At 39.7% G+C, this 121,896-nt stretch overlaps 1 protein-coding gene across 1 annotated transcript; it reads left to right on the top strand.

The window, feature by feature from the left end:
- The first annotated feature begins 4,141 nt into the window (after nucleotides 1-4,141).
- On the top strand, nucleotides 4,142-117,852 carry AIG1 (androgen induced 1). Its single transcript, XM_060753487.2, has 6 exons — nucleotides 4,142-4,487; nucleotides 43,400-43,555; nucleotides 56,058-56,159; nucleotides 107,392-107,507; nucleotides 111,395-111,558; nucleotides 115,590-117,852. Exons 1-6 carry the CDS (start codon nucleotides 4,347-4,349, stop codon nucleotides 115,625-115,627), a joined length of 717 nt encoding a protein of 238 aa, XP_060609470.2. The 5' UTR covers nucleotides 4,142-4,346; the 3' UTR covers nucleotides 115,628-117,852.
- The last annotated feature ends 4,044 nt before the right edge of the window (nucleotides 117,853-121,896 follow it).

Raw genomic sequence — 121,896 nt, 5'->3', positions numbered from 1 at the left:
GCATACATAGAATAAAGTAAACATATACATTCAAAACCAGAAAAGTTAAAAACATTTCAACATTAGAACCAATAATTTAAACCATGCAGTTCAAAATTATAATCCAAGCCTATCAAGTTATAATTGCAGTAGTCCGTATTGACAAATCTTACAGACATCTTCAACAAATTTTATTCCCAATAGGTGCTTTCCCCACATTTATGAAAATTTATTAAAATTTCTGTGTGCAAGTTATTTTCAGAAAAAAAAGATTAATCTCCTGAGATGCCAGTATTTTTATTAGTACAATGGGAGATAACATTTTTGCATTACTCAGTTTGCCTCTGTAAACCTCACCATTTATTGAATCCTCTGAAAGTCTTACATTTGAAGACGTCTTCATTGAAAAGCTCTCTGTGTGTCTAAGGGAAGAACGGCCCTTGAAGTTGGCAGCACTTGTGGTGAAAACTGAGCAGAGAAAAGGATTGTCTGGCCATAGTTCTTGCTATGGGTTGAAATTTCTATTTCAATTACGGTAATTATTTCTAAATTGGTGCTGTACATATGAATTAGTGTATACAATTCTGCCCTCTTTTCTCATTTCTTGGTGATGCATTTCCTTTTCTATCTTGGGCAATGCATAAGCAGCTGACCTATTTGTGGAATGTTTGCTGTTATGGGATTCCTAGTGAGACTCTCACTAAGCTGTCTCTTCCTTTAGTTTTATGACATGTCATCCAAATATTTTTCTTACTCAAGTTTCCAGTATTTGTTTACAAGATCCCAAGTTATAGTTTTAGTATTTCATCTGAGCCATTTGTAAAACTTGTAATTCATTGTTTTGGTTAAAAATTCTTTTGTAAAAGTATTTAGATAAATCCAAATAAAATTAACAGGAATCCCTTTCTATGCTGAATGAGAGAAGAAACTTTCCTATGTCACTTCACATGCGCCTAAATTCAATATTTAGTGTACAATAGCTATGTTGGTCCAGAAGAAAGATCTATTTAGTCCAACATTCTATTTATACAGTAACCAATCATCGTTGGTATTTATGACCAAACCTTTTGTTACAAAGATATAAGCAATTCTGGATGATGTACCAAATTTGTGAGAATAATATGTATAATCCCTTCTTCCAAAAATGCATAATCTCCAAATATCATAAAGTTGCCATTGTTGTAACTCCCCATTCAACGACCCTGAAAGCCTCCCTTCCTTTGTGTCTTTTAGAATTTCTATCCAATTTTGAGTCCATTACCCCACTGAAATCTCCCAACCAGATCATTTCACTGAAAATAATCTAAAACCTAAAATTATCCATATGGGTGGTGAGATAGTAACACCTTTGCTTTCTGATGGTTCAGTATACACAAACCTTCATGTTCAAATTTATTTAAAAACATTATATAAAATTACCTTCAGGCTATGTGCATAAGAAGTCTATGAAACATAAATGACTTTTGTGTTTAGACTTAGGTCCCATCTCCAAGACATCTCCAAGACATCACTCTCTGTGTCTCTGTCTCAAAGTCTCTCTCTTAAATAGATAGATAGAGAGAGAGAGATAAATAGATAGATGCTATGGTTTTTAGCTCTGAATATATTTGAATGGATTTTAACTGTGATTTTTAAAAATAGTTTTATGTTTAATTTTGTTTTAATGTTTACATATTCATATATTTTAAATTGTGTGGTAACACTTTTAATATCAGCTGCTTTGGGTCTCTTTTGGGAGAGATAAAGTAGGGTATAAATAAACCTAATAAACATAATAATAATAATAATAATAATAATAATAGTAATAATAATAATACCGGTATTCCAAAATCCTTTAAAAAATCTGAAATCCAAAACACTTCTGATCCCAAGCATTTCAGACCTGGGATACTCAATCTGTGTCACACTGACTGGAATCTTGTTGCTGTGCTGCCATAGCATAACTACGTCAACATCAGTGGTGGCAGAAGGAGGGGCCTGGTAGCTGTGAAGCAAGCCAGGCACTGGGGAAATATGCTGCTCTGACTTGGAAGGATCTGCCTGTCTTTCTTCACCACCAAAACACAGTCCTGGAATAAATCCAACCCACCTGCGTAGAGCACCAAGAATATGCTGGGTACTGAAAGATTTATAAAGAAGGAAATAAAGGCTGCCTTTTATTTCCTCTTTCCTTGCCTGGAAAACATTTACAGAGCTCCCCTCATTCCAAGGTTGTTTTTTTTTCCAGTTGGCATTTATTCTCCACACAAGAGCACTTGGTTTTAAAAAATGCATGAACTGGTTCCTAAGCTGTGGTGGGCGAGAGGGAAGGGGGCAGCAAAGAAGGGCGCATTGATGTGAATCCACGCTCTGCTCCTTCGCCAGCAATTATTACCAACTGTCAGGTGGCTGTCAAGACTTGGAAGACCCGGAAGTCCTTATTACACAAACAGGGAGTGTATCTCCTCTATGCCCCCTCCCAATTCAGGATATTTACAGAGAGAGGGGAGGCAGAGTATAGAGTGACAGTCCAATTGTCTGGGGACTAAACTTCCTGGTCTCCTTTTCTCCCTCCTGCGGCATGAAAGTGAAAGCAACCTTCAGGAAAACTCACACAGAAAACTAGGCTCATAGGGAAGCTCTGACTGGATAGCAGAATGCTCACTAAAAAAAGAAAACTACAATGACATGGATTGCTGTAGGTTTTTCAGGCTATATGGCCATGTTCTAGAAGCATTCGCTTCTAATGTTTCACCTGCATCTATGGCAAGCATCCTCTGAGGATGCTCGCCATAGATGCAGGCAAAATGTCAGGAGAGAATGCTTCTAGAACATGGCCATATAACCCGAAAAAACCTCACAGAAACTCAAAGACAACCTTTGTTTCCATAAGCAAATTTTTCAAAATCCACAGGGATGAAGACTAATGTGAGGTATGTTTTGCACAGACAGCAAAACAACCACCACAGGGTTGTTCACCCTTCCCTATGCTCTAAAGCAGGGGTCCTCAAACCTTTTAAACAGAGGGCCAAACTGTTTAAACAGTTCCTCAAACTGCTGGAGGGCCGGGTTATAATTTGAAAAAAACATGAATGAATTCCTATGCACACTGCACATATCTTATTTGTAGTGCAAAAAACACTAAAAAAAATACAATAATTGAAATAAAGAACAATTATAACAAATATAAACTTATTAGTATTTCAATGAGAAGTGTGGGCTGCTTTTGGCTGATGAAATAAGGTTGTTGTTGTGTGCTTTCAAGTCTTTTCAGACTTAGGCTGAGCCTGAGCGAGGGACGGGTAAATGACTTTGGAGAGCTGTATCCGGCCCTCGGGTCATAGTTTGAGGACCCCTGCTCTAAAGATTACTGCAGACGCAGACTGCAACCAGGAAATCAGGAGACGCTTACTTCTTGGGAGGAGAGCAATGACCAATCTTGAGAAAATAGTGAAGAGTAGAGACATCACACTGGCAACAAAGATCCACATAGTCAAAGCAATGGTATTCCCCGTAGTCACCTACGGATGTGAGAGCTAGACCACAAGGAAGGCTGAGCAAAGGAAGATAAATGCTTTTGAATTGTGGTGTTGGAGGAAAGTTCTGAGAGTGCCTTGGACAGAGAGAAGATCCAACCAGTCCATTCTTCAGGAAATAAATCCCAACTGCTCATTGGAGGGAAGGATAGTAGAGGCCAAGATGAAATACTTTGCCACATCATGAGAAGACAGGAAAACTTAGAGATGAGTATGATGCTGGGGAAAATGGAAGGAAAAAGGAAGAGGGGCCAACCAAGGGCAAGATGGATGGATGGTATCCTTGAAGTGACTGGATTTACCTTGAAGGAGCTGGGGGTGGTGACGACCGACAGGGAGCTCTGGCGTGGACTGGTCCATGAAGTCAAAGAAGAGTTGGAAACGACTGAACGAAAGCTTAAGAATATCTATATTTGGCTGGAGTTACACTTCAAAATATTACCTGTTCCTACTTACATCCAAATGTAACTGAAGAACAAACTTAAGAACAAACCCTATCATATTCACAACTGGGGGTTTGCTTGTATACACCTCTGTCGATCTATGTTCTTGTAGCCTAGCCTTGCTCTCTGCTGCTTGATGAGCTAGGCTCAGGCGCGCGCAAGCGGCGGCCACGAGCCGGCTCCAGGCGCGCGGGGAGGTCGCACGCTCGCGCGCGCCCCCGAGCCTCCTCCAAACATACACACACACATATGGGAAGGCGCCCAAGCGCGCGCCCGCTGCCTCTCTGCTACCGGGTTCCTTCGGAGCTGAGGCCTTCAACTGCCCCCCCTCCCCCCAAAAGAGAGAGAGAGAGAGAGATTGAGAGAGAGAGAGAGAGAGAGAGAGAGAGAGAGGCGTGGTGGGGAGACCATGGCGCTGGTTCCCTGCCAGGTGCTGCGCGTGGCCATCCTCCTCTCGTACTTCTCCATCCTGTGCAATTACAAGGCCATTGACATGCCCGCGCACCAGACCTACGGAGGCAGCTGGAAATTCCTGACGTTCATTAACCTGGTAAGTCCTCTCCCGCCTCTTCCTCCATCCCCTGGCTTGCCTCTCCCTTCCCTTCCCGGGGCTGCCAGGCGCGTGCTTGGAGTGCTTGCCCTCTCCTCTGCGCCCCAAGCGACCTTGGCCAAGGCGGAGGGAAGGCCCCGGGTGGGCCGAGGGCTTGGTGGGGAGCGCGCCTGAGAAAGAGAGAGAGAGAGGGGGGGGGAGAGAGAGGACGCACGAGGAGAGCAGAGCAGAGGAGGGGCTGCGAGGGGAAACGTGGTTCTGGAGAGGAAGGGAAGGGAGAGATGGGAAAGCAGGCCTCCTCCCACAGAAAGCCCTGCTGAGGGTTCCCTTTGTGGTTGTTAGCTTCCCAAATAGGATACCTTGAAAATGGGGAAAGGGGTGCAAAGAGCCCTACCTGGGAGTCTGGGACAACATCTGCACTCTTCACCCCACTTAGTTCCTATGGAATCCGGGAAGTTACAGTTTTAAAAGGCCCTTTGTCTTCCCTACCAAAGTACAACTCCCCTGATTCCAAATAATTGAGCCATGTGGTGTCAAACTGTGCAATTTGTACAATCTCCATGTATCATCAGTGTTTCTCAACGTAGGGGTTGGGACCCCCAGTGTGTGTGTGGGGGGGGGGGATCACGAGGAGGTGTCAGAGGAGTCACCAAATACCATCAGAAAACACCGTATTTTCTGTTGGTCATGGAGGTTCAGTGTGGGAAGTTTGGCCCAATTCTATTTTTGGTGAGGTTCAGAATGCTCTTTGATTGTAGGTGAACTATAAATCCCAACAACTACAACTCTCAAATGTCAAGTCTATTTCCCTCAAATTCCACCAGTATTCACATTTGAACATTTTCAGTATTCGTGTCAAGTTTGGTCCAGATCTATCATTGCTTGAGTCCACAGTGCTCTCTGGATGTAGGTGAACTCCAATTCCAACACTCAAGGTCAATGCCCACCAAACTCTTCTAGTATTTTCTGCTGGTCATGGGAGTTCTGTGTGCCAAGTTTGGTTCAATTCCATCATTGGTGGAGTTCAGAATGCTCTTTGAGTGTAGGTGAACTATAAATCCCAGCAACTACAACTCCCAAGTGACAAAATCAATCCCCCCCAACCCCATCAGTATTCAAATTTGGGAGTATCGCATATTTGTGCCAGATTTGGTCCTCCAGTGAATGAAAATACATCCTGCATATCAGATATTTACATTACAATTCATAACAGTCGCAAAATTACAGTTATGAAGTAGCAACGAAAATAATTTTCTGTTTGGGGAGGAACTGAGGAACTATATTAAGGGGCCATGGCAATAGGAAGGTTAAGAACCCGAGAGTTGGCTTTCAGCATAATCATAAAATGTTGATTCAAGACACTCTTCCAAAGCCACCCAGGATGCATCTACTTTGTAGAATTAATGCAGTTTGTACCACTTTCATTGCCATAGCTCATTGTTGTGGAATCCTGGGATTTGCAGTTCTGTGAGGCCCAGCATTCTTTGGCAGAGAAGGTGAAGGATATTGTGGGACTGCAGCTCCCAGGATTCCATCACATTAAGACATGACTGTCAAAATTATGTCAAAGTGCATTGAGCAGACTGTTAGAAGTTTTGGAAGGCCGAAATTTGCCCATGCCTGATGTACATGTACCCATAGATACACAATATTCCTTAGGGAAGGAGCCATGGTAGTACAGTGGTTTGTGTGTTGGGTTTGGACCCTGGGAGATCAGAGTTTTAATTTAATGGAAACTCACCTTGGGTAAGCCACACTATTTCAGCCTCAGGAGAAAGCAACTCAACCCCTTCCCCATCAAACCAACCTTGACAAGAAAATACTCATCATAGGTTCACCTTAGGATCGCTGTAAATTAGAAATGACTTGAAAGCACCCATCAAGAAGTTGGGATTAAAGTTTCAATGGTGATGTAATTGTTCCTATTATTGTAGGTTTTTCCAGCTAAATCTTTGGGATCACTCTTGTCCAGGAAACTAGTTCATTGTGGATGAAATTGTCTATAAGTATGCTGTAGTGCAGGTATGGGTAAACCGAGGCCTGAGGGCCGGATGCCACCCCTTGGGTTCTTTTCCAAGGCCCTCCTCGCTCTTACCATCCTTTCTGTCCTTCCTTCCTTCCTTCCTTCCCTCCCTCCCCCCCTCCCTCCCTCCCTCCCTCCCTCTGTCCCTTCTTGCATGGCAGGGGGCTTGACTAGATGGCCCCGGGGGTATCTTCCAGCTCTAGGATTCTATATTAGGAATAGGCAATTCGGGGTCTAATGGATACACTTTTTCTCTCCTGTCCACCATGTCATCCTGACCAAGGCTAAACCGAAAGAGGAAGGGGAGGAAAGGGCAGGGTGGGTGCGAAACCATAGGCAGTAGTAAACTGTATTGAAGTGAATAAAACACCCAGTGCAATAAAACCATTGACTTGCTCTGGAGGGTCTAAAAATGCCTAGGGAGGATCTCTGTTGCCCGTCAGTGATAAATGAAAGCACAGATACTGGTCCTGTGGATACGGGTTGCCTTGTATTTAGAATTTTTTTCTTTGCATATCTTGCTTAATATGGGCAGAGCTGTGTGTTACTATCCCCTCCATTTTAGGAGCATTGGTTAATTTGTTTAAGCATACTGTATATCACTAGTTATAAGTCGATACTTTCACCTTTTGAGTGATTTATTCAGTCTTTAGCCTCCATCTTTGGAATGAATTTGACTAAAGACATCATGGCTACAAACGTCTGATACAATCTTTGGACTCTTCTGTTTCTTTTGCCAACCCCTGCCTCTCTATTAACTGGCCTGAAAAGTTCTGAGGAACTTCAGGGATGGCACACATTTTGTTGTATTTTCCTCAGTCCAAATAAAGCTGTTCCTCCAGTCATGGATTTTGATGTTATTTTTTCCTTGTGAACCAGCATAGCTACCTTTGTTTTATTTCATTTGTTTGTTTGTTTGTTGTTGTTTATTTCCTTTGTCTTTTTGTTTTTAGTGAAAGATTCAGAAATTGCTCGGCCATTCTACAATAACATGGTATCATTTAAAGTCTATTTTGTCAAGGTGATTCATTTTAATTGGTGGTGCATTCAAAAAAGGTCACTCGGTGCCTTTTTACTAGCCAGGTGTCTGGTTGCAGCCTATCTACATGACATTAGAGAACTAAGCCAAGAACCCCGAGAAGGGCCTTGATGTCTTTGCTGGTATTTATAACATCAATGGTTGAGAAAGAGAGATCAGGATAGTAGGAAAATGAGAAAGATATTTCAATATGTTTCATACAAACTGTTACATACGTAAGGGGACCATGTTCATCCTTGGCTATCCATATGAAACATTCATGTGAAATGTTTGTAAACAACACATACTGCATTTGCATTTGGCTGTGAGTGTTAATCATGTATGGAACTACATTGAGACACTAGGCAAAATACTGATTCCAATCGGCCCTTCATATTTACAGGTTTTGACTTTTGCAGTGTGATTCTGTGGTCAGCTTCCATCAGGAAGTCAACCATAGAAGGGTGGGAGATTTATAAATTCTTAGAGAGTTGTCCTCCATGAAGTTTTTTTTTTAAAAAAAGGAAATTATTTATTCAGATCTTTTCATTTTCATGGGGTGCTGTTATGCTAAGCCCAGTGAATATAGAGTTGTACATCAGTTTAAGTTTCCATTGTAACCAGTACACAGAATTCCTTTCACTTTTGACTGGATATGTGGGTGGAAGCTGATTGGCATGATAAGTATGCTTGAGGACTTGGTTCCCATTGTCTATGCAGGTATGGGATCCAATGTAACCTCAATGTCATGTCCAGTATAGCTACTAACCTAAAAATATATAAGATCTTGACGCAGATATTGGGAGGCCATGTTATCTTGTAATAAGGAGTGAAAACAATTTTGAAGAATTCAGTTATAGATAATGAGTTATGTGCAGTTATTTTTTCTATTAATTAACTTATGACAACATTATATTAGTATTGTGTGTTCATGAGGAATAATCACTATTTCTGCAGTACAGTTGCAAGTTTAAAAGTTAGAGTTACAGATACAAGGATATTCTCTTGCTAATAGGAAGACAAAGAATATATGATTCAAGCACAATCATGTTGTGATTTCACGTCTGCTGTAAACATTGAGGTGCATTGGAGGAGGAGAGTGTACTTTTAAGCACAGGTCTTTAGCAGGGATTGGTTGTGAAAACCATTTATGATACTTTTGAGAACAAGTTTGTTTTAAAATTGTTATGATACTTTTGAGAACAAGTTAGTTTTAAAATTGTAACTATCGCAGTAACAAACTGCCTTTGAAGACTTGTTACTTTGAACAAGATTCAATTCTAGATTTCTGTTGGTGGAACTGTGAAACCTAGCAGGGTGATGATAATTCCTCTTTCCTACTGTATTCTCTTCTGTATCCTCAGAATCTCCTCTGGAGCCCCATTGATTTGGGGAAGCTTGAAGTCCTTGAGGTCAGAGTGGCAGCAAGCTTTCCATTTCTACAGTGCCGACACCATGTTGGATTTAGGCTTAACAGTGACTAAATATGCCTTAAAAAAAAATTAGCTCTGGCTCAGATGAGATGTTTTCTTAACATGGTGCCTCTACTATGAAGTAATTTTTCCTCAGTTTTGTCTAAGTAATGAGAAACAGGAACTGCTTTCAATCTGAGGTCTCCTGTGGCTCAAGGCAAGCACATCATGGATCATGCACAACATGGCAAAACTCCTGCAGCTGTTGGCATGTGGTCCTTGGCATGCCTTTCTCAAAGGTATTTATCCAGTCCTCGGTGTGCAGGCATTCTCAGTGTTCTCTCTCTCTCTCTCATACATACACATACTAAGTCAAGTAGAAATAGCAGCTTTTCTGCACTGTGTTGTACCAAACATGGAGCAACAGGAGAGAAAGGACATGGTGCCAAATTTGGTCCAATGAAAGGCATGGTGAAAGGACACCAATTTGGTGAGAGGTTGGCAGGTGAGGTAGAAAAGTCTGCAAGGCTGTCTCCTGCAAATATTTTTTTTAGCTTTCCCCTCCTGCCTGTTTATACCTTATCTGAGCTTTTTGCTGTGGGAAAAAAGTTATTAATTATAGTTGGGAAAGTGTTTTTGCTGGACAGACTAGAAGTCAGCAGAAGGAATAAACATTCTTCTCTCAGCCCTTTTCAGCAACTACATTTCCCCCAACAAGGTCAACACACAGTTGGGAGTCCCATGTTTGCCACAGAATGTATTGTTCTTTCCTAAATGACAGATTTATTCCCTTTTGGGGGTAAAAGATATTTATGAACTTGGAAATAAGTGCAGCTTATATTGGATCCAATGGGAAACAATGCTTTCCTGGTAGATGAACAGGATGCAATTTTGTCTTTCACTTTTTCTCCTTTTCTACAGTCACAAATATTTAAACTGTATTGTTTAAACGATAGTTTCATAACATGCCAGGTTAGCCACTGCTAAACATGCAAACCAAGAGCTCTCAGGTTTGCTAATTAGGATAACTAATTCAGAATAAAGAAAATTCAGTAATATATTGATCATGACATACAAAATCTGTGTCAACACAAACAATCTGAAACATTATAAATATTTCTTGGCTAGGATATAAAGGTATATTGTGGCATGTAAACTTCCATTCCATGAATGATTAAAAATAATATTTCTGTTCTGATGGCTGCACAAAGGAGTGCAGAGCATTAAAACCATGGCTTATTTTAATATACAAGCAGAAGGTAATGGTTTTCTCCTGTTCCTAAATCAGGAAAATCAGTTAATTCCAACTTTAAAAAACCATTGAATTTGTGGCTATTACATAAGTGTTGGTGTATCATTTAGGAGTTAATTCAATAGGTCTACTGTGCCTGGGATTAGCATTTGCTTTGGGTTATAGTGATACACTTTTAATTGTTTTTGAATGACTTAACGTAATATTGCAGTATAATTGAACATTTTAATGTCATTTTTTGTGCAGACAAGAAACTCATTTAAAAGAAAATGTACCTTTATTAATTTAAAAACTTAATCCTCCATAAAAATCTAAATGTTGTTTGAATTTTGAAGATGAAAAAGAATTATAAAATGTTCCTGCCAGCAATAACAGTTTTTAAAAAGTTGTGGAGTTGTGGGCAGGTAGTTGATGTGCAAGTCAGAGAGCTGATTTATAGAAAAGTATTTCTTTTCACCATTTGTCAGAGGAACTCCAGATTCGTTGTATATTTCCTGTGCATTTTGGCACACTATACTTGAACCAAATTAAATATAGTATTTAAAAAGTGTGAGCTGCTTGGCTTCTTCCAGACACTTATCTAACAATTCAGTAATTCATATAGTAAGTTTTGCTCTAGTTTTGCTTTCTTTTCTTGTTTTGTGTCTCTGTGTTGTCTTAATAATTTATTATTTAAAGGATTTTTGCCAAGAAATGAAACTTTATCTGATGTAGATGCCTAATTTAAAAAGAGGCAAATTATTTCATTTCTTAGTGTATTGCATTTCTTCATCATAATGACAATGTAGAGTTATATTTTGAAAGAATGGGTTTCAAATTCAGTCATTTCTCCCTGGTTTCAGCTGATACTGTTGGTGAATGTTTACTGTATGTTCTGTATCTTATTTAAAAGTCATTTGGACAATCCATTTTGTTTTCTAATGGATGGTTTAATTGCAATCATTGCCTCCCTATGTGATGTTCCGTTTACTGACAAGAAAAATACAATAGAGTCAGCTTTCTAATATAAAGAAGAATCTATTGATTGCAGCAGAAGTGTAGTCGGACCTTAAGATAGGGTTGGTTGTCTTATTGATGGATCACATACCTTTTCTTAGGCTGTTTATTTTTGCTTTTGTCCCATGTATTACATGAAGTAGGTCAGGTCATATGGTTCAGAAAAATTATTGCAGCTGAGAGACATTTTTTCAGTGACTTGTTCAGTTTTAATATATATATTTGCTTTTATTTATGGAGGCTGTACAAAATCCTGGCATACTAAAAAGTGTCTGCCAATGATATTACACTTATTGAAGATGCAGGGCAAAACTATAGCTTTCCCATGTTAATTTCAGCCCTGGGACCATTCCATCCTGGCCGGTCTATTTATTTTCATAGAAACATGTAATGCTATGGACTTGTGGGGAAAGGGAAAAATAATGTTGTGTTTAATCAAGACATCAAGGTAAAGAATGGTTATATGTGTGAGATATAGAATATGTGATAAAGTAAGTGATCTATGGGAAGAGGTTGAAAGATTTGGGAAAACTAGTCATTGGCTGAATGTTCAAAGGTTTTATCACAGTCAAAGGGAATGAGATCTGAGTTTATTAGTGGCAGAGGGAAAGATAGGGAGCAGATTAGTAAGCTTTTGCTGTGTTTGTGCAGAAATAGGAAATAGGAGTTAGTAGAGTGTGCTAATATTTAGATGGGACAAATAAGTAATCGTTAACTTTATGTCATACGTACAATTGGAAACCTCTGGCTTCAGGACCATGGTTTCACCTATCAATATCCAACAAAGTATGTTGTCTGTAGGCATTTCTAAGTCTTCCAGGTGATTCTATGGCATGCTTCCACTGGAAGTTACCATAGAGTCTTGCTGGAGGACATAGCAAATCACTAGAGAAGATATCTCTTTAGGAATTTTCTAAGTCCTCCAGTGAAACTCTGTAATAATTTCCAGTGGAAGATTTCAATAGGATTCACTATTATCCATGGTTTCCCCATTTTTACGGTAAACTCAGGAACACTCCATGGATATGAGGGTTGTACTGTACTTAAGTTTAATTTGTTTATTAACCACCTGTGTTCCTAGGAAGGCTACAATCATGCTATTGGTTGAGTTCTAACATGGTGCCAATGGTGTCTAGCTGTGAGATTATCAGGTTTCACACAGAAACTATTAGGACAAATAGAAGGTGCCAACAAGTGATGTTGATAAAATAAGACAAGTGGTGGTCCACACAAGGGTTGCCATAATAGTGTAATAAGTAAAAGCCCTCCTCATATGTGGTGATACAGCTGGGGTTAAGTCCTCACGCAGCTGTTACACTATTACTATCCCTCTTCTCAGACAAGTGGGTTTTGGGAATGGATTAAACAAACTATTCTCTAGCAATATTCCTTTAAGTACCTCTTTCTGATAAGCAGTTTTAGGTATATAACCTCCTTTAGATAAATAAAAGAGCAGGAATATCACATGAAGCCATCTTTAGAGAATACAGTGGAACCCCAGCTTAAGAGTGTCCCAACTTAAGAGTGTTTTGAGTTAAGAGCTATCGCTCAGCCCAGGTTTGCTTTGACATATGAACAGTGTTTTGAGTTAAGTGCCAGAGGGAGCACTAGCGCCAGAGTACAGGGCTTTAAGGCTTCAAGAAGATAGCCTCTGTGCCTTGTGCTCTTGTTCACTTTGGGGGATTTTTGTCCGTGTTGCTCTTGTCTACTTTGAGGAACTTTGGGTTAGTGCAGGGGTCCTCAAACTAAGGCCCGGGGGCCGGATGCGGCCCTCCAAGGTCATTTACCCGGCCCACACACAAGGTCAACCTAAGTCTGAAATTACTTGAAAGCACATAACAACAACAATCCTATCTCATCAGCCAAAAGCAGGCCCACATTTCCCATTGAAATACTAATAAGTTTGTATTTGTTAACATTGTTCCTCATTTTAATTATTGTATTGTTTTTAAGTGTTTTTTACACTACAAATAAGATATGTGCAGTGTGCATAGGAATTAATTCATGGTTTTTTTCAAATTATAATCCGGCCCTCCAACAGTTTGAGGGACTGTGACCTGGCCCTCTGTTTAAAAAGTTTGGGGACCCCTGGGTTAGTGTGTGGGTTTTTTTTATTCCTGATATGTGTGGCTTCATAAAGAGAGAGAGGAAGAGAGAACAAGAGAGGGAGGGAAGCTGGAATAAATACTGTATGAAGAAAATGATGCTTCTGCCTATTCACTTTGTACTTTGGCCTTCCTTGCCACAACTTTGTGCTTCTATCATTTGAAAGTGTATCTTTCTTTTTTATTGTTCCATGTGAATTTACATGTCTACAGTTCTTCCTTACAAAGTACATTTTCATATTTATAAACATGTAACCAAAAAAATGGAGGGGATTTTCAGGGCGGTGTAACAGATTAATTGCATTTCAATGCATTTCAATGGGAAAATTCACTTTGGGATAAGAGCATTTTGAGTTAAGAGCTCAATCACAAAACAGATTGAACTTTTAACTCAAGGTATTACTGTATGTTCTAAATTTGTCGTTATCAGATTCTCCCTTAGCAAGAAGGAACCAAAGATGAAAGATGATGGGTTTGCTAAGTCAAGAAATAAAGTCCAGACACTCACCACCAGTACAAGGATGTTTGTGTAACATTTTTTGTTCAGATCATTGTCAGCATTCATGCTTCCCGCAGTTCAGTTTTTTCTAACTTCACTTGAAACATAATACATTTTAGCTCTCAATACAGTTGCTAGAACCAGTAGGATTTATGCACATGTTGATTTACTATGTAGCAGTTGATTCGATGCATCTAGTTTAGTTGGATTAGCAATTTGTATTATTATTAGTAGGAATAAAAGGATTCCTATCTCACCTTTTTACAGTTTGAGTTCTTTTAGCAATTTACAGCAAATTAAAAATGTATAATTAAAATGCACAAGATTTTTAAAAATGAGATCAAACAAACAAAGGATTAAAACCGGAATATGATGTGTGTTTGTGTGCGTGCACACATGCTCCAGCACAACACGTAGCAAGATACAACACATTATTTGTGGGAAGAGACTTATATAGTCAATCATCAATGGTTCGGGCCCTGCTTATCTTTGTGACCGCATTCCCCCATGTACTTGCGCGAGCATTAAGATCTGCCAGGGAGGCCCTCCCCATCACCGCCACAAGCACGGTCGGTTGGAACAAGGGAGAGGGCCTTCTTGGTGGTGGCCCCCCGGCTTTGGAACGCCCTTCCCATTAGGCAGGCCCCCACACTGTCCTCCTTCCGTAGCCTTTGAGAATGTCTAGCCCCAATAATATAATAATAAATAATAATAAACTTTATTTATACCCTGCCACCATCTCCCCAAAGGGGACTAGGGACAGCTTACATGAGGCCAAGCCCGATAATACAATTACAATAGAATAAATACAACACCACAAAATAACAACACAATAAAATAAGGCAATAAAACAAGTGTGCATAAGAACAAAACAGAGCAGTGCCAAATACAGTAACAAACACACACAATGGGTGGGCCCAATGGTATGCAAATAATGACACTGCACTGCACTTTCATCCCATGCCCTTATTATATGAATCTGCACTGCCATCCAGTTCAAAGCAGATAATATGGATTTTATATGGCAGTGTAGATGAGGTCTAACTTCTCTGAGAAGTAAATTCCAGAGCCTCGGGGCAGCAACCTAGAAGATCCTCTCTCATGTTCCTACCAGATGTACCTATGAGGGGAATTGAATTGTTTGAATTGTTCCCAGAAATGGGCAGGCAACCAGTGGAGCTGTTGCTTCAAAGGAGTTCTGTGATGCCTGTAGGCAGTCTAAGGCCTCATCTACACTGCTGTATAAAATCCAGATAATCTGGAGAGTAGACTCATATAATCCAGTTCAAATCAAATAATCTGTATGGATGCAGCCTGATAGCAATCTACCTTCAGCTCTTTTCACCAGTTGGAGTTTCTGAACACTCTTCGAAGGCAGGCCCACATATCGTGCTTTAAAAATATTTGGAGCATTCTAGTACACACTGCTCTATATTACTGCTTCTTAAACCATGGGCCCTGACCCCACATGGGGTCCCTTTTTCTCATTGTTGGGGTCACAGAAAATTTGGCAACAGTAAACATATTCTGAACATCATCTAGTTATACAATGTGCAGTCTTTATAGTGGACTCTGCAGAAAATGCTTCAGTCATACTCAACAAAAAGAAAAAAAACAGAATGATTTGCAAGCCTTGCAAATCTGATTTATTATCAGTAAATGTTTAATTCTTAAACCTATATAAAAAAAATCAAAAAGTGCTTTGATTGTATTTTCCTGCATGCCAGTGGGATTGAATTGAACGGCCCTTGTGGTCTCTTCCAACTTTCTGTTTCCATGATTTCAAAGTATTTAGAATACTTAGATATACTCAAGTATACAGAAATCCAATGCGTCCAAATCATGCCATGGTTAATGGGTTTAAAAGCCTGAATGAAGAGCCAAGTTTTAAGATGGTTCTGCAATGATCAAAGGTTGATGACAAGTGCTCCTCCAAGAGGAGGACATTCCACAGCTGAGGTGCTGCACTACAGAAGTTCCTCAGAGTTTATTACTCACACTGATAAGACACAGAAAATAGCTTTGTCAGATGATCTGAGATTCTCTGGCATGGCCGCCCGGCAGGTCTGACTCATCAGTTACCCACCTTCGATGGTGCCGCCCTATCTCCATCGACCACTGTTAAGAGCTTAGATGTCGTCCTGGATTCGCAGCTGACAATGGAAGCTCAGGTCACTGCTGCCAGCAAACAGGCCTTTTTCCATCTAGGACAAGCGAGGCAACTGGCACCCTACCTATCTGATGAGGCTCTGGCAACTGTCATCCATGCCACGGTCATGTCTAGGCTGGACTATTGCAATGCCCTGTATGTTGGCCTTCCGATGTCTACGACCCGAAAGCTCCATATTGTTCAGAATGTGGCAGCCAGGTTACTCACAAGAACGCCCATGAAATGCCATATAACACCAGCTCTGCAACATTTACATTGGCTTCCAACTGAGTACCATGGCCTGTATAAGATGTTAGTTCTGACCTTTAAAATTCTTTGTGGCCAGGGTCTATTGTACCTTAGGGATCGCCTCTCCTTCTCCCATCATCGGAGGTCACAACGACCAGCCCAACGTGACTTACTCTATATACCGGGTCTCCAAGAAGTGTACTTGGAAAGTACCAGATGCAGGGCTTTTTCTATTTCTGCCCCTGCCTTATGGAATTCCTTGCCACCCTATATGAGAGCCATGCGTGACTTAGGAGATTTTACTCTAGCACTTAAGACCTGGCTTTTTACTAGAGCATTCGATCTCTGTTAATTTTAATTTCTGTATGTATGTATTTTATCTTTTACAATTTAGTTGTAAATCGCCTAGAGCATTCTCGGATGGAGGGCGATTAATAAGTAATTAAATATGATGATGATGATGATGATGATGATGATCTAAAACAGTGGTTCTCAACCTGTGGGTCCCCAGATGTTTTGGCCTTCAACTCCCAGAAATCCTAAGAGCTAATAAACTAGCGGGGATTTCTGAGAGCCGCAGGCCAAAATACCTGGGACCCACAGGTTGAGAACCACTGATCTAAATGCTCAGGTACACATATATAAGGAGTGGTACTTCCTTAAGTCCCAAGCTTTAGTCTTTAAACAGTAGCAAGTGTCTTGATGTTAAACCAAAATATTTGTTAAACTGAAGTAATTATTCAGTAAATGTCATGTTATCGAGTTTTTGGAGTTTGAAAATTCTTTACTTTTAACAGTGGGAAATGTAGGAAACAGAAACTGAGAATTATAATGTACATGCTGAGAAATGCTTGACACTTTTTCGTTTTCATCTGCCATACAGCCCTTAAACTCCCAGGAGTAGTTTTAGTTTTAAAAATGAGAACCTTCATGAATATAGTCCTTAGTTTTCAACTGATCCTTGGATGTGTGCTTAAATTCCTTTTGCTAGACAGGAAACAGTTTGTGTGTATGGGTTTAAAAAAATGATTCTTGGTGATGTCCAGATGGCAATTATATTCAAGAAATATATTTTGCCATCCCATTTGAATTTCTTTCTGAAGAAATAGCATTAGATAAATAAAGATCATTCATTTTGAATAAGGAATTTTGTCAGGCATACAGTACTTCTAGTTGACTGTCTGTGGAGTTTAGGACTTGTGATACCTCTCTCTGAATTTTGCTTTTCAAATGATCTGGGTGATCAGGATGTAGACACAACAGCAACTGACTCCAGGTTTTGCTTCTCAGGAAGCAAGGAGGAATTCAATCTTTGGCATCTTGCATACCCACAGTTTGAGTTCTAGATGCATTGGAGACAACCAACAATTTGTGAGCAATATGTCATTTAGAAATATAGGAGGACATACCTGTATTTAAATCAGCAAGATTCCATGTGTAGCCTATAATGGGGGCATCATCTTCCCTATTATTAATCTATGCCTTCAAGAATTCAGAAATTTTTCATAGAGTACTATAGTAACCTTGCATTAATATAATATTCAAATCACATGTTTATATCTGAAATTGATGCTGTTCCCTTCTTGCAAAAATATATAACCTGTTCAGTGATTTGGCAAGATGGAGATGACGGCTGAAGAATTACAGTCATCCCTCCAAATTCACTGGGATTAGAGGCACAGGATCCCCATGAAAATGGAAAGCTGAAAATAAAAAAAATGTTATTTTTTTTTAGTTTGAGAAAACATATCTCTAGGAATTTCTAGGTCTTCCAGCATGACTTTGTGGTCACCATCTGCTGGAAATTGAAGATAGAACTACAATGGAGGACCTAGAGATTCCTAAAGAGAACATTTTATATCAAATATGTGAACAATCAGATCTGCAAAGGTCAAAACCATAAATGTAGAGTGATGACTAACTACAGGTGGTTCCACACGGCCAAATAAAAAGGCCTGGAAACAGGGCCCAAGACACTTGTTCCAGCCTGTTTGCAGCCCAAAAGGCACTCCCTGACCCACCTCAGTAGCAGCAGGGAATCTCCATTGCCCAAAGACAATGAAACTGGTTTGTCACCACTGGACAGGGGCCCAAGTGCCACCACCCTCCCTCTTGTTGCTGCTGACTACAGCAGTGACCATCACCTAGCTGATCCTGGGGACCTCTTTTTTCTTGTTCTCTGTTGTGTAGCTCACAAAGGAGAGTGAAAGGAGGAAAAGTGGGTGGGAAACCTTTCTATCCTCCTAGCTGCCTTCATGAGTTACCCAACATGGAAAAAGGAAGGGGATCCCAAAGCATCAGGTAGGTAGCTGTTTCATGGCTGACTGCAGCACAGGAGGAGGGGGTGAGAGGGTACAACCATCTTGCATTCCCAGAGGAGCATACAATAGCTATGAGCACAGTTGCAGTTGCCTGGACTGCATTGACTGGTGGGGGCTCAAATTCTGATGCCGGATTCATATTCTCCCCCCACTGCCAAGTTAAATTAACCCGAGGTATATTCTCTCCCTTTCTCATATGTAAAGGTTGCAGATGTACCCACAGGTGGCTGTTTTGTACAATGATAAGGAACCTGCACTATGGCAAGGCCAGCAGCTTCAGTTGAGGAATTGGTGATTTATAGCCAGGTCTGTGTGTTTTGACAGCATGGAACCAGAACAAACCTCAGGTCCCTCAGTTTTACAAAGCCAAAGGTCATATTAATATAACTAAATATTTTGACTTTGAACTCTTTTTGCACATTGGGTTTGTATAATTGTTCATCATAAAACAGCCCTAGATTATTTGGCTTCATGCTGCCACAAAAAGGAACACAGTTTAGAACATTTGACTGTGGTATTTTGATTTCATCTGCAGAAGGGATTTACTAATTTTAACAACTCTTTTGGAAATTGTCTTTGAAAAGGAATTGGTTGCTTTTGGCCTATTGCCTTGTCCAACGTGGCATACTGTGTGTCTGCGTGAGTTTAGCAACCTGGAAACTCTTTGTTCCTCAGCATTATTTCCATCAAATTGCCAGTGATAGCTCCTTCCTAAAATGAAGTAGACTGCCCAAATCCTGTTTGAAAATACATAGCTGTTGAAGTGTCTGGAAATTGGCTTACCGAAAGTTTTCCTAGACTCAATTTAAATAAATCAGTAGAATACAGATTTAATTGAATATATTTCAAACAATCATTTTAGATAGAAGGAATTTTTTTTTGGGGGGGGGGGGAGGCATTATAATACAGCATTTAAAATTTAAGGTATTTTATGTTTACAACCAAGCTATTAGTTGTTTGCCTTCTGGACTTAAGGAAGGCTCATGATTCCTACTTTGGTAAATTGATATATTAGCATACTGTTCTATGAATATTCTAACTGCTTCATTTACAGTAGAGAGAAATGATGAAAATGTGAAAACACAAAAAAAATATACAGACCTTAATGTGTTGAATGTATGAAATGCAAAACTGGATTAGACTCTGATCAAGGAGTGTGAAAATTGGAGGAAAAAAATTGACAAGTTGATATACAAATGACACCACACTATTAGCAGAACATAGAAAAGAATTGGAGTGACTACTGAAGAAAGTCAAGGAAGAAAGTTCAAAAGCAGATTTTATAGTTTAACATTAAGAGGAGGAAACCACCACAGATGATCTATATAACTTTAAAGTAGGATATAGATATAGTCAAAGATTCCGTATATCTTGTTATAGTCATTAATCAAAACAAGCGACTAGATTAGAAAGAGCAGCTGTGAAGGAACAAAATCCTCAGCGGTAAGGATTTCTATTGCATTTCCAATTCCCATGTATGATTGTGAAAGCTGTAATGTGAAGAAAGCCGATAGGACAAGAAGCAACTCTTTGAAATATAGTGCTGGATGAGAATTTTTTGGACATCCTGGACCACCAAAAGGACAAATAAATGGGTCCTATGGCAAATCAAGCCTGAACTCTCCCTGGAAGCCAAAATGATTAAATTGGGACTTCCATACTTTGGACATATCATGGGAAGATACTAGAAAAGGCAATAATGATTGGTAAGTAAGAAAAGGGGAAGACTACATTTCTGATAAATGCACTCAATTAAAGAAACTACAAGCCTGAGTCTGCAAGACGTATGCCAGGCCGTTGATGATAGAGATCTCTCATTCATGGGGTTGCCATAAGCAGAAGTTGAAGTGAGAACAGTTAATGACAAGAACATTATAACTTCTGTACAGGTTGCAGAACAAGCCAGTGGGCTAAGAGTGATGCAGCAAATAGAAAGAGGTCATAAATGTTGGAGAACATACAGAGAGATCAAGGTAGTACAAAGGATGTGGAATGTGTAAGTAGCTTCAAAAAGCAGTTTGAAGCTGGGAAAGCAAATACCTTGGGGCGGGGGGCGGGGAATAGAAGAAAGGAAGGGCCAAATACAAAAAAAAAGTTTCTTAGGAAAAATATCAGATCAGTCATAGGGGTAGGAAATATTGTATTCTGTGCTGTCATAAGATAGAAGCTGGCAGCAGGAGTTCTGGTTATGCAGGAAATGCTGAAAGGACATACATGCCAATGACTGAAAGAAGGAGGCAGAGAATGGTGTGAGAACAGCAACAGAAATGCAGCAAAGAGAAAGAGCAGATGACCTTACAATGCCAGTACAAGGGTATCCTCAGCCTGGATGGATTCTGGATTCAGCAGAGCTGCAACTGGTATAGAGTTGACTGGATGTTACACATCTTCACTAGTTAGGATTGCACTCTTTACCTGTATTTCATTGCATAATGGTCATCAACGCATAATGGTCATCACCGCATAATAGCCACATCTCCGTTTTTGTGTTCCCAGTTTGGGGATTGAACAATTCCTTGCTTAATAGTTGTACCCCCATGCCTGCCCCTTGGAGCAGCCTCGGAAGCTTCCCTCCCCTCACACACCAAGGGGAAAATGTGTGATACTAAATGTATTTTAGTATTCCTGTATTTAATTCCATTTTAATGTTTATATGCATTAGGTTTTAATTTACACATTATGATTTTTAGTGTTAGCTGCTTTGAGTCACTTTTAAGAGAGAAAAAGCAGAATTAATGACGGTGGTGATGATGATAAAAGACTTCAGTCCTGTGCATGCTTCCTTGGAAGTTATCCTGACTGAACAGATAGAAATGTGTTCTTCCAAGTAAACATGGAGAGTTTTAAGGTTTCAATAAATAAGGATTAACACCAGGATGTATCATGGAACCCCTATATCCACTGGGGATATATTCCAAGGTCCCCTGTGGGTATCAAAAACAATGGATAATAAGAATCCTGTATTTATACTCTACTTGGGTTGGAAACATACCATAAAATTGCACTGGAAGACCTGTAGGGGCCTGCAGACACTTCTGGAAGGATTTTCTTTTTCTTGGAGCAAGGGTAAGTAAAATCATGAATATTGAATCTGTGGATAAGGGGGTGTATAATAAAATTAAGTCACCAGCGATGCCCATTTCATTCATCACTGAAAGATTGTATCGACACAGCATTCAGGGGAAGTACTCTTTCCTTTCCCACTAGGTTTTCCTTGTGTGGGTGACAGCAGAAGGTCCTCACTGCCGTATTTTTTGTCATGACGCACTGAAGCCTGCTTTTTGAGAACTACAGAGGGCATGACTTGATTAAAATGTGGAGCAATGTCAGTCAGTGTTAGTTGGAATTGTGCGTTTATACTCCAAGATTGGAAAGACAAATGTTCACCATCTGTTGTTCCAGACTTGGAGAATCTTAGCGCTTTGGTGTGCTTTTGAATGTATATCTTCCCAGTTCCAATTTCAGGCAGATTTTGAGGTAACATATCATCAGCTTATATTAATATATATGTCTAACCCATGAGCATATCCAGGGCATTTTTCTCTTCCTGCCCCCACCCCTATATTTGCTGTTAAAATGTAATTTTTTAAAAATATGAAGGGACTTTATTGAGCTCAATGCCAGGTCACTCAAATATATTGGATTTGGGCTTGCATTCAGCAGAGTTTTATTCACACTGGAGTTCAGGCAGAATGGTGAGTTCATAGAATAAAATGGGCACCAGGATTGTGGCGCAGCTGGCTGAGTGTCAGCTGCATTAAGATCACTTTGACCAAAAGGTCATGAGTTCGAAGCCAGCCTGGGTTGGAGTGGGTTTCCAATCAATTGTGTGTAGCCTGCTGTTGACCTTTGCAACCCGAAAGACAGTTGCATCTGTCAAGTAGGAAAATAAGGTACCACCTTAAAGTGTGGGGTGGCTAAATTAACTGATTTATGAGGCCATAAAGAAGACTCCAGCAAAGCATTCCAGCGGGGAAGCATGCGGGAATGCGGAAGTGCTTCATCAGCGTCGCAGATGGACAATGAAAACGACAGCTCCCCGGCGGCCAGAAATAAGTTAAATAGCCTCTGTGTATGTCTGTATATGTTTGTATGTCAAAAAATTGGCATTGAATGTTTGCCATATATGTATACACTGTAATCCGCCCTGAGTCCCCTGAGGGGTGAGAAGGGCGAAATATAAAAGCTGCAAATAAATAAATAAATAATAAAATCACAGATTTGGAAGAGACTACAAGGGTTATCCAGTCCAACCCCCTGCCATGCAGGAACACAAAATCAAAGCACCCCTATCAGATGGCCATCCAGCCTCTGCTTAAGATTTACATATATAAGGTTTTTCTGGCATGACTTACTTCTGAGAAATCTATGTTGACTTTTTGCGAGTATGCCATTCCTTTCGAAGTGCTTACAGATTGTCTCTTTAATTATCTGTTCCAGAATCTTTCCTGCTATCAGTGTTAAGCTGATTGGGCCATAATTGTTTGGGTCCTCTCCCCCAACCCCTTTTTGAAGATGGAAACAACATTTGCTTTGAAAGCCTTCATGAAAGCCTTCGACAATACATTGAACATTGGCTTTCTTTCAGTCTGCTGGAACTTCTCATGTTCTCAAGGAATTGTAACTTATTGCTGCAACCCCTGCAGCACAGTTGTGCGGGTTGCCCCTCTATAACAGCATGGGAGGAGACACATCCCCATTTATGCATTGTACCTAAGTGGTGATGGGTAATGCCTATTCCACTTTTCTTCCTTCGAAACAGGGATTAAAATGTTTAAGAACATTCCTGTAAATTGTGTTGAGGTATGCCCCACTCAGGCCCCTTCTACACAGCTGAATAAAATCCCCCATTTTCTGCTTTGACTATGGCAATGTAGACTCAGATAACCCAGTTCAAAACAGATTTTGGGGATTTTCTGCCTTGAAATTCTGGGTTATATGGCTGTGTGGAAGGGCCCTCAGAGGAACAAATACTATTGATGGTATGGATTCTACTTACATCTACAGCTTCCATAGGAGATTGAATATTTAGATGTGTAAAAGAAACCATGATAATAGTCTGACAGTTTAGCAAAACATTATCAAGAATGGACAGCAATGGAACTGTGGACAATATAAGAAAATTCTTCCACCAGGAAGAATAATTCAGCCAGCTGTTTCCAAATACCCCTTTGCTATCATGATCATTACTAGTTCACAGATTGTTGGTTTTGGTCAGCCAAGGAAACTTGTTTAAAATGCCCTTAGATAAATTAAGAAACCATATATAGTGATGTGCACAAGACATTGTTTAATATTCATTTGACTACTAAAGACAAAGTGAAGTTGGATATGTGAAAGTAATCTTGACCTGATCTTATTAGCTGTAACTGTGGTTGCACCTACTGAAGACATGCAGGCATATTCAAGGGATTTAATATTATATTACTTCATAATTGCCTCAGGAGATGAACTTCAACAGCATAAATTTAAAAGGACCCCTGGGTAAAGTATAGATAGTAGACCTCTGCTTCCTGCAGCCAAGAAAGAGCAAACAGGTTATGGACCTCCAAACACATACTCTGTGGGATTCAGCCATTCCCAGATTTGCCACTCTGATGTGACAGAGTACTGAACTAGTCGCTTGCTCATGTGAAATCAGTCAGAAAGGAAATTTCTGTCATCTGAATCTGTATTTGTTACCGAGTGTTATAATTTTACATAACGTATATGACCATGTATTTGTTGAATTTTTTTGACAAAGAAATGGACCCCAAAAGACTGGGTCAAATTATCCACAAGTCATTTCTAGAAATGCTGTGTGCTTCCTGTCATTGTGGATGCTTGAAATAGAGTGGAACCATTTGTGGTCATTTTAATATGGCTTACTGTATAAGCTTCATGAGGCTTGGCAGTCTTTCTGCAATCCTCACAAGACCTGCAAAGAGACAACAGGAAGTCCATATTAAAAATGGCTGCCAGCTCTCTGCTACTCCTCAAGCACCCAAAATGGTGGAAGTATCACATTCTTTGGGCTCCCTGACCTTGATACTGAATGCTGCTCAGATTGAAAAAGAAAGTGAGGAAAGAGGGAGTTTGGGCAAGAGAAGGTAATGGGGTGAAAGCACTTTGCAACTCTGCCTCTTGTCACTGCCTTCACAATGGGTCCCTAAAACACACAGGCTGTTTTCTTTTCAGACCACAATCTCATTCTTTTTCATTATTTATATTCTTTCCCCTATCATCTTCATCATCAGCAGCAGCAGCTATCACTAGTGGTCGAGTATGATTGACTTCCAAGTTTAGGGTCTTGGTAGTGGGTCTGTAGATGACTGTAGAGACCTATTCTTGATCTGCACATTCTTTTGCAGTGAGGACATCAATTTCCACATGGAAGGCAGTGCCAACAAGTGTTGAATTGACATGCCTTCCTCTTGACACGTTTCTCCCTTTTGCCCTCCATTTATGCCTCTTCAAATCCCACAGCACTATTGACCTCCAGCTAAAGTGCTCTAGGGCCGGGGCTTCCCAGTTCTCGATGTCTATGTCACAGTTTTTAAGGTTAGATTTAAGCCCATCTTTAAAGCTCTTTTCCTGTCAGCCAACATTCTGTTTTCTATCCTTGAGTTGACTCAGCTCCCCTATCTACTATATATTTACACAGATGTGAACATTTTAAGATTAGCAGTGCAATTTACCCTTACACCCTTCATAACCCCTCAAACTGATCCTCCCCATCTCTTTAGCTCTTCCTAAGTATATGCCCTCTATGCATTTTTATAATGAGAGGAGGGAAAATCGTATGTTACATTCTTTTAAATTTTATCCTTGACTTACCCATAGGTCATAGCATAATCCACAAATTTGACTCTAAAACCTGCTCTCAAATTATACATGAGATTGACCTGTACACAAGTGTGTAATGTACTGCAGTTGGCAATTAGACTTTCCACCATAGAGATCTCAAATAGATGCTATATCCTGGAGTTGGTCCAATTAATTCCATCACCACCAACCCACATTCCCTTTCCTGAAGATGGGTGTGATTAAAAACTACACAGAGTGGCAGTTGGCTACTGAGAGTATAACAGAAAGAAATAATAATCTCCTTTTCTCACCTTCTACCCACCAGCAATTTGGAGTCCACCAACACAACTATTGTACTTTTATTGCTTTCTCCTTTATTACATAAAATAATAACCTTTCTTGAAAAACTAAAAATGTATTAACTGTTATAATTCAAGATCTGTGGATTTGAGATCTAGTAACCCATTTTGATTTCAGTTTTACTTTTAAGATTCTTCAGATAAATGGATCCCTCAGTCATAAAAGTGCCTTCCAAAAGCTCATCTTGCCAATTCTAATAGTATTGTCGAAGGCTTTCATGGCTGGAATCACTAGGTTCTTGTGGTCTTTTTCGGGCTATATGGCCATGTTCTAGAGGCACTTGCCTCTAGAACATGGCCATATAGCCCGAAAAAACCCACAAGAACCTAATTCTAATAGTATTTTCTTTGTATTAGTATAAATTCAAATATGATCTTACAGTTATTATAATAACTACACAATTTTGTTGATTTACTGTTTGAAATATGGTGGCAAGCTTGGGTAATACCATGCTTTGGCATGCTGGCAGCGGAATATTTTTGTAAGACCATATAAAGCGGGTGTGATTGGACATGTTTGAGTAGGATGTTTCTTTTTGTTGGCTGGAAGTAAGTCAGGTAGTTGACGCACCCAGATGGAATTTTTAAAATATGTATGAGAGTGGCAGCTGTGTGTGGGAAGAGTGACTTCAAGTGTACAGAAGAACAGGGAAGAGAAGGTAATGCTTTTTACTGCATATCTTAATGTGTTCACAGAGCTGAGCAGAGAGGCAAATGAGATTTACGTTTCCTATCCCCTGTTATCAGGCCATGGTAGCAATCCTGTTGGTATCTTATGCAAGAAGAAGGAGCTCCCATGTGAGAGCAGTGGGACAGTTTTGTCTGATGAAGAACCTTGGTATACAGCTCAGGTTAATGGAAGTAAAATGGCTTATATCAGGGATCCTCAAACTTTTTAAACAGAGGGCCAGGTCACAGTCCTTCAAACTATTGGAGGGCGGGATTATAATTTGAAAAAAACATGAATTAATTCCTATGCACACTACACATATCTTATTTGTAGTGCAAAAACACTTAAAAACAATATGATAATTAAAATGAAGAATAATTTTAACAAATATAAACTTATTAGTATTTCAATGGGAAGTGTGGGCCTGCTTTTGGTTGATGAGAAGGATTGTTGTTGTTGTTGTTGTTGTTGTGTGCTTTCAAGTCATTTAAGACTTAGGTTGACCCTGAGCGAGGGCTGGATAAATGACCTTGGAGGGCCGTATCCAGCTCTCGGGTCTTAGTTTGAGGATCCCTGGCTTATATGGTGCCATTACACATGCAGAGATGTGCAAGCATATTTTGTTGTGAAATTGGCTGCACATTTGGATGTGTGTTCCATTGTACTAAACTGCCATTCAGCAATCAATGCCTAACTCTACAAGCAGAGATTTACAGTATCTAGCCCCAATATAAAATCTTGACCATTGTTATTCCACATTACAGTTGTTATTGAACTGTGGCTCCCATTGTCTGTCATTATCAACTGTGCTGATTGATGGGAAATCTGAAAAGTTACATTGTTGATCCCTTTTTTACCCGAGATCTAGGTTTAAATTACCTTTTCATAGAATCATAGTTGGAAGATACCACAAGGGCCATCCAGTCCAATCTTTTGCCATACAGGGATACACAAAACACTCCTTACACATTGCCATCCAGCCTCTGTTTAAAAATCTCCAGAAAAGAGAGTCCAGAAAAGAGATCCCGAGGCAACATGTTCAGCTGTCAAATAGCTCTTACCATCAGGAAGTTCTTTCTAATGTTTAGATGGAATCTCTTTTCCTGTAGTCTGAATCCATGCTCTGAATGTCTCTGGAGAAGCAGTAAACAAGCTTGCTCCCACCCTTTAAATGTAAATGTTAAAAAGGATGCCACTGAAGAGCTCTGTCTCTAAGAAAAATAGTATGCTTATTTGTTTATTATTGGCAAGTAGATAATCCCAGTGGAAATTTAATATTACCGTTTGGTTTCTTATACTGGTCCTTGTTTTTGTTGCTACATGTTAGTCATTTCCCTATATAATTTATGCATACTGTTATTCCTGGGCCCCCACTAGAAGAGAACAGACTAATCCTATAGAGAGAACCTAGCAATTCAGATATTTATAAATCGCTTAGAAATATTCACAGACATGTATTGTACAGGATATTAGAGATCTGGCAAGCAAAGCATTAGACATGACTCTCAGCAAGGTTGCAGAGTTGGCCTGGAATCCAGAAACTAGGGTGGAGGCTATAGCGCTCGGCCATAACAACTACTGCATTCATATGAACTCTATTCATAACACTGCAGCTCTTTTGTGACAGCTGGTTCACCTACTGGTACTGGTTGGCTCTGAACTGGGTTTAAGACTGGTTTTATCAGGTTATAATGCTTAGTTTGTGTTTAAGCCTGGCAACCAAGCAAAATACTTTCCTATAGGTTGATTTGGTTTTCTGTACAGGCAGTCCCTAAGTTACAACCAAAATAGCTTCTGTAGGTTGCTGTCTATGCCCCTGTTCAGGAGATTTCACCTCATTTTCTGTCCCTGTGATCATTGGATTTTGAAATATTTGGCTTGTTGTGGAAACAAGAATTGCATAGAAAGTTTCAGTGGAGACACCTTTTCCCCATGATAAAACTTTCAGGAGGGAGTTTCCCTTCCTAGAGGTAGATTTCATAGAATAATAGAGTTGAAAAAAACCACATGGGCCATTTAGTCCAACCCCCTGCCATTCAGGAAAACACAAAGATTTATCTCGCTTCCTGTTTCACCACATTCTTAACCATGAGTAGTTTGTAAGTCGAATGTTTGTAACTCAGACACTGCCTGTATAGCAGTCAGGCTCCATGCATGGGAGCCGTAGATCCTTATACTGTCATCTCCTCCCCAAACATTATGTGAAATATGTCTTGGACTTTGTCTTGGTCCCACAGAATGGCCAGCTAATTTGTGCCTTAGTTGTGATTGTTATGTTGCCACACATATTTATAAAAACAGCCTGGATTTTTTTCAATATGTATAATGGGTTTTGTAATACATGCACCTCCCCTATTTATTATTTTTTCGTATCTCTGTGTTTGTATATATTTATAGAGTCAGGCCCGTAGCCGGGGGGGGGGGGGGGGTTGAGGGGCTTCAGCTCCCCCCCCCCCCCCCGAAATTCTCAGGGTGGTCCACGAGAAGGCCGTTATTTAAACAGTTATGTTTATTCATGCTCAATATATCCCATATGCATGGGGATATTGGGATAATGATACAAAAGGTTTGCTAGGGTAGATCTGAGCCCCCCCCCCAACCAAACTCAGCCCCTCCCAAATTAAACTCAGCCTCCTCCCCCGAATGAAAATCCTGGCTATGGGCCTGTATAGAGTCAAACCTTTTTTTTGACTCATTAATTAGCTGCTAATAACATATTCTTTAAAATGAACATTTCGATGAGGGCTGTGTCTGGAGAAGTCTGTTTGGGAGCCATGGAGAATCCACATTTGAGATCTTCAACTATAGATACTCACAAAATTTTAAAAAGGGATTTGCGGCACTACTGAATTGGAGTAACTTTTTGTAATATGAAGATGGGTACAACCTGGCATGGGAGCATTCTGAAACCATTTTGCAGTCCACACAGCCTGCCAGACCAACAGCACATCAGCACCAGTGCCCCGGCCTACTGGGGACCATTTGCTGCTGGTTCCCTGACCAGTAACACTTCCCTGGTAGAACCTTACTGGTGACATCACTTCTTGGTGAAGTCACAATAAAGCACCCAACCAATTGATCACCAGAAGATTTCGCCAGCAAAGCTGTGCTAGGGAACTCCTTCTACCTGGTGAAAAACGGGTGAGTCTTTTTGACATGAACCTTGGATCCAGCCTGAAGCAGTTGTCCGCATATCAAAAACACCAAGTGTCACCCTAGACTGCCCCAGAAGCTTCAAAATGACCTGTGGTCTTTGTTACAGATTAATGGCTGGAAGTAGCACTTCTGTTGCAGAATTAGCCATGTGGACTATATTTTATTTGGCCCATGCAGAGCTGGAGTTAGTCAGGTTGCACCCATTCTTCATATTGCAAAAACGTAGTCCTCAGAATTAACCCAGTTGTTCAGTAATGCCCAAGATTTCTTTATTATTATTTTTGTTAGGATCTAGAATTGAAGATTGTAAATTCATTTCATTACTTCCTGTGTCATTCACTTTTTTCAATAATTAAAGTGGTCTGTGGATCAACTTGAAAACAATTTAAAATGAAAACCAATGCCTCTCCCTTTCCAGAGTCTTCTGGCAGTCTTAAGAGGGTTCTGTGTTGCAGGATAAGATGCTCATATTTGTGGAATATGGAGAAAATTAGATGCTAGCAAAATCCTGAACACTGTAGTTCAACCAATATAGGTTATTGATAAGACATTGGTAGGGATACTTATTTCTTTAGGAACACAGTGAAATTCAGTAGCAGTCCCTATTAGTTATCCTGCTTCCATTAAATAAATATTCAAGTCATTTTAGAATCTTTCCTTCTTAGGTATGACAAGAGCAGTTACTTTCCATTTCTTCAGCGCTGTTTACTTAAATAAATATATCAAAGTTTTACTTCCCAGAGTTATATAAAGAATTGATCAAAGATTTAAAGCTATCAGAAGCAAAATGTTAAAGTACTTGTTTCTATGTTGGGCAAAAACAGTAGCTTTAGAGCACTTCAAAGAGAATATATTGCTGGGAGTGGTGTTCAGAAAAAAATTACTGCCTTAATTAGTGGCAAGCAATCATAGCAGATGAAAAGTTTTAGAGGTATAATAGTGTTGATTCAACATAGCCCAAATTGCTTGGGGTAGATTTCAAACATTTATTGTCCTCCTTCATAATGATAGCAGTCTAAAAATATGGCCTCCCTCCTCCATGGCATCTGAAGTTGCTCTGATGCCAAGGCTAAGGCATGAAAGTTTTCTCAAGTTTAGTGCTTTTTATTCATTTATTTTCCATACCGCTGCCACCGCCTCTGTCATCTTCTTAGTTTGCTCAGATAGTTCAAGCACAGCTGTTTTGTTTTAGTACTACCTTGTTTGTGCTTTTGGGGCTATACCAGCATAGTGGGTGAACCTGCTATTGGACATTTTAATGGAAGATGAGCACAGAATGAAATAAAAATGAAAGTTACTAATTCGAAGAGATGGAAATAAGCAACACTGGAAGAAACAAAACTGCTCATAACTGAAGCAGTCTAAATTTAATTAATTAATTCATCAATTGTTTGATTTTATATTCTGTCTTTAACTCAGCACAGGATACAAGGTTGCTTACAGTGTTGGGATGAACTACTTAATTAAAATCAACTGAATTATGATTTAACAGCTGGCATTTTATAGTGGTTTAAGCATTGGACTAGGATTTTGGAGAACAGGGTTTGGATTCCCGCTTGACCATGGAAACCCACTGGGTGACCATGGGCAAGTCACACTCTCTTAGCCACAGAGGAAGACTCTCGCTCTGAACAACTCTTGACAGGAAAATCCCTGTGAATAGATTAGCTTTAGGGTTGCTATATGTCTGAAACAACTTGATATACAGATTGAGTTAAGAATGTATCTATTAATTTTATTGGGAATTTTTAATCAATGCAAATGGCTCTAATAATTTTTGGGATCATGGGTTATGCTAGTTTAGTTAATAGACAATTGCGTTCGAATTGTTCTCTTGGAAGAACACTGTGTGCTTGACATGTGATTTTGAATTTGAGCCTTTTTAAGCTTTGGGGTCCCCTGTTGGCGCAACGGGTTAAACCGCTGAACTTGCAGACTGAAAGGTTGGTGGTTTGAATCTGGGGAGCAGGGTGAGCTCCTGTTGTTAGCCCCAGCTTCTGCCAACCTAGCAGTTTGAAAACATGCAAATGTGAGTAGATCAATTGGTTACGCATCTGAGGGAAGGTAGCAGTGCTCCATGCAGTCATGCCGGGCACATGACCATGGAGATGTCTATGGGCAATGCTGGCTCTTCATCTTAGAAATGGAGATGAGCACCACCCCACAGAGTTGGACATGACTAGATTTAATGTCAGGGGAAACCTTTACCTTTACTAAGCCTGGATCCTGTGCTGAGATCCACATGAGACAGTAAACTTAAGGGGAAAAAGGAGAGTGAACTAGATAAAGGGGGAATTAATGAGACTATACAGAGAAGGGAGAAAGGGAAAGCAAGGGAAGATTTTTGTTGGCATGCTGGAAGAACAGGATTTTCAAAACTTAAGACAGTGGTTTCCTTCTCTCCAAACGTCAGAATGGAGTTGGATTGGGTAGGAGCCAGGGAAGAATAAAATCATAGATGGGGTTTTCATTTTAATTGTGTAGTGATATAACATATATTTAAATGCTCATTTAAAAGCATGTATGTGTGTGTATGTGCCTTCGAGTTACCTTTGATTTTAAGTGACCATATTAATTTCATAGGTTTTTCTTAGGCAAAGAATACTTGGAGGCATTTTTGCCAGTTCCTTCATCAGAAATATAGCCTCCCGCATCTGACATTTGTTGGTGATCTTCCATGTAAGCATTAAACAGGACTTACCCTGCTAACTTCCAAGATCTGACAGGATAGATGAGGGTAAGCTATGGTAAAACCAAGAAAGATATGGATGAATTTTCTCTCAGACCAATCTGACCAGATTGCAAAGTGTAAGAAAAAGGCCTGCGCTTTAGACAAACCAGTAGTTTTTTGTTATTATTATTTTTCTGCTTCATTGATATTTTCATTAAAGGTTTTCTCATTTCAGCATAAACAACAACGAATTATTTGTTAGTATATTATTGATTAACTTCATATGTTAATCCTTTCTCACTGTCTTTCTCCTCTGTGAAGGGAAGCATTCCAGAAACGCCAATGAAATGAAGTGGAAAGGAATGAACAGACTCTGGTACTAAGTGACAATTGAGAGGGGGTGAATCCCGTCTCCCTACTGACATTTGTTAGAAACAGCTGAATTAGAGAACCCTTCATACTGCATTGAACTGCCCGATGCTGGTGAAAGACCATACTTTTGCACTAGCTACATACATGGAAGTAGTCTGTGCAGACAGTATGCCAACAGGTGATCTTCTGCAATCACTGTACCCTTGGTGGCTTTCTTTTCAGTTTCCAAAGTGAAAGAATGGTTGGAAAACACTGTCTTTGTTGTTCTTTCCATAGTAGTGACTTTTGAAGCAGATCTGTGATAGATAAATATTCATATTTTGCAGATATCATAATTGGAAGAGACCACATGTACCATCTAGTAGTACAACCCCCTGCCATGCAATCAAAGTACCCTGAGAGATGACCACCCAGTATGTGTTTAAAAGCCTCCAAAGAAGGAGCTTCTACCACACACCAAGACAGAAAGTTCCACTATTGAACAGCCGTCACAATAAGGAAGCTCTTCCTTATATTCAGGTGGAATCTCATTTCCTGTAATTTGAAGCCATTGCTCCTAGTCCTAGTCTCCAGGGCAGCAAAAAACAAGTCTGTTCCCTCTTGACTTTATGACTTTATCAAGTGCAGGTATAGGTGTACCTAAGATATTTCATTAGAGGCACCTAATAACACTTACAGATACATACAGATAGTTAAATAGAAGAACAGGATGAAGGCATGAAAATGGGAAATGTTCAGTAAAAAAGCATAACTAATAGTAGATTCCTTGGTAAGTTAGAAGGCAGTAGGAAAATAGAAAGATTGCATTCTAGGTGGATAGACTTAATCAAGGATGCCACAGCCAGACAGGAACAGAGCTGTTAACGATTGGGTGACTTGGAGGTCTCTCATCCATATGGTGACCAGAAGTTGAAGTTTTATTTATTTATTATTTGAACTTATATGCCGCCACTCCCCTGGGGCTCAGAGCGGCTTACAAGAACTGGCTAAAATTGAACACAATTTAAAAACAATTTAAATCAATTTAGCTGTTTGAGCCTCCAACTCCCAGAAGCCCTATTGAGCTTGTTCAGTTGTCAGGAATTATCGGAGTTGAAGGCCCAAACAGCTGGAGGGCCGCAGTTTGAGGATGCCTGGTATACAGTGTGCTTTTACAGAAGTCTTCATAGTTAAAGTATTTCAAAAATAATGGATAGTGGGAAGAATTTCCCTCCTCCTATAAGTATCTGCAAACAGGAAAAACTGATAGCAACCTGTTTGCCAATGTTAAGCCCCTTTAAAAACAGTTCCGGGGCCCTGAGCATATTCCTGAGCATCCTACTGAATGCTCACACCCTAAAATATGGAGAAATAATTTGGAATGCAGTAAATGTATTCTTTTATTTGCTATTTTCATCTACAAAGCGTGACTACAAAATATATTATTCCACACCCGAGAGAGCCTCTTGTGGAATGCCACACAGACCTTCATCCATGGCACTTGAAAGTTATTCCTAAAATATCAATGAACTGCTTTTTTAGAAGTATCAGGGGGAGTCATTAGAAGTGTCATGGAAAAAGGGCAAACAGGTGAAGTTCCGAGTTTTTGCTTCTTCAATGCCATTTCAGGGATTAAAGAAACCCCTTCATTTTGGATAAAGTATGCAGTGTGACCTCAGATACATAGAGTTCACATACTTAATTTCTATGCAGCATATTAGACTAAAAAAAGTCATTGAAATCAAACATATTTACCCCTTACTGAATGACTAATGTATTTAGAAAATGTTAGGGGCTTTCCTCCCACTGGAAATTTTATCCTTAAGCTTGGTTTAGTACAGACAGCTGCAATGCATGTCTCTTCCTCGCTTCTTAACTAGCTGTCCCAAATGTTACTTTTGTCCCAAATGTTACTTAGTTTATTTCATGGCCTTCTCCACTGTTTGTTGATTCCTGGCACATTGCCCAGAATAGATCAGTGATCACATTTTTAATATTGTGTATAATATTAATATTTAAGTCAAAATAATGGCATAGTCTGTGGTGCTGAATAGAGGCCAAACAAAATGTAGCTTTAGCAAAGAAAATATAAAAGATATAATCTAATAGAAATGTATTCCATATAAACACATATTTGCTGAATGGATGATATAGATTTAATGAAATTATCCTGTAAACAGGATAAGGAAAGTAATAAAGGCAGATTTTACATGTACTGCTCCATGAAAAGGAGGGAGGAGGGAACTAGCAATTATTACAAAATGAATTTGGCCTGGTCTTTTAAAAAAGAAAAAAAAGAAGACCTGTAAATGTAATTGGTGCCTGTGAAGGCAAACTTTCAATTTCTAATTCACAAACAGCAGACATATGCAGGCTGTTGTAGGGGTGGTCAGAAAAGGAATTACTAGAAAGGAAAACCTCCCCCACAGAGACTTAGATCTTCCTTCAAAAAGACTCCAGATCATGCCTTACTTTGAGAACCAACAGTGTTTATATGAAAGATTGGAGGGGATGGTTTGAGGCAAACATACACATCCTGCCTTCCTATTCTCCCCAGCTCCCCCTGTCCCATCCCAAAATATAGCAACAGTAAAAAAAAAAAACCTTTGCATTTATAGAATGGAAACGAAAGAAGCCAAAATCTGGTAGCCTATTGGCTACAAAGTCCTGCGTAAAGAGTTCATGTGTATGTTTTTTTACATTTCTAGTACCTAAGCCAAAATCCCATTGGTATTGTGTAAATGAATAACAACTCTTACACATGTAGTGCTGCTTTTTAGCTGTAACACAATGGATCTATTCAGTTCATGAGTGTGTAGTTAGAATTCTACAGAAGTGTGACCATTTCACAGAAGCCTAAATCATATTTTTAGTCCTGACTAGGGATGAATCATTGCAACAATTGGATGTTCCTATGTGTTGATACACCATTCAAGATTTGATACACTGGAACTGTTTTCCTGCAACAGCATTCCAGCTATGCAGTTACATATTCTTGGGTAGTGCATTACTATTTCTTACTGCCTTCAGTGTCCCACTTCATTCACCGTGGTTTCAAAAATGTGTACTGTGTATTCCAACTTGCTTGTTGGCACACTGGCAGATACACAATAATTTGCATAGTATTGGTAATTAACAGAAGAATGGTATAGACCAACAAAAGCAGGGTATAGTTTACATATCACAAGCATGATGTAGGACCGTGGGCTGTTATGTTCTTATTTGAAATCCAGTGGAATTGTCAGTATACACAAGATACGATTCTGGGCTGTTCGCATAGTGAGCCACATGGCATATAGGTCTATTTTATTGGATTCAAATAAGATGTATACTAAACAACTAATGTAGGAAATTTGTCTCATTAATTGACTGCAAATAAAAGGAACGGGTCATAAAAAACCCAATTACAGCAATCTTTTGATGATGACATTTTGGTTTTTTATGACCTGTTCCTTTTATTTGCAGTCAATTAATGAGACAAATGTACAGGATCTAGTCTTAACAGACTAGATCCTAAAACAGCTCTTGTGAGAATGTAAGGACACATTTTTGTATAAGAAAGGATCAGCCATTTATCTGAATACTATATTTGCTTTCCACCTTCATTATAGCAATCTTTTGATGATGGCCTTGGAGGTGGAAAGCAAAGATAGTATTCAGAAAAATGGTTGATCCTTTCTTATACAAAAATGTGTCCTTACATTCTCACAAGAGCTGTTTTAGGATCTAGTCTGTTAACTAGATCCTGTACATGACACTTGTCCATGACTGATTAACATGTGGGGATCATGACCAGTAGTATTTTAATGATACTACCTCTTTACATTAAAAAGTGACTGCCATGTGGCATTAGAAAACCATTTAGGGTTTTTGGCAATAAGGGGGAATATGCCTGTTATTGATGTTTTCCTAGTTTGAGAACTTTGACCACAAGATGTTGTGATCCACAGTGACAGCCCTCCTTATTGCTGAAGACCTAAACCCTCTTGTGATATCAGTAATCTATTATTAAATAATTGTTAAATTATGTACATCCAGAGTCCTAGTGATCTCCCAAATGTAGTACATGTGTGTGCTGATCACATGTGTGTGCTGATCACAGACGAGGATACTTGAGTACTACTGGCATCTCAAAAGCAATTTCTGTATTACAGAGGTCACCAGTGGTAGTACAGTGACTCTTTTTATTCAGGTTCAGAACATGGGCTTGGAGGATACATAAGCCCCTTTTGTTCCTACTCTTTGCAACAGCACGTCTTTGCCTGTGGTGACAAAATAGGAACCTTGCTGGAAATGTTGCTAGTTCAACAGTAGCTCCTGTCTGTTTCTGTCCCTAGCTCCTCTGGGTTGGCCTACAATACAGCCCTGCTGAAGCATCATTGCCTGGAATCCTGGAGTTGACATTGAACTATATGTACCAATGGTCTGACTCAGTACAAGTAGCTTCCTGTGTTTTTGTATAATGTTTAGAACAAAAAATATGAGAACACAAAACATGTTTGAAATAAGATAGGAGTCCCTCCTCATATCATTGCTGGCGAATAAAAGAACAATTTCCAAATTTCTAGGCCCATACATCTCAATAAAAGTTATTTTTGGCTTGTCCTCCTCCCCTGCCTCAACTGGTGGGTGTGGATAAATGTGTGTTAAATGTATTGCTTGATGTGTGAGCGAAAAGAAAAAAATGGGTGACTTAAAAATAGGAAGAGAAACGACTCAGAAATTCAAGTGAAGCTTTTAGCAAGCACAAATATGCAAACAAAGAAGTAAATATTATTATTGTTTCAGTGATTTTTTTAGAAACAATGACAAAAATCCAACCATTTTCTTTATATTTGGAATTCATTAAAATATTGCAGAAGTCTGAATTTGCATAGTCTTATGTTCAGTGGCAATTAAAATGGTAAGGAAAAAAAGTGATGGCAACTCTTATATTCCACTGAGGACACTTCCAGATAGCAGTCAAATCCACACTAAGTGCTTGGGCACGAATTTGAATCCCCACCCCACACCTAAAACCTGGGATTTACTGGGGGGGAGGTGTCCCCATACCATCCTGGTAACTACCAGGATGGTATGGGACCACCCAATCCCCCCTCACCAAAAGCCCTTAAAAGAAGAAATATCGGGCTGCCATTAAGGTACTGCTGAAGTCCTCCTGGCATGTAGAAATGATGTACCAGAAGATTGGGGGGGGGGGGGGGGAGAGAGAGAGCAATAAAATTTATTTCTTCTTTTAAGGGCTTTTTTTGTGGGGGAGAGGGTGGGCACCATCTTGCTCCTCAGGCTTTCGAAGTCCAGAGAAGTAAGATGGGAAGTGGGGGCCAACCCCCAGATAGTTCTGGAACTACCCGTGGATGAGTCCCCACAGGCCCAATACCCCATTAGACTCAGGCCTTTCAGGAAGGGCCAGATCAAATGGGGTATCAAATTCATTTATTTTTACCTTAGGCGTTGTTTGGATGCCTCAGGAAAAAGCTGACAGGTCCTGCATTTGGGGGCTTGTCAGAAAGGACCCTAAGAAGCCTGAATACACAAGGATTCAAATCTGCAGTAAACTGTAAGAATTGCCACCATTTTGTAATAATCTATATGCTGGACAGGTACAGTATGGTCTCTTCAATTTGGGAACTGGCTGTACCTGTTGAATTTGGGAAGGGCAAATGAGAGAAAAATTAGTTCAGCTATTCTTTTTTTTGACAAATTTACCAAAATTTGGAAGTGTCTTCATATTCAAGGTGAGAAGACTCTTTAAAAACATCAGAACCAATGAGAAAATGAAACTGCCACATTACCCTGTCCCTATCCAAGCATTGCCTGTAAATCATAACTTCAGTAACCAAAGAGTTAATTAGACTGACTAAACATTCCTTTGATAAATGTTATCAACCACATTTTCTCCATTGGTGTAATGTATGTTCATCTCACTAAATCACACTAGGGAATGAGAAATGAATACAAGGTGTGCATAGAGGTGACAAGAAAGGTCATAAGAGATAATCAGAGGAAATAAATCATATTCTAGTTGCTTCGCAGCAAGAAGAAAAACCAGACTTGTGGCTCTAGTGAACTTAACAAGGTGAAGATGTGACCTGGCAAGTTTTCAATAAATTTATTTTTGCATGGAGAAAGATATAAATGATTTTGCTACCATTTCCAGCTGCTGCCTGTTTGAGCTGATAGTATATCTCTCCATTCAAACAGAAAAAAAATTCTAGGTATTACTGTCTTCTGCAGTTCCTGAAGATCTGAATTAGGTAGAGTACCATCACTTTACATAGCACTTTACAAATAAAAAAACAACAGAACAAATCCCTACCATCAGGTTTACAATCTAATTAAGACAAGACAAAAAAGGATATGAGATGGACCTGTCAAAGGTTATTAGTTATAACTACATACCAATATAAAAACAACAACAAAACTTTAATAATAATAAAACTTTATTTATATCCCACCACCATCTCTCCAAGGGAACTCGGAGGGACTTACATGAGGCCAAGCCCAACAACACATCAATAAAACCAACAAGCAATAAGCAAATAAAACAATACAATTAATATAACTCACATATAGACAATAACACAGAGAGATTTAAAAACTTTATTACCTGCCCTCTTACAAAAAATAATAAAAATAGCAAACATTCAGTGCCCAAAAACAAATAGGCAATCAAGGCAAAATATAAAATAAATTCAATATAACTGATAAACAATTGAAACCTAAGGTTAAACTAAATAAACATAATACACACAAAGAGTCATACCAATTAATGCACAATACATTTAAAACATAATATAAGCTGAGGCAAATATCCCTTGTCTAGATGGTGTATGTCAGATATGCTAAACCTCCGCCTCTCCCCAAGATAGATTACCCAAATGAGTCTTTAAAAGCTTTTTAAAGAAAATGAGAGAAGCGGCCATTTTTAGTTCTTTAGGAATGGTGTTCCAGAGGTGAGGAGCGGCCACGGAGAAGCCCCCCCCCTTCTTGTTCCCACCAATCGTGCTTGAGATGGAGGTGGAACTGAGAGCAGGGCCTCCTCCGCAGCTCAAAGTGCTTGTGTTGGTTTATACAAGAAGATCCGATTTTTCAAATAGTCTGGGCCTGAACTGTTCCATTGATTAAAAGTGTATAACAGGCATGGGCTTGAAGAAATTAGCCACAAAGAACGTTTGTTTCCCAGTAAATCTGATTTATTCCACACCTATCCCAAAATGCATCTTGTCTTTGCTGCGAATCTGTGTGTGTGTGTATTCAAGGCTCTATCTACACTGCCATATAATGAAGCTTCAAACAATGCAGTTCAAATTGTATTCTAGAGTACATAGAACCAAGTCACCTATTGACTTGTGATGCTCCCATGAATCTATTAGCGTTTTCTCAGGCAAAGAATACTTAGAGTGGCTTTGTCATTTTCCCTCCCTAAAATTACCCTAAAGCACCTGATATTAGTTGGCAGACTCCAATCCAGGTACTAATCAGGTCTGACCCTGCTTAGCTTCCAAGATCAGATGGGACCTGGGACCTTTAGGGTATTTAGACATCCAGCCTCTATGAGAATATTACGAACATGATAAAAGTGTGGCCAATGCTTTCTGTGCACTTACGTATTCCCAAAATCAGTCCCTAGCATTTTCAGTTAAAAGTGTCAAGTAGCAAGGCTAATGGGGGAAAAAAACTGGATACCACGAAGAGGTGCTGCCAGTCAGAACAGACAATATTGACTGGCAAATATCTGGTTGATTGGGCTCATAGCTTTCCTTAATTGTGGATAAAATCACAAATGAACACAGCAAAGCGTTTTTTAGCTTGCTGAGCAATGTTGTGATAGCTTTATTGTGTCATCTTGCACCTTTTAGTTAGTGAAGAGTGTTATTAAAGCTTTGACAATTATCTTGTTATGAATATTAGTATTTCCTAAATTTTGCCAATCATGAATAACATTAACTAATGCTCATTAAGGAATTTGGGAGGTTTCCTGTGGTTTTCTCTTTTAATGGTTCTCTCTTTCCTAATAAATGTTTCTAGCCGGGTGGGCCCTTTGTCAAAAAAGTCATGTATTATGCAGTTTGCTTTATCATTTTCAAATTTCAACACAGGTTTATTATTTCCTCCCATAGCCAAAAATACAGGTAACTTTCTCTCCTACAGGAATTTGCCAAATCTAGAATGGGGTAATTTGGAGCACGATTGCTGGAGTTTGGGGGAAGGGTGATGGCTGCACAGTGCGGCCCTGAACCAGTAAGGTGACTTGATGGTGGTTGCATGGCCAAGTGGCATCAGACCCAATTTGGTGTCACTTGCCCACAACCCTTACCATGCCCCCTTCTATCTGCCATTTGTTGTGCCAACCAGGCACAAAAATGACACCAAACAATTTTCATTCCCTCGAGTGACCATATCGAAAGGGATGAGGCAATGTGAGAGGGAAAGAGGAATTGCTCCTTTCTTTCCCCCATCCCTTCTCCATTCAGCTTGTCTAGATGGAATAGATGAAAACTATTTCTTTTCTATCATAGATACTTGGATGTAAATGAAAATCTGAGGGACTGAGAGGTCTTATTGTTTTAATTTACATATGTGTTCATTATTTTGAAAAAGGCGTAATAATGAAGCCAACAGCTTTCCATTTTGTCCAAGCCACTTTATGCCCTCTCTCAGCTCCGTGCAGAACTGACATATTGACTGGCTGAAATCCTAGGGACATGTCACATGTCTTCAGTGTGACTAGGAAATAGTTGGAGAGTTGCAGTTTTAACATTTTAAGAAGTCATGTATCTGTATCATGTATTTGGCAAACTGGCCTATTAGAAGTTTGGCTAAGAACTTTATCACCCAAGCCAGTTGTCTCACATCAATCATATTGTTGTTGTTGTGTATTTAAAAAAACATAAATTTATCAATCTGGAAACAGTCACTTTCACACCTTATCACCAATATCATTTTGGTGTTGCTTTAGTGATGCATGTCCACACAATCAGTCTTTGTTTGACCCTGTCTTCCTACCCACATCCATCCAATGTAGTAAATGCGAAATGTTGAAATTTTTGTTTGTGTTATTTTCTTATGCTGCAGTTGCACAATTTCTATGCTTCTTGGAAATTGAGGTTGCTGTCATAATTGCAAGCCATCTAAATACTGTATTTGTGAATTCATGTCAAAATAAACTGAAAAATAAAATAAAACCTGGGGAAAGGGATAAAAGCAATGCTGTTCCTGCGCAACACAATGTTCTCTTTGCTAGAGACTGAAAGTGGAGTGAGTTCACCCTGCTTGGGAATAGGGAGGAGAAGAAGAGAATTATATCCGCTCACCCCACATGACTGTTGAGATATTAGAACTGCAACAGAATATTGGAGCCATGTTGGAGCCATATTAGAACTGCAACAGCAATATTGGAGCCATTAATGGGTTGTCCCTGTCAATGAACAGATGCAACCCAATAATGATGGAAATGCAATGTAACAATGGGAGAAACACAACATCTTAGCCATAATGCTATTATCCTGCTGTAATTGCAATTCATCGCTTTTTGTGTGATGAAACCCTAAGACATAGTTCTCATTATTCAGATACTGCAAGGATCTATCAATTGTGCTTATATGCATTTAAAAGCCTAAGCACTGAAGTAGCCCATAGTTGTCAGCTGAGCTAAATTGTGGGTTAGGTGTCTGATAACATTGCTGTTCCCTCCCCTTGTGACCTTGTCATTACAGAACAGCTGATGGAGGCAGGCTCAGTTTATGATTGATTGGAAAATGCACAAAGTATATTCCCTTAGAGAGTGGGTGTGTGATTTTTTTGAGATTATGTTACTTTGGATAGATCTTCTTTACTTATGGCTTGATAGAAGCCTCGGTACAAAAATAAAAACCCGATTAGGTCATATCACAAAATGTTGCCAATGCAGCATTGTCCCTAAGTGAACATTTAAGAGTGTTTTGTCCAATTTAACATTAGGCAGGATGTCATAGGACTTTCCACATCTGATTTTGGACACAGTTCAGTACTCTCATAGATTTTACTTAAGGAGTATTTCCTGGAAATTACCCAAATTTTCTTATTCTAAAATTCCTCAGATTGTTCCTAGGGTTCCTTATGTCACTATATATTTTTATTTAAAAATACCTTGCCTGTTGGGCTTTATGCATTTTAAATCACATGGCTCATTGAATTTGCAAAGGAGTGATGTTGCCATATATTTATGAGTTTGCATCACCATCCATTTTGTGTGATGCTTAAACAAGTTTGGATAATACAAACATCTTTAAGTTACTGTACTTCTTGGAAAACCTCTTTGCCCCCCCCCCCCCACACACATACATCATTGTAGCAATGAGCTGCTCATTGTAAACTTTTCTTACCAGTTACCTTCCTGTCTTCCATGTTGTTGCTCCTCAAATTCCAACACCCAATTTAGGAAGATGAAATTGAATCTAAGTAAGTAGTAATGTTAGAAAGAGTTTTACTGAAATACTGCCCTGTGTGCAAGTATTATAGCTTATTTTGATTTATTTTTACACAAGCCTGTGTACAGTAGAACTACTATCACAGACTTACCTTCTTCATTTAGATTAGATTGGGCAAATTTCATTTGATAATTTCAGATAAAATGGATAGTTGTCTCATAAGGTGGTCAAGATGTCGTTCCAACTGCAAATGTCTAATATTCTCTAATATTTCTGGTTAGGAATTGGCATGTTGTAATGCAATGTGGAATGTAAGAATAACTGAATCTGGTTAGTTTTTAGTAGAGCTGGTGCACATTGGTATAATGCATAACACTCTATTTCAATTTAGTGGAGCCACCGTCCAGCTCGTGGGATTTCTGTGTCATGCTTTGGCCTTCAAGGTATTTATATTTGTCTTTTTTATTTGTCTTTTTAACACAGGTTATTCAAGCAGTCTTTTTTGGGATCTGCGTGTTGACTGACCTTTCTAGCCTTCTGACTAAAGGAAATGACAGCCAAGAACAAGAAAGACAGCTCAGAAAACTCATTTCCCTCCGTGACTGGATGATGGCTGTCTTAGCTTTCCCAATTGGAGTTGTAAGTAACATGCAGAGTAATTTATTTTCTTCCACTTTGATGCATATAACGCTTGCTTTGTTTATAGTCTGTAAGAAAAGGTTTGTCTTGGACTCAGCAAAAGGAGATCAATGATTTTAAAAGAAAAGCTCTTAATTATTTTTTTCCTTCTTCAAACATGTGTATTCTTGAGCAGAATATAATTTTCCTATTACATTTATAAATTGCTTTTATTTATAATAAATTATAATTATGGTTTTTTTTTTTTGCTACAGCACTTGAGTGTTGTATATGTTTTTGTGACTATTTCTAAAATGGAAAATGGAATGGCAGTTCCAACTAAATATGTAATTCTTTTTTCTCTGTTGTTGATGTTCCATTAAATATGCTCCAGAGAGCAGTTAGCTCAGTTAACAATATAATATAAAAATAGCAATTAAAATAATAAAATAAACATAAAGCAATGTGAAAATCAATTTAAGTGCATACATTTGTCACAGAAAATAGTATAAAATTCATCATGCTGTCAGGTTATCACTTTAAGTGTCATTCCCAAAAGACTTGCAATAACACCTCAGTTAAGAACACTGTCCAGTTAGGATTAACTCAATTTTGGAGGTTTCTGGTGGGCAGAGCCATTGCATAAAGCAACCTGGTTTATGGTTATTTGCAACTTAGAAGACTAACACAAATATTTTTAATTGTGCTCACAACTGAATTGGGAAGCAGTGTAGTTTATTCGAGACAGGTGTTAATATGTTTCTGTCAGCTCACTCCTGCCCACAGGTGGAGTCCTATACTAATAGCAGTTGAAGCTTCAAGAAAACATTGAAGTTTCTGAACATGTAGCCACATGTGGAGCATATAACAGTTGCACAATTGAAGATTATCAACACATGGATGCATAAGCATTTTCTAGGATCAAAAAATCAGGGTTAGGCCGTTCTTTTTTGAGAACCTTAATTTATCTTTTAAAAGGTGAGCTTTGCAGTGCTCTAGAACTCTTCATCAGACTGGGCATTATAGAAATTGAGATGGCAGAAAAAACCTTATTTCTTACCTGCCTCTCCTCGTGGCTCGAGGTGGGTTGAAACATCATTAAAAACACATAATCATCTAAGAACATTCTATAAAATATAGACATTAAAACATATTTCTAAAAAACACATATTAAAATACACAAAACAAATATCAAACATAAGGTGCAGGCTTAAAATTTGTGATTAAAATTGGCTGGGTGGGCCTGCCAGAAGAGGAAGGTCTTCAAATATGTTTTAAATTCTGACAGTTCATTTAGCTGTCAGAGCTCTTCTGGCAGGGCATTCCACAGTCTTGAGGCAGCTGATGAAAAGGTCCTCTGAGTGATGGTCGCTAATCAGGTTCTGGCTAGTTGGAGTATCTCCCTCCCAGAGGATCTAAGTGTTCCAGGTGGATTGTACAGGAGAAGGCAATCCTGTAGGTAACCTAGACCCAAGGGCTTTAAAAGTCAGAACTAACACTTTGTACTTTACTCAGAAACTAATTGGCAGTCAGTGGAGTAACTTTAGTATGGGTGTAATATGTTCATTATTGAATGTTTCTGTTATCTGGCCACCATATTTGAACCAGTTGAAGTTTCTGAACTCAGTAAAAAGGCAGCCCAATGTAAAGTACATTGCAGAAGTCCAACCTTGAGGTTACCAGTGCATGCACTACCATATTTAGGTCCTCCAATTCTAGCTGGCATACCAGCTGAAGCTGATAGTAAGCACTCCTGACCATTGCATCTACCTAAGCTGACCCTTGGAGAGACAGATCCAGGAGCATGGATAACACCCTGCCGCATGCCTCCAGATGATCTCTCCCAAACAATTTCATGTAAATATTAAAAAGGATTGGGGATAGAAGGGCACCTTGTGGGATGCCACATAACAGCTCCATTTTTGAGGAGCAACTACTGCCAAGCACCATCATATGGAACCTGTCAACAGAGACACACACCATATGTCAGTGTTAAGATGGAGATCATCCGCTAAGGCGACCATAGCAGTTTCAACTCTGTATCCTGCTCTGAAGCCAGTTTGAAATGGGTCAAGGAAGTGTGAGTTATCCAAAATTGCCTGAAGTTGGAGGGCAACTGCCTTCTCAATCACTTTGCCCAAAAAAGGAAGGTTAGAAACTTGTCTGTAATTATTAAAGTCCAGAGACTCCAGGGAGGACTTTTTCAGCAATGATCTAACTACTGCTTCTTTTAAACAGAATGGAAAATTCCCCACCCTGAGAAATGCATTAGTAATTTGTTGTATTCGAGATCAAATTTTCTCCCCCTTGGATGACCAGCCAAGAGGGACAGAAATCAAGAAAACAACTTATCTTCTTTACTTGCACACATCAACAGTACTCACCAATTGAAATTATTCCAGTGTAATCCCACTCACAGAATTACTGGACACCTTGTGGTTGGCTTCTGCTCCAATGACAGCATCTAAGTCAGCTTTTATGCAAGAGATTTCATCTGTGAAATGGTTGCATACCAAGTGTTCTAATAATGGGTTCGGAGGAGTGGGTACCGAAGTTAAGTCTCTCACCACTCTGAACAACTCAGCCAGATATGAATCTGCAGGTGCAATACCTGCAGAGAAGAAAGCTTTCTCTGCTGTGCATATTGCCACCTTATAGGAGCAGAGGTTCCCTCTATATTGTGTCTCATCATCTAAAAGTCAAGTTTTCTGCTATCTGCACTCTAGTCGTCCTTTCTGTTTCATTGCCCTGAGGGTCTCTCTATACCAGGGAACCTGGTTTGTAATGTGTTGGAGAGGATGTTTGGAAGTGATCATGTTGCTAGCCCTGCTTAGATTCTGATTCCATTTATTGGCCTGGGATTCAACAGGATCATCATTGATGGAATCTCAGAAGATCCATTAGGCTTTGAGGGTGGACCATTTTAATCGGTCCTCTACCTTTGCATAGGTGGGTTGTTGCTGTGATATTAGCCCTGACCAGAAAATGACAACTCTGAGATATTGATCACCTCTGCTCAAAACTCTGTATGTTCCAAACTGAAAATTGTGTCAAGGGTATGACCTGCTGAATGTGTCAGCCCCAAAACCAATTGGAATAGGCCCAAGCTGCACCTGACAAACTGGCTTCAAGTGGCCTCAAGTCACCCAAAGCAAAAATCTGGATGACTGCAACAATACCTCCGAGTCCAATTCCATGATCTCAGCCATGGAGTCTGTTAGGCAGCTGGGTGAATGGCACATTAGCAGAGTCCCCAGTCTATCCCTGGTTTTCAGACTGAGGTGCACACAGTCAATGTGATTCAGCTCCCTAGTAAGTAATTTGGTCAGATTAAGATGGTCTTTATAGACTACAGCTACCCCACCCCGCCGCCCACTTTCACTCACTTGCTTACTGACACAGCACTCGGCTGGGGGGGCCTGAGCTCAGGTTGGCCACTATTATCCCCCAGCCAAGTTTCTGTGAAGCATGCCAGGTCAGCTCCCTCATCTTTGAGGAGATCATAGATGATGTGTGTCTTTTTTCACTGACCTGGCATTACCTAAGAGCAAGGGTAGGCTTGTGGGTGGTCTGGCTCATTCTCCAAGTTCCCAGGCTGGCAGAGAGACTGGAAGGTGAGAGATTATTAAACAACTTTCTGTCATTCCTCTATAAGGACATGTGACCCTGCCATCACCATATCTCCTTCTGCCCTGTATGACTTATATGACTTATAAATTGAATTAAAAACAAACCATACAGAACCAAAGAGACAACCAAAAACAAAAAAATGAAAAGACAAAAGACAAATAGGACATTAACACAACAGCACTTAACACGCAGTCAATGGGTGTTTTCCCAGTCAACCAGGCCAAATAGTTAGCTAGTCCAGCAGCACCCTGCTCCCATCAGGGGGCCGCCTTGTAGCCAAGTAGAAGGTTCTGGAAAGCCATCTCACTACTACCCAGTCTTTCATCTGGCTCTCTCACCACCAGCTGATGTAACAATCCAAGAGCAACCAGTATCCACTTAATGTGCTGTTTCTATCACAAACAATACACAACATGTGTTAAAACAAAAGAACTCTTCCCAGGCCTCCCAGATTGAATGGGCCTGGAGATTGAGTCTACTCACAAAAAGACCAGCCAGCAGCAGAAGACCAGGTAGCAGAAGAGTTGGATGGAAGTTCTCTGGTTTCTGGCCTCTTCCTCCATAGCAGACTCCATTATACCATAGGATCTGTAGTTTAAGTGTATTTCTGGAGAAGAGACAGATTAGTCTTGCAAAAACCACATCCAGAACTCTTTTTCAACTAGGCCAAATGTTGCATGTGGCTCTAGGACTACTGGTTTTCAACATCTGTAGCAAGCATAACTGTAACACAACCAAGTGCTGTTTAATGAGAAGGTGGTTGAGGAAGCCACTTCCAAATAAAATGGAGGGGTTTCTCAAAGCAAAAGGTTATGTCCATAAGATCAACCTAAAAAATGATATATTCAGCAGCCAGTCAACCTGCCTCCTGACCAACCAGCTGTCCCCATCCTTTCATATAGAGATCTCTTGAGAGCAGGAAGTTTTAGCATGCCACTCCTTTTTTCTGGTCCAGCTGCTGTTTGTTATCCCTACTGCTGAACTGAAACACATTCCTCAAGTACGTTTTGATAGATAGGAAAAAAAATGGGAAGAAATATTCCTGCAGGTGTCCCCATAAGGGAACTTGAATTGAGTCACTAAGGGAGTCACCTAGTTCATTTCTGTCTGGCAGGGGAAACACAGAATGGCTTTCACCAGTGTGTTGTCCTGTTTGTGTCACCCTAAGTTCACTCCAGCACTTGCACTGGTAGAGAACTGGTTTAGCAGCCAATAGATAGGTCACCCAGTTCATGAATCCATATCCATGCCAAACCATCCATTTGAGCCTTAAACCTATGGCTGAGTTTTATTCCACACTTGTGGCGTCTTGGTTTTTAATGAACTATGTAACCCTGAGAGTTGCAGTTTCTGGACGTCATTTTCTGTCATTTTCATTTAACTTTAAAAAGTGCAGTGGGGTTGGAAAAAATGCTGAATCTTGTAGCAGTTCATAGGACATCTTTGTACATGACAGAGCAACAGAAAATGGGTGGTGTCATACTTCCTGTGCATTGGAAGCTGTGTTAGAACTAAACAAACAGCCATCCCTTAAGTATTTATTTATGTTAAAAAAATCCTGTTAAGAATTCATAGAATTATGCCTGTTTCTCTCTGTGCAAGAGGAAAGCAGATCGCTCCAAAAGAAAGGAAAGGAAAAATAATGTGAAAGCCAGAAATAGAATTAAAAGAATTTGAATATATAAGTGACCAGTGGCTTCTCTACATCAGTCAAACTCCAGATTCATCTCTAATAGACTAAACATGGTGCACAATGACTATTGTGGGAATTTTATTTTAAACTTTTTCACTTTTGTCATATTTGAGGGATAATCCAGAGTTTGTTTCAGGGCAGTCTGGACAGCAGGATTTGGTCCACTTTGGGGTCCTCCTTCTTGCTGGTCTCATGGATGGCCAATTCTAACATTGGTCAATGTACCTGTTGTTAGATTATTCTATGATTCTAGCAGCCAGCCAGATGGAGCTTGATAGCCATCTAGAAGCAGTGGCAGTGACACAGAGGTGAGATGTGGACTATCCAAATGTAGTTCGGGGCCATCTGGACCATTGCCTTGGATGTGGCGTGACCATGCTTGATCTGAAGCTGCTTCGGGGCTAAATTTATACCCGATTAACCTGCCCAGTGTAGATGCATTCCAAAATTACTTAGTTCATGTAAGACAAACCCAAGAATCTCAGTAGTACATCCATCCATAGAAAACTAGTTAATGATTTTGCCACATTGAACTTAACAGTTCCAGTTTTTGCTGTTAAAGATTTGTTCATTCATCTGGTTTGTATAGAAAAAAAATTCCAGCGTTTTATCTACATGCAAACTAAATAGTATGTAACAATTATCTCTTAGTCTAAACAATGCCCTCCCTGCAGAAAGAAGTGTTGCTGTTTTTCATTTGGATAGGTCTGAGTGCTTTCCAAGGGGACTCTTCTGTTGCGTAAAACAGGCACAAGCGGGAATCCCAAAATAGAAAAATAAGCAGATGTGAATAAAGTGTTTATCAAGATTCTGATTAAAACTGAAGTGGGAATACTTAAAAAGATGCCAGTTGCTGTCAACATCTAAATTAATGTTACTGAAGTACTTGCATGTTTCTAATATTTTAACAAGGAAAAAAAACCCTAAACACCAATAACGGTAATTTTAGTTCTGAGAATTATTATCAGAAAGCAGAGTACTCTAATTATCCATGTCCAAGTATAAACTTGGGAGTTCTTTGTTATCTTAATTTATATAGTAATGTGTAAATGAGAATAGTAATGCCTTCTTAAATCAGAACAACACATGCAGTCATTACCTACCATATAAATATAAAACAAAATATATAACCCCAATGCTCAAACATCTACAAAAAACAGAAAATATCATTTTGTGAGTCCATGGAACATTTTATACCACCTTGCTTTATAATAATAGAATCATAGTTGGAAGAGACCCCGTGGGCCATCCAGTCCAACCTCCTGCCAAGAAGCAGGAAAATCACATTCAAAGCACCCCTGACAGATGGCCATCCAGCCTCCGCCCCTGCCAGGGCAGAGAGTTCCATTGCTGAACAACTCTCACAGGCAGAAAGACTGTGATGTCTCCATTTTATAGATAGCATTTCTTTCAGTCAAAGGCATGGGAGCACAAGGCCACAAATGATATTAAAATGTTATAAATGCTAGAAAAGGTGAAGGGGTAACTATATAAGAGTTCAATAGTCAAATTTAGTCAAGTATCCCCCAGTGGCACAATGGATTAAAAACCCTTGTGCTGGCAGGACTGCTGACTGAAATGTTGGTGGTTTGAATCTGGGGAGCAGGATGAGCTCCTGTCTGTCAGCTCCAGCTTTCCATGCGGGGACATGAGAGAAGCCTCCCCCAGGGTGGTAAAACATTAGGGAATCCCTTGGGCAATGACCTTGCAGACAGCCAGTTCTCTCACACTTGAAGCAATTTGCAGTTTCTCAAGTTGGCCCTGACACAAAAAAGTCAAATTTCTAATTCAGTACACAATCATTGAATCTACTTTATTACAAATGGAAGACTCTTTTGAAAAATCTGAGTCAGTTCTTTTCATTCCGTTTTTTAATAAGTCACTTCTTTAATATATATTGTATTAGGGACTGTATAAAATCATAAAAAGAGATAATGCACAAATACACAGTAAAACAAATATTACAGCTTTGACAGACAGAAAAAGTCTATAAGGATTGAACTATCCATAGAAGGGAGTTCCAAAATCAGTGTGCTGCTGAACTAAAGTTGTTATGTGTATCTACTATCCAGATGGTGGAACTTACAATAGGGCCTCTACTGATCATTTTTAGGCAGGCTTCAACAGATGTCTTCTACCAAATGTAAGTCTTCCCTTGTTTTCCATCACTATTTCTGCTTTCTTTTTTGTACTGCAGAAAATCCACGATGGAAAAAAGATGGAATAACTGCACTCTGCCTTCTAATTGCTAGCATCCAATGAAAAGAAAAATACTTATTTAAAGCATGTTTTTTCCCTATTTTTTGTACTCACTCTGTGACCACTCATCCACACATAGTTTAATCTGGAGTCGCTATCAAGGTCCAATGATTCTGGAATTGGTTTAAGTAGCTGTATTCTTACTCCTGCTTCCTCCAAAAATATTCCAAAAAGCAAATCTTTATATATAAAAGGATACAATTTTACTATGCCATTGTATATAATGGAATTTGAGCATCCCTGGATTTCGATATCCACAAAGGGTCCTGGAAACAAACCCCAGTAGATACCACAGTCTTGCTGCCTGTGATAATGAAAGGAGAGGGCGAAGCACAGGCATTTAACTCAGACCTATCCTACCAAGAGGGAACCAAGTAGCCAGGAGCCTCAAAGATGGGATTATGAACTTCCCTCCCACTTACTCTGTCTATTGACGTTATTCAAGATCAATGAAGAAAGGTTCACTCTGCAGCGAGTGAGAGGGAAACTGTTTTTTTCTTCAGTAGCAAAAGGAGCAAATGTGCCAGCTTCATGACTACTCATTGCTCTGGGGAATTCAGTTATGGCAGCCCTATGACGCAAATAAAAAAGATAATATATTTTAAACTATTTCCAGTTGCATATTATTTGAATGGAGGGGGTAATAATAACAGAGAATACGTAAGCTTGCTTGAAAGCTCTACACTGTGATCCCATGTGTGTAATGAGAAGCATCACAGAGTTCAATGAAGCTTGCTCCCAGTTATGAAGACTGCATGCTTAACTATGTATATTAAATGGACACCTGAATGTAAAACTGAAGCAGAAAAAAAGACACATTGAAGCTGCTTTTTTCACCAATTTATCCAGTCTTCTTTTGTGTGTGGGGGGGGGGGGGGGCATTTTTTCTCATTCTCCTTCTTGAACTGTTCTTGTTTCCTTGTTTTAAATTCTTAAGTAAGATGACAACTTGTCATGTTGTTTTCCAAGGCTTTAAAGTAGAACAGGGAAATGGAAAAATTTCTTCACCATGGAAGAAAACATTGTTTTGTGGGTATTATTCATAGCATTCCCCATGCTGCTATGAAATTTAGCTGGATGTTACAAAGTAGTTGGATGTGTCCAAACATATACTTCCCAAGACTTCTTTATAGATTAGTAGCTTGTGAGTTGGTGTATGACAAGGCAGGCCATGATTGAAGATCTGTTTTCTAACTTCATTCTGATTATTGCAACATATCCATAAGAGATGTAGAAATTCACATTTTAATTTTGCATGACTTTGCAGTCATGTCACAATCTCATGTATTATGCAGATTCAAAATGCTTATTTACATGTATTTCAATGAGCAGTTGGGCATGATTATGTAAGCCTTTTGTCGCAGGAAAGAAGATTTTTCCTGTATGACTACTTTCTTGCTATGTCCTGCAAAATAACACATTAAAACTGTGCGACTGTTAAAAACGGGACAAACAATACTGTTACATGTTTTTGTACTTATTTTTCACAAGAACAAACTTTCACAAGGCCACCTACATTAATATAGTAAAAACAATACATTTCTTGGAACAAATAATAAATCAGACTAAATCTGACATACAAGAAGACCAGCCAATAAATAAATAAATGAATAGAGTAATGCAATAATTAAGAAATGGCTCTTAGTATAGCTCATAAAATCCAGTGTCTGTGTTTCACCTTTTTTCCACATAAAACAATGCCATGAAAGTGCTATAATTTCACATTGATTCTAGTGTTCCCATTTGTGGGAGTGGGCAGGGGAGGCACTGGTTTTCTGAAGAAGGATTTTGTTCTTTCCCTTCTGCTTTGTGTAGTTTCCAATGCCCTTCTCTCCCCTCCCCCTTCCAGCTATTGTTTGTTTGTTTTTGTTGTTTTTGTTTTATATTTGGGTTTTTTTTTGTTTGCTGACACACTAATATTGTACAAAATTTGAAATAGTAAAATCCAGGCAAACTGCTCTGAAATATGAAATGTAAGACCCACATTATTTTTCACTCATCTGAAATCACTTGCACATTTGTTTTAGGTGGAAATGATATATAAAGAGAGAGAGGGGTGGGGGAGCTAGAAAAACAATACCTAGACCTTTTGGAGTGAAAATTTGCTAAAATTATCATTATTCTCTGGTACACAATTTTTGTACTCTAGTCTTACCTGTATTTTAGTTTTTTGTTAAAACAGCTCTTGCCACCTGGAGCACCAGATGGTTGCAGCCAATTTTGCTGAACCACTTCCATCCATTGGCTGACTTTGGTTTGGGAGACAGATGGAACTTCCTATTATTATTTTTTTTCACTTTTACCTCACTGGCAAAGTCTGTAACTTTTTTTTTTTTTTTTGCTTCAGAAGATGCTTCATGTGCTTGCCAGCTCTGTTGGATTTGCTCTCTTATAGTTCAGTTTAACTCAATATTATCCATGACAATCAAGCCTGGATTTTGAAGTGCTTCACTGGAATTGCTTTTCTGATGCATGTGACAAGTTCACCCTGACTTCTTGCAAAACATATTACCTTAAAAAACCTAGTAACTTATTATTATATTTTTGTTCAGAATGTTTCAGCTACACATCAACAGAGAGAAAGGGAGATAAAAGAACAGTATGGGGATATTCTGCCAATTCTAGTACTAGCACAAGGGAGGGAGGGAGGGAGGGAGGGAGGGAGGGAGGGAGGGAGGGAGGGAAAGACAGAAGCTTTGCAAAATATTTTATATTTGCTTCCTAAGTTTTTTTTGTCATGACACAAATATGAATGTACTCATCCTTACTGATGGACATATATATTGGAAACCAGGGCACTATAGACTGAACAGACTTTGAGAAAACTGCTTACTAAAACAGATTATCCAAATGAAAAAAAAATAATATTGCCCCAGACTTAGCATAGAAAATAAAGTTGGGAAATCTGAGATTGTTCATCTTCAGTTGAGTGTCCATTCTAATTCATATTTGCATATTTTATGCTGGAATCCTCGCTGGCTGTAGTTGAAACAGAGAAACATAGAAAGGTGTCTTAAAGTCTTGTCTATTATCTAGCAATTTTTCGCCTGTTGTCATAGGTCTGGATCTCCAGGAACTTAGATGTTGTCTTTCACATAATTTTCTACCTGGTCCTTTTCTAAAGGAAGATGCCAAGGCATGAGCTTGAGACTTTTGGCATGCATGTCAGATATACTATTTCAGCCATAGCTAGGATGCATGAAGCCCAGTGGAATTGCTCTCAGATAAGTATGCATAAGATCTTCTGCAAAGAGGGTACATAGCATCACTTTTAAAGCTTTAAAGAACTCCCATTGAGACACTTGTGACCTAAATTTTATCTTGTTGTATTTAGGATGGTAGAAATGTCACTCATGGTCAAACACTGGTGAGCTTCAGGGTACCCTGGAAATCCCAGACTCTTGTTGATATTGTTGAATCTCCCCTTTACTACTCACATCCAAGCCATTCCTCATATGATTATTACTATCATATTACAGAGTTATTGTACAGATTGTTATTATCATATTACAGAGTCAGATTACCCATGTTCTTCTGAACTCACCCTTTTCTAGGAAAATCAATTGGCAAACATTTAACTTTAGTACAATGGAAGATATTCCCATTGACTTAGGAACAATTTTTGTTGTGTATGTTGTGTCTTTGCAGAGTTAGACTCATTGTGACATTTAGCTCTTTGCATTAGAAACAGACATCTTTCTAATGGGGTGAAATTTATCGTTCATGTATTAGACATTTAAGGCTTCACTATTATAAATGCTATTTATAAACCAATCTCATTGTCAAAACACTGCGTGCAATTTTAACTAGGCAACAAGTTTTGCTATGTTCTGGGCAATGGCAAGATTCCACAGGCTGGTCATTACAAGTGAGCACTTTGCTCCAAGGCTTGAAGCTCAACTATGGCTCTTTGATTGATTTCTCTTGCCCTGACCCTTGATGAGAACATAGAGATACCATTAAATGAATAGGCTGTCACATCAAAAACCCAGTTTCTCTAGGAACGTGCTATGCACACTGTGTTTGCATTGGGTCCAGGAATCATAGAGTATGCTAGGTAAGCAAGATATAGGGGGCACCATTCGGTTAGGCCTTGGACACAGGGATCATGAGTTCTTGAAGACTGTAGTGATTTGTGTTCAGGAGACCATGGTGTTTAAAGAACAGAATCATTAAATTGTCACAAGAGTTGGAAGAGACTACTGGGTCCATTAGTCCAACCCCCTGCAGTGCAGAAATATATAATCAAAGCACTCCTGATAGATGGCCATCCAGCTTAGGTTTAAAAACCTCCAAAGAAAAAGACTCCACCAAGGCTCCACTGTTCCACTGTTTAACAACGGTTAAGAAGCTTTTTCTAATGTTCAGGAGGAATATCTTTTCCTGCAAATTGGATCAATTATTCTGTGCCCTAGTCTCTAGAGCAGTAGAAAACTCTCCTTGATGTGACATTAAAACATGGCTATCACGTTCCCTCTCAGCTTTCTTTTTTTCCAAATTAAACATACCCAGCTCCCAAAACCCACTCCTCAATGGGCTTGGCTTCCAAACTTGTTACCATTTGGGTCGCCCTCCTCTGGACACATACTAACTTGTCAACATCCTTCTTGAATTATAGCGTTCACTACTGTAATGGACAGTATTTCATGTGAAACCTAATGAAAGAAGATGATGATTACTTCTATTGATGTAGCCTAGAATATCATTGACTTTTTTAGCTGCCACATCAAACTGTTGATCCATGTTCAGTTTATGGTCTACTAAAACTCCAGAAAAGGCCACATATACCTGGGACAGATAATTGGTCATCCCAGATCTAATCCTTTTAATGTGCATTTTGAAAAGAATTTTTAGTACATCAGTGCTTATCATAATATCAATCTTAACATAGTAATTTCCTATAAAAATATTTTCTTTTTGTTTCTCTCTCTTCTTCCTCAGTTTGTTGTTACAATGTTTTGGAGCCTCTACATCTATGACAGAGAGCTAGTCTACCCAAAGCTTCTTGATAATTTTATACCACCATGGCTGAATCATGGAATGGTAAGTAGAACAATAAAAAACTTTTCTTGCTTTCATGACCCTATATACACTGCCATTATAGTGTAGATTGAATTGCATTATGTGATCATAATTATGTGCCCCATCAAGGTTGCATAGCATAAATTTCCACATGCAAAGGTTCCTATTGATTCTGTGGAATGGCAGCATTGCAAAACTAAAAGATAGCAAATGTACAACCAAATGCATGTGTACATATGCATGGAAAATGTGTAGCATAGACATATCCAGTTGCAATGGTACTGTTTGCACAACCACTTCAGCAGCCTTGAACTGATTGCAAATGTACTGCATTGGACAAAAAGGTACAGCTGTTTCTATAAAGGAATGCTCTCATGAATCAACAGAATTTTTCAGCCAATGTTTTCACCGTAACAAAAAATGCATTTATGGCTTGGGTTCAAGTTATCTGAAGGACTTTATATCTTTATATTACCCTGCCTGTATTGGTAGGAACACAGGAGAGGGACTGGTCAGTGGTCTTGTGTGAATTCTCTTTCTTCTGTCTTTTTTTAAAAAGACTAAAAGAACACTGTTAATAATGTTAAAATCAGATACACTAAAAACAGTCACTGCTCAAAATACGATCAAAGAGTATAAATACTGCTGTTAGTTTCCTGCAGGGAAAAGACTTGAAAAATTAATTTTGCAGTATTTGAATGCATAACCAAAAGGATGGGTGAATAAACTGCTTAGAACTAAAGGCCTTATTAGGATCACTGAAATGTTTTCACTCCCTCCTTTTTTGAAAAAAAAGTTATTTAAAAATCTTAACATAAAAAGGTAGAACAAAAGCAGAAACATATAGTTAGGACATTTTCATTATCTTGAAATGCAAAATAAATCTCTTTGTTATTATTTGTTCTAGTGTATTAATTCTTTCCAGAGGGAACTGTGGATCAGTGGAATATGGTTTTTCCCATCCTTAGCTAAATTTACATTAGAAGAAATAATACCTGAAAGATGTACATGCAGACACCTTTTTGCTAAAGATTGCAGAGTGCACCCAATGACCTTCTGCAGGTCTATAATACAGGGTGCACCAAAATGATTTATTGGCCCCAATCACATATTTAAATGTTTTAGGTCAACACAGCCAGCTCTCTCCAGTTCCTAAGTTGCATTGCACTGCAAACTTCCATCACTAGAGTTTATGGATAGGCCTCAGTTGTGGATTCCTTAGATCTCCAGTGCTGTGCTTATGTGACAACAAATAAAATGTTTATCCTATACTTCCAGCCCTAAATTTTGCAGACACCTTGCTAAAGACCTTTTTAAAAACAAATTCTTACTCTTTTAGTTGTCAGTGAAAGTAAAAATATTGCAACAACGTTATTTTCACATGCAAAGGACTTGCGTTACTTGCTTGTTTCACATTCCAAGCACCACAGAATCTGAAAAAAAGCCCTTTTGTATAGTTCATTTTACAGCCATGCAATATTGATGGTCCTTCTTAGTGAAGTGGCCAAGAAGAGATGAATTGGCTTTGGAATCAGAGAAAGCAAAATCTTCTGTGGAAACATGGGCTGCTTTTGTAGAACTGGAAACTTGATAATTATAGGAATGGTGTGCCAGGTTGTTATAACACGATACTTTCTTTGTATTTTATATGATTGTTCCCTTTATGTTTTCCTTCCTTTTAAAATATAAAGTGACACAGTAAGTCGGAAAGAATCTAAAGTCTTTGGTTGGAATTAAAACAAATATGAAAAAGGCTCTTAAATGGACATGCAGCTATGTTTGGTACAGAAGAATGCACAAATTGTTTTAGCCTTAAGATCAAGATTATAGGGAATGTGTTGAATCCCTCTTACACAGTGTTATTTTAATTGCTATCAAGTTTTGAATATCTAATCATTCAGGGCAAACCCAAAATCTAAACAGAGTACCAAGACTCCAGTATACCATAATTGAAGAATGGTTTAGATAAAACTGAAGACAGCAGCATCAACATTTTTAATGTTCTTTGGGGTGGAGGCAAGCAATAGTTATTCGGTCTATTTATTTTATGTATTTTCTTTTTAAAAACCTATTGATAAATTGGCAGCAGTGTAATAAGGAAATGGGAATCTGAGAATTTACTATTCAACAGGATATAAGAAATTACTAAGCTGACAGTTCTTTGGGCTGCTTTTCATATATTGCTACTTAAAGTGGGGAAAATGCCAATTCCTCATAGGAGACAACAGTGCAAACATCATCATTGTAGTGACTTTAACTAAGAGAAGGAATAAAACTCAGTATTATTATCCCTGTGGTATAAATGGGGAAAGATGGTTAAAAGCTGAAAGATATTTTTGTGAGGTGTTAAAATGTAGATAGAGTGGTTATTGGCAGTCATGTAGTAGTGTTCAGTGCTATTAATTTCCACATTGCAAGTAAAGATACAGGGAATATATTAAGTTAAATAATTTAGAATAGGTCTATCATGTAACTCAACCACACCTACATTTTTGAGGAGGTGTTCACTAAGAGATAGTGACATTAGAATATAACGCACCAATAACTAGTATCTTCTGTTTCTGGAGACATTAGTTACCAGGAAATGATATACAGTATAATCCCCTTATCTGCAGACTAGATAGACAGGGTTTCACTTGCTCATGCACCAAAAACCTTCCCTCCAGGAAGAATTTGTGACTTCCTTGGAGTCCTCCAGTGCTATTCTTTGGTAAGCTTCCAGCTCAAGTATAGTCGAAATATAGGGTTCGCTATTATCCATGGATTCAGATATCCATGGAGAGTCTTCAAATGTATCTCCAGTGGATATAAGGGTCTTCCTGTATGATTTGGGGGAGGGGGGCAAACACTGGCTGAATAATAGCCGAGTTCTAAAACAAGAAAGTGAGCAAAACATGATTTCTGAGAAAATATATTTGATGTATAGGTTTGAGGCTATACCTATTGTGAGTTTTGCTCTTCCTTAAGGACCGGTTTTTATAAGCCAACCCATCCAGCAACTGTAACTCTAGACTTCATAGGTTGATTTAAGTAGCCGAGGGCCGTGTTTCTTCCTGGTTCCACCACCACCTTCATTCGGTGAGAACCTTCTTAGTAGCTGCTCCCAGGCTGAATAACTTCCTCCCATGGAAAGCTAGACTGCATCCTTGTCTTTTATCCACCCACTAGCAAGCAAAGATCTTTTTATTCTGGTAGGCTTAACTGGCTGCCAAGCTTTTCATGAGGACTGCTGGACATATTCTATGCAAATCATATTTAATTTGATCATTTTAAAATAATATGTGTAATTGTTATGGTATTACACATAGTATAGCTTCATTATCCTAGTAACTTTTGATGTACCTTCAAAGCCTGGCAGTGCCAAACCAAAGGGTTTCCTTTTTTATAATTGTATTTGTATTTGTAGCAACTAACATTATGTTATTGTTGAATGTTCAGAACAGTATACACAAGATTTTTTTTGTAAGTTTTCTCCTTTGCACTCACTGAATCCTGCTTATTAAGCTAAAATCTTAATTCACATATATGGCAAATATGACTTAATCAGACCACATTTTTTAGCATTCCATGTCATCTCATTTATTTGTTTAATACGCTACTATAGCAACCAAATTCCACCACTTTGAGAATTTTGTTGGTGGTAGTTTTAAGTATCTTTTTCCTTCAGAAACCTATGATCTATCAGATTTCAACTTGGCAGACAACATTTCCTTCAATTGGAGACATATGAAAAAAAGAGTGTCCAGCAACAATCTCCACGCTGCCCCACTGGAACCTTTATGATCTTAATGGAGTACAATTATTTCACAAAAGCACAAAACTATCATGGTTTTGCTGCACTGTGATGCATTCAGCAATTGCCCTTATGACTTTTTTCTTGTTCTTCCTATATTTAGAAAGAAAATTTTGCAGAAAGCATTGTATTTAAATACTGAAAATATTTACAGCAATCCCAGGGCTATGCTGCTAATTTATAGTTACATAAAATCCAAGGGACCAAAACAAACAAAATGCAAGGTTAGCTGTGCAGACACAAAACAAAATGTAAAGTAGAGACTCTTATTAGGTCAGTGAGAGGCACAACATCCATCACGCTAGTTTTCAAATCCCACTGGCATCTTTGTCACAGAAAAGGAAAAGAAATTGTGCAGGGTGTTGTTTTTTTTAACTAAATAAATACGTATATAAATGTTACTGCTTTTCTTTTAGTACTTTTGTTCCCACTCATTTAATGGTCATAGGAATTACAGACTGATGTTTATGTCTGCATGGACTCTCCTTTTAAAATATTCAACCAAGCAAGATGCACCATCATTTTTCTAGTCCTGCATGATTTCTTTATCATCTCTGTCTGACAAGAAGGGAGTGGATCTTTGAAAGCTAGAGCATTTGAATCTCTGCTTGACCATGAAAGCAGCTGGCTGACACTGGACACATCTCATATTCTCAACCCCCCTCCCTTTAAACTTACCATAAATTGAAAATAATTTGAAGGCCCACAACAACAACCATTCTGGTTGGCCCTTACCAACCAATCACCAAAAAGTCTACTTAAGCATTTGAAGTTTGAGTAAAAGTGAACTTTTTTCAGATATCCAGAGAACAAAATTAGTGTCTCTAGCTCGCTGGGAAGTTCCATGTATATAGTAAGTTACCACCTGGCAAACTGTTGCCTAGTCACAAGCAGTTGTTGTATGTATTAATGGGGCCAGGATATAAAGAGTTCAAAGGAGTTGCATAACCTTGTGGGTGCTTCTGACTTTTCGTAAACTTTTACTTCCATTCTCCCATGCCCTTTCTTCCCACAGAGCCTTCTTTAAACTATGCTCTTCATTGACTGTGATCTTTGTCCCTTCCTTTTTCTTGAATCTGCTTTGTTCTGTTTAGAGGTTTACAGAGTCAATGGTGCTGGGTGGACATGTTTGTTTTGTTTGCAGTCGGAGAAACATGGGAAGTCATTTCCATGGCTTGGAAGGGTCAGTCTCCCTGAATTTAAGAGCACCTGTCCCAAGAGGTTGCTTGCAGAAAAAATATCACAATATATAGCCACTGCAGCTACTAACAAGACAGTGAATTTTCTGCAGCAAAAAGTCAAAAGTCTGCCAGGAGGTATGAACTGCAAAAAAAAAAAAGAAAGAAAGAAAAAAAAAGAAAAGAAAAAAAGAGCTGTTCTGCATAAGTGAGGCACATTGACCAGATGTTGGTCTGCCTCAACTCAGTAGGGGCAAGAATTCATGCTGCTTAAATGAAGATAATAAAGAGGCCCGCCATATCTAAAGCCATCAACATTTTGCAGCTGAAATGTGTTTATTAATGGACTCTTGTATTTTTTTTTAAGTTTTTGTCTTGGAAATGTGTGAGTTCCAGGAACAAAGGTTTTCAGAATATGTTCAAGTGTTAAATTAATAGAAGGGATGTTTTTAAAGGAACTCTTCTGTTGCTAGATGAATATATTCTGTATATGAATCTAGGAGTCTCAGTGAGCCTTGATTCTGTGCATGCTTTCATGTGTAAAAGTAAGAAATGTATAATGTGCTATGATTTTTCCTGAAAGAAAGAATAAAAAAAGGATACTGTCTGGGGTGAACCATCTTTTAGCTCTATCCAGTGAAACGCCAAAGTAGCTCTCAAGTTCTTAGGACTCTGATTAACAGTAAGAACAAAGTATCTCGTCTAGCCAGTGATATTTTTAAAATGAATTAGTCAAATAAACTAGACAGGGATGGGAGTTCTTTGGATGGTTCGCAAAGTTTTGATGCTAATCGTCTTTATTATAGATTTGGAATACTGCATTGTAATGGTATCTATTTTTCATGTGAAAGTAACAAATAAAAAGGGATGCGAAGTCTTCCCTTACCTTACACAGGAAAATCTTTAATTGCATCCCTACTTATGCTGCCCCAGGAAATAATTTCATGTATTCATTGGGATTTTGGCAATTTCATATGCTCTTGATCTCTGTAGATTTGCTGTTCATCCAAAACTTCTCAGTTTTATCCAAACACATTTTTGTGGCTTCTGACTATTGTGAAGTATTTATGAGAGAGGTAAAATATGTATATCTTTGATACATTTCAGGGGTGAGGTAACAGAATGTAGGATTTTTTATTTTAGTTAGTTTGCATTTCTTGGCAGGGCTAAAAAAAACCCTTCCTAAATGATCATATTGTAGTGTTTCAAAAGTATTATTCAAAAATACTGATCAGGTAAACAATATTTTTAGCTAGAAAGTGGAGGAAAGCAATCAGGATGCAAAAAGTTGTTAGCCACTTTGAGCCCCAACATGGAAAAAAGAATGTTACATATAAATATAACAATTCACATTTGGGGGTGGGTGTTAAGTGATTTCCCTGTAAATGAACCTCTTCCGAAGAGAGTCTTTCAGTTTTTGTAAAGAGTAGCATGTAGTGTAGACAGACATTCTGCTTTTTACAGAAAACTTTTGTGTCTGAAGGCGTTTGTTATATGCTGGAGAGCTGTCCAGTCTAAAGTTAAAGAAACATGAGAAGGGAGATCAGAGACCCAAAAGGTATTCTTTGTTGTCTCTGTATGTCACACATAAGGCTTCTGCATCTGGACAAAACGTCTGCTGGAAAACTCCAGAATTGATTGGTTTCAAGACAAGACGACCTGCTGTCCTATACCCTCTGTGTTTGTGGCTAGAATATGGCTTCCTTTTTAACCACACAGTGGACACATAGTTTAGGGTTGTTTCTCTTCAGTTTTCTGATGGTGATTGAGATATTTTTCCACCTTTGTTTATATATTCCCAATTATCTTTTATTTTAATCATTCCACTCTCTCTCATTGTTTACATTTTAATCTCCTCGCTCAACCTTCCATGTATGTTCCCTAATTAGTTATATCTTCACTTTATTGTCATCTTTCTCTATAACCCAACCTTATTTGGGTGCAAAAAGTTTTGGACCTATGCTCTAATGTGAAAATAATGGGCTCTACATCTTAGGAAATATCTAAGGCATATTTGCAACTTGTTTTTTCATCAAAAGGAGGAACATTACTGCATCTAATTTCGAAGACACAATGGAGGGCCACAAGGGGAGGGATGCCCAAAACGGTCCCCAATCCTGCCTTCACTGAAGCACTGTAAAAAGAAAAAGGGATGGGCAAAATACAAATTGAGCAGCAGACACTCACAGCCTCCATCCATTGAACCAGTTCTCCCTCCTTTAAAATTTCCTTGAGTAAGTCAGAAAAGAAGAGATGAGATGGAGTAGGGCAATGGTTCCTTTTGAAAATGAATCTATTCCCACTCAGAGAAGTAACTACTGGTCTGTGAAGTATTAGAGGAGAATGAGAAAAAAGGACTCTAGCAGCCCCTTTGTGACTGTTTTATATTTTAGCACAAGCATTTGTGGGTATGAGTCAATTTCTCAGATGCAGTGACTGAGAAACTGCATTGATATACAGAAAAACTCATTTAAAAGAAGTTGTAAATATTCCCCTCCCTTTTTCTTTTCCATTCATCCACTCAAATGTGACTTATAGTTTTTCTTCTTCAGCATCTTTTCTTTTCACCAGAATCATGAGTGCACTGGAGATTTTTAAGAGTTGTGAGGATTCTATCTAAGGCTCATATTGTAGAGCCAGGCATGTAGCTGGGGGGGGGGGGGGGGGCTTGAGAGGCTTCAGCTCCCCCCCCCCCAAATTCTCATGGTGGTTCGCGAAAAGGCCTTACTGGTGCATTATTTAAACTGTTATGTTTATTCATATCATGATCTGATCACCATACTCAATGTATCCCATATGCATGGGGGTGTTGGGGTAATGATACAAAAGGTTTGCTAGGGTAGACTCTCTTTCACTCAGACTCAGCCCCCCCCCCCCGAAACTCAGCCCCCCCCCCCCCCCGAATCGAAATCCTGGCTACGGGCCTGTGTAGAGCCCCCATGAGACCAGGCTGGCCAGATTTAAACCATATTCTAGACAGTCTACCTGGTACCTCTGAGAATCATTAGCTGACCCAGATTCTAAGATTTCATTTTTGAAAAGTAAGTCGAGTCCATTTGGAAGCAGGTACAGACTGCACGGACGCTTCCTCTTGTTACTCCAGTATCCTGGACAAAAGTTATGATTTGAACATTGCTAGAGTGGAAAACCTTGGCCTCTGCAGTTATGCTGGAAGAAAATTGCAAAAATTGCATGTTGCTTCCTTTGATAAAACTAAATTTGGAATTATTTATTGATAAGATGATGATACTATAAGCACATTCCTAAAGATTACTCATATTTAATATAGTTTAGTGTCATGCACTGTCCTGGAGACTGCCCTTGGGAGCGTCATCTTTAGCCATATTCCTAATTGGAGCTGATTTTAGGAAGCACACCATTTCCTTGTTTCAATAGCTCTACTGGCTATTGTTTTAAGGCATGATTCCGAATGCTGGTTATGACCTATAAAGCTCTATAGATCTAGGGTATCTAAATGATGCTATCTTTCCTCGTGAGCCTACCCAAATTCTGAGATCTTTAGAAGAAGGGCTTGTATTGATGCTACCTCCCTCCCAAGTATGTTTGAAGGGAACATAAGAAAAGGCCTTTGGGATAGCAGCTCTTAGGCTCTGGATCACACATCCTAGGGAGACTCTATGGCACCCTCCTTGCTGTCCTTTCATCGTTTTTGTTCCAACATGCCTTTAGAAACTGTTTTACAAAGCAAATATTTTCTTTAGTCTGCTGCAAATAAATATCCCTTTGCTTTTAAAGCTGGGATGTTTAAATGGTTTTATTTCTATAGACAATTTAATACCATTGTAAACATTATTTTTGAATGTTGTTGCCCAAATTTGGTTTTCCATGCTCCTCTTTTTATCTTGTAAGTCTCATTCCCAGTTTTTGGTAGAATGAGAAAGTATAAAATAATGCAAGACAATGTTCTCCATGTAGCTATGTCATGTGAACATTGCATATGAAACTTAGCAGTGGAAGACAGAATGAGGATAAAGAAATTTCTTTCCCAATTAATACACAAGATACCTGAAGCCTGGAGATATTTTGGGAGAAACACTACGGAGGCTGTATTTCTATCAAGATCTGCAAAGCATGTTCTGATGTTCAGCCCCAAGCTGACACTACAACTTTATTGTAAAGAGAAATCAAGTTACATTCTACTGCAATGTAGCAAAGACTATATTATATTGTATTTATTCTATATTTGCAAATGTTAAGCCAGACTCACACACCCCTCTCTTTCCAACGACTGTTTCTTTAACTATGGTTTAGTGTTCTGATGTGCATTGTAGTTGACTGTAGTCCACTCTTCACTACGATTTAAAATCAGGGTTAAAGCTTTAAAAGTTGTACAAAAAATACTGAAAGGGAAATAAAAAAATCATCATTTTGATGTATATAAACCATCATTACTAGACAAGTTTCTGTCAATCATTTCTATCTGATTACCACAATACCCATTAATTGCTTTCCAGTATTCTTCTTTGCAGGAAAAAGATTGAAATGATATGGGCCAGAAACACATTGGTCTTTAGATATAAAACTTTGCAACTGCTTTAGAAAATGTAGCCTTACAGATCCAACACCAGTATTTACTATTCATTTCCCTAATACTATGCTGCGGCTTACTTGGCAATGTTACAAACATTCACAGCTGCACAAATGATGTTGCTGAGATCACAACAGTAGCCATGGATACCTGCATATTTTCATTGCTTTATTAATGTGCGATTCATTTTTCTGGAAATAACATTAAGTATATAAGAAAACACAGTGGAACTCCAATAGCAAGTGTCATGGGTTGGATAGCAATTTACTTATAATTTCCTTTTAAGTAGTCCATGAATTCATTTGATTTGAATGTGGTGTAGTTGTTTGGATATTGAACTTAAACTCTGAGAGACCAGAGTTCAAATCCCTGGTCATCTATAGAAACTCACTGGGTAAGTTTAGATAAATCATACTCTATGAGGAAGATAGTGGCAAACCTCTAAATAAACGGTGCTAAGAAAACCCTAGGAAAACCCTATTTCATAGTAATCCCAAAGGCACATAACAAGTCCACAACTATATCACCTGTATGTAGGGAAAGTAGTGTACCCAGTAAAATGGAGGCAGGAGAGGACCTTGAAAGTTGCAAATTGTTCTTTTTGATAAATGTTACCAATACAAAAATAGATTGTTTAATTTTTTGGCACTAAAGCAACTTATGATTGACATGTTTGGCTTCCTGTGTCCTTGAATGTCCACTTTTTGACTAGATTGCTGTTTCCCTGTGTTTCCATCGTATGCCCTTTTCTTGTTGCTCTTTTGAAAAGGTGCTCTGGCAGGGAAAACAATCTTCAAATGAATCGAGAAGATAATTTAGGCTCACCTTTTCAACTCCTTGAACCAAGCTGCAGGAAAAGTAGCTGTGAACTATAATGGAAGGAAATCACAATCTATCCATTCCTAATCACTCATTCATAATTTTGCTTAGTTGGAGCCATGGTGGTGTAATGAGTCAAACCGTTGTGCCAGCTGAACTATTGATCTGAAGGTTGGTGGTTGGAATCCATGAAATGGGGCAAGCTCCTGTCAGTCAGCTCCAGCTTCCCATGCAGGGACATGAGAGAAGCCTCCTACAGGATGGTAACACATCCAGGCGTCTCCTGGATCTCTCTTCAGATGGCCAATTCTCTCACACGAGGAAGTGATTTGCTATTTCTCAGGTCGCTTCTGACACAGTAAAAAAAACTTTGCTTAATTCACTATATCTATATCACTTTTTTCTGCATAAGTAGAATATATATGGGACAAATAAGACATAGTATTTTCAATTATTCTGAAGGATGCCATCCAAAATCAGAGAAATGAAGTGCTAAAAAGCAGTGCAATTTGTTTATACTCAAAATGGTCCATGCATTAATCGGCAGGCAAGAGTGGATATGCAGCTAGCGCTAGATTCAGTGCTTATACAAAATTCATAATTTGACTTGTTGCCTCATTTCACTCCTACTAATTGGCATCTTCAAGTTATACAGCTGCTTCCTTTGAAAACAAAACCTGAATAATATTTTCAGACCCAGACAACTAAAGAGATTATTGTGTCTAACTCCTTTAAGTGTATTACTTACACTAGTTATAATGTGCTGAATTCATCTCATAAAATCTTCTTGATTGTAGTTCTTTCCTCAGATAATGCTGTGTGTGTGTGTGTGTGTGTGTGTGTGAAATCATGATTTCATTTGTTTCATAAGAGTCTCCTAAAGAATCTCAAGTTACCGTCCTTTATAAACTTTCCTGGTCATAAACTCTATGGAATACCATCAATTATATTTGAGAAGGAATTTTACTGCCACTTATTTGTCAACACAACTTACGAGAGGTATTTTTTAAGTAAGATCCGTTTGAACATAAGTACACAACGAAAGTTTATTTCAAAAAAGTAAATTTATTTTCAGAAAGTACATACTTCACTCTATTTTTTGACATAGTTGCCAAGTTTGTTCAAACACTTATCATACCTCTGAACCAATTTTAAAATACCCTCTTCACGAATCCTCGCTTCAACTGAAGCCACCAAATCGTCTGTAATCAAAGAAGGGCGACCGGAGCAGTCCTCATCATGGACGTTGTCACGGCCATATTTGAATTGTCGTACCCACTTACGCACTTTGCTTTCACTCATAACAGTATCACCGTACACTTCACAAATCTGTCGATGAATTTCTGCAGCAGGCAGTTTCCTTGCTGACAAAAACCGTATCACTGAGCAAACTTCACATGCGGCGGGTGAGTTGATAGTCTTAAACCTTTTAAAAGCACAGAACAGAACCGTACAGGTTAGCTACAGAGCGGAAACTGAGCACAGTTGTTCCCGAGGCATGCCGGTACACGACGCACGTGCTCGTTGCAGTATGCGCGTGAACTACTAGTGTCTACGGTGGTGGCTCCCCGGCTCTAGAACTCCCTTCCACTAGAGATCCGATCTGCCCCCTCCCTCCTGACTTTCAGGAAATTACTAAAGACCTGGCTCTGGAATGTGGCTTTTGAGGACTGAATCTTTAATGAACTGTGACTACGACTACGACTGCGATTGTATTGACGTTTTGGCCTGGGTAATTGTAATGATGATGTTTTATTGTATTTTATTGTGTGGTTTTAATCCTTAATGATGTTGCACTCGGTTGTATTTGTATATTTTGTAATTGCATATATGCTGTAAACCGACCTGAGTCCCTCGGTTGAGGTGAGAAGGCCGGTATAGAAATCTTCCAAATAAATAAATAAATAAAATACAACAAAACGGACCTTACTTTAAAAATACCCCTCGTACTTTTTCTTTTTTATTGTCCTCTTACAAATTTTAGGCTTTATTATTACACAGTTATTACTATACATTATACAATTCAATGTTAATGCAGCAAACCATATTTTTAAACATGGGAAATGAAGAGTGGAAACCTTAATTTAATTGATATGTGATTATAGTGAGTAAACAGGACTGTGGTCTAAATATAACTAAAATGTGTTGTTAATATAATTGTGATAAAATCTAGCAGAAATCCCTGTGCTAAGACCTCTGCTTAAGGCCTTCGGAAGACATTAATTGTGTTTGGTTTTCCAATCCAGAAGTGTTGTATTTTTAAAATTTTAATATGCAGTAGCTCCTAGAAAAGATCAAAGTGGAGAAGGAATGGAAAAATCAGCTTTTAAAATTTCCTTTCAGTAGGTCTTAGTTTTGTCTTAAGTTTTTTCCAGATGTAACAGTACAGAAACTCCTTAAGAAAATTGAATGTTCTCTGTCTAAGAAAGGAATACTTAGCTTTGCATAAGGCATATGGATCTCAAGAGAATTTACTTTTCTGCTATTAATGGGAACTGAAGAACACGTTGACAAGAGTTTTCAGAATCACAAATAGAAGAGTGAACCATGAGAAACTATCAAGAAATATTTCAGAGATGAGATTCTATAGAGATTATCGAGAAACTAAATGGACATATCAAGCAGCACAGATTATTATAAAGAAAACATTCCAGGACGTATATTAGCAAAAGGAAGAAACTATTCTTTCTTGACAGAGAAGCTTCAGAAGAAAAACATTATATACAGGTGGGAGAACTGGAAGGACTATCTTTTTATTTCAATAGCAGAGGACTCTGGATTACATCATGCAACAAGCAAAAGAATTCTACGAAAATCTCAAACACAATCCAGAAGAAGAGCAGCTGGAAAGAATTGGATAAATTGACCTATTGTCTTCAAGATAATCCAACACAATGCTTTATAAAAAAAAAACCTGGAATAATGTAGGATATTTAAATATTTGCCTGTAACATTGTTCCGTGACAAAAAAAATATTGTTAGAAATGAGAACAATGTTAAGACAAATATATTTTATTATAAGTAATTTCTTTCCCTCTTCTTTTTTTTATGATACACTGTTGGTTAGGAGCATTGAACATGTTGTATGATATTATCTAGGGGTAGGGTTGGGGAATTTTTTCCAATATATGATATATAGTTTTCTTATTACTAGAAGGTCTAGAATCACCAATGTTAGAAAACTACACCCTGTGGAAGAGGCAGTATCTGAAGGTCTGAAGAAAATTGTAATTTAGTAGTTGTGGACATTATACAGATGCAGGTTTTGTAGTTTTACATATCATTTGTGTGTTCTATTTTGTCTTTTCCCTTGAATAAAAACAGATTTTTAAAAAGGAATTGAAATGTTGGTATCAGCCTTTATTGTTCTTTGCCTCTATTCCTTATATGATCACTTAAGAGAATGGACTCTGTCTTCACTGAAATCTCTCAATGCACTCATAACTTAATACTTAATAATCAAATAATACTTTGTGCTATTCCTGCACAGCAGGGGATTGGACTAGATGGTCCATGTCAGTTCTGATTCTAACTGACATCTCAGACAGTATATAGATCTTTGACTTTAACAACATCACCATTTTTTTCTGATAGATTGGTTTATAACATACTTTCTGATGAAGAAGCAAGTGAAGCTTTGAAAACTGGCCTAAAATGGTATAGCTGCCTGTGGATTTTGGATTTTATTGTACTTTGCTGCACAGCCAGTACAGCTAGCTACCACTGATTTTTTTTCTTATCTTACTAGTTATTGAAAATAAATATCACATTTACCCCCTCAATTAATAGCTGTCTATCACTCATATAGTTGCCCTTACAAAAGAGCCTCGTATATTGCTTTCCTTTTCTGTTAACCATAGTCTTGTTGTGTTAGATATTTCCGTAATGTCTCTATTTTTTTTCCACACCAAAGACAAACTGGTTGTTACAATTAACAGTATAACATTTAGAGCAGGGGTTCTCAACCTTTTTAAACAGAGGGCCAGGTCACAGTCCTTCAAACTGTTGGAGGACCAGATTATAATTTGAAAAAAAAAAACATGAATGAATTCCTATGCACACTGCACATATCTTATTTGTAGTGCAAAAACCACTTAAAAACAATACAATAATTAAAATGAAGAACAATTTTAACAAATATAAATTTATTAGTATTTCAATAGGAAGTGTGGGCCTGCTTTTGGCTGATGAGATAGGATTGTTGTTGTTGTGTGCTTTCAAGTCGTTACAGACTTAGGTTGACCCTGAGCGAGGGTCAGGTAAATGACCTTGGAGGGCCGCATCTGGCCCCTGAGCCATAATTTGAGGACCCCTGATTTAGAGTTATGTCCAATAATTTTCTTTCATGAATGGGAAAAGTCCTGTTTGTAAAAGACTCTGGATTACTGAAGAGCTGGGGTGTAGATGCTGAGAGGAAGGGAAGACAAAGGCTTTGTTATCCCCATTGTGAATACTGAATGAAGCTTTTCTTCAGTCTATAAATTTGCATTGTAGAGAGTAAGACAACTGAACATCATTTACATTGAGAACACTTATACTACCTATGACTGTGCACATTACCCTGGCAGTTTTACTTGCCTTTTCCCACATGCCTAAACTGTTTTTCTAAATCTTCAACTGAAGTTTTAATTTACTGCAATGATACAAGTTTGGTGACAACAGGGACTTCAATTGTCAAATTAGGAGGAGAGAATACTTCTGTGGTGTGGGCAATACCCATATGTCTCACCACCATTCTTCTTCTACCAGTGATGAAGGGCTATGGTAGTAGAAGAGAAAAGCATACATTTTTTGCTGATTCCCTAGAGCCCCCCATATTATATTTCATGTTTTTGCTGGAGGATTTTTCAGAACAGAAAGCCAAAAAACGTCTAACGTCCTCTTCAGTTAAGAGAACCGTCTGTCAATCTAAAGCTCTCCTGGAAATATCCAAGTCATAGATAAAGATTTTGTATAGCACTGGACCCAGGGCAAAACCTTATGACACCCCACTTGTCACTTCTCTCCAATTTGAAGGGGAGCCATTGGTAAACACCCATTGGGTTTGGCCAACCAATCAAAGACAAAACCAACAGTAACATTGTCTAGCCCACATTTTACTAGCTTATTTGCAGAAACCTTGTCAAATACTTCACTGAAATCAAGGTATGCTTCATTTACAGCATTATTCCCATCTACCAAAATTGTAACTCTATTTTTAAAAAGAGACAAGATTAGTCTGCCTTGCTTTTATAAACCCATGTTGGCTTTTTGTAATCATGGCAGACTTAATTATCTGCTCTAGAAACTTTCCTAACTGACTGGGTGATATTTGCTTTAGGTCCTGTCTCCACCTTCCCACCACCAACACCTTTTGAAGATGGGGTCAACATTTGACCTCCTCAGTCTGTTGGAATGTCTCCTATTCCCCCAGAATTTTCAAATATGATTGCCAGTGTTTCTGAGACTACCTTTGCTAGTTAACTTAATACTAGGATTCTGGGTGATCATGGTTCAAATCCCTTCTCATCCAAAGAAATCAACTGGGTGACTCTGGGCAAGTCATTGTCTCTCAAACTCAGAAGAAAGCAAACCCAAATCCCCTCTGAGCAAATCTTGCTGAAAACTCCATGATGAACTTAGGTCACCATACGTCAAAAACAACTTGAAGGCTCACATCAACAAATGCTTCCCACAAATGTGTGGTGTGATAGATATGTTTTAATAAACAGTGTAGGCAATATGCAAACTAAACAAAATGTCCATTTGCTTTGGGTCATTTAAGACAGGAGTGAGCTAGTTTTAGAATTTTTGTTTGTTTATTTGTTTTTTGTGGTGCACCAATAATTCTTATGGAGCCATGTTTGGCTCCATAACTAAGGAACACAGTACCACTGAGCATAGGTTCAGTCCTGGAATATGTTTTCAGTAGTAGAAATATGCTTACAATCTTTCATTCTAAGCTAGCCTCCACGTATTCCATTGATGTAGATTTCAATTGTCTAATTTGAAGTAGAGAAGGCTTTAATTTGTTTTTGTTACAAGTGACTCCAGTGTATATAATACAACCTCTGAAGATCATGCATAGATCATCCTGAAACTTATCAGTGAATCTACTTCCTTCCCAGTCTTGAGTTAGTATGTCCTGTAGAACTATGAAGTTCTTGGGGCCTCTTAAAACATTTTCTGCTGTCACTTTTTACCAATTCTTTGGTAACTAGAATCTGTGAGGTGGACAAAGATATATGTTTCCAAGGTTCAATCACAAATAAAATGAAGGAGCGTTCAAAGCCCTGTCGCAAGGCAAATAGTGACCTATAGCCAACCACAAGATGAAGCAGATCAATTGTGACATGGAAGTACTTGTGGACCCCTCTACCCACATGGAATGTTTGGGACACACATTCAAGGAAGAGTCAGCAGGAGAATAAGATGGTCTATCTATCTTACTTGAGTTGAGGAGAACTCTGCAAAAAAGGAGCAAAACAAATTACGATCAAATACTGTTTTGGCAAGACAGAATGTTGCCTCTTATGACTGTGCAAGGATTAAGTGCTAAATTCTTTTTTGTTATTCTTCTGTCTGTTAAATTAACAGCAAAGAACAGTGTTAAAGTGAGGGCACTCAAAACTTGCTCAGACAGGAAATTGTATGTGTTATTGTTTTGTTCTTTTTAATCCCTAATATCAAATGTGCTAAGAATGAAAGCATTTTGGCGAGTGGCAGAGAAGGAAAATGTTGAATTTGGCTATTCTGGGACATGTTTTTTGTATGTGGCTACTGCAGTCTTTCCAACACAGCCTCAACGGCAGTTGGAAATAACTGTTTCATGCCTTGAAATAACTACTTGTCTGCTATTTACATTCAAATGAAAAGGGCTTATGTCCACCAACACTTGTAGTGGTTTTCATGCTAAGATGTGAGCTAAATGTGGAGATACTCATCTTCCAGTCAAAGAAAGTGGTGTCACTCAGTGTCTTCTTTCACACATCAGAATTAGACCCTCACAAAGCAAGAGGAAATATGTGGCCACCTGTCCATGTTTCCCAGACATCTTGTGCAACTGTTGGCAGTCAGGAAAAGAGAAGGGGAGGAAGGGAATTTCCTCTGAGCTAGTAGTCTCTGAGGAATGATTGGGAAGATGGTGCTACCTCCCTTCCCCCCCCCCCCCCCCCCCCCCGCTGTCTCTTGCTTCCTCTCACAATGCCAGCAGCTCTGGCTTATGTATTGTACCTTCATCATTATTTCCTCATGTAGGAATAAGTCTGCATGTTAAATACTGTTTAGTTGTAGTTTAAGTGGACACATATATCCCTTTGTGCCAAGAAATGGTTTGGGCAATTTTTATTCTCATCAGTATAGATGCATTCACAGTCAGACTATCCATCAGTTCAGTATGTATGGATTCAACTACTCACCGCTTGAAAATAGCACCCCCCAAAAGAAATTCCCAAAAGCAAGCCCAGGTTTTGCCATTTTATACAAGAGACACCAGTGTATATAATGTGACTTGAGCATCCATGGATTTTGGTTTCCACTGCACTCCTGGAACTGTATTTGTTTTCAGCATTTACACTTCACTATTTAAAATATTGGAGATCATTAAAATATTGGAGATCATTTTTGCAATGATTGTAGTTTCTCATCTCTAACTTTATGGCTTATAGCTTAGACTCTCCTGATTTTTTTACTGTGTTGTCATAGGTAATCATCATCATCACCATCATTTGTTGTTGTTGTTGTTGTTCATTCGTTCAGTCGTCTCCGACTCTTCGTGACCTCATGGACCAGCCCACGCCAGAGCTCCCTGTCGGCCGTTACCACCCCCAGCTCCCTCAAGGTCAGTCCAGTCACTTCAAGGATGCCATCCATCCATCTTGCCCTTGGTCGGCCCCTTTTCCTTTTGCCTTCCACTTTCCCCAGCATAATTGTCTTCTCTAGGCTTTCCTGTCTCCTCATGATGTGGCCAAAGTACTTCAACTTTGTCTCTAGTATCTTTCCCTCCAGTGAGCAGTCGGGCTTTATTTCCTGGAGGATGGACTGGTTGGATCTTCTCGCAGTCCAAGGCACTCTCAGAACTTTCCTCCAACACCACAGCTCAAAAGCATCGATCTTCCTTCGCTCAGCCTTCCCTAAGGTCCAGCTCTCACATCCGTAGGTTACTACAGGGAATACCATGGCTTTGACTAGGCGGATCTTTGTTGCCAGTCTGATGTCTCTACTCTTTATTATTTTATCGAGATTGGACATTGCTCTCCTCCCAAGAAGTAAGCGTCTTCTGATTTCCTGGCCACAGTCTGCATCTGCAGTAATCTTTGCACCTAGAAATACAAAGTCTGTCACGGCCTCCACGGTTTCTCCCTCTATTTTCCAGTTGTCAATCATTCTTGTTGCCATAATCTTGGTTTTTTTGACGTTTAGCTGCAACCCGGCTTTTGCGCTTTCTTCTTTCACCTTGATTAGAAGGCTCCTCAGCTCCTCCTCGCTTTCGGCCATCAGAGTGGTGTCATCTGCATATCTGAGGTTGTTAATGTTTCTTCCAGCAATTTTCACCCCAGCTTTGCATTCATCCAGCCCCGCACATCGCATGATGTGTTCTGCATACAAGTTAAAAAGGTTGGGTGAGAGGATGCAGCCTTGCCGTACGCCTTTCCCAATCTTGAACCAGTCTGTTGTTCCGTGGTCAGTTCTTACTGTTGCTACTTGGTCCTTGTACAGATTCCTCAGGAGAGAGACAAGGTGGCTTGGGATGCCCATCCCACTAAGAACTTGCCACAATTTATTATGATCCACACAGTCAAAGGCTTTAGAATAGTCAATGAAGCAGAAGTAGATGTTTTTCTGAAACTCCCTGCCTTTCTCCATTATCCAGAGGATATTGGCAATTTGGTCTCTCGTTCCTCTGCCTTTTCTAAACCCAGCTTGAACATCTGGCAACTCTCGCTCCATGTATTGCTGGAGTCTTCCTTGCAGGATCTTGAGCATTACCTTACTGGCATGAGAAATAAGGGCCACTGTACGGAAGTTTGAGCAGTCTTTCGCATTTCCCTTTTTTGGTATGGGGATATAAGTTGATTTTTTCCAGTCTGATGGCCATTCTTGTGTTTTCCATATTTGCTGGCAAATGGCATGCATCACCTTGACAGCATCATCTTTTAAGATTTTAAACAGTTCAGCTGGGATCCCATCATCTCCTGCTGCCTTGTTGTTAGCAATGCTTCTTAAGGCCCATTCAACCTCACTCCTCAGGATGTCTGGTTCTAATTCATTCACCACACCGTCAAAACTATCCTCAATATTATTATCCTTCCTATACAGATCTTCTGTATAATCTCGCCACCTTCTCTTGATCTCTTCAGCTTCTGTTAGGTCCCTGCCATCTTTGTTTCTTATCATACCATTTTTTGCCTGAAATTTACCTCCAATGTTTCTAATTTTCTGGAAGAGGTCTCTTGTCCTTCCTATTCTGTTGTCTTCTTCCACTTCCATGCATTGCTTATTTAAAAATAGTTCCTTATCTCTTCTGGCTAACCTCTGGAATTGCGCATTTAACTGGGCATATCTCCCCTTATCCCTGTTTCCTTTTGCTTTCCTCCTTTCTTGGGCTACTTCCAGTGTCTCAGCAGACAACCATTTTGCCTTTTTGGTTTTCTTTTTCTTTGGGACGTACTTTGTTGCTGCCTCCTGAACAATGTCTCGGACTTCTGTCCATAGTTCTTCTGGGACTCTGTTTACTAAATCTAGTCCTTCAAATCTGTTCTTCACTTCCACTGTATATTCGCTAGGAATGTTAGTGAGATCATATCTAACTGGTCTGTGTATTTTCCCTGATCTCTTTAGTTTTATTCTAAATTGGGCAATAAGAAGTTCGTGATCTGAGCTACAGTCAGCCCCAGGTCTTGTTTTCACCGACTGGATGGATGTCCGCCACCTTTGGCTGCAAAGGATGTAGTCAATCTGATTTCGGTGTTGACCGTCTGGAGAGGTCCATGTGTAAAGCCGTCTTTTAGGTTGTTGGAAGAGAGTATTCGTTATACACAGCGAGTTTTCCTGGCAAAATTCTATCAGCCTGCGTCCCGCTTCATTTTGTTCTCCCAGACCATGCTTGCCTGTGATCCCTGTTGTCATTTGACTTCCCACCTTGGCATTCCAGTCTCCTGTGATGAAAATAATGTCTCTTTTTGGTGTATTATCCAGTAGTTTCTGCAGATCCTCATAGAACTGATCTACTTCTGCTTCTTCAGCAGCTGTGGTTGGGGCATATATTTGGATCACTGTAATGTTGAAAGGCTTTCCTTGCACTCGAATTGAGATCATTCTGTCATTTTTTGGGTTGTATCCAAGCACCGCTTTAGCGAATTTCTTATTAATTATGAAGGCTACTCCATTTCTTCGATGTTCCTCTTGTCCGCAGTAGTAGATCTGGTGGTCATCTGATGTGAAGTGGCCCATTCCAGTCCATTTCAGTTCGCTGACCCCCAGAATGTCTATCTTTAGTCTTGACATCTCACCAATAACAACATCCAATTTGCCCTGGCTCATAGATCTTACATTCCAGGTTCCTATGGTGTGTTGATCTTTAGAGCATCGGATTCGTCGTTCACCTCCAGTACCGTCGGCCGCTAGCCTTCCTTTCGGCTTTGAGCTAGCTGCGTCATCACATCTGGGGCTAGTTGAACTTATCCTCTGCTCCTCCCCAGTAGCATTTTGGCCATCTTCCGACCTGGGAGTCCCATCTTCCAATGGCATACCGACATATCTCTGGTTGTACTGGTCCATTTAGTTTTCTTGGCAAGGATACTGGAGTGGTTTGCCATTGCCTTCCCCAGGGATCACGCTTGGTCTGACCTCTCTGCCACAACCGTCCCATCTTGGGTGTCCCTTCACGGTTTCGCTCATGACATCATTGAGGTGCTCAAGCTCCAGCGCCCCGACAAGGCGGTGATCCTTTGCTGGAGCACCATCATTTATATTCTGCTTTTCTCCCTCAAAGTGGCCTACAACATATTAAAATCATATAAACAACAATCCAAATACATCGATAAATATAAAACATCAACAAATAAACAGTTTAAAACAACAATATTACACATTCACATTCTTGTGGCATCATGTCAGATTATATTGCACTTTGTTCCAGTCTGTAAACATTATGGTGCTTCTTATTACTCCAGATAGGATTATGATGAGATGCAATAAAGCCACATTGCCACTCAACGGGATAGTAACAGAATTCCAATACCATAAAATGTGTCAGAGGTTCTATGCAGTCATAAAACCTCTGTTCTTGTGGAAGTGACTCTGTCCATTCTGGTTAAAGAACCAGATATCCAGAAGCCCAGTTGTAGTGGTCTTCTACCCAAACAACAAAATACAAAGAAACTTTTGTTCTTCCCAAATAACCAGGAAGGCTTTTTTTCTCTTTTGTTACAGCAATATACAAAAGCAATAGCAAATATACAAACTTTACAGCTTCTTCTTCCTCAATACTCACAGCAGTAATCCTCCAATACACTCCCCAAACCACAGTCTGCCCCTCAACAGCTCTCCTGCTCGACTCCTCGGCCATTGCACTGTGGAGTCCCACAGGGCTCAATACTGTCCCCTATGTTGTTTAACATATACATGAAGCCGTTGGGAGAGATCATCCGGAGTTTTGGGGTGCAATGTCATCTGTACGCAGATGATATCCAACTCTATCACTCATTTCCACCTACCACTAAGGAGGCTGTTCAGGTCATGAACCGGTGCTTGGCCGCTGTCTCGGACTGGATGAGGGACAACAGATTGAAACTAAATCCAGACAATACAGAGGTACTCCTGGTCAGTCGTAAGACCGAACAGGGTACGGGGTTACAGCCTGTGCTGGACGGGGTCACACTCCCCCTGAAAGCTCAGGTACGCAGTCTGGGAGTTCTCCTGGATTCATCGCTGAGCCTGGAACCCCAGGTCTCAGCGGTGGTCAGGGGAGCATTTGCACAATTAAAACTTGTGCGCCAGCTGCGTCCGTACCTTGGGAGGGCTGACTTGGCCACGGTAGTACACGCTTTGGTTACATCCCGCTTAGACTACTGCAACGCTCTCTATGTGGGGTTGCCTTTGAAGACTGCCCGGAAGCTGCAGCAAGTCCAACGCATGGCAGCCAGATTACTAACGGGGGCTGGGTACAGGGAGCACACCACTCCGCTGTTACGCCAGCTCCACTGGCTGCCAATTAGCTTCTGAGCACAATTTAAAGTGCTGGTGTTGACCTATAAAGCCTTAAACGACTCCGGCCCTGTTTACCTCTCCGAACGTATTCTCCCCTACGAACCATCAAGATTATTAAGATCATCTGGAGAGGCCCTGCTCTTGGTCCCACCGGCCTCGCAAGCGCGCCTGGTGGGGACGAGGGACAGGGCCTTCTCGGTGGTGGCCCCGCAACTCTGGAACTCTCTCCCTCTGGAGGCCAGAACCTCCCCATCCATCCTAACATTTAGGAAACGGGTGAAGACGTGGCTGTGGAGTCAGGCCTTCGATGAATGAGACAACACCATAGGACCCTGGATGGAAGTTGATGTAGATCCATCTTAATAGGACGACTGACCACTGTAGTTTTATATATAGTGTTTTTTAAAGTTGTTTTTGTAATTGTGATATATGATATTTTAATAAGTGTATATGTTTTTTATGGCTGGAAACCGGGCTGAGTCCCTCAGTGAGGTTGAGAAGCTCGGTATAAAAAACTGTGAAATAAATAAATAAATAAATAAATAACATTCATCAAACTTACTACAACCTACAATCTGTGTCAACATCTGGATGGAAATGTGAATGGAATGATTAGGACAAATGTGAATTCAAGAAAGAGACAGAAGGATAATCAATGAATAAACTATAGCTAAGGACATGAGATGAAGATGCCATTGTTAAATTAGTTTTTGAATTGAACTAGATAAAAGGAATTAGGCATCAAGAAGGAAATACAGCAGGAAGGTTCAATTTGAAGAACTCCACCAATCAGGTATTTCTAGTTGCAAGACTGATGCAAGTCGAACTTCAAAATCAGGGAATTGTTTGATTTCCCTCCCTCCTTCTTCTCCTTATTTCTCCACAGAACCATGTTTTAACCTCACAGAAAGGTTTCATTACAAAAAAAAAATTACTGGAACATAGCAAGATTACTGCTGAACATCAGGTGGATTAATGAGAAAAAGTTCTTATTTGAATACAAGGCACATCTGCTTATCAATTTCTCAGTTTTGTGCCTGATTGACCCCATCTCCTGGGGAAGAGGAAAGCTTGATGCTGTTATCCATGTGCTGGTGCCTTTAAAAAGAGGGCTTCACGTTGACTAAAAAACCTTGGAATTTGGCTAGAATTATAGCTGTACTTACCAAGGTTTCCCCCCTGATATCTATATGGCACTTTTTCTGCCCCACTTTGTAAATTTCCAGTGTTATCCATAATATTTTATTCCCACTGTGGATTTTTTCACTTGTTCCATGAGTTTGAATGTACTATGGAGGAAAGAGCTTAAATACCCAAAAGGCACCAGACTTCAGTGCTAACTGACATAGGATATATTTCTGAAGAAAGAAATGACAAAAACACATTTGACTATTCCTTTCCTAAGAAAATCCTATTAAATTTGGGGGTTAACGTAAGTTGGCAGGAAAGTTAAATCACGTACATATGTCATATGTCTGCATCCATGTTTCCATTTCCTTTCACTGTCTTTTTCAGTGGTCCCATGGAAGACAATTTGAATGGGGATGTAGCATAGATTAAATCTGAAATACACATACTTTTGAAGTATAGCCATTGTAACTTAGAGAGTTATTTTCTCTCTTTTCTGAATTCATCACACAGTTCTACTCACCAGAGGCATCATGCATGTGCCTTGTTAATCCATTGCTTGAATAAATGGCTGGACATACGAGTAGGAACTCTGAAACCTCTCTCTGTAAGATAAATGTCTATTTTGATTTTTTAAAACCCTTTGTGGGGCAGAGAGGGGGAAATTCCAACTCCTTTGAAAAAGGTTCACTCATATTTTCCTGAATTACTTGAGTAGCTGGTATTTCTGCTGGCCTCTGAAGTATTTTACCAATCACGATCTGGAACAAAGTTCTAAAGCAGTTCCAAGTCTTCCTGCAGAATTTGGATGTGTTACTGGGTCTTGCTCTGTAGCTCATCCTTAACAACTGACAAAATATTTACTCTGTTCAGCACAGAAAAGGGTAACTTTTTCCAAAATATTATACAAGGTTGGACTCACAAAACAGACAATGAATTTTTGAAGGGGGAAAAGAGTGGTTTTATGCAGTAATCAATTTTGATGAATTGTTTTCCAGAAAACCACGAGAACAGTGTACCGGCAAACCAGTATTCACACATTATAAAATAATTTTGTACAAATTACAGGAAGAGAGAAAAGGAATGCCATGGAGAGGTGACAAAGAGATGCCAGACCCTAGTTGGTGAAAGAAGCAAACTGTGTACTCCCACTATACTATGAACACAAATGTACATATGAAAGGGGAAAAAGGAAGGGAAACTACTGCTTTAGAAAGTGTTATGCTAAGAGGTTTGAGGGAGAGAGTACCAGATGGAGAGAGTATATGACAAATGCTCCTATTGTATTTTTTAATGTGCATATTATTTGTAGTCAGGAAATTGATTTAGGAAGTTCCTGTTTGACCAGTTTACTTTGTTCAACCAATTTCCCCCCTAAAAGAGAGCTGATCCTCTTATCCTACGATTCAGAGGAAGCTGGTGCTCCGGCATCAGTGGGGTAGTGAATCAGCTTCTAGTTTTATTCTGAAATGCAAAGCAGCTTATCAATTGTGCGGATCCTATTAGGGGTACAGGCTTCAGTATCTTGGATAAGTTAAAACTAAAACTTCAATCAGATTAACCATTCCATGGGGGGAAAATGTGTCAGAAGCAACTTGAGAAACTGCAAGTCGATTCTGGTGTGAGAGAATTGGCTGCCTGCAAGGATGTTGCCCAAGAGATGCCCAGAGGTTTTACCATCCTGTGGGAGGCTTTTCTCATGACCCCACATGGGAAGCTGGAGCTGACAGATGGGAGCTAACCCTGTCTCATGGGTTCGAACCACTGACCTTTTGGTCAGCAGTTTGGCCAGCACAAGGGTTTAGCCCATTGTGCCACTGTGACGCCTTTATTCCATTGATATCAGAACAACTGTTACCATGCCCCCCCCCCCCCCGAGGTTTTCATGAATTATTTTTCCAAATGCTCTTAGAAATCCAAGTATATAATCTAAAATCACTCCAGTCCACTGTTAAATACGATGCACTGTTACGGGTGGAGTCAGGAAATCCTAGCAAGTTATTCATCAAATTCTTGTGTATTCAGTATTATCAGTTTATTTTAGTGCCATTTTCATTGTTTGGAACTAAGTTTGTTCTTTTTTGGACTATAGTCTTTTCTATAAGTACAAAAACAATAAGGGAGTGCACTAGAAACAAGAATACCATATTTCATTATAATCTAGCAAATCTGGCACAAACCTTTTCACTAGTTTCTATATATAGATTTTAGTAGGTTTTTCCCTAGCCCCATAAAAGTACAGAAATAACTAGTACTTATTCAAGTCATGTGAATCACAGCCAAATTATGTTGTTGTTGAATTTTTGTCTTTTTTTAGTTAACCAGTTTCTGGCAAAATGTTGACACAATTATCACTGCATTTGTATGCACTGATGTCATTTAATATTGTTGGGTGGTTTTTTTTTTTGGTTTTTTTTGCCTTGCTTCACTTTTTTAAAATAAGCAGTTTTCATCTTGTGCTAAGAAACTAAATAAATGTCAGATGATGCTTGTGTAGAAATTTAGGAGTTTTTTAAAAAAATGCTAATGAGAGTGAAGTAATTTAGTGGTTTAAGATGATTGTACACTGGCTGCAAAGAAATGCAAGTCCTCACATCTCGGTTCCGCCAGCAATAAAAAAGCTTCTTTGATACTTGCTGGCCAAGCAACCAGATCAAAGCATTTAATAGAGGCAGGCATGAATGATAATAGAGAAGCACTATAGCATGAATTTTGATACAGGTAGTAGTTAACCCAAGAAAATAAGATATGAAATGCAAACCAGAATCAGGTTGTTGTCTGTTTTGGATTAGATAATGCAAATTGTGAGCTGTGATCGTAGCCCTAGTCAAGCATTCCTGAGCTGCATAAATAAGGAGAGAGACAGCTACTCGTCCACCTTCTATTCTGATCTACATTACTCTTCACCATGAAGGCCAATTTCCTGAAGAGCAAAGCCTTCTATGTCCGTGGTAGCTCTCCATGATATCAAGCACTGGAATATTCACATTCTGAGTCATGTGAAGAACCACCACAGATGCAAAGGCTCTCCCCTCCAGCACATTACTCTCCACACTACCATTATCTCTCTACATTTGCAGGTTATGCATTCATGGATTTGATTATTCACAGATTACTGTATTTGCTGCCACTTCCACTGCTGCCCTACACATGACCAAAAATATATATTCTCATTAGGCATATGTAGGTCCTTTGGAGTGTCAATGGTCAATGACTAGTGGAAGTTTACTTTAGAATCACCCTGGAGGATCTAGAAATGCCTTAGAGGAAAGGGTCCTACAATGTCATTCTATGGTAAGAATCTGGTAAGTAACAGCAGAATTGGGCAATATCTTCTGAAATTATATTTGGATTATTGATGATGAATACTCATAACTAAAACAACTGTTTGCTTGATTTGTCATATGGCCTAGTAGACGACTTTTGTTGGAGCTCCTCTAAACTCTGGAGTATCTCTCCATTTTAGGGCTGGTGTAAACATGTGGATGAGCTCTTGTTCAAACCAATCTGGCTGTCCACATGGATCATCACCACCTTTTCGTTTTTCTCTATGCTCCACAGGGTGGGGAAAAGTGAGTGAGACTTATCTGGCCTGTGTTTTGTCACAGTGGGAGTCAGGCACAGACTCCAGAGAGGTCTTTGCTATCGCTGGGCTCCTTTGCTGACATGAGCAAAGGCAGCCTGGGAAAAGAAGGAGGATGTCAGCAAAGACACTCAGCAATAGCCAGCAGCTCCCCAAAACCAGATGACAAACAACAGTCCAGGTAAGAGTGACTGTGTAGCAGTGCCAAACCATATCAGGCCCAACTAGATGGTCTAGAGCAGTGGTTCTCAACTTGTGGGTTCCCAGATGTTTTGGCCTTCAACTCCCAGAAATCCTAACAGCTGGAAAACTGGCTGGGATTTCTGTGAGTTGTTGGCCAGAACACCTGGGGACCCACAGGTGTAGAGTTTGCTCCTGCTTCTGTCATGGTTCAGGAGAGGGGAATGAAAACAGCTCACCTGAATCTGGGGCCAGTCCAAAACAGCAGTGTTTCAGACCAGTCCCGGAATTAGGTGCACATGTAGATGAGACCAAAGTTTGTGTGTTTATTTATTTATTTACAACATCTCTACACCACCCTTGTCAACCCCCAAGGAGGGACTCAGAGCAGCTAACACTGGCAAAAATTCAATGCTGCAATATCATAATATAACAACAATATAAAACCACAAATACACAATAAAAACAATAACATTAATTATACAGTCACATAGCTGTTTCCATTTTCATAACCATCATATGGTCCAGTTCAATGTCCAAAGTGCCGTTGTGCCTGCTAGCCAAAAGCCTTGTTCCAAAACCACAATTTCAATTTTTTCCTAAAGGAAAGGAGGGAGGACACCGATCTAATCTCACTGGGGAGCTAATTCCACAAGCAGGGGGTCACCACTGAAAAGGCCCTGTCCCTCTCCCCCACCAGATGTGTTTGTGAAGCCAGTGGGACCGAGAGTAGGGCCTCCCTGGTGGATCTTAAACTATGAGGAGGAATGTAGAGGGAGAAATGGACCAGCAGCCAGTGGAACTGACATAGCAGGGGGTGGTGTGCTCCCTGTTAGCAATCTGACTGCCACCCGTATGACTAGTTGAAGTTTCCGAACAGTCTTCAAAGGCAACCCCACTTAGAGTGTGTAATTTATTCAGGATGTAACCAGAGCGTGGACCACCATGGACAGATCAGACTTCCCAAGGTACAGGCGCAGTGGTGCACAAGCTTTAACTGTGTACATTAAACCATCAGAAACCAGAGGTATCACTCTCAGACACCCATGTGGACAGCTTCAGATTTTAGAGGATTTCAGACTACTGGACAAGAAATGCATAACCTGTTTTAAAGGCACAGTGACCCTGTCCTTTTTTCAGTTGACAACCCTAGTAGAAGTACTCTTGTTTTGTTGTTTTTTCTCTGGAACATTTTATATCTGTTTCAGTAGTAGTAAAACATAATTGTAAAAGAGAGCTATTCCATGCTTTTAAAAACTGGCACCTTACATTTACAACTAACTCAATTTTTTTTTATCTTCATAAAAAATATCCTACCCAAACTCTTAGAATGTGCAGTTTGTTCATTCTGCTGACAGAGAGCCATTTGCCCCTTATATCCTAAACCCTGGAATATCTAGGAAACTTGTTAACATAAACATTGATCTTAAAAATCATTCCAGAAATTTTACTCTTCTGTAATCAATTCACCTCTTCCTGTTACCTGATCAAAAAAGAAAAATAGAATCTAGATTTTTATAACACCTTTTTTCTTTTGCAATGGCTGTGTTTTGATACCTTGCAGAGTGAGTGCTGTTATAAATAATGAATCATGAACCTGCAGCTTAATACCACTGAGAAGACCACAGTGCAGCCAAATGTTCCACTTACTGTACAAACAGGGCAAAACAGGTCTATATTTGGATTTTTATAAATATTCAGTCAAAATCAAATCATAGAATCTCAACCTCCACCTGCTATATCAGCAGTGAAACGTGAGTGATTTCCTGCTGTGTTTTATTTTGACAGGAATATTTCTCGAAAGATCACTCCTTGTTTCCTTTGTTTTCTTCCTCTCTATGAGAGCATCAGCTTTTGGAAGAGGGTTGAGTTAGGTACATGAGGGCAATGGGGAGAAGAGTAATTGAGCTTCACGTCATACATTTTGGATCTCTTGAGCACCACATGCGATATAATAAATCTTAAAATTCCCTTTTAAGGTTGCGGGATTGAAAACTGGAGAGGACTCCCCTACATTTTATTTATTTATTTATTTATTTGCTATACTTGTATACCGCTGTTTCTCAGCCTAGCCGGCGACTCAACGCGGTTTACAACAAAATACAACAATCAACAGTATACAATTTAAAACCATAAAAGCATGATACATAATATTCGCACATCAATAACAATCCAATGCATCTCCTGACTAAAATCGTGATCCAGTTTAGTCGTCCATATTACCAATCCTTTAATCATTACATTCATTGCACCGAATTAACCAAATGCCTGTTCGAACATCCAGGTTTTTAATCTTCTACGGAACACCATCAGCGAGGGGGCTGATCTTACCTCCATGGGAAGGGCGTTCCATAGCCGAGGGGCCACCACAGAAAAGGCCCTGTCTCTCGTCCCCGCCAGCCGCACCTGTGAAGCAGGCGGGATAGAGAGCAGGGCCTCCCCAGAAGATCTTAGGGTCCTGGTGGGCTGATAGGCCGAGATACGTTCGGATAGGTAGGTTGGGCCAGAACCGTTTAGGGCTTTAAAGGCCAACGCCAGCACTTTGAATTGAGCCCGGTAGCAAATTGGCAGCCAGTGGAGCTGGTGCAGCAGAGGAGTTGTATGCTCCCTGCGCTCCGCTCCTGTTAGTATCATGGCCGCCGAACGTTGGACTAATTGGAGCTTCCGGGCCGTCTTCAAAGGCAACCCCACATAGAGAGCGTTGCAGTAGTCTAAACGGGATGTAACCAGAGTGTGGACTACCGTGGCCAAGTCAGACTTCCCAAGGTACGGTCGCAGTTCGCGCACGAGTTTTAACTGTGCGAATGCTCCCCTGGTCACCGCCGAAACCTGGGGTTCCAGGCTCAGCGATGAGTCCAGGATCACACCCAAACTGCGAACCTGCGTCTTCAGGGGGAGTGCGACCCCATCCAACACAGGCTGTAACCCTATACCCTGTTCGGCCTTACGACTGACCAGGAGTACCTCTGTCTTGTCTGGATTCAATTTCAATTTGTTCGCCCTCATCCAGACCGTCACAGCGGCCAAGCACCGGTTCAGGACCTCGACAGCCTCCTTAGTAGCAGGTGGAAAGGAGTGACAGAGTTGGACGTCATCCGCGTACAGATAACATTGCACTCCGAAACTCCGGATGATCTCACCCAGCGGCTTCATGTAGATGTTAAACAACATGGGAGACAATATTGAACCCTGAGGAACCCCACAAGACAAAGGTTGTGGGGTTGAACAGGAGTCTCCCAGTAACACCTTCTGAGACCGACCCTCAAGGAATGAGCGGAGCCACTGTAAAACAGTCCCTCCAAGACCCATTCCCGCGAGGTGTCCCAGAAGGATACCGTGGTCGACGGTATCGAAGGCCTCTGAGAGGTCCAGCAGCACCAACAGGGACACACTCCCCCTGTCGAGCTCCCGGCACAGATCATCCACTAAGGCGACCAAGGCTATCTCGATACCATGCCCCGGCCTATAGCCAGACTGCGCCGGATCCAGATAATCCATGTCTACCAAGAATGCCTGGAGTTGTGAGGCCACCACATGTTCCAGGACTTTGCCCAAAAAGGGGAGATTGGAAACAGGCCGATAGTTGACGAATTGAGTGGGGTCCAGTGATGGTTTTTTCAACAGCGGTTTTATTACAGCTTGCTTTAAGCTGGCTGGAATTTTGCCTTCCCAAAGGGAGGCATTAACCACCACCTTCACCCACTCGGCCAATCCCCCTCTGGCCTCCTTCAGAAGCCAGGATGGGCAGGGGTCTAGGATGCATGTGGTAGCTCTCATTCCTCCAAGCACCTTGTCCACATCCTCGGGTTGCACCAATTGAAATGAATCCATCAAAACCGGACAAGCAGATGCTCGTGTTACATCCTCAGAGACTGCCGTTAATATGGTATCCAGACCAGAGCGGATCAAAGCGACTTTGTCTGCAAAGAACTGAGCAAAAGCTTCACAGCGAGCTGCCGAGTCGTCAGGGCACCCATCCTGCATGGTGGGTTTTAACAGGCCTCTGACAACTCGGAACAGTTCGGCCGGACGGTTCTTTGCAGACGCAATAGTGGCCGCAAAGAAAGTCTTCTTTGCGGCTTTTATTGCCGCGGCATATGCCCTTAAAAAGGACACAAACCGTGTTCGATTTGGCTCGCTTGGATCCGAACGCCACACGCTCTCTAGTTCCCTCTTCGTTCGCTTCAACGCTGCCAGCTCCTCAGTAAACCAAGGAGCTGGTTTAGCTCGGCTACTTGAGAGGGGACGTTCTGGAGCGATCGTGTCTATTGCCCTAGCCATCTCCCCATTCCAGAGAGCGACCAGGGCATCAACAGGATCACCAACCGAGGTGGCGGAAAATTCCCCAAGAGCCGTCAGGAATCCATCCGGATCCATAAGCCTCCTGGGGCGGACCAACTTAATGGGTCCTCCACCTCTGCGGAGGTTAGGGGGTGCAGTGAGTCTAAAGCTGACCAGGTGGTGGTCGGTCCATGGCAACGGAGAGATGGATAACTCCTCAACACCGCCACCTTCCTCCCATCCCTGGCAGAAAACCAAGTCCAATGTGTGTCCAGCACTGTGGGTGGGGCCAGATACCCGTTGGGACAGCCCCATGGTTGCCATGGCAGACATGAAGTCCTGAGCTGCTCCCGATAAGGTGGCCTCGGCGTGGACATTGAAGTCCCCCAGCACAAGCAGCCGTTGGGACTCCAATGCCAAGTCCGAGACCACCCCCGCTAGCTCAGGCAGGGAGACTGTAGTGCAGCGAGTTGGGCGGTACACTAACAGAATCCCTAATCTGTCCCGGTCACCCACCCTCAGGTGGACGCATTCAAAATTTGTTGACTGCGGGATGGGGGCCCTGGTCAGAAGTATGGAATCTCTATAGACCACTGCAACCCCGCCTCCCCGCCCTCCGGATCTCGGTTGGTGCTGCACAGAGAAGCCTGGTGGGCAAAGCTGGGTTAAATTCACGCCTCCAGCTTCATCCAACCAGGTCTCTGTGATGCACGCCAGATCTGCCCATTCATCCAGGATTAAATCCTGGATGAAGGCTGTTTTACCATTGACAGATCTGGCGTTCAACAGCGCCACCTTCAGTCCGGAGGGACTGCCATCCTGGTTACACCAACTTACCACATCAGGAGACCGATTTGGAATTACTAATGCTGATCCCCGTTCCCTAGGCCGAATTAAAGGTCTCCCTTTCCCGTATCTCCCCCTCCCCACCACGACTTCTATGGGGGCTCCCCGGCTAACGGAACCCCCTCCCTCCTCCATGACAACCATAGCTTCAACCCATGCTTCACTGCTGATTGTCTGATTTATTGCAGGTTCAATTCGCCATGGTTTTCCCTTCCATTCATTTCTTAACCTAACTATGTTATTTCCGGCATTCTCTAGTCCACTCCACTCCTTATCTATCCCACAATTAGTTAGCAGAAGGGTTAACAAATACCAATACCAGGGAATAGGTAGCAGCATGGGTGGTAGATGTTAAAAAACTGTCAATGAGACACTGTCAATAAACTTTGCACAACGTTCTTAAAGCACAAGCATATAGTTATATCAACCTTACAAGTAGTAGGAGAGTTATTAAAGTGCAATAATATGAGAGTTATTAAAGTGCAATAGACTTATCACATTGATTCTAAAGTGCCAGAATAAAGTGCGTCATGGAGGAACTACTTCTTCAAGTACTAAGGACCAATCGCTGAGTTAAAGTGCTGGAGTAAGGCAAGTTGGAAGACCAGATTCAGTGCAAAATAATGAGCTAAGGCGCTGGTAGATTAAAGTGCAGGAGTTAAAACAGGACAATGGACGACAGAAACAGGACAATGGACGACAGAAAAGGATCAGGGAATGGTTGATGTTGGTCCTTCCGGGGATAAAATTAATGCCCGCGGTGGTGGTCTTCGGCACAGCCGGTCAGCATGATGGTAGGGGGCGGACAACACAGATGGTCAACACAGCAAATTGAACAACACAATCGGTCGGCACAAGTGGGTGGTTAGTTGGTCAACACAAGTCAGTCCACCTGAGTCGGTCAGCACAGCGTCGATAACATACACGGTTGGCTCCAGGAACCCCCAGTGAGAGTGCAGGCGAGATGCCAGTCCACTAGGCCGCACTCGGGGTCCTGACTAGGAACTAGGCCGACAGGGGCAGGCTTCCCCGAGGCAGAAGCAGGGGCGCGGGTTGGAATAATTGGCGTCCAAGGGGCAGCCAGAGATGGTGGGCGCCAACCCCGCTCGGAGCGCAGACGCCTCCGAGCAGCCGAACGGCGCTGCCGGTTGCGGCCAAGCAAGAAGAAATGGAGGACCCCGCCGATGCAGAGGAGCGCTGGAAACCACCGAGCCCAGACGGAAAAATGCCGACACCGAGAATCGAAACCAAAACCGGGCAAGCCTCGGCCGGGAGACAGGGAGCCAGCCGAGAACAAAACCGAAACCAAGCCAGCCCCGGCCGGGAGACAAGGGGCAGCAGCAGCACAGGAGCACAGGAGCCAGCCGAGTCAGGAAGGACGAACCCCGGGTCTGGGGCAGGCCAGGACAGCAGGAGCAAAACCGTCTGAGCCCAGCACAGCAGCAGCAGCAGCAGCACAGGAGAGCGCGAGGCCAAAGCCACGCGGAGCAGAAGTGGACGCAGGCAAAGCAGCGACCGGCAGCCTCCAAACCACCACGTGGCCAGAGTGGCAGCGAAGGGCCGGTAAATACTCAGTTACAGTTGTTATTGTAGTTGTTGGAGTTGTTGGTATATGTCAATATATCAAGTTGCAAGTTGTTGTAGTTGTTGCAATAGAGCCAATAATGGCGGCCACCCAGTCGCTCTACCTCCCTTCTTCTCCAAACCTCCTTCAGCTCTTCCTTCGCCAACGCTCCTCCAGTTTGACTCCCCAAGGCCACCTCCGTGATCCTAGTTTGTCAATGGTAAAGGAGCAGGTTTCAAGGGCTCCGGGTGGCAAGGTTTGGCTTGATTAAGTCCGATTTTAAGTTCTTTCCCTACCGGAGCAGAGGAGTAAAGCAATAGAGTAATACGTCACTGTTTTACTCACAGCATGCTGTCTCTACTCCTCTCCACACACCATCCCTCGTTTACTAATAAAGCTTCATGAATCTCTTCTCTTCTTCTCTTCTTTTCTTCTTCATTTAACAGTTTTGTAGAAAAAGGAATTTCAGCAAGTGTTACTTGTCACTCTACAAGGTAATAGCAAACCCCTGACGAACTTACAACTATTCATGTTACAGGAACTATCTCCCGTTTGATCTGAAATTTAAAGGCCATATCCGAGATAGTGAACCTCATCTCAAAACTACGTCCAACACTTTTGATGGTTCCTTCCAAATTCAGATTAAAACCAATAGTGGATTCAACACCACACTGATATGGGAGCCACTGGCCATTCTGAAGTAAATATCAATGCTGTAGTGTTAGAAAATCAGCGCTATCTGCTCTTTTCTCACCATCCTAGACCTTCTTGTAGGTTTTGCTGTGCATTCTATATCCTGCTTCATAGACAGTTTATATTTATCCTGTGCACTATCTTTATCCTTTGTTGCTAATATTTCTTACTATTTGCTTCTTTAAAACAATAATTCATAACCTTGCTGTGGGCATTTATGTGCAAATCCAGAACAAAGGCCATCAGTGTGTTGTTTTACTAACTTGCCTTTGATTAATGTATTTTTCTACCATCTTGCCCTTCCTGACTCAAGTCACAGAGTTTGTAGGACATAAGTCAAGCCAAATTGGCAGCCATAAATTTCCATCTCTGCTGTCTCTAGCAGCAGTAGGTATCCGTTTGTTCTGGCATCCTTGAACCATCTGCTCCAGGTTGTATCACCTCCACATTCGTCTTTTAAGGTACAATGTACGAAGAACAAAAAGGTGAGATCAAATAATACTCAGTACAAATGTGAATTGAAGATCTCAACCTTTGGCACAATATTTCACAAGAATAGATTGTAATGAAAATTACAACAGTGGTACCACCTTTCTGATACTACAGAAGCAATATCAGAACGTTGGCAATCATTGTTGTAATTTTCATTATAATCTATTCTGTGCTTGTTAATTGCTTCTTAATAATTATCTCCTTGTAGGAATAGTGTTGATGTTCATTAACATCTTTTCCTGATTTGTTTCATAAACAGCAACAAGCATCTTTTCACTGTTCAGATATTTGATAATGTGGGAAAAAGATCTGGGATCATTTTATAAACTTTTGATTTAGCTCAGAAGTCAAAATCACATCTCCAAAAAGTGTTTTCTTTGTTAAACATGACAGTTGTTTTGTTGAAGACATAGGGGAGGTGAAAGTGAAATGCCCCTTTTATTTTATTTCTCTGTACAAGCGTTAAGCTATTGGATAGATTGTTCGCAAATGTAAAATCTTTAGTGGAAACTAAGGCATGCCTAGAGCAAAGACTTACACAGATTGTAACCAAACAACTTGCTACCATGTCAATTTAAATAATGGAATTATAACATCATTGAGTGTTTTAAATCTAAGTAAACAATATAGCACTTAATGAACTGTTTCAAAACTGGATTTTGGGATGGTTTTTAGACTGCTTTAGACTTCTAAGACTGCTTAGGAGTTTTTAAAGACTATTTTAATGTTCTAAATGATTTTTGTGCTACTTTAATTGATTTTATTTGTTTATCACCTCAGGAGCCCTTGTGAGCTGGAAGGTGATACAGAAATACTTTAAACAAACATATAAATAATTGTAGATCACTTTAAGATCTGATTTTTCACTTTTATAATGTGTGACAATAATTGAGCATTCTAATCCTTGCTAATTGTTTCAACAGTCTTAGAGTAGTCTTAGAACACGGTCATATAGCCCAGAAACCACACAACACCCCAGTGATTCCAGCCATAAAAGACTTTGATAATACAGTCTTAGAAAATCTTCAAATGTCTACAATCTAGAATGTAACTGTGTAAATGTAGAGAACTGTAGAAGATGGATGATGACCAACGTTGTACAAGTAAACCTCTTTGTGTGCAGTGAGACATCTCCCTCACTGCTTTCCCTTGAAAGCCATGGCACTCATCAATCAATCCATGCCTCTGGCTTTTTCAGCCCTTCCTTCCTGTCCCTTCACATAGGGCATTCTTTTCTGGAAAGTTCTGAAAGTCGTTGTCACATTCCTTTTTACTTTTGTCATTTCCCAATTCTTTGTCTTTTAAAAAGCTCATAGCCTGGTGTGGTTGACTCTCGAGAGTAGCCCATTGGTGAATCTCACTCTGGAATCCACATAAGGATGTAGCTAGCCACGGTGGCACTGAACTGCTTAGCCCAACACACAGTGCATCGTAAGGGCCTGGAAGATGAGGTCATGTGGGAAACTGGTGCAGCTGAACTGAAAGGAATGTGAGATCAAGAAGAAGCCAGATTGGGATTATTTCTGTGTTCGGTCATCTGCACCTGGGAGTATGGAGGTGGGGATTTTTGAGGACATTGAACAGAGTCAGCAGTTCAAACAAAAAGTTTACATGTATTCTCTTGTTTTCCTTCTTCCCCAGCTCTGCCAATATCCCCTTATAGTACCCATGTAATATAAGGGAACCTGAATTACTTGTATGAAAAAAGTCATGTGAGGTTTACAACTGATGACCAACTCCTAGTGAAGACTGTGCTTACATTCTGAGGGGCTAGGGACATGGACAGAAGTTTTTATTCTCTCTCCATTGATGATAACCACTGACTAACAATCCCCTTCCTCTACCCTTTCTGTCATGTTCCATGGAATGAAAGCTATGGCCTGCCACTTGGATTAACAAAAATGTGCTGTCCTCAAGCCACCTTACATTGCTCAGTTTTATGCGGAGACCACATCACCATAAAATCAACCTCAAGTAGCTGTTTCTGGCCTAAACTCTAGGAAATTCTAGGAAGAGGAAATCCAGGGTTTATTAAAATAATAATTAGATTGGCAATTTGGAATGGTAACATTGGAAGGCTCAGGCAGTGTCTCACATCCTAAATTTGAGGCACCAGATTCATAACAATTATCATCATCACGCTTGCTGACAGCAAGTGAGAAGGGGTTGGGTGTTACTTTCATCTTGGTAAAAGATGTTTCATGTAGAAATTTTAGCCTAAATCAAATTGCTAGTTTCCACTGTTTTAATGAGTATGTTTTAGTGAGAACTACCAATTGGATCTAGGCTAAGAATTGGATTTGCTAAATCAGTATGTCTATTCTGACAAGCCTCATCTGCTGATAAACTTAAAGTGCTGATAATAAAGTCAGTAGTAAATTTATTTATTATTTTTTGATTCTCTATCCAATATGGCTTGTAACATAAGTAAAATCACAATAAAGCTTACATATTAAAATACAAATTAAACCAGTTACACCAGGGGTCCACAAACTTTCTAAGCAGAGGGCCATGTCGCCATCCCTCAAACTGTTGGAGGGCAGATTATAATCTTTTAAAAAAAGAATGAATTCCTATGCACACTGCACCTATCTTATTTGTAGTGCAAAAACACTTAAAAATTACAATAATTAATAATTAAAATGAAGGTCGATTTTAACAAATATAGACTTATTAGTATTTCAATGGGAAGTGTGGGCTTGCTTTTGGCTGATGAGATAAGATTGTTGTTGTTGTGTGCTTTCAAGTCCTTTCAGACTTAGGTTGACCCTGAGCGAGGGCCGGTAAAATTACCTTGGAGGGCCATATCTGGCCCCCGGGCCTTAGTTCGAGGACCCCTGAGTTACACCAATAAGAAAAATTAAAATCATATTAAAACACTGGTCTAATAATAAGTAAGCTGTAATATATTTTAAAGTTCAGTATATCCTTTTAACATATTAGACTGTATCAAAATAGGCAGTTGCTAAAAGCTCAGGTATATACCATATCTGCAAGGGAAAGAAGGGAGCAAAATGAGTGGATTGCCATTCAGTAAAAATTCTGCACCCAACATTAAAAAAACCTTTCATTTCCCAATTTCTAGCATCGTACTTAAAACTTCAGCTGAGTACTTAAAAATAAAGATCTAAAGAAATGCCTAAATAGTCAAAGAATGTGAACACAGCAAATAAAACAACTACTCTTCCGTGCTGAAAATTGGAGAATTGAAGGAAAATTTAATGCTGGGTGCTGGGGTGAGTGCTGGATTTATTATTGTACTTAGGTGTGCTTAAGCACATGACCCCATTGGCCAGGGGGCCCATTTTCCTGCCATGTGGGACAATTCTAAATTTGAAGGCACTCTGTTTTGGAACAATTCCAAACATAATTATAGAGTTGATAGTCTATAGGAATGTGCCACAAAGCAAGCAATTTAGGCCTACCAGTCCAACCCCCTTCAGACAGGGTTGCCAAGTGTCTGCCTCAAAAATAAGAAACACCAGGCCGGGGGGGGGGGGGTAGGTGAGGCTTGCGGGGGGCGGAGCGGAGCGGGACTTCTGAGACCTCAGCAAACAAGGCCCTACCACTTTCCCTTCTCCCCCCTCCCCCAAGCTCATCCTTTTTTTTCCCTCCTCTTCAGCAATTGATGTCCCTTTGCAGAGCTATCCTCCATCCCTTGCTTGCTGTTTCTGCTGGTTGTGGCTGTTAATAATCCATTAATATTAAGACTGATGTACCAGTACACTCTAATATGTTGATTTTTTATAAGTGTTTGCATCAAAATTTGAAACTGTTGTGCAAGACAAACTGGGTTAGTGCTACTGGACACCATTTTTTAAACAAAACATGTACCCATAACCAAACGGAGTACGTTCTTACAGTGTAAAAGGGTGTTTTGTGTTTGGGCTGTAACGTTTTCAAATTGCCATTCAGAATTATCCAAAGCAAAATCATTCTCTGTAAATTTTGGTTTCAGACTTCAAAAGAAAAAAAGAAGGATTTTGGAAAGTGTTGTGAAATCACAATCTAAATGCATAATGCATTTCTGAGTGACAACTTGCAAATGTGGCTGGAACATGTGCTGTTAAGCTCTTATGTTTCAGCCATCTGAGGAACTCATCTGAAGAGTGAAGAAAAATGTTATAACATTAATCAAATGCTATGGCATACCTATGTATATGTGTGAGAGGATCCTAGTTAAATGGAAAGATTACAGCAGTTTTGTGTAGATAGTGTGTTTTTGTATAACTTACAAAGCTAACAGTTATTTTGCCCCATTTTCTCTTGCAACTAAGAGCAGTTGTACATATTAGTATTAAAGAACTGCTTCTTTTCAAGAGAAGGAAATGCTTTTACTGTCTTGGCTGTCCAAGTTCGATACAAGATTTAGCTTTGTTTTGAAAATGTGATTATTGGATGGTGACAACTAGATAATGTCACTGATTTTTCTGAAAGTGAATGTAGAGAATGTCCTGTTAAGAATATTATACCTAAAGAAAAGGCACAGGGACACTTTTTATTTTCTTATATTTTGTATTCGTATTTTAGATCTCAGCTCTTCAGTGCTAGAAAAGGAAAATACATACTATGAGATCTGCATTACACTGGATCAAATTTAATAACGTTCCTTCTCCCCAATTGTCACTGATGTCTTTGAGGCATGCTCTTTGTGGCCAAAGAGAGTAGATAATTCCAGATGCTGTGGTTGAGCCTTGGTTTTCTCTTTTGATGTCCTCAGGTATTTTGAGGTGGTTTGAGCTTACAGTAAAACTGCCTTACTGTCCTGTTGGGCACCACTTACCTCTTCAAAAAGCTGTCCTGCAGCTGCTAAGTTAGAGATGTGATCAAAACCTTTAAAATGTTACAGTGTCATATAGCCTGGGTTTGGCACTGGAGGGGAAAGAAGCCATCACTTAAATTGCACAATTTCCATCAACATCTCAGAATCCAACCACAGCATGATACCTTTGGGTTTGTGTCCCATATTCCAGTTTGTGTTCCTTCCCTGGGCAGTGTTGTTTTTAATACGAAACAAGTACTTACAGTGACAACTTTGACAAAAATGCTAAATCCCTTTAGAAGCAGCAGATGTTGAAGATCTGATAAAAAGTCAAGAATAAGGCTTAAAGTATTACAAGACAATAAGTGAAGAGGTGATCTTAGACTATTGGATTTGAAATTATATTACTCAGTTTATGGTTTAGATTGGATAGCAGACTGGAAAACATTAAAAATAAAAAAAACTACAAGAAGATTCTGTTCTGAGGTTTGACTGGTATTGTGACAAGATCAAGTCAAATGCTGATTTTAATAATAATTTTGTTTAATGATCATGGTTAAGAATATGGAACAAATATAGATTAAGATTCTAGCCAAAGATGCCCTTGTGGGTCTTGCTGCATTAAACATTATGGTTAGACAAACAAAAAACCTAAAGTTAAATGAGTAATGTATCAGGATCAGATTTTGGGAAGAGATCATTTTAGAACAAAAACAACTGAAGATTTAACTTTAGAAGGAATAACTCTTGATTTTTTATAGGCCATTTTAAATGGATAAGAAATTATATGGTATGAAATCAAGGAAATCCAAATTTGAATTGTTATTGTGTACTAATAATGATAACTTAATTGCAAAAATGTATTAAGTTACTGTTAAAAATACAAATGGAAGAGGAACAAGTTAAAGGTTGCATGGTTAAGTGGGCTCAAAATATAGGTCATAACATACAAATATCAGAAAAGGGAAAGTTGTGAACAGACTGCATTTTACATTATGTGTAGATGGTATTTAGCTCTAAAAAAGATTTCAGAAATGTATAAAAGTTCTTCAGATATTTCTTAGAACTATAACCCAAAATAAGGAACCTTTTACTATATGTGGTAGACTTATAACAAAAGCAGAAAAATGGACTCAGATTCATGGTTGAATGGAAAAGATTTAAAAAAATAAAATATGATAGAAATAAGTTTTTTTCTTAGAGTACATCATGGTCAGAATGAGAAGAAACTAGGAAGAATCTTTCGGTATAAGAACTGCAGCTAGACTGTTATATGATTTTGCCTGAGCCTACTGGGAAGAGCAAGATTCTTCCCTCTTATTCCTCTCCTCTCCCTTGAGTTAATTGAGTGCAAACTACTTTTTGCAATTTGAACTCAGTTTGCAACTAAAGCAGGAAAGTGGGAGGACAAGAGAGAAACTTGGACATTTTAAAAGCCACTGAAAAAGTTGGACAATCGAGGCCTAATCATCATGAACTCTGCCAAATTGGGAGTATTTGATGATGAAGTAGTTCTAGATTTCCCAAGAGATTGGGAAGACAATCTCTTGGGAAGACAAACAGACAAATGTCAGTGTGCTGGAAGAAGCAAACATCACAGCATTGAAGCGATGGTCCTCCACCACCAACTCTGCTGGACCGGCCATGTTGTCTGGATGCCTGACCACCATCTCGGAAAGCAGTTGCTCTACTCCTAACTCAAGAACAGAAAACAGAATGTTGGTGGGCAGGAAAAGAGATTTAAAGATGGGCTCAAAGTGAACCTTAAAAACTCTGCCATAGACACTGAGAACTTGGAAGTCCTGGCCCTTGAGCGCTCCAGCTGGAGGTCAGCTGTGACCAGCAGTGCTGTAGAATTTGAAGAGGCACAAATGGAGGGCGAAAGACATAAATGTGCCAAGAGGAAGGCGCGTCAAGCCAACCCCGACTGGGACCGCCTTCCACCTGGAAACCAATGCCCTCACTGCGGGAGAAGATACATATCAAGAATAGGGCTCCACAGTACACCTACGGACCCACCGCCAGTATGTTGATCTTGGAACACTGTCCTACTCGGACAACATCTGGCCTCCCCTGGGCAGCATCATTGCAGACGGCCAATTGTCTTACACCAGAAGCAGCATGCAGTTTCTTAATTTGCTCCTGACACACACTCACAAAAAAAACCCCAAAAACACTGTAATAACTGGAAGTTGGAATCATCTTTGCTCCACATTCTTCACTATAGACTGCACTGACCATGCCAAGGTGCTCATCATTGTCGATAGTGTCTTAGGACTTAAGCCTTTGCAAATATCTCCCCAGTGTCTCATATTAAGAGGAATGTTAAATCTTTGGCAAAGGCCTTTACTATTTAGAGGGGGAAATAGGCTAAATTGTTCCCAATGGGTTTTGCAGCTCATGGAACCTAATAAAGTACAGATGGGTGTGTAGCAATAACAACAGTAAGCAGAGCCATCACGCCCTGCCATTGTATGTTATGTTAGGTTGTATGGCCAAAGTAATGGTCTGAAAGTGCACATTGTGACTCATCCACTAAAACAAGAGGAGCTCAGCTCAAGAGCGGACTGTAGTTAACAGCCCAAAGACTGTTGACTGCATGTCCCAAGACCTGGATCCCTTTATTTTGTTGCAGGTGTCCAATGTTAAAATGAACTGATGATATTTATAAATAATGTTAACATTATGGCTGGGCTGTTGTTATTGTCAATGCATGCTTCCAAAGCAATGTACAAATAAAACATTCAATTCAAGTGAATGGTTTAGCATGCTAGGTGGCCTTATAGATGACTGCCCATCTGTTGTTGTCTTGGATCTTCATCTGACAAATGAAGAGCTAATTTGTTTCCTTAATTTATAGGAGAATTACAAAGAAACAAGCACCAGAGAATGGGTCAAAGTCATTTAGACATGTGTGGACTTCACAGAAATAAGAGATCGTGTGTCTTACCTAAAGGAAGGAAATGTAATAATGTAGCACCTTTTCAACACTAACACACACAAGCTTTTATTAGCTACAGCCCACTTCTTTGGACGTGTGGAGAGCAATTAAAGTAGATTTTACATGATATCCATGTGTCCTTATAAGCATGTGTCTAGCTGTCAAAGTACAGTACATGCAGATGTATGCAGGAAAAAAGAACCCAATAATATGTATCTGGGGATTTGGGGGGGGGGGGAGTCTATCCTGACATACTTGGAACACAACTCATTAAATTAATCAAGATCCTGTTGACACACTGGAGGATTATAAATCTCCACCAGTTACAGCTGTTATGGGTAAAGGCTATTTCATTACCTCAGGTTGGCCGCAAGTACCATATTGTTGTCCTTGCACACCAAGGAAGAAGTAGCAGCAATAGTAGCTGGTTATGAATGCAGACTGGGGTTTCTTTCCTTGATATGAAAAGACAGCCAAACAGCTTCCCTCACACAACTCCTTAGTCCATCATTGACAGGGTCACTGCACCCAGAATCATCTGGCTGCCCTTATGCACACTAAACACAAGTTTTGCACAATGTCATTCTAGGTATCTCCTCATGCAACAACTTTCAAAGTACATTGAAAATTATTTGTCCATAAGGATTCTGCCCATAATATTCTAACTGCATTTGAATATTGTTCATTATGAATTAACAATTTAACCCACTGTGGTGGCACAATGGGTTAAAACCCTTGTGCCGGCAGGACTGAAAACCGACCGGTTGCAGGTTTGAATCCGGGGAGAGCGTGGATGAGCTCCCTCTGTCAGCTCCAGCTCCCTATGCTCCCCATAAGAAGCCTCCCAGAAGGATGGTAAAATATCAAAACATCCAGGCGTCCCCTGGGCAATGTCCTTGCAGACGGCCAATTATCTCACACCAGAAGCAACTTGCAGTTTCTCAAGTCAGTCCTGACCCCCCCCCCCCCCCGGCAATCTTATTTAACCTAAAATATGATTGTGTGATACATTATAGCATGTTGGTGTGGAACCACATGCAATGATTGATCATTTTACTTGGTGCCATTTGTAGATACGTCACCCTTACAAAATCTGCCCTTGTACATATCCGCTTTCCATTGTGTTCCAAGTACAAAGAAAGTCTCCTGTGCTAATCTTGTCCAACTTTAAAGCCACATACCTCACGCATGAGGCCGCCAGACATGAGTAGTTGCAGATGTCAATGCACCAATGGCAGGAAGCCAGGAAGATGGATTAAGGCTTAGTCATTGAAAAAAAGACATGCCAGAACCTCTGAGACACAAGCATTGCAGCACCTCATAAGGAAAATGTGTTGTGACAAGAAATCAATAAGCTCTTGGAGGCAATTGGTTTTAGAAATATTTTTGATTAATTATGCTGGAGCATGTTTGGCAATGTAGCTTGATCCAGCATTAGCTTAATGCTTTTTGCATGAGGCAGTATTGTGACCATTCTCATAAGTCAAATACAATAGTTTGAGTCAACTTTTAAAGGTTCGGGTCATACATTTGAGAATGTCACTATGGCAGGCTTAATTGCATATATTGGTATTTACAGATTTATACTGATTTATCAGTCAAAATAACACAACATAAACAATGGCTAATTAAAATAACACAAGCTCTTTGCGTTCTGGAATAAAAATGGTGTAATACTTCAGGCAGGACACAAACCAAACAAACAGAGATGAGGAAGATGAAAAGTCACTACAGTGTCCAAAATCACACCAAAAGCTATCTGAGCCTGGATCTACACTACCCTTTATCCCAGGATCTGATCCCAGATTATCTGTTTATCCCAGATTATCTGGCGAAGCAGATTTTTATAATCCGATTCAAAGCAGTTAATCTGAGCCTCAAAGGCAAAGGCAAACCTCCTCTGAACAGAGCTTGCCAAGAAAACCTTGTGATAAGGTCGCCTTTACTTTTGTTCTTGTGCACCTTCAAGTTATTTCCAAGCTATGGTGACACTAGGGCAAACCTATTGCAGGATTTTCTCGGTGATATCTGTTCATAAGAAGTTTGTAGTTGTCATCCTCTTTTGGAAATTATTCAAAGCAAACAACAAAAACAACAACACTTTCTACCACTTCACCTGAACAGATGTTGATCTTCACTGCCCTATACTTTTGCTAATCTTTTCTTAAAGCCCTTGATACTTGAAGCACTTTCTACAGGGTAGCCACTCAAAGACTACAGGATTTGAAAAAGTTGTAGCTATTCCATGTTCAATCTCTATTTATTTATTTAGGTTATAGAGCATTCCTTGGAGATTTCCAAATAATTTATTCCCAATTAATATTTCTTTTAAAATGTGTTTGTAGAAGTTATTTTTGTTTCATATCATTTGGTCTTTCAGTGGCCACCCAGTAGCTCTCTGACACAGGCTGATCTCTTGACAATAAATTAATTCAGAAGATTTTTCTTTCACTCCAGTTATTTTTAAATGATGGGGTTGGTATGTAAAACCATCCATAATGTGAGACATTGTTCAGAATAATTGTTGAAGGTAATGTGAAATTAACATTGTTTACTTGCTTTTTTTTTTTTTGGAGTTTCTAAAACATAATCTGCTTGGAGCTATATAGTTATATAGAACATTTGCTGTATGTGTGTATGCATGTATATACCAACACACAGAGACACATACATATATTCATGCCACTGTGTAGTTTTTGTTTTTTGTTTTTTTGTTCTAATCCAAATCTCTTCTTGTACAGCTGGAGCTCTGTGTACTTGCTACCCTATAGACAGATCTTGCAAAAGAAGTAAAGTGAAATTTCAAAAATGCAATAACCAAGCTATACTCCTGTAGCTTCCCTAGCAACAGCTTTCAGTGAAACCAGTTTTTTATTTTCTAAGACTGCCTATAGCAATGATGGTGAATCTTTTAGAGACCAAGTGTCCAAACTGTGTTCAGACTGCTATATTTTGGATCAGGTGAAGTTCCTAGATACTTTTTAAGGCAACCACGTGTTGAATATGTTATAATAATCTAAAAGAATTGAAACCAAGCTTTGTGCATTGCTACACCAACGTTGACTGTAAAAGCACATTCCCAGAAGATGAGAACAAAAATCAAATATAGCCAAGGAAAACTGATGAAGAAAAATAGAAAGAAAAGGAGGGTGATTAAGAAAGGCAAGAGAAGATGAGTGCAACTAGAAAATGGGGAAGATGTGAAAGAGAAAGAAAGAAAAGAATGAAAAGACAATTTGGCCAAGAGTTACTGTACATACTCACATGTAATTCAGTCATCAAGGGCAGATTTTGGAGCCAAATTGTGGAATTTTATATGACCTGTAGACAAGCTGAGGGTCATTCCACAGAAAGGGGAAAGTGCCAGCACCACATCAGAAGGGAGTAAGAGTTTTAAGTATAGTTCTTTTGGGAGTAAGAGTTGGTATAGTACTTACATTGATCTGTAGATACGTCAGTCCATGTTTTTGGGGCCATTTTCTGACTAATAAGTCTAGGTTTATACATGAGTATATTCAGTAGGTACAAGACAGAGAGAACAAGAAAGTGCTGGACTGGGGGATGAAACAAAAGATGTGAGGAGACAGGAAGAGAAACAGGACACGAAAGATAAAAAAGTGAAGACAAGATTTAAAAGCAAAAGGAACCTAATGCCAAAATAGAAGAAAACAAATTGCGCCACACTTTGAACTTTGCTCTGCTGCAAGCAAATATTCAGCCTTATCTACTTAGCTGGTTGCTCCCTAGCCACTTCAATGAGCCAGAACAGGAAAGAGTCCAGCCTCTATTTGGGATTGTCACCTTTCTAAAGATCCAGATCATTTACTACTACTATTGAATGCCGTTGTTGGGATGCCTGTTTGAAAGGAGTAGTTAATTCATAGAAGACAGATTTCATCAGAAAAGAATGTAAAAGCTGTTTATCACACTTGGATTTTGCAAGTCATTATGCATCACATGAGACGGGTGTGAAAGAAATAGATACTGTCATAGATTGGCAGGGAATACTCTGTCTTCAAGGAAGCAGTTTGGTTTCTGTCAACATCTTGATTTTGTAAATTAATTCTGATATACTCATATCTCAAAATAGGAACATAAGGTCATCTGGAGGAGCAGATGCAGTTTTGCTAAAAAGAGGTACTTTTGTGCCTTGTTTGTTTAAAAAACTATCAAAATTGTATCCCTTCTATCTCTTTATTGATATTTGTGATCTCATTCCCCTGACATTTAGTTTGGATAGGATTGGGTAAACATGAGTTAGATATGTATGTGTCATCGATCTAATTGTGTACATTGGATTTTTTAATCTCTGTGATATACGTTAGGCGTTCTTACACGTGATGGAAATACTTTTTAATGTTTTGCAATTCATTTGTTTATGTCTACAAATGATTGGACACTTGGTTTACCACATATAAGAGTTTGATTTTTTAAATTAAACTCACAAAGTTACAAAGTGGATAATTTGTTTACTACTAAATGTTGGTGAGGTCTTTATATCACCAACTAAAAGAAGCTGCATTCAGCGCTTACCTTAATTCTTCTGCTGTGAAAGTGACTGACCACACAATTTTCAGCAAGGGCTTCTCGGAGTTTGAAGGAATATTAAAAATGTAAATGTTGATTTTAAAGAGAATTAATATAATTCAGAGTATAAGAATTAAGAATTCATATGCTCCATGATATTAATGGAACTTTACTCAGCCAGTTTCCTGGATCTGCATTGACTGAACCCAACAGTCCAAATATGTGATGGCCTAAATTCAGGATCACACTATCCCTGAAGAGTCAATGTGATGGAATTTCCTTCCTCTTTGTTTCCCCCTACAGCTCTCTGTCCCACCAGGAAACCAAGTCAGAGGGCTTCCCAGTTGTGTAGACCTGGTTTTAAGTGCACACTGGACACTGTAGTAGGGAGGAGTGATGGCCTCTCAAGTTTCCTCTAATTCTGCTCTTCCACCAATGGGTGTGCTGTTATTTTGAGCCTGTTATTTAATTGCAACTTATAGTGATCATATCAGAGAGATTTGATTTTGACCCTTTCAATCACAGGTAGTTTGCCATGATCTTTTTTTAAAAGAGAGTGTGTGATTTATCTAGGGTCACCCAGTGGGTTTTCATGACTGAGTGGAAAGTCAAAGCCAGGCTCCATCTACACTAACCATTTAATACAGTTTCAACATGGTACTGAAGAAAGCGATTTTGCTGTACAGATGAATGCATAAGAAATCCTGGAACCAGTTTAAAGCCTAAATGGTAATTACATAAGCCACAGAGCATTGATGCCTTAAGGGCTTTATTCTGCATGCTTTTGTGGCCATTTGTTGTCTGGTCACTGCAGTTTGAAGCTAGTATTAAATTATCAGTGTAGATGGAACTCCAGAATCCTAGAACAAACACTCAAACTTCTACATCAAACTGACTCTCAATTTTTTTAAAAAAAACAAACATGTTTATTAATCCTTCCTCTCCTCCCTCCTTCCCTGCTGTTGCCTCTCAATGTCTTATTTTTGCTATGTATATAGCAATGTATATAGCATATTTTTGCTATGTATATAGCATATATTTAAATATAGGGTGTATTCTAGAATACATTGTTTTGAGGGCAACTTCCGTTTTAGTGAGATATGTGGTAGTCCCACTGGAAACAGCTAGGAATAGTGCAGCAGTAGCTGCTGCTGGCTTGTATCCATAGCACAATAGCTGCTGCACAGCATGATGTGTTTTATGCTTTGTGTCATTTAAAAAAAAGCAGCTGCGTATAAACAGTGAAGAGTAAAAGAATTATCTACTATGGAAATTTGGCTATTTCAGGTTTAGTGTCTCCTCCACAGCTATAACCTTGCAGAAGAGAATGCATTTTAAAAGGACATGTTACTAAAAGGTAAAGATAAAGGTTTCCCCTTGACATCAAGTCTAGTCAAGTCCAACTCCGGGTTGTGGTGCTCATCTCCATTTCTAAGTCGAAGAGCCGGCGTTGTCTGTGGACACCTCCTAGGTCATGTGGCTGGTATGATTTAATGGAGCTCCATTACCTTCCCACTGAAGCATACCTATTGATCTCCTTACATATGCATGTTTTCAAACTTCTGGGTTGACAGAAGCTGGGGCTAACAATGGGAGCTCACCCCATCCTGCGGATTCAAACCACTGACCTTCCAGTCAGCAAGTTATGCAGCTTAACCTGCTGCACCCCTGCAGTCCCTGGATATTTTGCTAGCAAGCCACAAAGCATTACCTTGCTCTGTCAATTTAAAATCCTTGCCACCACAGCACTGGTCTTTCCTTGGATAATAGAATGCTAATACCCATGAACTATGCAGTGGTAACAAAGTGATTGCGGCTACCTGAGTGTGCATACTCTGTGTCAGTTAATGACAATAATCCTCCATAAAAGAAGAAGTGCTGCCATCAAAAAGTCTCTGTCCCTAGAGGGGATGAGTTTCACTCATGGATTCCCATTAACTAGACATCATCTTTGGATATTCTGCCTTTCTCTTACATATATAATGGAATGACGCAGTAAGCATCTGAAGGAAACATCAGTGCTTTCTTCTGGATAGCAGGTTTGGATCTGGAAAGTTCTGTCAATGATAGTCTGCAAAAATGATTTTAAAAATCTCTCACTCTCATTTAAAAAGTGAGCACTATGGTAGCCAGGCCTGACACTAACTAGTGTGTATGAAATGTTGGTGATGCACAGATGTCTCGTTTTTGATAGTATGTTTATTGGGGGGAAGTAAATGTAACAATACAATTTGGATGTATTGTTCTTTTTTTAAAAGAAAAAATATTCAATTGGGGAGAAATTTTCATTAGAAAAAAAGAAATCTGTAAGCAGTATGGAAGAAACATGGGACATTGTGTCATTGTACTATGAGTATTGCCATCCTCTCTGCATATTTAGGTGAAAGCATGGAAGTGCACAGTTATATAAGATCACGTGTTGTGTTTTGCTACACATTGCAGGGGGAAAGGAAGAAACCAACATTGTAGGTCAATAGTAGGGCATCAGATTTGACTGCATGAGATCCCAGATGCAATACCTAACATAGACAGGTAGGGCTTGAGAAACATCTGCTCAGAATCTCAAAGAACCTTAGTTTTGACAGTATTGGGCTACACGGACCAATGGGCTAATTTGGCATAAGGTGTCTTTCTGTGCCTATAAGCACAGAGTAGAAATATAAATCTTTATTTTATTCCTGCATACAAGAATATCAGCATTTTTCTCCCTGCTCCATGGAAATACAAAGGTTTCTACACAGTTTTTGAAAACTATTGAAATTTTACAATTTAAATTGCTATATTCACACAGTTTGTACAAATACATGTTTAAAAAAGCAATGTATCTCAGCAGGAAGCCAGGCATCTGGTTCAAAAATATTGCTATTTGTTCATAAGATAAATTCTAAACCACAAAACACATTTTCCGTTCAGAGGAAAAGGTGCATTTTTGCACATGCCAATTTTCCCCAATGAAGTCTCAAAGCACAGAGAACCTTGTGGCCGTTCCCTTTATCGTCAGCAGGAGTTTATCCAGTATCAGGGACCCCTTTTCACTGAGAATGTGCATATACAATAGCAAATACGATATTATATCTAGAGTAGTCTGGAAACAGCTGCATCTTTTTAATAGTCAGTTTGTCCCTTGACATGCAGTGTTTTTCAAGTAAGTCTGCCCCTACTGGTTTATTATTCACTTAACATTTTTTATTTATGTTGCATTTGGTTCCTATGTCATTAGCAGGACTAAATCCACTGCATTGCTAGTACTGCTCCTTCAGAGAAATTGTGGATCATATGGTAAAGTTCACCATACTACTTAACTCAACCATTATGAAAATGGAGAACCAATGTAGTAAGACAATTATGTGAGAGTTTAAAGGAAAAACATATTAGGTGTTATCATTAATAACTGTTTGGAATTATTTAGAATTAGGAATGTGCAGATTTTTGCTATGCTTTAAAATATCCAGTATAGTGAAAATATGTTGGAGATCATTCTACTTATGTGTTAGCACTTCTAGTACAGCAGTAAGTAAAGTTTATTGAACACAGTGGACTCAGAGAATTGGTTCCATCAGTTCCAATGCCCTACATACTCTCCTCTCAATATTGAATTCAACTTGATAGCAGAGCTTATGTTTGACTGTGCATATTTTCAAGAAAAGAAATGGTAACTATACCTTCCCCCGCTTTAAAAAAACTTTTCCAAAATGTTTTTCTACATTTTTGCTTTGTTTTTATTCTAGCATACAACAGTTTTACCTTTTATATTAATTGAAATGAGAACGACACATCATGATTATCCCAGCAAGACCTATGGTTTGATTGCTGTGAGCATCTTTTCTGTTGGCTACATATTATGGTAAGGAATACATTTTTTTAAAAAAAATTCTGACACTGAATCACCAATTTCAATATAAGTGAATTTCCAACTCCCTCTATTCTCTCTACTAGGCTTGGTTGATCCAAAAAATGGTTCAAAACTTGTTTCGGATGTAGGGAGCGCTGATGGTTTGATTCTAAAATCACTTCTGATTTTTTTTAAAAAAAAATTGAAAATTTTCTGCAATTTTCTGCAATTTGTTAATGGCAGACACGCATGTGCAATAGGAAAAAAATCACTGGCACTGGGGAAACTTCAGGGGATTCTCCCTCCCTCATTTTTAGACCAATTCTAATGAAACTTGCCACAGTGGTAGAACACATGGACCACTGTTACCTCACCAAATTTCATAACCTTCGACTTATCCATGGAATTTTGGTGAATTTTCAATTTTTTTATGAAAACATTTTTAATAATAAAGAAAATATGTTTCTGGTTTGAAATTTTTATTTCCTGTTTCATTGGGTGGTCTTTACTTTGAAAGTTGTTGTTCTACTCCAGAAACTTCATGTGGCGCAAACGGTGTTAAATTGGTGGAGAACAGAAATCATAGTAGCGACCCCATCAAGGGACATCTAGACTAACCCCCTTTTTCTGGGCAGAAAGGCACCATCCAAACTCTCCTGACATTCATTTGCTTCCTCTACTGAGTTGGAGAGGACCCTCAAGATGCATCCATCCATTTATTCCTTTTTGCAGATGCAGTCAATCATTTTATTTTATCATTACTTACTGATGTAAAGGGCTGGCAGTGGCTAGCTGTGGCTGGCTTCTCCAGTACCTTGTTCATGGCAATCAGGCCAAAGTGAAATGATTGTTTTTTAAGCAGTTTATGTTCTCTGGGCTTTGCAAAAGTTGCTTATTGCTTTGCTGCCTTCTTTAGACTCCTTTGTAGATTCAATCAGCTTATTTTGTATTTAAATGAAGACTGCTACAGACAGCTATAGTGGAGGGGTCCTTCAGCCATTTCGGCTAATGAGTAGCAAGGCAGTGTGGGAATCGTAGTTTAACAGCAGGGCCTTTTGCAATCTCTACCATTGGGGTCCTGGCCTTCACAAACTACAACAATGGCTGTGCTTAGCCATGCCCACCTCATTCCTCCCTTGCATCTCCAGGGAGGGAAAGCATGAGATTTTAAAACTTTTTAGGCATTACCAAAGTTGCTTAATGTTTCTGAAAATTAAAATAAACTTGGGAGACATCCGAACATTATGGAATATTTCCAGGGTGAAAAAAGGTGAGTGGTTCAAATTTGGATTTGCCCCTCCAACTTTTCCTGCATGGTTCAAAACTGCTTCGAAAGTCAAAAGTCGGACGTTTTTAACAAGTTTGAGGCTCTTCCGAATGAACCTATCCAACCCTACTCTCTATCATAGCACTGTTTCTGGCATTTTTTAATGCCTGGGTGCAGTGGCCAGAGGTGGCTGCCCTTGAGGTGGCACTGGCGCATTTCCCTCTTTGCCGAACAACCCTCAACTTATCCATGGGTCATATCAAAATCCATAATTTTGGCCCCACAAACTGTTCTTGACTTAACCATGGAGTTATACAATAATATCTATTTTCTGTGATCATTATAAATATTAAATATATTGTACATTTAATTTCAAGCATTTTTCTTTACCTCAATTGGAGGATGAAACCTGAGGGGTCCCCCCCCCCCCTTCAAGACATACTTAGAACTAAACTGTCTTCTTTCCCCTGAAGCCTGTAAATGGTAGGGACTCAGCAAAATGTTTCTGGCTTTGCACTCTAAAGTGTGCCTTAATGCATGTTCCCTTGTGCTTATCTAATAATGCGGTTGGACAGGAATTGCATTGTTGAAGGCATTCATTAGAGGTAATAACAAGTAATCTTGTACGGAAGGTTTATGCCTAAGGTTGATCAGCCCATTATTGCACAGGATTGAGTTAGCATGTATTCAAGGAGGAATGAACTCCTTCACAAAGACCATCAAATGATGTTTCCATGGTAGCACTGCTACTTTTCCTGGTCACATTTGTAATATAGACAATGCAGGAATACTCATAATACCACTAATCTAGGGTGGGGATGGATAACATAAGTAGCATAGTGTGTGAGGTTGAGTACTGTGCTATAAAATGAGGTCAGTCATATCTAGTCAAAGGTGGTTCTGAACTCTCTCCTTGAAGGAGCACTTAAGTTGAGTTGCTCCTTCCCTATCTAAATCTGATAATGACTTTCCATTTGCTTGTATTGTTGCTCTACAGTAAAATAAGAAAAACATAAACAAAAACCACAAATTAGAAATAATCTAATAAAAATCTAAATGGTGTAGTGTAGAAATTTGCTGCTCAGACCCTAGAGATCATTATCTAGAAGTAAAGGTACATGGAATGGTAGCTATGACAATAGGATCAGCTGCCTAAAGATGATTTCTTTATCCTGCAAAGTACAAAATATTAACACATACCAATTATGGACTTAGTCATGAATGCCATTTGTTGACACAATGTATGGGTTAAGGATCTGTTACCACTGTTTAACATTTAAACATTCTGGGTAAAAGTTGCTAGGACACTTAGATGCTCCTTAACAGTCCAATCCTAAAGACACAGAACAAAGTTGGTTTACAGTAAACCCATTTCCTCGTACATGTTCCTTGGATTGAAGCTTTAGTCCAGTAGAGAACAGTGAAGTGAATAATTAATTGTTCCAGGTTTTCTCACAGAATGGATATATTCACATTTTCAAAAGTAGATCCCTAGTAATGGAGTAAAACATTGGAAACTGACTCATAGTAGGTCACACTGTCTAGCCCAACATTTGCTAAAATGGCTGGCAATAGTTATCCAGCATCTCAGTGACACCTGTCGCACCTCCTTCTTTGTTTTAAGGGAATGCAAGGGAATGAGGAAGGTGGGAACAGAACTGAAAAAATAAACAACAATAGACACACAAAGTGCCAATTCTATAGCATTCTATTCAGCAATCCCTAAGGCAGTGAATAATAAGGCAACTAGGTATTTCCTGTGCACTAGTATCCACTGAGTTCTGGTGCCAGCTATCATCTGAAAAACTTCATAAGAAGAAGGGCATTGGGGTCAATGGGACTTACTCTTAGGTAAGTGCATAAATGATTGCGGCCTAAATCTCTTAATCTTCAATGTGCCACAGTGCTTCCTTCTCTTATCACTGAAACATTTAGATCATGGTGACTGAGTTTCTATTATTCATGCTCATTTGCCTCCAGGCATCATAGTCATAAATAAATTAACTTTCCTTTAACCACATTGATGGTAGCATCTCCTGTTCTTACATAAGGCATCAATAATTTGAAAGTGAGAGGAGCAAGATTTAGGGAACAGGAAATTGCAAGCACTTTCCTGCATCTTCTTGTGTGTCATATTAAGAATGTAGGGGTGCTTTTTATATAAAGAGGCTATACTTTTCACTAAAAACTATAGAAGGATTTACATAGGAAGTTGCCTTATATTGTGTCAGACCATAGCTCCTTCTGGTCTACTATTGTCACATGGCTAGCAGTTGTTTTGCAGTATAATTCCAGGGCTTTTGTGGTGGTCTCACATCAAAACCCGACATTGGATATTTGGTGTGATAAGGATGATAACATGGCATCTGAACACATTCCTTTTTTAAAATACCGCAGTCAAAACATTGGTATTCTTACAGTTAGAACTAAGTTAAATGAGATGTTGGGTTGAATTTTGTCTCCAACTTGGTAAAGTTCAAAACCTATAACAACTTATCTGAGAATAAACTCCATGAAATTAAGCGGGCCTTACTTCTAAATAGAAATGTGTAAAAGTGTCATGTTGAAAGATGATTTTATAGTGTAAGCTTTTGTCTGAATACTTTCTGTTGCTGTCTTCATTTTCTACTAGGATCTGTTGGATTTATCACGTCACGGGTGTTTGGGTATACCCTCTCCTAGATTACCTTGGCTCAGGGGCTAAAATTGTCTTCTTTGCCATCGTAACTACCATAATTGGCATCCTCTACCTGCTGGGTGAGCTGCTAAACAATAGCATCTGGGATACACATAAATGTGAGTATTGTTCTGAGAAACACTCATGTGAGTATGAAGTAAGAGCTGCTTCATGTATTCATTCTAGAGAGTGACTCTACCATAGCTTTTTGCTAGCTTTCACATAATATTTCTATGTTAGAGAAAACATTACTTATCACCCATTATAATATAACATATTAGCATTCATTGGTTTCATTATGGTGCTTTTTTATTCTCACAAAAATGATGGATTGAAAAGAAGTTACTCACAGATTTCTATACCAAAGGTGGTTTTACGTGGAGGTAGCCTGTATTTGGATGTCAGTGATAATTTTAATCTCATATTTTACATTTAATTGAAATTCTCCTCACATAACCTGAACTCTACATATGGTCTAGAAATGATCGGGGGGGGGGGGGGGGGAGTAGATTGGAAAGCAATATCCAACCTAGAAGAGTGGACATGGAGTAAGCCCACCATCTGCCTGTCAATATTCACTGAATGTGTAGATGAACCCAGAGGCCTTGCTGAGCCCCCTGCCCATTTCTTGGTAAGTTTCAGCAAAAGGGAAAGAAGGGTATTTTTAAGGAAGGAAGTGAGCAAAAGTACTTTATTTTTTGCATTTTTCTCCATCCCATTGGTATTCCATGGGGTGTGGGATACACTGGATACCGTGACATGCATAAGCAATGGACAAAGAACCTAGTCTGGAATCCTTTAGATACTTCCCACTCTTGAAATTGGACATATCTAGTGGATCTGTCTTTTGTGATATTGTGTGAGGAGGTATTCAGTATTTAATACCTCTTTATGCAAAAGATTTACTGAGCAGTTCTACTAGCACTGTAGAACATTTAGGTGTAAGACAATCGAGCTGTCAAAGACCAACACTCAGTGTGGACTCAGGGGTAGACCACCTCTCACAGTGTCATTGAGTCATCTTCCTTAATCCTCTATGTTCAGCATTTGCAGTTAGGGATGGGAGAAAAACTAAGGACAACAGGATTAGAGGGTTGTACACAGAAGTTACATGTACTCAAGATAGAACTTCTAAAATATATATCTTGAGGTTTGGATGGATAGATACTTGAGAAAATGAAATTTCAGATAGCTTCCTTTGTTTCGAGCTTTGAGAGATAAAATCATAAATTTGGTTCTAAAACATCCTGGAAGCTAGTAGAGCTGACACACAGACCTAAGCTGCTTTGTATCTCATTAGTGGTGAGAAAAAGCAGGGTAGTAATAATAATTTTATTTTGGTTCAGTTTTAATCTCTGACAATATCCCATGAAATCCTGGAATGTGTTGTTCAATGAGGCACTGGAGTTCCCTGGCTATGACTTCTAAATGCCTTTCCATAAAACGCCAATTCCAGGATTACATGTGGTGTTGCCATGACAGTTGTAGTGGCATATAAGCACTATGCTCGTATATTGTGAATGAGCCCCAGGACACTGGCTTTGATGGATTAATTGTCATACCAGCTGAGATCTACATGTGAAAATATCTGCTATGACAAATTGGTAGATGTGTGGTACTCTTTTATTATGTTTGCTGGAACGGAATTATCTCCACATGACTCTTCATCAGAGCTATTGAGGTTCTGAAAAAATCCATTTGAAGTTTATTTATTGATGGTCTCAATAATGTAACTTTATACACAAGTGGAAAATTGTGGTGCTTAAAATATTCTTCTATTCACTTTGTGCAATATGTCTTATTTCCAATTTGATGTTGCTTTTGTATTGTTTTGAACAAGAAAAATATTTTTAAACATACATTGTCCTGAGTGCCCAGCAATGCACAAACAGTTCCAACTGTTAATCATCTCGACCCAAACAATATGTAGGCTGTTCATTTGTGTATAAAATGTTCATTTTTAAATGTTATTTTGTCCTAGAAACCTGCAAAGCAGTCTGTTTACAAATGTAATTTTCAAAAATATTAGCATATAGATGTCTTGAGGTTTTTAGAAGGAAGCAAAGGCAACTGCCCTGTATAATTGTAAAACATATGTTCCCTAAAGGATTTGACAGGTGCACCATATACAATAAGACTCCCTTATCTGTGAAGGATATTTTCCAATACCTCTGAAACTGTGGAGAGTCTCAATTCTATATTTTCAGTCTGTGATTAAGTTACCGAGTTCAAGCAGTGAACCACGATCTGAAAATATAATGCCCCCTCCACTCACTGCTGCCGATCTGGTCCCAACTTTCCTCCAGTTGATTCCTCAAATGCTTGTGTGGATTCTTGAAAGTGGGAGGTCAGTTTCCGGTCACAGCAAACCATAGAGTCATGCAGGACAACCAAGAAATGCACGCCAAAGTTTTCAGGAATGGCAGTTGTGGATATATGAAACCACAGAAAATGAACCCCTGGAAAAGAGGATTTCACTGAGGCAGTCGGTGCATATCATTAGATAAAGAGGATGTGAGGGAAAATAAAGACATTTACAAGGCATTTTTGAAAGGCTCCTTCTCCACCCCTCCCTTCTTCAAAAGCTACATTCAATAAAATCCACTGCTGACAAAATAATTTGCGGTTAGTTTTTCCAAGCTAAGCCTCAAACATGGCAGACAAAGAAAAATCTTCCCATTCTGCAAGCCAGAGCTGACCCATGGGTCTGAAGGATTTAGAATTTCTGCCAGAGTCCTGGATCCATCAGCGCTCACATTCTTCTCAGGGAAATAGGGTGAGGGCTATTTTGTAAAGAGAAATAAAACAGCACCATTTAAAACCATTGGAAAGTTCCCTCCAGCAGCAGAGGACACAAGGGAGCAGAAATTGGCAAGAGCACAGAATCCAGAGCCAATATATGCCTTTCTGGAGCCATGCCATTGTTTTATTTTCTTAAACCTTTGACTAGCTATCCAATTATTATTATTATTTTGGTTTGTCAGCAACACCCAGCCCATTGTTTTCTGATCATTGGCAATGTTCAGTCTCAATTGTTTCCTTATTATATTCCTCAATAAAGCTGCCACTACAAAATGCCTTTACCCCTTCTCTGTAATCTAAGCTGAGATGGATGCATTTTTCATAGGGGCCCACTGTTCAAACTTGGAGCCAAGCAGTTTTTTCCATTCAAACTGTAATATGATTTATGGTCAGGTTTCTCTTTCAAAAGATTTCCCCTCATCCTTGCCCACCCCTGTATCCTGTCTCATTGTAAGATCAGAAATCTTTCCTTGGAATATGCATCTGTGTTGGAAACCTCCAAAAGAAACACTTTCTGAAAAATTCTGAGGTGTTTGGTAGGGAGATTTAATCCAAATAAGTTAAACAGACAAAAGAACAAAACTTTTGCCAGAAGCTAATAATAGAACCTTGCCCAAGAAAAAGTATCTCGAGAGCTAAATGTGTTGAGTTTTTAGAAAATCACAGTGGGCATAATCCAGTTAACACTGTAGTTGTGGTGCCTGAAAATGAATGATCACAAGTGGGTTAAGCAAAACAGGGAAGTCTGTGATTTGTTATCCAAAAAAAGGATATAGTAAAGGTAAAGGTTTTTCCCTGATGTTAAGTCTAGTCATGTCCGACTCTGGGAGCTAATGCTCATCTCCATTTCTATTCCGCAGAGCCAGCATTGTCCGTAGACACCTCCACGGTCATGTGGCCAGCATGACTGCATGAAGTGTCATTACCTTACTGCTGGAGCAGTATCTATTGATCTACTCACATTTGCATGTTTTCAAACTGCTAGGTTGGCAGAAGCTGGGGCTAACAGCGGGAGCTAATGCCATTCCTCAGATTCGAATCTACAACCTTTCAGTCAGCAATTTCAACCGGTCAGCGGTTTAACCCACTGCACCACCGGGGGCTCCTCAAAAAGGATATACACATATTCATACCTCTTGACCAAGGACATGTGTATTGTTTTAAAGGCAGTTTTAAAGCAAGCAAAGTTAATACAACACTGTCTTGCATATATAGCCATTCAGTCTCATCTAAGTGCCCCTGGCAAGTTACCTAAACTCTGCTTTCACTGCTTGGGTTGCTGTTAAAGAAGAGAAGAAAAATAAAGGGAGATTATTGGCAGTAACTAGTTTTTTCTGTTTATGCTCAGGTATGGAAGAAGGAAAAGAAAAGCCAAAATTGGATTGAATATGAGCTGAAAGAACAGAAAAGAAGACTCTTCTGCTTCATGGAAGGCATCTCTGTGTTGAGAGATGTTGCAAGAGGAAGCCATTTACTTGAACAAAACATCTATGATACTTTTATTATTTCCTTAAGGGGGTATTGATTTGACAACCTCCTCCTCCTTCCTGAAAATCTAAATCTGCCTAAAAGACTTTATTTGATGGGTATCTCTCCAAGGTCCTTAGCACATGCCATTATGTTCATCAATATTGCGTTCTTCTGGTAGCAGCGAGAAGATTTAAGGGGATTTATTCTAGCTCTGATGTAGAAATACGATTAGACAGACCAAGACTGAATCACTGTGGAAATCATTTGTATTTTCTGACTATCGTCTGTGATGTGGTGGATGAGCCACCACAAACAAATCAAAGAAAACTGTTGTGTTTTGATTAAGTAGCTTGCAGTAGATGCTGGAAACAATGAGGATGGAATAGAAGATTCAAGGTTAGGAATGCTCTTGTGACAGATGGGACACCTTCAAGATACGACAAGGGGAGGAGGTGAAACTCTGTTGTTATCCTCTTCCCTGCTTCATTTTTAATTATTCCCATTCTTCCCCCCCCCCCCCCCAAAAAAAAAGCCAGGTATGAATCATTATAAGTACTAAATATTGCAATTAAAATATATGCATATTGTTCCTGAGAAGCAAATAATTAATAAATATCACACTATCCCAGCCTCTCTAGCTCCTCCTGCCCTGCTATCCAAGTCTCCCTTTCCAGGAGGTACTTCGTAAGGCACAGCTAAGTTTTAAAGAAGAAGTATGTTTTCACCTATCATATCCTTTCCTAATTCAATGCAAGTGACAGGCAGATTGCTGGAATTTAATATTTATTTGACAATAGGTTTGCAACCCACATTACATGGAAAATACATAGGAGGAGATTGGTAGCAAACAGATTTTGGGGTAGAATAGGAAAACACCAAGTAATAGTATTACAAAGGCAAGGTCATGGGTATTTTGGGAGCATATTACACCAGTGCCATGCTGCACAGCTTGCTTCTACCTCTAATGGAGGGCAGCTTCCAAATACCGAAGCATGGGCATGAATGTTAGGCAGCATCTGCAGCCTGGAGAATGTATGTCTCCATCCTTGACCTTGTGAGCACACATACTTTGTATAAGTTCAAGGGAGAGCATCAGCTGCTCTTGCAATTGCAGAACTGTAACGAGATGATGCCATGTATCCTTGGCCACTATGTGACTGAGGAAAGCAAGCTCAGAAGCTCATATGGAGTTGCCAGTGAATTGGTGAGCAGTCTGGGAAGTCTGTCCCAAAGTCCCTTTTGATGACACAAAGGGCAGGTGGCATGTTCTGTGATCTTAGGGATCACTCTGGTTTCCAAACAGTGAGCAGAGGCTAGAAATGGTCTACATCCATTTAGCAGGCAGGGTTTCAAAGTAATGAATCATATGTGTACTATTTAATACAAATGTGAATAATTTACATTTCTGAAGATTTTCGGAAGGATATCACATTTCACCAGAATATGCTTCTTTCTAGGTAGCGCAATGAGTGGCCTGTGATCTAAGCAAAGAGGGTACCTCTCCCTCCCCTCACTTGGACAATTGGTAGATAAAACTATGGGATGATCAATGTATGGGAAAATGTGTTTCAGTTTTCTTCCAGTCTGTAGATGTTGAAGCATTTATGTATTTTTGCCTGGTGAGAAATCTGTAGCGCAATATCTAAGCCTACTCATATACCATACTCATATACACCCGGTCTAATTTCCTTTAGGCTAAAATGGGACTTGATCCAGGGTGAGTGGGGCTAGAATTTCAGCTCATGGCATAAGCTATATTAGAGCAGAAATAAGCAAAATTAAGGCTGTCTGTGCATTTGAAAGACTCTACTGTGTATATATGGGAATACTTGTACCAAAGAGGCTGAAAGGCCTCAATTTCGCCACATATCTCAATGAGGAAATATTTATAGTTAATGCACAAAGTGCAATGCAAAGTTTTTAAACACTTCAGCGAGGCAATATAAATTAAAGTTCCCCTATCAACAATGGGAAGCTCAGGTTGAGTAAAAATGAGTGCCTCCAGTTTGTTAATAATCTTAAGAGTGCTTTCATGTGGCAAGGCTTGCATAATGCATTCTTCGCTGTTGGGACTTGCATGTCTGCAGTCTGAGTCTGTGTTTCTCATTGACCTTTTTATTCATTAAACACTGGGTGCTGGCCTTTGTCTGTACTTTGCTTTACTTACTGCACAAATGGTAAATGTTAAAAAGAGAAAGAACACGTAAATATTACTGAACAGTCCACATTCTTCCCATCTGAGACGGCTGGAAGAGCTAGGGCAATGGTTCAAGCAGTGTAGAATGGAGAAGGTGAAAAGGACAGGTTATGTTGCATTCCTGACCTGCTAAGTGGCCACTGCACAAATCGAGTACTGGACTAGATAGGCTTCTGGGCGTACAGAGCACAGCTGTTGGGCAGCATAAGAGACACTGTTGCAGCTCTCTTCAACAGGAATGTCACATCAGAAGTATTAAGCTACAGGGGAAGACTTTGAGCGACTTTCTACTCAAAGTTCACACTGATTTCTAGGAAATATTATGTTAGTTTGGGTAGAAGCTCTAGTGCGACTTGTAGCCTAGACTTCTGATGTCACTTTTGTATCATAGGAATAACTTTGGGGGGGGGGGGGGGGTTATTAGACCAGTGCCAATCAAAGCAGTCCATGAGCTGCTGATCCCTGGTAGGTTTCCAGGAAAAAATTCTGGGGAAAATTGGGGAAAAAATTCTGGTTCCTCACATTGAGTATTCTGAGATATTTTAGATAGACATAATTTATCAAAGCCTTAAAGAGGCAAATTGATTTTAATAATATTTGCCAAACTCATACCCTACATGGTCCCAACTTGGTAGGGAGAGCCCACTTGTTCAACTGCATTTAAAATGTCCCAGATTCTCCTTTTGCCTCCCACTTTCCTCAGATTAATTCGATTTCTGCAAAAAGGTCCAAATGAACTCAACAGAGGGGAGGGGAGAGGTGGGTATGGGATATTTCTTACCTAGTAGGATTAAGAAAATGCAAACTGCTTTATTCTCGGGTCTTTGGGTCTTCCTCATTAATAACTTTTGCCATCTTGACTACATTCTGGTGTTGTTTACTACACCTGTTCTAGTTTTCATATATGAAATGTGTGTGAAGTGGGAGGTTATGTATACATGCACCTGTAACAAACAGAACTGGGTCTTCACTGTGCCTCCTGCAGACAAAAGGACTATCATAATGAAAAAGCTTTTTTAGTCCTCTGAAGAAAAGAGGGGCACCTAGTACCAATCTCCACATTGCTGAAAAGGTTTTTCAACCCTCCAGAGCAGAATTTGGAAGGCAAACAACTTTCCTCCCTGCCTTCTGCTAATGAGAACAGTTCTTTGGGGATTCTCCTGCTGGCAGGAGCAAAGTCTGGATCCAAGCAATTAAAACTGCAATCTGCAGATTACAATTCAAAAAGAATTGTCTCTACATCTACAATATCATATCCATTAAAAAAACTACCCTTCCTCTTATCCAATCAGAGCCAATGAGAAATAGTCTCAGTTAAAGTAGTAGCCCCTAATCGTGAATGCAGGTTGAGTATGATGTACAATACAATCCCCATATTAGTTGGACATAGATTTCCAGATATAATTTAGATTTCTTTCTCAATGGAATGAATGTCAGAGTTACTGAGAAGGAAGTGTAGTTGAACAGGACAACCTCAGCATAGATAAGTGAAATCTCATATATCAGTTCTGTGAATATGTGGTCTTACTGTACTTTATTAATGATCCAATGAATTAATGATTTTCTGGAACATTGAGCTGTGGAGCTAAGAGTTACTCAAAAGGTAGCTTCTCCAAACAGTTGCATCAATGAGACCAATTCATTATGTAGTTTCCTCAGCGAACAGAAGCAAAATGTTGGAGACAGTTGTGTATCATGCAGTCTGCCTTTCTCCTCAGGTAAACCTGTTTAATTTAGGAGAAAGGCAGATTGGATGATACACAAGGGGTTCAGGTAGCATGATACACAAGGGGTTCAGGTAACATGATACACAGGGGTTCACATCTCATTGTCAGTACTGAAGATGGCTTCAACTGACAGCCTATAAGCTTTTCCATGTGGTTTTTCGAAGGCAAGCTATGGAGGGCTCTTCCAGACAGACTCATAATCTGGGACAAAGTAGTGCAAAAACTCACAGTATCTGAAAGCAAGTGTCCAGAGGAGGGCGACTAAAATGATCAGGGGTCTGGAGAACAAGCCCTATGAGGAGCGGATTAAGGAGCTGGGCATGTTTAGCCTGAAGAAGAGAAGGCCGAGAGGAGACCTGATAGCTATGTATGTGAGAGGAAGTCACAGGGAGGAGGGAGCAAGCTTGTTTTCTGCTGACCTGGAAACTAGGACACAAAACAATGGCTTCAAACTGCAAGAAAGGAGATTTCATCTGGACATTAGGAAGAACTTACTGACTGTGAGAGCCATTCAGCAGTGGAACTCTCTGCCCCAGTGTGTGGTGTAGACTCTTTCTTTGGAAGCTTTTAAACAGAGGCTGGATGGCCATCTGTCAGGGGTGATTTGATTGCAATATTCCTGCTTCTTGGCAGGGAGTTGGACTGGATGGCCCATGAGGTCTTTTCCAACTCTATGATTCTATGATTCTAAATCCAAACATGGAGCTCTCAGCCCCTGCAAATAGTCCCCTCCACCCTCGGAGTAGATAAAATGGGGTATAAATCAATATACTACTACTAATAATAATAACAATAACAACAATCCAGAAAAGACGGTCCAAGTAGTGATCAGCACACTGGGTGCAATGCCTAAAGACCTTGACCTGCACTTAAACACAATCGCTGCTGACAAAATTACCATCCGCCAGATGCTTAAGGCCACCCTACTAGGATCTGCACACATTATTCCCCGATACATCACACAGTCCTAGACACTTGGAAAGTGTCCGATGTGTGATCCAATACAACAGCCAGAAGAGTGATCTTGTTTGCTGTGTGCTGATCTTGTTGTGTTTCAAATAATGATGATGATGATGATGATGATGATGATGATGATGATAAAAATGTGGTCCCAGTGATTGGGTGCAGCGCCTAAAAACCTTGGCCTGCACTTAAACACAATCGGTGCTGACAAAATTACCATCTGCCAGCTGCAGAAGGCCACCTTACTGGGATCTGGACACATTATTCACGGATACATCACACAGTCCTAGACACTTGGGAAGTGTCCAATGTGTGATCCAATTCAACATCAAGCAGAGTGTCTGCTGTGAACTCATCTTGTTGTGTTTCAAATAATAATTTTAGAAATCCACAAAATGGACATGGGACATTCACTGGAAGTTTTCTTGTAATTGATTCTCCAAGATGCTCTGGACCTCATAAGTGCTGATGCAGATACTTGGATGTGCACACAAGCATATTTCTTGTCATTATTTCAACTTTTGCATTTACATATATATCTCTCCTCTGCTCCCCACCTCCAGCTTCACCCCTATCCCTCACACAGAGTGTTTACAAGTCCATATAACAAAAGTAGACAAGGTGGTCAGAGCAAAAAGTAATAAGAAGTAATAAGCTTTCTCCTGTGATTTCAGTCTACGAATTGCTATATGATGGGATACCTTTACTCTTGCCTTCCTATATGAGACCTGTCTTATCAAGCTTCAGTTATAAGTTCCCCATTTATCTTCTCTTTTGGTCAGCCTCCTCCTAAGAGCCAAAGCAAGAGATGAAAGAAAGGGGTTGGAAAGCAAATAGGTTGTCCACTGTTTCAGAGGTTACAGGAGTTCCCTCAGAAGTTTCTTGTCTAATAGTTCTTTCCATAATGCTCCTGTCATGTTTAAGGGCTCTCTACACATAAGCTGATCTGATGGCACATCACCCTTTCCAATTTACCATGTCCATGGCCTTTTAAAAAATTATGTTAGCTTTGAACTATCAGCTGCATGCCTGGGGAAGCACCTCTTGCAAAATGAGTGTAACATTTAAATGGCAAGTGTGGTGTAGCTCAGTATTGTCTGAAGTTCCTTGCCCTTCTTTGAACAAGTGGCTTAAGTGAATGATCTATTAAACCAACTCCTCTTAAATATCTCCTTCCCCCATTTCTCTGTGATTCACTGTGATCTTTGAGCCCACTGTTTCTGTTAATTCGCTGTTATGTCACCTGCATTGAATCTTAAACTGTAAATTCCTCAGGGCAGAAACCTGTCCTCCTAGAC

This window comes from Anolis sagrei, chromosome 1 (assembly GCF_037176765.1).
Source record: "Anolis sagrei isolate rAnoSag1 chromosome 1, rAnoSag1.mat, whole genome shotgun sequence".
Lineage (NCBI taxonomy): Eukaryota > Metazoa > Chordata > Lepidosauria > Squamata > Dactyloidae > Anolis > Anolis sagrei.
Note: the sequence above shows the minus strand (reverse complement) of the source record. Positions and strands in the feature narration are given on the sequence as shown.

Coding starts and splice junctions, on each gene's coding strand:
- AIG1 (XM_060753487.2), top strand. CDS start 4,347: ATGGCGCTGGTTCCCTGCCAGGTGCTGCGCGTGGCCATCCTCCTCTCG. Junction 4,488..43,399: donor TCCTGACGTTCATTAACCTG/GTAAGTCCTCTC, acceptor TTTTTAACACAG/GTTATTCAAGCAGTCTTTTT. Junction 56,160..107,391: donor CATGGCTGAATCATGGAATG/GTAAGTAGAACA, acceptor TTTTTATTCTAG/CATACAACAGTTTTACCTTT.